Source organism: Lagopus leucura, unplaced genomic scaffold (assembly GCF_019238085.1).
Source record: "Lagopus leucura isolate 7727_CA_CO unplaced genomic scaffold, USGS_WTPT01 Super-Scaffold_100002, whole genome shotgun sequence".
Classification (NCBI taxonomy): domain Eukaryota; kingdom Metazoa; phylum Chordata; class Aves; order Galliformes; family Phasianidae; genus Lagopus; species Lagopus leucura.
In genome coordinates, this window is record NW_024962263.1 from 66236451 (window position 1) to 66380629 (window position 144179).

A 144179-nucleotide genomic window follows, 5' to 3' on the forward strand; every position below is an offset into this window, starting at 1 on the left:
TTGCATTTCAGTCACAACAATCCCAGGCAACCCTATGGGCTTGGGGAGGAGTGGCTGGAAAGCTGCCTGATGGAAAGGGATCTTGGTGTACTGATAGACAGTCAGCTAGCTGAATATGAGCTAGCAGCATGTCCAGGTGGCCAAGAAGGCCAATGGCATCCTGGCTTGTATCAGGAATTTTGTCATGAGCAGGACTAGGGAAGTAATCCTGCCCCTGTACTGGGCATTGGTGAGGCCTCATCCTGAGTACTGTGTTCAGTTTTGGGCACTTCAGAACAGAAGGGACATCAAGGTGCTGGAGCAGGTTCAAAGAAGGGCAATAAATCTTGTGAAGGGCTTGCAGAGTATGCTCTATGAGGAGAGACTGAAGGAACTGGGACTGCTTAGTCTGGGGAAAAGGAGGCTGAGAGGAGACCTTATTGCTCACTTTCAATATCTGAAAAGTGCTTACAGCGAGAGCAGGGCTGGTCTCTGCTCACTGGTGACAGGTGACAGGATGAGAGGAAACAGCCTCAAGTTGTGCGTGGGTAAGTTTAGGTTGGATATCAGGAAACTCTTCTTTACAGAAGGTTGTTAAGCACTGGAATATGTTCCCCAGAGAGGTGGTTGAGTCACCATCCCTGGATGTGTTTAGAAGCTGTTTGGATGTGGTGCTCAGGAACATGATTTAGCAGTGGGTTGTTAGAGTTAGGGTAGTGTGGTTAGGTTGTGGTTGGACGTGATGATCTTTAAGGTCTTTTCCAACCTGAGTGATTCTATGACTCAATTTCCAGGGGAGCATTTAATTTTACTGGTGTTATGAGCACTCAGCATTTTGCAGAATTGTGCTTAAGAAGTTCCATTGAAGAAAACTCTGTTGAACTATGTGAGGGTGGTAACAAGCAGGATGCTGCCCCAACAAAACTCTATTCTCCATCTTCTTGAGTTATCATAGTGTTCAGTAAGGCCAGGGTGCTAGTGACTTCTCTTTTTTTAAATGTCAGTAAAGGATTTTATATTTAGACACTGTATTTTTTTAGCATTAGGTAATTGCAAAGCTTTTAGATCCATTCAGATCTGATATTAATGAAGGATTGCATTGTTTTTCCCTGAAGAAGTGCTCAGTGAGAGCTTTGTTTACCACATTTTAAACCTACTCATTACCCCAGGTTTTTTGTTATTATCTAGAGACAGGCTGTAAACTGAATGATGAGCAACACCCCTGCATTAAGAAATACTGGTAGAAGTTGTCACTTCTTTTTGTTAACATCCATGCCTTTACAGGCGGGTCAGAAAGGAACTGCAAGGAAGCTGCTCTTCTGGCTCATACCCAAAGTATTTTCTCTGGCTAAGTCAGAACTGTTGCTCACCTGCTGTTGGGTGCCAGACAATGGCAGGTGCTGATTCTGCGATCCCTCGTGAGAGGCCAAAGAGAGGCAGAAGTAGATGGTTGCCAGTCTCAGCAGGGCTGTGCTGAAAGCTGAGTCATATATCTCTCCAGATTACAGTCCTATTGAGTGGGTTATCAAGTCAATCCTCACTGCTGTAATAGTTATCTCTAAGCAAAGGATTTCCACAAAATTGACTTAAAACAGCTTTTGAAAGATCTAAGCTTTCCATATCATCTGCTTACCTGCTATGAGATGAGATATATAAATATCCTGCAGTCCCATGGGAAAGGCAGATAAGTGGCCCTTGAAATAATGGAATATCATTCAGCAGCAAACAAACATTTTCTCATGTGAAAGCTGCTCTGTGAAAGCAGCCTATACCTCGTTGTACAAAAATAAACACATTAGTGGCCATGCAACTGATGCTTTGTACAGTCTGGTCATTGACATGGCAAGCTTATAAAGTTGGGGTCAGGCCAGTTTTGATTCCAGGAACACAGCATGAGATTGATTAAAGTGAGCTTTATACCATCTGTGGTCAGGTTATGTTTGGGATAGTTCATATATCTGCAGGAGCAGCAATAAATATGCCAGCAGAAACAACAGCTTTTCATGAACTGAGAAAAGAAGTAGGAGACAATCAGGGAGATTATTTCTGCTTATCAGTAAGGATTCAAGGAGAATGAGTGGTTTCCTGTCACCTGTGAGAAAAGATCACCTGCAATGAAAGCTGATACAGGAAGATGCAACCTCAGAGGTGAATTTATGATTCAAACTCAAATTCATTCCAATATTTATTCAATTAAATTTAGTATAGGCATTTTGGCAGAAATTCAAAGTCTACATTAGCAAGACAGTAACAAAATATATATCTGTTAAGAATAACTGGCTGTCAACTGCTTTACTCTATTAATGATATTGAAAGTAAAAGCCAAATTATAGCCAGGGCATAAACAGGCACAATTTAATTCACTTCAATGGTATGGTACACATTTATGCCAGATGCATGTTTTGCCACAAGATGGTCAGGGAGAGCAAAGTAGAAACCTTTCTTCTCCACTCCTTCAGCTAACACTAAGTAGCTGTCATCCCCACCAAAAAAATTACTGACACCATATATATGCCATTTCTGATCCATCCACAGCTTAGGCCTTCTGCCAGCTCCTGTGGGTGGCTCGGCAAGGAGCTCCATTAAGATCTGAATTACCAGCATACATAATCACCAATGTCAGTCATTAAACATGAGGCAGTTGTGTTAAAGGAGAAAGCAGACAATATATTTTGTGATTAATCTCTTGCTTAATGCTTTGTTATCTTGAGCATCTAGTTGGACTCAGGAGCAATTTGCCAGTACCTATAAGCATTGTAGCACTGATCTCAGAAAAAGTGGAAAACTACAGGAAACGCTTTCCATGTTTATGGAAAGGCAAGGTGTAGGTAGCTGAAAACTATAAAGCACACGATTTAAACAGGAAAAGTGATACTTTGTTCTCAGATTCATTTGTATTGTAGTAATTCCATTTATTATTATTATTATTATTATGTTTTAAATCTTTATGTTTCCACAGTGGGTTATGACTTAAAGTAGTAAAAAAATAAGGCATATTTCTGATAGTAGTATATTTTATTATGTTTGCCAAACATGCACAATGACTGATGAATCTATTCTGGATTATTATTTTATTTTTAAAGAGTATCAAATTGTTTTGATGCCATAAATTAATGCTTTCATTTCAAACTTTTATTAGTGCTTGCATCCCATGCTGGAGTTTGGTTGGGCAGACCCTCCTGCTTCTCTCTGAATTAAAGTGTTCTCATTAAATCCCGTAACAGCTTGGGATTAGGCAGTAATGTTGACAGATGAAGCACCAGTCTTGCAGTGCTAACATCATTTTCTGTCATTGTCATTTCAAAACTATTAGATTATAAACTAAGTCTAATAATAATCTCACTTTTCCTAGAAACACTTCTTTTTCTTACTTAGGCTTCTGGTGGAATATTTTTCAAAGTGTATAATACTAGAGGCAATCCTTCAACACCTCAGACAAATTCTTAGCCTGATATGTATAGATATTCAATTATTTTTTACTTAATAATTTTAATCTTTTTTTTTAACTTTTTAATATAATTTTTGACAGCTTGAATATCTCTAGAAATATCAGCTATTCACCTGTTATTTAGGCACTAATATTCACAGTCACAGGTTCCCATTAGCTTTGCTGATATTGACCAATTCCTTCCTTTTCTCTGGATTTTGTGACTGAACTTTGTTCCTCTTTTTAGGTATAAACAAAGCCATAAACCTGATCAAGGATTATGTATCGTTTTTGATGGCTTAATATCATAAAATCTTCCTGAGACCTCTAGGCTGAAAAGAGGTCTAGAAAGAACTTTTACAAGTTATGTAGCTCTCATCTTCTTGATATTGTATCAATATATGCTTTTCTACTAATTTATGCATTTAGAAATGTATAAAACTTGCATTTTTAAGCATTCAATTTTCCTTTGCCATGTCTTAATATCTTTGCTTTACCTCTTCTGGTTTAGATGCCAAAATTACGGTGTCCCCATAAACCCATATTTTGAACTCTGTGTAAAGCAACAGCTCTCCAAGACAAGATCGAAACCTCTATGTCTGCTTGATTTGGCTTTAATAATGAAGTCCTTTTGAATTTTTTCAGCTCTATAGATGAAATTAAAAAAACAAGCAAACAAACAAAAAAGTAAAAAAAAAAAACAGGTTAGGGATTCACAATAAAGAGTCATTTGTGGCTTAACGTAAAAGACTGATTCTGTTCTTACCAAATGCAGGCTCAAACTTTGTTACTCATTTGCCAGTATCTTTATCCAAGGTTAGCAGGACTGAAGTGTATTCTGTGTGCCTTGGTCATGTGCCCCCAGTGCACAACCAACAGTGTCACTCAATGCACCAAATGTCTTGAAAATATTCATGGGAAGAGTAATGTACCAGTGGGTTTTAGAGTACTTAGCAGAGTCAGTGGGAAACTGCTAAAGCCGTAAAGAAGCTAAAGTGACTGAAGAGGCAAAGTGATTGCAACTCCTACTTTTTGAGTTTCAAGTAATTATATTTTTCTTTAAGGGAATGGAACCTAGAATTTTTTCTTTTTTTAAACATAATGGAAGTTGAAAGCACAGCAAATTTTAAATAGACATTTAGTAGTTACAAACGATCCTATGGAAGTGAGAGTCATTCTTTTCTGTTCTTTTCTACCTAGGGAGCAGAAATCACGTCTTCATAGAAGTGACCATCAGAACTATTCCGCCATAGGGAGTCTTAGGTAAGAGAACTTGGACAGCCTCACACAGAAGTGTGCATAATATATGCATAGCTTTTCAGCAAATCTCTAACTAACTGCCTGAAAATGTGTGAACTATGAGCTTCCAAAGGGCTTGCAGTCCTGCCAAGTGTGGATTTATTTGCACAGGGGAGATAAAGGAAAGTGCTTCACATAAAAACAAACAAACAAACAAAAAACAACCAGCAAAAAGTCATTTCTTGCTCGAACATTTGGTGCACTCCTGAGGCTGTGAGAAATAGTCACCAGATCATTTCCAAACAGAGATAAATTTTTTTTTTTCCCCACACTTCAGTTTTAGGTAGGGCTGAACTACTTCATTGCAATTTTCTCAAGTTTAGATCAAGGCACAAAGCTGGTAAGAAAAACCTTATCTCAGTCAATGAAATTTAGGAAAATGAATTTCAAATGGAGATTGAAATATGTGAAAGAATAGCATCGTCTTATTACTAAAAGAGTCTTCTGGGACTTACATTTTAATTGTAAATAGCTCTTGAAAATGCAGTAACATAAACACAGTTGCTTAGAAGTATCTAATTGGATTATCACGATGCATTTCTCACTGAGATTATATGCTGCAATAAATGCAGTAAAAATAATCATATCTTTTATTATTTTCTAATAAATAATATCAGAAAAGGATTTGCTGAAGAAATTCCAAAGGCTGAATCATCATTTTTGTTAAAATAATTACACTGGGATGAGTTTCAAAATTAGCAGAAGAGCCATTCCCTTTACCATATAAAAAGGATTAAACTGTGGTGGTAGTAGATTTAGATAGTCTTTGGCTCATCCTCAGCACGGATGAGAGTGTGTGAGTACTCACAAAATTCTTAGCTCAGCAGGAATTTTCTACAGTAAGTTTTGATGTTGTTCCTTTTAATTCTTTCCTTGAGTAACATCTACTGGGGGACATTTTTCAAGTCAGACAGTTGATAGATTTTCATTCTTTATTTTTACATGACCAACTGCTGCTAAAATTGAGGAATGAAAGCCTGAGACTTAACGAAATGGGAAAAAAAGGGAACATAGGCTGTCTATATGAAAGAATATGTAGGGAGACAAAAATCTCTTTGGCATCAGACCTAACATGAAATCTCCCTTCACTGAAGTACCTCATGACATTTAAAGCCATGGGATTGTGTATGGTATTTGTCCATCTTATTGACAACAAATCCAAACCTAGAGGATCTCATTTTACTCTTATGTAGAAGGCATTACCTTTTGTAAATGGAACTGGTCATTTTTATTCCTGAAAGAGAAGAAAAATAGGGCAAGAATTTTTCCTTTTTTAATTTCTACCTTTCTGGAATTTGCATGTGAGGAGGCATCTTTAAGGCTGTATGGTGCAGGAAGCTAATAATAAAAATCCATTATCTATAGACTATTATAATCTTCCAAGGAAAAAACAAAGCTTGTTCTTCACGGCAACTTTTTAGGTCCCACATTAAGAGAGGAAGCCCTCTAGTATCCTATTAATTCATGCCACAGGCAGAGGCACACACACCAGTGCACTGTAGTACATATGGAAGAAGTCCTAAAAGATGAATCGTGAAGCTGTAATTCCCTGCAGAATACCATATGTGAATTAGGGATGAAACTGGATTAAAATGCTCAGAAAACTGTGCTTATACTGCTCTCCTAGGGAATAACTAAGATGCTGAATTTATCAGGCTTGAATTTGGAAAGAAATTCTCACAGCTAAAAGAATTATTTTGTGATAAGAGATATGGCTTCACTTATGATATTCTTGTGGTAAACTTACAGAAATCAGATAAGATAAACTGTGCATTTATGCTGGACTGCATCCCATCTGCAGCTAACTGTTTACTTTAATTTGGAAAATCTGCTTCTGTTCTATCTCCACTTAATGAAACACATTTTATTTCTGTTTTCTAAATGTGCAATCTCAGAATATTCTAGTAACTTTGGCTAAAAAATGTCTGAAACTATTGGAAAGGCGACACGGTGAAAATCTTCCATTCTTGTATTAACTTAGTTGAAAAGCTAGATTTAAACTGTGAAGTTCTTATTATGTATTTCAATCCATAAGATTTCTTATTACTATTCTGTTTTTTTAATGGTGCCTGATTCCAGTTTTAGGCTTTGTTATAACTGTGAAAGTTGGTTAAACAACAACAAAGTTGCTTAACAAAGATATTTCCTCAAATGCGGAAATACTTTCCACATAAATATCACCATGAAGACATAATGAAGTGAAATCCTAAGGTAAAATCACTGTACGTGATATAATGTCTCTTCTGAACTTAAATGTTCTTCATATACTTCCTTCCTGAAACTCAAATACTTTAGAGATAATCAGTTTAATCAGTTCTATTACTGTAAATGGAAATAGAAAAAGCATTTCTTATCCATGTGAAGGATCACTGTTTTTTTGAAAACATACAGTAGGTGTTGACTGCACTGAAGAATGCAGACTGTAAACAAAATAAAGGTAAAATTATGTCCCTTTATGCTTCTTTTGACAAAAGGAATGTATAAAATATAGATGAGAAGAAAAACTATAAAGCCCATCCACGCTTTTTGTCTAATATTTTTTCTGAAGAATATATTAAACATAACAAAAGCAGTTTTTCTTAAGAGATTCATTAATTAGAAGGAAAAAGTGGATTAATTTCATAACTCTTTTTTTAGGGAAAGAAGTTGTCAGCAAAATTTGCAAGCTATGAGACTTAGGAACATCTGTAACTACTTCAGAAGAGATTTTGAAATATCCAAAAAAGTATTATGTTGCACAACTGATGATTTAGTAAGGTGAAAAACACAAAGGTCAGACAGTTTAAAAGGATAAAGTCTCCTGGGGAAAATTATATGGTGCTCTAAAGATCAGTTAAACTTTCAATGTAAAGATTGAGCAACTGAATTAAACTGATGCATCCATTACTTTGCTGGCCATATTGCAAAATTAGTTAATTTGACAAATATATTGGAGTTTCAAAAGTTATGTTGCCTACATACTACTACTACCTTTTCCAAAAAAATATAACCAAAGGTGTTTGTGTAATACTAATCCTAGTTCACTAATCCTAGTTGACAGCTGTTGATCAGGCAGTAAAACATAGACTAAAAAGACTCACATGGAGTCAGAAATTTAGATGGCTTGGGTAAACATAGACAACAGTTTACAGCTCTCATATTATTTCATCAGAAAGACTGTTGCAAAACTATAAAAAAGTATATCAGACAAATGACTGCCTTAGCCTCTTTCCAAGTTTCTGCTTTTCCTATAAAACTTAAACATTACATTAAAATACCATCACCTCACCCATCTGAAAGTATAAAATACTTCATGTGCTAGAGGATGGCAGATGGTCTGGCTAGTTTTACTAAAAAAGGCCAAAGAACTTTGAATTGGGTGTTCAATCGCTGAGTTCAGCGTAAGCCAAAAGAGCAATAAAAAGTTCTTTTAGTCAAGTGATGCTCCTTTAAGGGTCTCTGAAACTGTTGTGAAATGTAAGCAACTAGAGTTTGGCAAGTTTTTGGAGATCCTTTGGTGGAAAATGTTATTTAAGTTAAAAGTATTATATCTATGGATTTATTCATAAGACAAGCTGAAGTGGGGTTGGCTTTCTGTCAAAAACTGTCAAACAAAAATAGGATACCTTCTGGATAGTTGTCTTGAGGATTCCTCCTGCTGCTTCAGAGATTTATGTGGAAAGATTTACAATGATATTACAGTCCTGTGTGGAGTAGAGGACTAGAAACAGGAAGTATTATATTCTACTAACACCTCTGACCTTAACTATTTTGTGATCTTTGACATGTTTTTCTATCCTACATTCTCTTTATTCCCTATCCATAGTCAAACTGGTCTTACTGGCAAATTTGCAAGCACAAAGAAAGCAAAAAGAGATTTAGGTGATCTAATACCCCACTAGCACATTTTCATACCTTCATAACCTCCTTCCACTTGCATATATCCTATTGTCAGTTATCTCCTAGTGTGATTAATTAAAAAATAAAATCTGATGATTCTGTAGTTGATACTGTAATATTACTGCTGGTTTCACCATTTATGATATTAAAAATTATAGTAATGTTGTATATAAACACTTCCTAGCTGTGCATTAGTAGTTTCAATTGTAAGTTCACTTGTGTGTATGTGGTATAGATGTATCAAAAACAGCTGACTTATTTTAGTTGAAGAAAGAAAGGCTACACAAGGCATGGAGTGTATTCTCAGAGATCTCTGCTCTGAACCAGAGTGACCAAAAAACCCAGCAATTATATGTGGGTAGTAGGTTAATTCTGTCCTGTGCGTACACTAGGCATAAATCATTTTTGTTCTTGAGAAGCACGCAGAGAAATGGAGATACAGGAAAACTGTGCAGGTTCTCTTTCAGTAAACTACAAGTGCCTGTAAAATAGTCATATTTAAAACAATCAGATTATCGATTGACTTGTCCATGAAAAATTAATGCTTTGACTTCTCTTTTAAACATTATACTTTATTGATTTTTAAATGTCACGAAAAGGACATATTATTATTTAGCATAGAAAAAAATAGAAGAACCATTTTAAGAAATGGTGGTCAGCATTATTTCCTAAGTAATGAAAAAGGAAAAAGAAAGAAAATAAAAATAACTTAGTGATATATATCAGATCAAAGAAGATAATGCAAAATATTTCTTATACACATTTTTTCTTTTTCGAGATTTCCATCAGTCATATTTTTTATTTTGTTCACTTTTATTAAAGCCAGTGCAAAATAACTTGCCAAAATATTTTCAGAGGAAACACAAAAGTCACATTTGTGCAGACAACCTGCAATCTAAATGTATGTTTGCATGTGTGATGATTTGCACAAGAGTTGCTTAGATGTTTATCCAATTAGCAAATAGGAGCACTTCCATGTGCCTTTGCTAATCAAGGCATCAAACATATGAATGGTAAGAACAACTCATATTCAGTTAATATAAATAACAAGCAATTTTTTAAAGAAGCTATTTTAATTCTGAATGTTGATTAAATCTGAAAGAACTGCAATCTGCTTGCAGATATGCCATAAGAAAAGGATTTAGACAAATTATTCATAGCAAGTTATTCACTTATCTATGTTCTAAACAATATCCATCAGTGTTCCTGGATAAGTTTATATAACAGCAAAAAGTGTAAATATAGATAAGAGAGTGGACAGCTATATATTATGCCTGAGAAAAAGGAATGAGAACTTGTTTCTTTAACATATAATTCCCACCAAAAAAAAAAAAAAAAAAAAAAAAAAAAAAAATAAAAAAAAAAAAAAAAAAAAAAGTAAAGTAAAAAAAAAAAAAAAACTGAAGAAAAAAAAGAGAGAGAAACATAAGAAATATTTAGGAAAGCAGCTTTTACAGTAAAGTTTCCAGATTTTATTGGCATCATATTATGCCACAGACTAGTTGCATAGGTAGCAATTTGGCAACTGTGCCCCAACTTGACAGTAGTACCATTACTCTTAATACAGTTAAAATAGACAAACCAAAAAGTCAAGATGAATGAATGTTTGCTCAAAGGTACTGAAGCTACTCTGATCTACTGATGCTGCTGTAATATTACTGTACAGGAAATAAGCTGTCCTAATAGACTTTTGCACAAGAACAGAATAATATTTTCTTTAAATATCCAAAAATTAGCTACATGACAGAAGATATTATAAGACAATTATATATTTACAATTCTGTAAAAAAATGTAGAAAACTAAGTCAAATTGTAAGCAGATGGGAAATAGGGTGGGAAAAAGGTATAAGACTTATACTGCAGGTGTATGACTAGATCTTGAAATCATAATTGACTGTAGGAGTGGAGAGGAATGTGGGGATCCCCACTGGAAACAATTCAGTGATCAATGTCTAGAACAACAATTTTTGTGTTTTGTTTTGTTTTGTTTTTAAGTAACAAACCAAAATTTAAGCCCTAAAATGGTAGAACAGTACATGGCTACATGCTCAGACACATCTAGTTCTTTTCTCCCCCACACACCAACCTGTGCCTATGACTGAATTAGCAGTCGACACTGAATGTGCAGCGACACAGAAACAAATCCTGTGGCATCTGCTGCTTTCTGTGCAATTAGGTCAGCTTTTTAGCCCTCATTTTTGGAAAAGTGGAGAACCAATGGTCCAGTATTCTACATAGAAAAGCCATACTGTACCTATGGAAGAAAAGCAAAATACAGAAACAGTTTTATGCTGCTATGTTTGTCAAATTATATATATTTTTAGAAAACTTCCGAATTATTTCCAGGAAGTTTTTGTCAAAAAGAAGTTGTCCTTTGTCAATACTATGTCAGGGACTATGCTATCAGTTCAACAATATATGTTGGTTGCTCCAAAAGTAATACCTTCTATTTATTTCCATGGAAACTACATCAAAGAGCACAATAGCGCTCACTAGTTGATAGAGGAAACCCTTGGCTACAAAACACTATTTTTCAACACAGTTATGCATTAGTTATGCATTAGTTATGCATTATTAGTTATGCATTTTCACCAATGATAAAAAAAGCCTGCATGTTGTTCTTGTAGAAATCTGTATTGCAGCCCAGAACATGGCTTGTCTTTCTCTTCACTGTCACTACTGCTGAAACACACCATCCACCGCCCCACTGTGTTCACATCCACTGTTCGTTCTCCATAAACAGTGAGCAAACTTTGATGAATGTCAGTGGATGCAGTTTCTTCTGCTTGGAGGAATTCATTTACACACCTTTGCTTCGTAAGCATTTGTTTCACATGCCATTGTGTCACACTGCCCCTCTGCTGCCATCTGTCACATGGCAACAAAATGTAACAGTATTGTCAGGAAGTTTCAACCTTTACTACTCTGCCACCAACACCTACCTCTAATGTCATGGGCCAACATAACATAAATAGGAGGCATTACTTGTGCAGCAGACATCAAAATTATTGCATTTCAGTGCTTGAAAATGCTGGACAGAAACAAACCTGAAGCTTAGCTCATAAATGTAGATAGAAATTCTAACCGTTTCAAGATTATCTTTTGTCTGAAATTATGTTACTGTTCTGGTGATTAATAACAGGCATGTCATCAGCAGGGCATCTGTCTTTAAACTGTGCAAAACCTCAAAGAATTTTATGAAATATTTGATCATCAGGGTTTTGTATATTGTGAAAGTACATTCACAATTTTTCAGGATAACCAGCTTTCTCTCAAGAATCTTGCCTGATATATATATAACTTGTTAAAGTTATTCAGTTTCTTTTTTCATTTACAATTCAAACACCCCAATATACTTCATAGTCTCTCATGTTTTCAGGCTGTAATTAGTTACTACATCCAAAACAAAGCTTTACTGAGCACTGGAGATTGTCCAGAAAAGGGCAATGAAGCTGTGAGGGGTCTGGAGCATGAAGCAGCTGAGCAAACTGGGAAAAGTGGAGGCTCTGGGAAGACCTTATTGCTCTCCACAACTACGTGTGGGGAGGCTGTGTAAGGCGAGGGTTGACTTCTTTTCCCATGTAACTAGAAATAGGACTAGAGGGCCTCATATTTTGCCAGGAGAGGTTGAGGTTGGAACAATTTCTTCTCAAAAAGAGTGGTCAGGCTCTAGAAGGGGCTGCCCAGGGAAATGATGGAGTCACCATCTCTGGAGATGTTCAAGAAACATTTAGATGTTGTTCAAAAGGACATGGTTTAGTTTGAACTGGATGATTTTGGAGGTCTTTTCTAACCTTGGTGAATCAGAATAGAATCTATGATTCTATGATTCTATGATCTGTCAGAGAAAGTTGCAACTCTGAACAAAATATGCTGAACTTTAATTAATTGCTTTCACCAGCATATGCATGATTTCTTTATCAACTGTCAGGAGTTTGCACAAGTAGCTAGCTATGATATCCCACATCTTCTGGATTTCCTAGTTCAGTGAATGAGAAGATATTCATAGCAATGGTTGCATATAGGCTTCACATCTGCTCTTCAACATTCATTCTCCTTTTTGTCACAAAGGTCAAGCGATATACTCCTGAAAAACAGAATCCTTGCTAGGAAAGAGAGGCCAGAAAATAGAAAAAGCTCAAAATTCACAAAATACTTTTTTCTTGTCCAGCTACTCTTTTGTCATCCTGGAAGAAACTCTGGAAGCAACAAATATTGCCTGTAAATAGTTCTGTAATGCTAATTCTTGTAAAAATAGTAGAATGTGTAATATCAGTCTGAATTAATATTAGCTATCTATAGCCATATAATAGATTAAGCAGTAACCTGAAGATGCCCAGTAATCTTCCCTGACTTGTGTCTACCTGGCATAGGGTGTGCTAGGTGACTCCTCTTAAACTCTTGGAATTCCTGCTGGAAATATTCCACAGCTTGCACTGAGTCCCAAACTGAAAGTCAGTCAGGTTCAATTGTAATAATTTAGCAGTAAGGAAGTCAAATTACAGAAATGTTCCTTGTAACAGTTGTATATATCCTATATATTACAACTTGTTTACCTGATGTCAACCAGGGAAGAATTAGGGAAGTTGTGGACATCATAAACTAGTCGTTAAACCATCCATAAATGACTGAAACAAATATTGGCAATGATTTACAGCTCCTGGAACAACTGAATAACATTGTTGATAAATTATGGAACTTGACATGAAAACAGTGGGGAAGAGGCAAAAGAAGAGAGAATAGGATTGTAGATACACATATACAATCCAGCAGTAGCACAAACATAGCTGATTATGAAGGAACTGATGTGCGGAATCAAACTCTATAACCACAAAGTAGTTATAAAGTAGGTATGGTTTATTCAGTGCTGCACAGACCCTGGGTGCAAGGGGGATAGATCTGCCTAGCTTGCACACCGTCAGGAAAAATCGTGCTACAAATATAGGCTAAATTAATACATAATCAATGGTTTTCCCAGAATTCGGATACATATTCGTTACACCCCCGAGAGTTCATTAGCATGCAGACCCTCTTGTGCGTGCGTAGTGGGTTGTGGGATGAAGATTTGTCGTCTTCCTTGCGAAGGCTTCTGACCTTTTTCACTGTAAACTCCTGGCCTTTCGGGGGGGCATCCCCCCAAACCAGATTCTTCTTGCCCTGTGGACATCTAATCACCTCCCTGTCAAATGTCCTCAGGCTGTTCTCAAACCCTTATCTTTTTGGCCTTCATCCCCCTCACTGTCCCAGTCACAGTGTCTGCCATCCCTTAATTTCTAACAAGCTCTACTTTCTTGCTTCTATAAACTATCTCTAACTCTTCCCCTTCACTCCCCTTATTCTCAGTCGTTGTGAAGCCTTCTTGCCTTTTTACTTTCACTTATGGGGCCCTTCTTACTTTTCAGAACAGTCCACTGTGATCTCTTGTGTGGCTATCATTTGGAAGTAACATGGAACCAAATTCCTCCAAATGGGAAAAATTGCCTCCAGAATTGCATTATGGAGATCTTATTTTTCAACATAAATAGATACAGAGATGTACAAGTTGGTATTGCCAGCTTCTAAATCCCTCTTCTGTCTGCTGTTGCTCTGTCATCAGTTATTGACTGCACTGAGACGAAATCTCAGTACAAAGTTCCAGGACTGTGAATTCTTCTTCCATTGGCTCTTCTCCTACATTTGTAGCAAGATCTTCCACCATTTGTTTTTTTCAGTTCTTGTAAATTCAGAGCATTTTTCAGAAAATCCTGGAATGGAAAGCCACACATCACCATATTTTAGGTCACTGCAGTCTGCTATGAATTAATTTATTTGTGTGCTTTCTCTGTCTGTATTTGGTGTATGGGAAACACGACAGCTTTCTCTCATAAATTATCATGGCCATAGCTGGGCAGTGATCAAGACTTTTGCAACAGCTACTTTATGTTTGTCATCTCAGAATGGGCTGCGGATGAAAATAAAAAAAATAAATATTCTATTCTACAGTGCAGACCATCAGCTGGAACAATATATATCATGTTGATGCTTTTCTAAAGGAGCATGTTTCTCCTGTCACTGTCACATGTCACTGTCTGTCTTTGATACCCTCAAAAATTATATGGGAGGGTTGGCATTTCAGACTGTGCACAGTTCCAAAAGGGCGAGTTGAATGTGCAGAAGTTTAAGATGAACTGGTGGTTTCAGACTGATGTAAGATTAAGACTAAGAGGTGGAAGGTCTGAAAATCTCAGCTTCATACTCTTTCTAACTTGGCGTTATCATTTAAAGTATTGATAGTGAGACTGAACTCTACCATCAGATGGCTGAGCAATGCCAGCATTAAATTCCTAGTGCTACTTGTCTTCTTCCATCACTAACAATTTCTCTGTTTTGTGTATATTAAGTACAATTTATTATTATGCATCATAATATTGCATATCATTGTTATTTACTCAATTAAGATAATTCAAGGTCAGTGTAATTATTCACTGTTTGACCATTTATTTATTTGTTTGTTTGTTTGTTTATCTATTCATTTATTTATTTATGCTGCTTCTCTGTAGGCTTGATATAGGTTATATAGGCATAAAGTGTCTAGCTTGCTTACATTGTCTAATGAAAACATTCTTTCTTCTCCCAAGCTTTATGTCAGTCAGTACTTGGAATTACATATAAAATCACAGAATGGTCAAGGTTGAAAGAAGATGATCTAGTTTAACTATCTGCTCATTGTCAGGTAGAGCAAGTTGCCCAGGATTGTATTTATTCATGCCATTGTTTGACTATCCTCACTGTAAGAACATTATTTTCTAGTGTTGATATTGAATTTCATGTCCTTTAATTTGTTGGTATTACTGTGTACCACTGATAAGAGCATGTTTCACTCTTCTTCATCGACTCTCATCAGATATTTATACACATAGTTAAGTTCCCTATCAAACATTTTTTTCCCTGTTTGAATCTGTATTGATAAAGAAGTACTTAAAAAGATCTAGGAGTGAAATGAAACACTTTTTCCCAATTGAAACCAAGCCTTTACCTAGAGGTATTGGAACTGTATTGTATCTGGACAGGCTGGAAAGCTGGGCTGGAGCCAATGGGATGAGTTTCAACAAGGCCAAATGCCGGGTCCTGCACTTCGGCCACAACAACCCCAGGCGACGCTACAGGCTTGGGGCGGTGTGGCTGGAGGACTGCGTAGAGGAAATGGACCTGGGGGTATTGATTGATGCTCGGCTGAACATGAGCCGACAGTGTGCCCAGGTGGCCAAGAAGGCCAATGGCATCCTGGCTTGCATCAGAAACAGTGTTGCAAGCAGGAGCAGAGAGGTGATTGTTCCCCTATATTCAGCACTAGTGAGGCCGCACCTCGAGTACTGTGTCCAGTTTTGGGCCCCTCACTGCAAGAAAGATATTGAGGCCCTGGAACGTGTTCAAAGAAGGGCAACAAAGCTGGTGAGGGGTCTGGAACACAGGCCATATGAGGAGAGGCTGAAGGAGCTGGGAATGTTCAGCCTGGAGAAGAGGAGGCTCAGGGGAGACCTTATTGCTCTCTATAACTTCCTGAAGGGAGGTTGTAGTGAGCTGGGGGTCGGCCTCTTCTCTCGTGTCATTAGTGATAGGACCAGAGGGAATGGCTTCAAGCTACGGCAGGGGAGATTCAGGCTGGACATGAGGAAGTATTACTTTTCAGAAAGGGTGGTCAGGCACTGGAATGGACTGCCCAGGGAGGTGGTGGAATCACCGAGCCTGGGGGTGTTCAAGGAAAGGCTGGATGTTGTGTTGAGGGACATGGTTTAGTAGGAGCTATTGGGAATAGGTGAACGGTTGGTCTGGGTGATCTTTTAGGTCTTTTCCAACTTTAGTGATTCTATGATTCTATGATTCTAATTGCAAACCATTTTCTTTGGACTTAGATCTTAGACTGGAGATACCTTTAGCTTGTTCAGGGAAATGTGTATAGTCTGCAATGTTAGGAGTAATGAATATGTCTTATAATTAGTGTCCTCTCCATTTCAACTTGCTGACATGAATTTTGAATTTAAAATATAGCTGGCATATATTTAGTCTGAAATTAATGGGTTTTACCTATTTTTTTTCTGATGCAACTTGGCATCAACGTTTTAAAAAATCTGGGTTTTTTTCCACTATGTATTTAAAATTTTGTGGAACTTGGAAAGTATGTTTTGGACAGTGTAAGCAGTTCAGTAGATCAGCCAAATGCAAGTGGTAAGGATTGGTAGGAAAAGGATGGGATTTATTTGTTAAGTTTGTACACAACATGCTTTCTAGGCCCTTGTTTTGCAGGACATAGAAATTATCAGTTTACTGATGTGAACAACTTGCCCTTTTTCTCAGCCATGAAAGAATCTAGTACAAGTTGCTTTTGAGAAAAAATTTCATTCTTCATAATAAAACTTGAGTTAGACATCAAATCATGTTCATGTTTTCTGCAGAGCTCCATCCCTGAAGACTTGGAAGGTTTTCTCCCTTATGTTTCCCTGAGTCTGACACTCCCTTCTTCATCCTGCTCAATTTCTGGATCCAATGTGGCAGCTCACCTGCAGATCTCTTTCAAACTTTCTACCTCTGTTATCATTTCCACTTTTCTCACTGGATCCAAAAATTGAAAAATGTACGCTGTCTCCTGGCACCCAGACTCATAAAGGAAGCAGCTTTTCAGACTATCTCACTGGAAGATGTAGTTTCTGCTTGGTGCTCATTGGCGCTGCTATAGTTAAGAAATCATTGATTGTTATTTTAATTGAATGTATCTCTGGCTAACTACGAGTATTTTCAGAAACTATTATTAAAGGATCACTAATAATTTTTGAAAATAAGATTTTTTGAGATTCATATCAAATCTGCACAGTATATAACAACAATAAGAAAATCACTGCATCTAGTACTGACCAATCGTTTTGTTCTAGAATGCAAAACCTGTTTAAAAATAACTCACAGTTCTTATTCTCTTCCCTACTCTCCACCGGTCCATCAGCATAGACCTGTAACCCACATACGTGCAGCACAGCAACATGGATACCTTCCTGCTCCACTATCCGGATGCTGTTGGTCAGAGAACAGAGAAGCTCCTCCTCATGGAACACTGCTTCCTATCATTTTATCTGTCACACAACAAGCAGATCTCCTAACACAACACTCAGCATCACTCCAGGTGATGGATCTGCTGAGAAATGAAGTGTCTCAGTGTCTGAAGGAAACTGTTCAATGATTTTTTGGAGTCATACAGAGTATTGCCGTGGGAGAATTGTCAAGTTGATCCGCAGAGGTGGTTTGTTTTGTTCTATTTTCTGTCTCTGATAGTGAACAGTGTTGGATGCTTTCAAGCAATATTCTGTAAAGAAAGTATATGTAGGCTAAGGAGTAATAAAACTTACCAAAGAATTCTTTTCAGCCAACAAATGTTGTTCTTCTTTGTTCTCGCCCTCCTTAGACTATCACACAGTCTCCACCCTGGCAGAGCCTTCTCCTTTTCTCTTGGCTTGAATTTATAGGCAGAGCCTTGTACTATTCTCATCTACAATAAGGGTAAATGTAGATTCCTACTCCTGACGAGGAATAACCATGTGCATCACTATAGTTTAGGGGCTGATCTGCTGTAAAGGAACTCTGAGAAGAAAGATCTGGGTGTCGTGGTAGAAAACAGGTTGGCCACGAGCCAGCAGTGTGTCCTTGTGGGCAAGAAGGCTAATGGTATCCTGGGGTGCATTTGAAAAGAGCATGGCCAGCAGGTTGAGGGAGGTGATCCTCCCACTCTATTCAGCCATGATGAAGCGACACCTGGAGCACTATGTCCAGTTCTGGACTCCCCTATTCAGGAAAGACAGGAAACTTCTAGAGATGTTCCAGTGCGGGGCCATAAAGATGATTAAGGGCCTGGAGCATCTCCCTCACAAGGAAAGGCTGAGCACTCGAGTATTGTGTCCAGTTTTGGGCCTCTCTATACAAGAAAGACATTGAGGCGCTGGAGTGCGCTCAAAGAAGCGCAACAAAGCTGGTGAGGGGTCTGGAACACAGGTCTTATGAGGAGCACCTGAAGGAGCTGGGATTGTTCAGTCTGGAGAAGAGGAGGCTCAGGAGAGACCTTATTGTTCTCTGTAACTACCTGAAGGGAGGTTGTAGTGAGCTGGGGGTCAGCCTCTTCTCTTGTGTAACTGGTGATAGGACTAGAGGAGGACTAGAGGGCTTCAAGCTGCATGACGGGAGATTTAGGCTGGATGTTAGGAAATGCTACTTTTCTGAAAGAGTGGTCAGGCACTGGAATGGGCTGCCCAGGGAGATGTTCAAGGAACATTTGGATGTTGTGTTGAGGGATATGGTTTAGTGAGAACTATTGGTGATCAGTGGATGTTTGGAGTGGATGATCTGGTGAGTCTTCTCCAACCTTGGTGTTTCTGTGATCCTGTGATTCTGTATGGGATCTTATCAATGGTTATAAATATCTAAAAGGTGGGAGTCAGGTAGATGTGGCCAGGCTCATTTTAATGTTGTGCTATGGCAGGAAAAGGGGCAACTGGCATAAACTTCAAGTTTTGCAGAATAATCTTTTTTTCTTTTCTTTTTTTCCTTTGGTTCAAAAATACTAAGAAACTTGTCTTATATCAAAATGAGATTATTATTATTAATATTATTATTTTACATAACCAGGAAGGCTAGAAGTCAAAGAGAGCTCACAAAGTTCAAGACACTCTAAACTAGGTTGATATATGAGATTACTAAAAATCTGTAAATCTATTGTATTAGACACCTCTCCCTGATACACTGTTGATTCTCTCACTATTTTCTCATCCGGTTCTGGACTGGGCCTTTTATTATTTCAAGTAGAGATCAAACTTTAAATAGGCAAACTGCACCTCGTCCACTAGAGCTCTACCAGTTGACAAATCTATTCAGTGTAAATTTCATGAGCTTCCTTATTTTTAAAACTTATTCAAATTTTTAGTTATATTTTCTATAAATAAGGGCCAGGAACAACCCCTTACTTTCTTAGGTCACATCTACATTTTTCTTTTGCATTATTCTTTGCCTGCCAGAATGTGATACTGCTTTGGCCACACGCCACAAACAGTATTTTTTGGAGACACTTAATATCAGAAAAGATCTCAAAATGAATAAATCCTGCCCCCCCAAAAATGAAGGAAGCATTGAATACTTCCATTGCGTTGTCTTGGTTTGATTTGATGCTCGTAATCTCAAAGCCATGCTATGTAGTTTAATTTAAAAATAGTAAGAAAAGTAGCTAAACTTTTGAAATTATGAAAGATAATTCCTGTTTTATTAAATATGGACATTACTTGCACTGGAATCTGAACAGTAAATAAAACAGTAATTCAAAATAAAGAAAATGGTGTTCTATTGAAAACAAGGATTTGTTCAGTTAGAATCTCTACCCTTGGACTAAATCAAAACCCATCTGGAAAATGTCATAATCAGCCTAGTCTAAGTTGTGTCTCAGTTGTTACTTTCCCATATAAGAGTATAAAGCATCTGTAGGAGTCTTAGAGATTCACAATGATTGCACTGTGTACTTTGCATGTAGTTTTAGAAGCATATATATCTAATACATATATGATCCAATTAATCCTCCTGACATCCAGATCTCTGGATTTTCTATTCTTCATATTTTAAGATGTCCCTAAAAATCAATTATGCATGCACTGTTTTCTGCTAAGATAGACAATAAATACTCATAAAAATCTTGCTCCCCCAGAAGCTAATGACAAAGGTCCCATAAGTTACAGTGGGTTCTAGTGAAGATATGCACGAAACACTGCCTCTTTTCGGTTGCTATAAATTTGCAAATACCCTGGGTAATATATAAACTTAAAAAAAAAAAAAAAATCTTGATATTTTCCATGCTACAGTGTTTATTGCATTATTTGTACCATTTCTGACACTTTGTGGAGGAAATTCCTCAAACACTCCATAAATTTAATAAATGGTTCTGGTGAATGTCCAGTCCTTATTGGCTCTCAATGTAAGATGAAGGGCATATAATACCTCACAGTGCTGTCCTAAAACATCTACTCCTTGGACATTTTTGCTTCTGAAAACTTTTTTAAGTCAAGGTATCACAGCTAGGGTATAATTTCAGGCAATGTTTTCTAGGTCAGTGGCAAAGCACTCTTGAGTTTTAAGGAGATTCTTAGTAAATTTTCTAAAGCTTGCACTTAGTTAAGATTTATATGAAACACATTAAGAACTTGAAGAGCATGGAATAGAAGTGAAGGGAGTGACTGATCAACATCACACATGAAAAAGAACATTCTGTATGGAAAGAGGAGAGAGATAGGAAAATTAGAAGAAATCCAGGAAAAAAAATGTGATACACTTTATACCCATTTTTAACCACTCACTTTATCTACACTTAAAACTGATAATATAGTTTTGAAATGTTTTTTTTTTTTGCTCAGGCCAGGCAGTACGCTTACAAAAAATTTATCACAGTGCTTCAGAAGTAAGAGTAGGGCAGGACTTGTAGACATTTCAAGTGTTAGTGTCCTGTTTGAGGGACTAATATTCTGTACAGTGGTTGTTAGGGTGTGTATGGGAGTTGGAATATATTTAGGATATGTCTTCTTTCACATCATATTTTCATCTTTATATCATCTCGTGACTTGGGGGCAGAATACAGTTTCTGAATATCTTTCAGCTTAATCAGTACTTGAACTTACTTTATATCTATACAAAGACTTCCAAGACATTTTCATATCATTTTCTTTCTCTCTGCATAATTAGGGTCCCTATCTCTTAGTTTCTTAATGTAGTCAGAGGAAGCTACACCAAAAAAGGCACTTTATTCGTAAACTGTCTGAGAGACATTTGCTTGATCCAATAACATAGTAGCAAATGGTCTTGAGCAAGATAAAGTCTGGATATTTCTGTAATAGAATAGTTGCTTTAAACTAGAAAGAAGGGCAGAGAGAATTTCTCCAGTGAATGCCTACTTTTTATGAATATCTACTGCAACTAAAAAATGTTAGTGGACGTGTGAAATTCACAAACTGTTGTTTGATGGATGGAAACACAGAAATTACATTCGTATTTCTCCATTTTCTAGTTTGCAAATCTAAAAATATTGTAATGACATCTATTTATTTAATACATATTTCCAATCTGGAAATTAAAGATCACATTTTCCAGTTTTATTGTATTTAACAGCAGAGTTGGGATACAGAATTTAACATGGATTAGATTCTGGTAGCTAGCATTTTTAATAGCACATTGGTCATTCTGTAGTGGTTCATTGAAGTTCCAGTTACTCTTAGTTGAAATGCTCATTCTCAATAACTTTGTAATTGCTCAGATTAAGATTACATTTTCTATAACATGTATTTGCCTCCTCTTATTACAAGTAATTCTGGGAGTTACAAGTAATACTGTGACATTTGGGAAGACTGTGTCATCAGAGCAAATAAGATTCCATTAGTAATTGGCTATTTCTGTTCCAATGCATTCCTTGGAGGAGGAGCATTCTCCTAGAAGGAGTGTTGTTTCCGTCAGTGGCCCACTTTTGGCCACTCTAGAGGAAAACAAAAACAAAAATAATACCAATAAACCATCACCAATCATGAAATAATGGTCTGCAGAGATTCAAATAATTTGTGCTCTATAACCATAGCATCCAGGACACAGCTCGATGTATTTTGCCAGAGCCGTATAGAGAAACTCTCACTGCCTAGACATGTATATTTTCCAAGTGATTTTCAGTGTCCCCAATGTGGCAGTTTATATTGTACAGCAATTTAACCTTCAGAAGGAAGAGAAATAAGTATTCTTCTATAACCTTTCTCAGTCATTAGAATCTCTGCATGTCCTTTACATTTTTCATTATTTTGAGATACTTCTTTTCTAATCTGTCAAATCTAATCTTCCTGTGGTATCTGACATCCTGTTAGACATGCAGAAAGCCAAAAATCTTCTGAATATGCAAAAGACTGTGACAGAGCTTTGAGCACTGGAGCTACAGAAAAAATCAAGTTGTTTTACTTTAAGTAATGCAGATACTGGGCATTATGAGAGCTATTCTTAATTTGTCCTGATATGTATGTCCTGATATAAATAAAATAAAATTCTGTCTTTGTAAGAAAAACGAATGTTGGAAATGTTACTATGTTTTTACTGGTGGTTTCTTAATCTCCAGGAAAGAGGAATTGTGGTATATATGGATTCATTGTTTGATTAGCACTTCCTCACTCTGCCTTGGATAGCAAAAATTCAAAAACACAAGGCAACAGCTTAGTCCTTTATGATACAGCCTTTTGAAATGACTTCCAAAAATGTGCACCCCTGCAGACTGGCTTTTAACTTGTGTATTTTCTTAAGCACATAATAGTATAGACATCTCAGTGTAAGACTGGCACCATTCATAAACTGAGGGAATGAAAATTCAGTTTGTTTTCATTAATTCTTGTAGGAGCAGCCTATGTCTGGTATGCACAACCTACATTCATGAGTTTGTATTTAAACATTGAAAAAGAAACACATTCCCTCTTTATTGCTACAGTTGCTTTAAATTAAAACTGTGAAGAAATACAATGTTAGGTAACACAAAACTTCTTTTATTTCTGTAAAAAAAAAGAAAAAGAGAAAAAAAAAAAAAAAGAAAAAAACAAAGCTTTATGAACATGCTGATGTATTTTGTAAACATAATAAATTTTATCTAGCGAATCAGTGGGAAGCGTAGCCCCAAGGCTCAACTCTGTGGTGTCTCTCTGAAATGATACTAGTAAAGTGGTGATGCTAAAACTATCAAAAAGTAAGGAAAAAAGCCTGTCCTTGAGTGCTTGCTACATTTTAATACTAATGGAACCTTATTTGCTCCAATGAAAACATTTTGTTAAAAGCTTACAGAGCAAACAGCACTGCATTGTCTTTATACAAGTTAAAGATGGAGCATTAAAGGTCAGATATAAAACTTTGCCAAAAGTTTTCTCTCCATTAATTTTACTGTGTGTTAAGAAGAAAGGATGTAGCTTGCTTATGACGTGAAGAAAGAATGCTGGTTTCGCTGTCAAGAAATTCCAAAGGACCAAATAAGCAAACTGTTGGGTGTGAAGAGGTAAATCCCACAAGATCTGGACAAATCTTTGAGGACCAAGTGACAAAGAAACAATATCCCAAGAAGTTCACTGGAGGAAATGTCAGATTCCTGCCTTCACTGAATTTCCATCCTGAGATTTTCCAGCTGTAGGTACAGCATCAGACAAATGCTGAGGACTTGTAAGAACAATGGACTGTGGTGCAGGCTGCTCCCAAGGCTGCTGGTCTCACTGGGAAGTTTATTTGAAAAGCTGGTGGAGGAGGCAGCAAAGGCAGTGGGAAAATATTTTTCTAATTTCTCTTATTAGTGAACAGCAATATTCTTGGTCACCTGTGATAGTGAAGATTTTTTTAGTGCTTGAATGACTCATAGTTCATGAAGATGAGAGTCAGACGTGAAATGTGTAGTGCCTTAGAAACAGGTACATGGTTATTTGCAGGGGAAAGATGAGGTCAATAATCTTGAACCTTTTCCAGCTGGTTTCTGTCAACATATCTTCTGTATTACTTGGTATGAAATTCAAAAGCTAGTTACTAAAAGTGTTAGAAATCTTATTACAATCAAGACTAGGAGTACAGGTATGTTCATTTCATCTCAATTTTGTCAGAAAAGAAAGATTTCTTCATGTGAGTACTTGATGAGAAATACAACATTTTCTGCATCACATTTAGAATTATAAAAGAATATTAAAAAAATCCTTTTCCAGACTGCTTAGGGGAAGTTGCTTTTGTTTTTGTTGTCTTTAAAACTCAGTTTTCTGCTAAGAATTTCTTCTGCCAACCACAGAGAAACCTTAAAGGGAGGTTTTGAATGGTGGCAGCTGAAAGTATTCTGAAATGTACATTAAATAAATCAGGGCTGAATAACAGCACTACTGTTTGTGTCACTAGAGTTAGGTTATATTTACCTTCCATTAAAAACTCTTAGCTATAAAGCAACACTCTGAGTTCACTCTTGCCAGATGAAGTTCAAGCACAATAAAGTTGCTGTTTTTTTTTTTTTTTTTGTAATTTGAAAGAGAACCATTCTGTTGATTTTGCTTTTCTTCAAAGTAATTGTAAAATACATTGCAAGATACATTTTGTCGTGTTTCAAAAACAACAGATAGTACCAACCTGTTTTATTCCTATGAGTAGTCTAGTTCAGTAAGATTGCATTTCATACAGAATCTCATAGCATGACAACGTTCTCTTCAGCTAGGTCAATGCTGTTGCGTATTTTTGCTCCCTAAAGCCTTTTAGTCAGTTTGCATTTTATCCCCAACTCACTTTTAACTAGTGTTTGATATCTGAATTAACCAACCATAGCATTTTGGGTATGGTTCCAGAGCAATAACAGTAGGAAAACTTCAATATATAATGGTGCATATTTGTACCATTAAAATTATGCAAAAATAAAAATGGGGTGGGATAGGGAATGTCCATAAATGGTCAAAACAAAAAGTCGCCAGACACCAGAAGAACTATTCATTCTGAAGGAAGTAAGTTTAAAGAGAGGAAAAAATGGAAAAGGGAATTTAAAAGTGACTATGGAAGGGAAAATATCCAGACAAGCACCACTATTAGGTTAAGTGATAGTTTTTAAAGAGAAACAGTTGAAGTCTTCTCATTTGAGACAGAAAAATTCAAGTGACAGAAAAAATTTGAACGTAGGAAACAGTAATGTATTGGTGGAGAGATGGACAAAATTATTGTGGCTAGGAAAGAAAAAAGTTCATTTTCAATTTTCTATGATATTATGAAAATATTCCTTTAATATTAGAGCATCTTTCTATGCAAAAGTATAATAGCAAAAAAAGCTGTCCCCTTTTCCCTGTGAAAAGTATAGGAGTTGGCAGAGCCGTAGGGAAATGGAAAATATAAAATGGAGAAAAGGATAGAGTGTTTACAGATACAAAAATAGTAGTCAGATTTGAATCTGCATATATTATAGTGACAGGCACCACTCGCAAAAGAGGCATATTGCAGTGCTACATCAGGAAGCAATCCTACTTTTACCACTGAAGAATAATAATCTCAGAACTGCTCTTATATTTCCTAGCCAAACTCCCTCCTGCTAAGAGCACAAGCAGAGAGAAAATGAGACAAAGTTATGAACAAAATACATGATAAATAAACAGGAGAAAATAGGCTTAGTAGAATAAGAAGAGTATCTTGCATTCTTCCAATTCAAATTACTCCCAAAATATGGTGCAGAAAATTACTGCTTGTATGTGTTTCCAGAAGGGTGAAATCTTCAAGAAATTTGAATGGGAGAACTAGATATAGGAGATCTTGTGTTATTGTAACTGAAACAATTCTCACTCCGGTCTGTGTAGGAGCCATTTGCATGTCATTCACTATCTTGTCTGTCAAACCTTTTTGAATGTTTTCATAAAGCACCTGTTGCATTGCCTCCTACAGTACTGACCTAAAACCAGGCCAGGACCAAATGACTGCAAGTACACACCAATATGATGAACAGCATAATGGCGTTTATTATACGTGAACTCTAGCTTATGTAACCTATGTGCTTCATCTACGCCTCTAAGGGCACGTGCCACACATCAATCATAGAGCAGGGAGAGGACCTATCGCGTCACATCCCATGCGGGGGTCTCGCAGTCGCCTACAACAAGCCCCAAAGGAGTAGAGCGTCTGCCTTCTTACTTGTATTACTGTAGTCTTCTCTTATTCTAAAGAACGCGGAAGTGTCTGAGTACAACAGCATGAGGAGTCAAAGTCATCAACAGATTTATGACTATCTGAGGTGATGTTAGAGTAGTGGGAATCTGAAGGCTTCAGTCCCTGATGTAAGCAGGAGGTAAGAAATCCATTCCAGAATTTATGTTAATAGTTTCCTTCGCACAGTGCTCCAATGGAAAGCTCCAACCTACTACATTTCTAATGCATATCTATCCAATGTCATGTATAGCAATAAATTATCGGAATTAGCTGCATGATACTTGCTACTCTTTTACATTTCATTTGAATAGAGAGATGATAATTTAAAAAGTATTGTGTTGGCAAAGCCTAATTGTTCTGATATATCAACATATCTTAACCTAAGTGTGTAAGTGGTAAGATTTTTGTGTTACAGATAAAGAGATGAAGGAAAAATGGAGTTATTGAAAAAAATATCCATACATCTGAAATGCTGATATGTGTATGGTTTCAAAAGCATTTAAGTGTCACATTTCACTGAGTACTTAATTGAATTAAAAACCTGAGTCTAAAAATAAACAAATAAATAAATAATTACATTGCATCCTGTCACTCCACCATATATTTTGAGTCACTGATAGAAATGAGAAAAGCACTCATCAAATTCATTATAATCTCACAACAAGACACTGACTTCTCTGAAATCCAGTATAAAATGCCCATTGGTTTCTGCTTTATCCATAAGGAGCTTTAACATTTTATTCAGCAGAGCTAAGTCAGTTAATTCAGATTTTAATTGTTAAGCAAGCATCTTTCAAAGAAAATAGGTGGCAGTGCTTGCTAAACAACTTGCACAAAGGAACAGAAAGACTCTAAGGTTTAAAATGCAGTCAGACTGATTTTAAAATCTTGGGGAATAGCTGGTTTCACCTGCTCAGTTTCAGAAAGAGATTTCAGATCACTGAAAATCAGGTAAGAAGCCAATGGGACAGAATAAAAGAGAGGTCAAGAATGGCAGTTGTGATTGCTGTGCAAGTGTAAAGAGGAAAGATGGAGGCTCGTATTGGAACCACTGCCTCTGAAATTGCATTTAATAAAAAGTATATGGTTTGGTTATTTAAATTCACATTTGGCTTCAACTTGAAACACAGGCTGTTAGCCCAATTGCAAATATTTAATATCAAAAATGGCAGATCCTAAGTTAATTTTAAAACCTAGAATAGTCATTTCTGTATTTAGAGAAAAAAGATCAACTGGAAAGTAAAGAAAAATATCACATTTAAATGAAAAACAGATTATAGATATTTCTGTTAACATGTGTTCTTTATTTGTTGCTGTCACTGACAGCATTTGCATTGTAGTTCAGCAGTTTGCCTTTTGAAAAACATCTACTGCATCTGCATGTTGGTCACTGCCACAGACAATATCAAAACCTCTCCACTTGAAGGTGGAGACCCACTGTAGCCACTGATACAATGTCAGACTGTCTTCTTGCATGAGAGAAATACACACTTTTATATTGTTGCAATTGCAGCAATAAATGAGTTGTTGTAATGCTAAGTCTGGAGTTTTGTGCACTCGATGAAGAAAACAAGAAGGTTTAAAAATACATGAAATAAAAGGTAATAAGGCATTCTGTTGTTATTTTTACCTTCAGGGATGAAAAGTAGAATGAACATAAATTCCAAATACATTCATTCTACAAAGAAGTGTAAAGATAGAGTGGATTGTATTGCCAATCTTTTAGTGTTTGAACAAGGGGAACTGGAGTTAACTCTTAAAGTATGTGTGGACAGAACACCCAGATGTTATGCATAACATGTAGCAGTCCTACTATCTTACAGACATTAGGGGAATAATTTTATTCCATATGTAGTATTTTTCCTTTTCAATAGGGCTATGGTCTGTAATCGTTATAAATTGTGTATCTTAAAATTGTGGTTTCTCCAAAAAGAACTTTACTCATTCCTGCCAGTACACCTGTATGCTATTGATGGCTACCTTTGTTTCCATTGTATCATAAAGCTGACTATAGAGAGAACACATTAATGTCAAAATTCAGAGCCACACAAAGTCACACTCTTCATGTTGACATGGTAATTGCCAACAGTCAGGAAATCCTAATAATTTATATGATGGAAAACTAATCTCAGAATCACAGAATGTCAGGGTCTGGAAGGGACCTCGAAAGATCATCTGGTCCAACCCCCCTTCCGGAGCAGGAAATATCCATACTGAATTGTGTTTAAGACTGACAGGTTTTGGGTTTAATCTCATGACAGAGAAACATATTCGGAATTGCACATAAGGGTTAGCAGAGGTCATTAATCAGACCAATGAATTTATTTAATTTAATGTGAACACAAACTTTAAAGAATAATAGAGGAAGATGATGCAGCATCCTAGCTGCTGTAATTTTGAAGATAGATTTCTCCTCGCCTTCTTGATAGTGCCAATGTAGATACTGTGAAATGAGATTAGCATAAGAGCCTTCTGCTGATTTCTATATGTCATGACATCGAGGTCTTAACTTAAAAAATGTATGTATGTTTAATGGGCTCAGTCATTTGTTCAAACTCCAAAAAAAAAGTTACAATTACTTCACAGAATATTATAATAATTGTAACGCCACTTCATATGGGGGAAAAAAAAAATACAAGAAAAATACCTCCTGAGAAGTAGAAGGACGCAGAGGGATTCAATGAATAATTTAAAGATCAATTAGCTCTCATCTGTTAGGAACTTTTGCTAATTCATCACTGACAGCATGTTTTTTCTTCTCTGCAAACAGCAATAATTTCTGTATTATTTATGAAAGAAAACAAGTGATCTACCTTTTAAGACATGATCTGTTGTCATTAATCATTTGTGGCTGCACAATGTTAAAGACTTGGCTATTCAGCTTGTTTTATACAGATTAATTTACCTGGAAGAATAAATGAAAAAATTCTGCAGGTGAGTGTATGGATGCACATGAAATGCAAGGATGATATCTTGCCCAGTAATACATTCCTGCATCAGAGACAGAAGGGTGCAAGGCTGTATTCTCCCCTCAGGAAGTCAATAAGTAAATATCCCTCTAAAAATGCTATTAAGAACAGGTATGTGATATGACAGACTGAAACTGAACTGTCATTGGGTGGCTGAATCGCTCTTTTGACAGATGTGTGAACAAAATTTCTGTTTACATGTTCAGGTTTCCTCCTTTCACATTGTGAAAAGAGGAATTTTTCTTGCTCAGACTAGCATGAACTAACTTGCTCTACTCTAAGAGTTTTTAAAAAATGTATGTTGTCAGAATAATCAAATTATATTGTCAGGTAATTCATTTTCATGAAGGATAAGATTTTAATGGTGAAGGAGTCCATAGATAAGTACAATTTAGTATTAGGGAATCCAACTAGCCACAGGGGGTTAGTTTTTTTAAGTCCTTCTACTTATTCCATTGAGAAACATCCATATCCAAAGGCATTTGAAAACCAGAGGATGGCTTAAATACAAGCACATTACATAGATTATATATATACATCTTTTAAGAAAAGTCTTTAGTCCCCAGAGATGTTTACCTGAGAGTTCACAGACTGCCTGCAGACTGACTGTGAACACTCTGCACAGTTCCTTGTTGGCTGTGCTCTCATTGAAGGACCCCAGGTACTCTCTGCATTCTGGCCATGTGAAGCTTGCAGGCTTATTCACACCATGTAAGTCTTGAGTATGGTCCCAGGGCTTCCTTCAGCGAACTGTACACACTTACTCAGGAGCCTGGACAATTATGTTTTGAACATTTGTCAGATATTTGAGTCCTGCAATTGATTTTTCAACTCTTATGGATAGAAATTATTGTGTAGGTGGGATTCACATTTCTTTTATATTCTATGGCTGCTATGTTATAAAATCCATTTGGAGGCTGATAATAACATTGCTATATACACTAAAGCCTTTGAAAGGTGAAGAAGCTCTTACTCAGCAATAAGTTTCAGACTTAGATCAGCCAAACTACCTCTAAATGCTTACAGTGGGACAGAACTAAGAGCAGAGTTTTAAGGAATCGACATAACATTTTATTTACATAAATAGACATATGGCTCCATAAATGGAATTCCTAGTAGAAATATAAAAAAGATGGCATGGCAAATTGTAGCACTGCAATCATAATTTAAGTAGAATTTCTTCTGAAGTCCTGAAAAGTTAATTATCATAGATTGTCTTTGGTCGGAAGGGATTCCAAAGAATATCGAGTTCCAACATCCCTGGGCCACCAACCTGCCTATATTGCACTAGACCAGGCTCCCAGGGCTCTATCCAACCCGGCCTTGAACACCTCCAGGGACAGAGCATCCACAGCCTCTCTGGGCAGCCTGTTCCAGCACCTCACCACTCTCTCTGTGAAGAACTTCCCCCTGACATGTAGTCTAATCCTTCTCTCCTTGAGCTTAAAACCACTCCTCCTTATCCACTATCTACCTGAGTAAAAATTTTATTCCCCTCCTTTATATAATCCCAAGGATTATAAGTAAATTTTTCCCTTTCAACAAGATATTGGTGTGTATCTACATGGTGAGGTGGTCCTTTTTGCTCTGAATCTAAGACATCCAAGTCCATTTATGATTCAGATGTGTTTTCAAGGGCCAGCCACTGATAGGTGAGTTCTCCTTAGGCTTTGACTTTGAGTTAGGCTGTTTCCCTGGGAGGAAAGCTGCATAGCCAGAGAGCCCCTACACCAGTTGGATGAGTTCAACTCTTTTTTTTCTTATATATATATAAATGTATTGGCCTACCTGCAAATATTTTACCTCATATCACCAAGAGAATATCAGAAGCAGTTGTGCTTCTTCATGAGCAGAATGTGTCCACTAGCTGTTTTTCTAGTGATGTTTCAGAAACTGAGCTTTTACCTTGTGGCCAGATCAAAAGTATTTAATTTAAAAGTCTTGGTGTTCATTAGCTCTAATATCCATTAACATTTGACACATTCTTTTATTGAAGGACATCAGTAGCTCTTTATTTTTTTTTTCAAGGAGGGCATAAGCTCAAAAATGTGACATCCCAAACAGTATTTTGTTTCTGAAGCATGTGCACCATAAAGATTTTAAGTAATTTCTTACATGTAAAAAATGTGTAGAATTTATCTGTGAATATAAAAAGCACCTGCTATTTTATCCAGTAGTCTGGAATTTTGTGAGTACTGATCAATATAGAATATTCAATTACATTCATGGAATTTAAGCATAAGCAAAACACTAAAAAGTACTGCCATTTCAAGCAGCTTTAATGCCTTAATTCAAGGGAAAAATTCAGGTAAAAGTATTTGGAGGATTCATAAGCCTTGTGTTTCTCTGAATATTTTCTCTTTTGAAAGAAATATGAATTGTATCTTCAGATATAAGGCTAGTTTGTCCCCAAAGATCACACCAAAAGTGACATTTAAATTGTATTACAAGTGAAGGTCATGGTTCCTTTGCTTGTGAAGATGAAAAATTTATACAAAGCATAAAAAGGAAGTGCAGCTAGATGCATCTTTCCTTGAATATTTCCTAGTTAAAATTGCTCACATTTTACTGGAAATAATAATTTTTTATATCATTTGTACATGAAAAATAGTTGTTCTGTTTCCTAGCTATATGCTTAATAGTTTCATCCAGTTTTTAAATAATACCTTTACTTTTAAGATTAGCTGTATCCAGATCTGTAGTGTCCTTTATGTATGCAAATGATGAACCTATATCTTGTATTTCTGAAGCAAAGCTTTGTTACTTCTATTTCAGATGCTGAATGTGTGTTCAGAGAATACTCAGAAGTTGATTTTTGCTGTGAGGACATCTTCCTCAAGAACATAATGGTTAAAAATGGTAAAAAATCAAATTGGATGCTAACTACATATCTCCAACTAATAATCTGGAATTCAGTTACATCAATTATTGTATAAACTACAAAGATCAGTAAAACAATACAAGTTAAAGTATTTTTATGAGCATAACATTGCTGTCACTGAAAAAATGGGTTCTCATTTTTCTTATATCTAAAGGAAAAATGTATAGTTTCAAATTTTGAATAGTGAAGAAAGAAAAAATAAAATTCAAATTTAACAATACTCAACTTGATAGGCTATAAAAGAAATTAAATTTGAGGACTATAAAAAATGATTTTAGGGGACTGAAGAGGTTAGTTGATGGAAAAGGCATACAAGTAGTATTTGCCTGTATTCCTACAGTGGCAGGGAAGGACACTGAGAGCAGCAGGAAAACCAACCTTATAAACACATCGCTTTATAAAAAAAAGGCTGGTGCAAATGCAAAAATTTTGGGTTCTTTGATCATGGGGCAGTCTACTTGGCACCTGGTATGAGGGCTGCCAATGGGTATCATCTATCCCAAAAGGGGAAACAGATCCTTGCCCAGGAGTTGGCGGGACCTGTAGAGAGGGCTTTAAACTAGATATGAAGGGGGAAGAGGATAAAACCAAGCCTGCTAGAAATGAGCCTGGGAGAGCGGTAATGGGATTAGGGATGAGGCAAGGGCCTCAGCTGAAGTGCATCTACACCAATGCGTGCAGCATGGGCAACAAACAAGAAGAGTTGGAAGCCATTGTGTGTGGCAGGCTAAGTATGACCTTGTTGCCATGGTGGGACCACTCCCATGACTGGAGTGCTCATATCTAGTTTGGGCTGGCTACAAACTTTTCAGGAAGGATAGGCAAGGAAAAAGGGGTAGCAGTGTTGCTCTCTATATTAGAGAGTGCTTTGATGCTATTGAGCTTGAGGCTGAGGATGATAAGGTTGAATCCCTATGGATAAAGATCAGGGGAAGGGCTGACAAGGCAGACTTCCTGGTGGGCGTCTGCTACAGACTGCTGAACCAGGATGAAAAGACAGATGAGGAGTTCTACAAGCAGCTGGTGGAAGCTGTGTGATCACCAGCCCTTGTCCTCATGAGGGAATTCAATTTTCCCAACATATGCTGGGAATACAACACAGCGTAGATAAAGCAGTCTAGGAGGTTTCTGAAGTGTATGGAGGATAACTTTCTGATGCAGCTGGTGAGAGAGCCAATGAGAGGAGCTGTCCTGCTTGACCTGCTGTTTGTGGGAGATGTGGAGGTCAGTGGCTGTCTTGGACAGAGTGACCATGAAATGGTAGAGTTCTCAATTCTCAGTGAAGCCAGGAGGGAGAACAGCAATACTGCTACCTTGGATTCCAGAGGGAGGATTTTGAATTATTCAAAAGGCTAGCAGGGGGAATCCCCTGGGTTTCAGACTTGGAGAGTAAAGGGGTCCAAGATGGCTGATCGCTCTTCAAGAAGGAAGTCTTAAAAGTGCAGGAGCTGGCTGTCACCCTGAGCTGCAAAATGAGCTAGCAGGGAAGAAGACCAACATGGAGGAATAGGGAGCTATTCTTGAGGCTCTGGGAGAAAAAGAGAATCTACTTCCTGAGGAAGAAGGGATGGGTGATACAGAAAGAGTACACAGAAGTTGTTGAGATGTGTAGAGAGAAAATCAGAAAGGCAAAAGTCCAGCTTGAACTCAACCTGGCCACTGGGGTAAAAAGGAACAAGAAACCCTTTTACAAATACATCAGCGGTAAGAGGTGGACTAAGGAGACTCTTCATTCTTTACTGGATGAGGCTGGGAATGTGATCACTGAGGATAAGGAAAGGGCAGAGGTTCTGAATGCCTTCTTTACATCTGTCTTTAAAGGTCACATCAATTATTCTCAGGGTACTCTACTCTCTGACCTGGTAGTCTTGACTGGAGTGTGGACAGAACTGCCCCGTGATTCGGGAGGACCTATTACTCCAGCTGGACTGCCACAAGTGCATGGGGCTGGATGGGGTTCACCCAAGAGTGCTGAGGGAACTGGTGGAGGTGATAGTCGAGCCACTTGCCATTGTCTGTCAGCGCTCTTTGTTGACTGGTGAGGTCCCAGAAGATTGCAGGCTTGCCAATGTGACTCCCATCTACAAGAAGGGTTGTAAGGAGGATCCGGGGAACTACAGGCCTGTTAGCCTGAGCTCGGTGCCAGGGAAGGTTATGGAGTGGATTGTCTTGAGGGAGATCATGCAGCACGCGCGGGACAACCAGGTGAACAGGCCTAGTCAGCATGGGTTCACGAAGGGCAGCTCCTGCTTGACCAACCTGATCTCCTTCTATGATCTACTGACCCATCTGGTACACAAGAGAAAGGCTTTTGATGTAGTCTACCTAGACTTCAGCAAAGCCTTTGACAGTCTCCCACAGTATTCTCCTGCAGAAGCTGGCAGCCCGTGGCTTGGACAGGTACACTCTTGGCTGGACAAGGAATTGGCTGGAGGGCCTGGCCCAGAGAGTGGTAGTGAATGGAGCTAAATCCAGCTGGCAACTGGTCACGAGTGGTGCTCCCCAGGGTTTGGTGCTGGGTCCTGTCCTCTTCACTGTCTTTATTGATGACCTGGATGAGGGCATTGAGTGCCCCCTCAGTAAGTTTACAGGTGACACTAGCTTGGCTGGAAGTGTCGGTCTGCTGAAGGGTAGCAAGGCCCTGCAGAGGGATCTGGACAGGCTGAATAGCTGGGCTGAAGCCAACAGGATGAGGTTCACCAAGACCAAATTACCGGATCCTGCACTTTGGCCACAACAACCCCAGGCAATGCTGCAGTCTTGGAACAGAGTGACTGGAAGACTGCGTAAAGGAAATGGACCTGGGGGTATTGGTTGATGCTCAGCTGAACATGAGCCAGCAGTGTGCCCAGGTGGCCAAGAAGGCCAATGGCATCCTGGCTTGCATCAGAAACAGCGTTGCCAGTAGGAACAGGGCACTGACTGTCCCCCTGTACTCGGCACTGGTGAGGCAGCACCTTGAGTACTGTGTCCAGTTTTGGCCCCCTCACTGCAAGAAAGACATTGAGGCCCTGGAGTGTGCTCAAAGAAGGGCAACAAAGCTGGTGAGGGGTCTGGAACACAGGGCTTATGAGGAGCAGCTGAAGGAGCTGGGATTGTTCAGTCTGGAGAAGGGAAGGCTCAGGGGAGATCTCACTGCTCTCTGTAACTACCTGAAGGGAGGTTGTAGTGAGCTGGGGGTCGGCCTCTTCTCTTGTGTAACTGGTCATAGGACTAGAGGGAATGGCTTCAAGCTGCGCCAGGGGAGATTTAGACTGAACATTAGGAAATACTACTTTTCTGAAAGAGTGGTCAGACACTGGAATGGGCTGCCCAGGGAGGTGTGGAGTCACTGACCCTGCAGGTGTTCAAGGAACATTTGGATGTTGTGTTGAGGGACATGGTCTAGTGAGTACCATTGCTGATAGGTGGACAGTTGGACTGGATGATCTTGTAGGTCTTTTCCAATCTCGGTGATTCTGTGATTCTGTGATACTGAAATGTTTCATTTCTCACAAATATAGGAAAAGTTGCTTTCCCTACAAAAAAATCATGATGTCATGTAGTTGATACAACAGAAGGAAGGGATGTCATCCAGCCATACCTGCACATGTTTGAAAAGGGGTCATATGTGAATGAATCTGATGAAGTTTAGCAAGGCCAAATGCAAGGACCTGCAGTTGTGTTGGGACTATCTCAGGTTTGTGTACAGACTGAAAGAAGAACTCATTGGGAGTAGTCCTATGGAGGACTTGGGGGTTTTAGTGGATGAAAAGATGGGCATAAGCCAGCAATGTGCTCTTGCAGCCTGGAAGGCCAACAGAATCTAGACTGTATCAACAGAGGGGTGGCCAGCAAGGAGAAGGAGGTAAATGTCCCCCTCTGTTCTGTTTTTTGAGGCCTGAACTGGAGTGCTATGTACAGGCCAGCACTGGATAAATGCAGAGCTATTGGAGTGGGTCCAGAGGAGGTCATGAAGCTAATCAGAGGGCTGGAGCATCTCTCCTGTGAAGAAAAGCTGAGGGGGCAGTGCTCATTCAGTCTGGAAACGAGTATTTGAAAGTATTGAAAAGGAGCTTGTAAACAGGTGGGAGGCAAACTTTTTTACATAGTCTGATAGTGGTAAGTAAAAAGGGAATGGCTTTAAAGGAGAGGAGGTTTAGGTTTGATATTAGGAGGAAATGTTTTCACAAAGAGTGGTGAGGCACTGATACAGACTGCTCTGAGAAGTTGTGGAGGTGTTCAAGAGCAGATTGGATGGGATCCTGCATAGCCTGATCAAGTGAATGGTGAACATGCCCAAGGTTTGGGCTTGGAACTAGATGATTTTTAAGGTCTTTCTGACCCAAGAATTTTATGATTCTATGATTGAAGTATTCATTGGCTATATCTAACAAATTTGAGACCTATTAAAACATTTATCAACCCAGAAGCAAGAATGTTATAATAAGCTTGTTTGTAGTTTATCAAATAATCACATACAATTCACAAATATTTCACTTTCCCTCTGTAAAGTATTCCCATTTACATTTGATATGAGAAAATGGTACCCTGTAACTTCACTGACTGCTACTGAAATAAATATTGAGTTCCAATTATGTATTAAAAGCACTTTAAATAAAAACCAATATACAATAAAGCCAAAATTATTATTATGAAGCAGCATTTGCAGAGGTTTGGCCATGAAATAAATGGAAGGGAAACCACATCCTGTGAATTCTCATTCAAATACAATATTTGGAAAGAGAACCTTTTGATTTCTTTATTTTAATGCTCAAAACTTTATGTTGTGCTACCTTTCTTCAGATTACTTTAGTTTGAACCATTAAACTGAAAAACTTTTTAGGTAAGAAAAGATATGAAAAGAAATGAAGTCTTTCTATGAAACTGTTCTTGGTCACTATGACTTTTTTTTTTTAAATGACAAATGTCTTCCGTGTTATTACTTGTAGAGCTTAAATTTTATTGCACATTAATACCTAGCACTGTAACTTGATCTGAATTTGTTAAAATCTGACTTTATTTATAGAGTGAGCCATCAATTGAAAAGCCTAAATCTTTTTTTGCTGTGGAACATTACTGGAATAGTTCAGAGGCTTCGACAGCATCCTGAACATTTTTGTATAATACTGAATTCTCTCACCCTGAGCAAGCTCTGACTGGAATTACAAGGATCAACAACAAAAGAAAGATCAATGCCTTTTTAAATAAATGTTAACCCTAAGTATTCAAATCACTGACCTGGACATTTGCACGTGTCATTGATAATTCAAGTAAAATCATTCACTTTTGTGAAGGCATAATTTTGTATCAAACTGTGTGTGTCCAGTCTTGCATCTTCCACAGGCTGCCCTTGAGTGAATATACTTATTAGTTTTACTGTTCAAAATTGCATTATATTTCACTTATTTTTGCTTCCTGAAGCAGTTTATTATACCCTTGGTCAGCATTTCCGAGCAGGAAGAACAGTATGAGTAAACTAAGTACAATGGCATCCAAGGGATGTTGTATTTCTACAAGAGAAAATGTTATTTGTATATCAGCTTAACTGTCTCAGAAAGGCTGTTTTACTAATTATTAAATTTATTTAGATTAGTAGTATTGTGTTGTGAAAACAAATAAGGTACATGATATTAATAGTTTGCTTGTTTCCTTTAAGTTTTTTGTTGCAGTTTACAGTGGGAGAAAATCTACATTTTTTTTTGCTTAAGCTTCTGTCAAAACAGAATTATTGAGATTTTCTATAACAATTTTGCAAGAAACCCCTAGCTAGAACTTGGGAGATTTTAAGACTACAACTTTGATAGATTTGCAACAAGATAGAAAGATGACAGAGACAATTGTTACCTTCTCCCCAGAAATAAGTGTATATAACATTATTTAATACTACACCTGATAACCTGTAAGGCAGTAGTTCAAATTTCTGGAAAGAACAGTAATGAAACAGTGAGATGTGGTCTAAAAAGAGCACTTTTCCCAGCTATTCTTAGAAGATCCATATGTGGCTTCAAGTTCTTGTCCCTTCACTTCCCACCATGGGACAGACTTGAATAGCTCCATACTTTGCAGTGCTAATACTGTCCTAAGTGAAAGCAGCATAACTTTTCACACAGACTATGACAGAAGCACCATTAAGTTTTTAGAGTGTGATGAGCAAGTGTGCCTTGAATTTAATTAGTTCTGGAAAACTTAACAGCCACCTCATGGCTGGTTAAGGAATAGCATCGTTCATTTCTTTGCTGAAAGATACAGGCGCTGACAAAAATCCTTGAGGTTGGTTTAAATCAGGCATCTCAGGCTTCCATTAAGTATATATACTATTTCCTGAAAAGAAAATAAGACCACTGAGCTAGTAAACATGAAATATTGAGAGACTGCCTTTGACAGAAGAGCTCAAGGACAGCAAGTCAGAAAGAACAGCAATCTATTCCATCTGAAACACCGTTTCACTGAACAGAGTAATGGAATTATCAAAACTTTTTCTCTGGCTAAGGATCACACTGTGCTGAGAAGAAATGCCATGGGAACAGAAGTGTGGACTATAAATTATGATAATGTAGTTTTGAGTAGGATGAAAGAGCAAAATAACCTCCAAGTGAGACTGTCAGGGACAAAATCGTGAACTAGACAGACCTTCAATCTGACAACAAACAGTGGCTTCAGTGTTCTTGCGAAAGAGAAGTAATTTAAAAAAAGAATGCTGGAGAAGGAAAATACAGACAAGGTGCTTATGGACCTGGTTTATTCAGCTGGTGCTGGATTGGGCCCACTCTGGGAAGCCAGCTTCTCCACATTTGTGTGTGACCTTTCTCATTCCCTTCTACACTACACGGAGCTGCTGATTTTTGCAACAAGGATTCCTTATCACTTTTATACTCATCATAATGGGACTGCGTGCTGCTTTTCTTCCCACAGAGTAGGAAATTCTCAGGACAACAAATAGCTCAGGGAGAAAAAAACAACATGTTTAAAAGTTGTTTTCATTCCTGAGATGAAACAACTTCGTTTCTTTTCTTGTTAAACATCTCCAATTTTAACAGACAGTTTTCCTCACCGAAAATAATTCTTTCCACTCAAAATATATGCTTTCCAGAGCACAGACCTTAGGTTAATGGAAAATCTCATGAACAACAACTTATTTTTTAAAGTCAATCAATTGACCACTAAATGCTCCATTTTTTATAGAAAAATAATTGTTTGATGTTTCTCTGTGCTGTTTATGAGAATATACTTCTATCGGATTTTCACCTTCACAGTGGAGGAAAACGTCTTCCAGTAACATGGTAGTGATGGAGCCCTCTGTTTTTAATTCACTTTATGAGCAGGAAACATCTGAGATTCCCTTTATCATAAAATTTTCCTTAGTGTATATGAGGCCTAAACATCCCTTCCTGAAAGAGATAAAAATGTAATTAAAGTCTGATATGATCCACTGTTGGAGATGGAGCATTAAAACTAAACAGCTATTAGATTTAAGTCTGATGTTGCCAAGTCTTGTGTAAATCTCATTATTTAACAACCTAAAACTATCTTTCTTTTCATTTTATTTTATTCAAAGAGCTAAACATTAATCTTCTTATTTATCTCTGGTATTCATGCCTTTATTGGTCTCTAGGTTCACATTTTTAATATTTGACTATGAGAAGAAGGGTTATTTTCAAAAGGTAACTGAGTTTCTCTTAATGTAGTATGATTCCGTAAACTCTGAATTTAGGAATATTATAAATTACAATATTATTGATCCGACAATAACTGCTATAACAATTGCCATTTACTCGTCCTGATTTATCAAAATCCACCAATTATAAAACTTATGCCATAGCTCTAATAAAATATCTTACAAGTCTATGGATTGCCAGAACAGTACTTTATAACACTAGCAAAGATAATGTTTGTTTGTGTGATTACAGTCCCTTATGACTTCCCTTGTGGATGATAGTACAAGAGATGAATCCTAGAGGAAGGAACAATACTTCGGATAAAACAAATTTCACCTGAAAATGTGAATAATAATGGAAATAATGGAGAAAAATGAGCTGTTTTGATTTCTTTTCCTCACTTTGGGGAAAAATATTTGTGATAAAACATCTTTTACCAGTCGCAAAAAAAAAAAAAAAAAAAAAAAAAAATTATTCCATTAACACAGACTCTAACAGGTTTTATATCAGTACTCAAATATAGTTGCTTAAATAAAAATTTTTGCATGTGAACTTGATATGAACTTTCTCCTGCTAGTGGAGATATAGGGTTTGGTTTTATTGCTGACTGAGTGTCATTTGAGATTTCTGTGAAAGTCTTGCCTGGCTCCATCATTTGCTGTTGGGCGTAGTTCCTGTATCTTCTCTTGACAGCCTCATGAACATAGCTGACATACCCAAAGACATTTCAAATGACACCAGATCCATATGCTTGTGCACTGCTTTTCTGTAGAACACAACTGAGAGGACAAAAGTGAGAAACTTTAAAACCAGGATGTTTAAATAATCTTTTTCCTTGTTTTCTCTGCTATTTTTTTTTCCTTGTCTTTCCAGCTACATCATTTTTATTTTTCTGTCTCCACATGCAGTTGAAAAATCTAGTGGCTCACAGTGGCACAGAATACACACCCAGTAAAGAGTTGTCATCAAACAATAGCCCTGTGGAACATCACTACATATTTCAAAAACTGACGTATTACTTCATACAAATCTTCCTGTCACCTCAGAAATTTTGAATTAGGAAAACAATCAAGGAGAATAGATGGGGGAAATGTCTTGGTTTTCCTTTGCCATAAATAATTTTTTTTTTCCCCTCAGTTACTTTGCAAAGATCTTGCCAGTAAGTGATTTCCTGTATCAAGTTTCCCTTATCTTCCTGGAAGTGTGCACTCAACAATACTCTCAATCTACTGTCAAAGGCATTTGTCAGTCTCTTTCCCATATCAGTTACATGGATATTTCTTTTTCTTTTCACTAATCATCTTCCCTGTTTTTATAGAATGCTGTGATATTTAAAATTATTAATGACTAGTTTTGACTCTTTTTCTTCTTGCAGACAAGAGAAAAGGAACCATTTCCACTTTCAGCATTTCAGCTGGTGTTTCTGCGTCCTGCTGATAACTCTCTGCTTCCTTCCCATGCTATAAGGTGATTACATCTTCAGGGTTACACGTAGACAGTTTTGTAGGGGGATTTGTACTGGATAAAACCTGCATTTTTTATTAAGTGCTGTTCAAGAAACAGTGCATTAACATGAATACCAGTCATGATAGTGAATACTCAGCAGTGGATCTGTTATCTTTTAACAGAGATTATGTCTTGTTTTAGAGAGTAATATTTAAAGTCTTACAGAGTAAAAGTTCTTTCTGCTATATAATCATCCTAAAACTCCATTCTGAAAGGTTGTTTGTTAGTTTTACTTTGCAAAGATCAAGACAATTTATAACTCCTTCAAGTGAGCTCGTTTGATTTTCGATGAATACGTCACATTTCAGTAATGTCAATCTGAACTTTTTACTCTGATTATATTGTTATATATATTTAATATTATATGTCTTCTGTTTCTTGCAATGAAGAACATTTGATGCTGAGCATAACAACATAAAAACAACTGGTATTGAATAATAAAAAATTCATATATAGTAAAACAAGTTCATATAATCAAAGTAAAATAATGTTCTAAATTCAGTAGTATAATATTTTAGCTTATGCATAATGTTCTAATGTATTATGACATACCAGTAGTGGTAGTTCCTAAAATGAAATGATGAGATGTCTAATACAGAAGAAAAACAAATTTTGAAATGTTGGAATTTCCTGTGCACCAGAAAAAGTGACTGTCTGGCTAAAGATAGAAGAATGGTGAGGGTAAGAAGAAAAACATGAAAAGTAGAGGCACAGGAAAGTTTGAAAAGAAGACAATGATTTCAGATGTAGGGTTTGATTTTCAGATGGTCCTGTGTGGAGTCAGGAGTTGGACTTCATGGTCCTTATGAGTCCCTTCCAACCCACAATATTGTATGCGTTTATGGTTTCTCTGGAAATAAAATGTCTAAGGTCTAGACAGCAAATAATCCAAACTAGACGAAAAAAGAATTCACATTCACTCTCTCAACTTTCAGATATATTTTGTCCATATACCGTTTCTATTCACTTGCATTAAATTGGGTTTGCCTGCCAATTCTGCAATATGTAACTCAAGATAAAAAAGAAAAATTAAAATTGATCCCTCAGTTTTAGGATTGAATAAATATTTCTTCCAGCATCTTTAATTATTATCTCTATAATACTGTTCAGATCACTGAAGATATGAAAGTGGGGCCCTTTGCCATGGCAGATCAAGAATATTTTGAACCATATTACATTCTCCCACAAGAATAGACATGCTGATATTAGGGAATTTTATATGTTGGACTAAATTTTAGAGATCAGTGAGATCAGAAAGATGTCATGTTGTGTCTCAAAAGAAATGGATAAGAAATTTATCCCTTATGACCATTTAGTGTGTTTTCACATGTTCTTTTTGTTTCATGCATAAAGATACCTCAAAAGGGATACCTCAAAAATTGAGCTACTTTTTTTGCTTTCTTCAGGAAGCAACATCTGTTTGCCAGTCATGTCAACAGTGTCAGTGTGATTTTTAAACACAAATTCAGATTTGGTGTAAGCAACTGATCTTCAGGTGAAAGTACAGAAATTATGTAAAGGCTGGATGCCACCCTCCAATACCTCCTTTAAAAGTTGTATTTCTTTTCTTTTCTTCTTCTCTTCTCTTTTTTTTTTTTTTTAAACTTACTTAGAAACCATCTGATTAGAGTCTTAATTATGGCTGTCATACTTAAAGCTATGAAATAAGAGCATTATTATGCATATTGCTTTTTAAATAAGGGTGCATAAATTCTTGAAAAAAAAGAGAGAAAGAGTACTAAGGTTAAAATAACAGTATCATGGAATTAAAAATTGTGAATAAGATCACGGTAGAAAGAATTTAACAATATTTTTATATTGGTGTTATAATCCATTAAGCCTTTTATTTGTAAAGCAGTTCTTGTTTATAGATAATCAGTCTCTGCAGATTTTTAAAATGTCATCAGAATATAAATGATTAATAATAATAGTAATAATAACACTGATAGTAATAACAGCAATAACATAAGAAATAATATAAGGTAATTTTTGAAGGTACACATTTGTCATGCAGCAAAGCTCGCTTAGGTAGTGACCTATTAAATAATTCTAATTTACTAGTGTTCATTGTAACTAGTTTGGCACAAAGAGGCAGGAAATCTCCAACTCAGGGAATAGGAATGCATATATATGGTTGACATTATTTAATACCCTATTTTCTGCACAGGGTTTCAATTACTGGAAGATATGGGCAGTATTACAAGTTATGATACCCACAGAGTATAATTCAGAGAAAGATAATTCTCTGCTGTTGCATTTTGTCCAATTGATCCTCTACTTTCTTTTCTTCCCAAGCAGGTGAAGATTTGTAACACATTCAGGCTTCAGGATAATTATTACCTGTCTCTGCACAACATTTGATTAAGGAAGTCTTTCCAGGATTATCATTAAATAGAATTCTTCCTTTAATTAATTCTAGTTTTTCTGATTTGGTTACACTTAGAGATTCTAGATGCATGCTAATTTTCTTTGGGTTTCTGAAGAATCCATTGTAATCTAAATTTGATTTTTAAAAAGTATTCATTTACTGGCACTCTCTAGTCAAAAATACTTTAAAAAAAGAGAATTAGGGCTTTTGCTTACTGTTCTTTTTACTTCCTAGCTTTCAAGTGGGGGTAAATAAAAAGTTGAACTGTCTAAAGTGATTCTTTCTTTAAAAAAAAGAAAAGAAAAAATAGAAACCTTTTGGTTAGAGGAAGTATAGGTTATATGTTATTTAATAGCACATACATTCTAAGCAATGTAGAGCACTGTTTATTTTGGTTCATATTTCCTCACCTTATTTCAACTGTTATTCTTATCTAAGTAGGAAATTTTTCTGTCTCTTTGAATCCTGTCACACCTGCCATGCATACTTTTTAAGCATTATCTAATTCTACAATCAATGATAATCAGTTTTATGGCCTGAATATGCAGACTTTCAAAATTTATATTGGCAGAATATTGGTAAACCATAAAAATTCCACTGGCTATATCTATCCATGTCACTGAAATTTTCTTTCCTGATTTTTGTATTCCAAATAGCATTCGTTTTGGAATCACATCTGAAATTTTGATAATGATGTCCTACTGTAAACCACAACCTTTGAAAAAACTGAACTTTACATTTTTATGGGGTTTACTTCCAGTAGTAGTGACAAAAATTAAGCAAGAGTGTAGTGCCATATCTGTTGATTACAATTTTTTTTTTTTAATAGCTTCTAGAGCTGAGTCACTCTTCTGACACGACTTCATATTTTTTCAACTTTCCATTGAGATATTTTAATTTTTTTTCAGTCTGTACTGAGTAACTAAATTCTTTTTTGGTAGATGTCTGGCATATGAAAAATCTCAGTTTATTCTGTAGACAACAGAGAACATTTTAAAAAAACTAAGGAAAGCGATGTATAAAGTCTTACAGTTTAAGTAGTCAGAATATGTCAAAAAAAGAAAAGAAAAGAGAAGAAAAAAGAAAAGAAAGGAGAAAGAAAAGGAGAACGGAAGTGACTGATCTGCTAAAAATAATGGCTAAAAAATATTTAATTTCATTCCAGTGCTCAACTGCCAGCACTACATGCTTCATTGCATGTTGTTCTGAAACTCGTTTCCTCTTACCAAAATGCTTTGACATTAACTGGTTTTAGTTATTAAAATGAACGTGTATGGGGAGATACTACTTTCACAGATCAGAAGCAGACTATATTACAATAAAAATATATGGTTTGGAATGTAAATATGAATCATTTAATATGCAGAGAGCTAGTACTATTATTTCTCTCAACCATATAACATATAGTCACATAAGGCTCTAAACTCTCAGACTGCTGCATCATTTATACAATTTCTTTAGGAAACAAAGCTATTTGCTTATGCTATGTTCAGGGGCAGACCAGGTCTCCATGCTTTTTTCTGTCTATCAGTATTTTTAGGTTTTAGAATATTTATAGACTGATAAATATTAGAGAGAAATTTACCCTCTGTTTTCCATGAATATTTTTGTTTTCTGTGCAATACTGTCTAAAACTTGCAAGTTAACTGCAGAAAGATTTTCCTACAGAACCTTTTTTTAGTGCTATAGTAATTTCAATCTATCATTCTGTTTTCATCCCATTGCTTTGTGAATTTAATACTTCTGTTGTGTGCTGTTCTGTTGTTTTCTTTTTGTTTGCTTTGTTTATTTGTTTTTAATTACTCATAATATTTATTTTGATCTAAATAATGGCTCTGGGACCCTGTGATCAGTTCAGCTAATTCCAAAATTTGATTGCATATGTAACACTTGAACAATATTTCTTTGTACACTTTTGGAGGTCCAGTCATGTATTTCCTATGTATTTACATCTTTTACTGTTGTATACAACAACAACAACAAAAAAAAAGAGAGACTGAGAGAAGAGAGAAAATAATAATCTGTAAAATTAAATTTTGTTTCTATAGCATGTTTTGTAACTTGCATTTTACAACATTAAAATTGAAGAAGAATAATATCCGCCATAATTGCTTTGGATGATAGAAAATCTGTATTCTGATAGTTTGCAATTGGTAATTATTAGCAATCATTTTCATTATAGCAAGATGTATGTAGAAGTTATTTGCAGATGAAATGCACCAACAAACACTGGCATGAAAAAAAAAAGTGTAAAAATGCATTGACTGTGCCTGTGAAAATGAGTTTGGGAGGAAACAGCAGGGAAAGTGAGGGAGAGGGTAATTTAGTAGATGAAGGAAGGCATAAAATAGAATACTCAGAGGCAACAATGTGAGAGCGTCCACCAGGATAGGAAAGAAAAAGTTGAAATACAATAACAAAACAAAATAATAAAGAAGAAATTTGAAAACTGTAGTTTGAAATGGATTTAGACATGAAGAACAGGAAAGATAAAGGAGTTTATCTTAAATTTTCCATCTAGGTGATAGTCAGCGCCATAAGTCACAATGCACTCTGTTCATGCTTCCATGGATATTACAAGCCTAGTGCTCTTTGCCTCATTCACAGCATCTTCATTCAGAACTCTCAACCAAAAAGTCACATACAGGTCCTCCCATCTGTGTTTGTTTTTTAATGTGTCCTGCTTCCTTGTCTACCCTGCATATTCTCAGAAATGAAGAGATCCCTTGAGAATCTCTGCAGTCTGTGGGATCTGTGGGAGACAAATAAATGTTGGTTTGACTCAAAGCAGTCTTTGTCACCATTACAAGCACAATACGCTTCTTGATATTTTAGTTTCAAATGGTGCAAATGATCATCAGTCATTGCTAGTTCGAAGGTGGAGGTCTTTGGACTGAAAATCTGTTGAAAATATGTCTGGGTGATATGGCTTAAATTCATCTTCAGAAATGGCTTTTGTTCTTCTGTTCTGTGTTCTTCATTTGTTTCCTTTTTCCTTACAAGGTACTTTCTTTTTGGCAGCTGTTACAGAGAAAAGAAATGCCAAATAAATTTTTTCCCTGTTTCCACTGTAATGTTTGCATTTTAAAGATCACTAGTTGTGTTGAGAATGGGATGTTTCTCTTTCCATATCAACTTCCCACAGCAGATTGTGTATAAACTTACATAGTCTTCTCAGAACTTTCATGCTCAATGCATAAAGGTGTACGTTTAGGAGTTAGTTGTCAAAGCAACAAAGCTGATGAAGTCTGGAACACAAGTCTTATGGAGAGTGGCTGAGGGAATTGGGATTTTTAGTCTGGGGAAGAGGAGGCACAGGTGTGACCTTATCACTCTCTTACAAGTATCTGAAAGGAGGTTGTAGCAGAATGGAGGTTAGCCTCTTTTCCCAGGTAACTAGTGACAGGAGTTCAGAGAGAGCTCAGAGAGAGAGTGAGCTCAAGTTGTGCCAGGGGATGTTCAAGTTGAAAGTTAGGAAAAATTTCTTATCTGAAAGAGTGGTAAAGCATTGGAACAGGCTGCCTTTGATAGGTATTGGAGTCACCATCCTTGGAAGCATTCAAGAAAGGTGGCATTCTGGGACATGATTTAGTGGATGTGGTGGTGATAAGCTGATAGTTGGACTGGACAGTCTTAGTAGTGTTTTGCAGCATTAATGATTCTATGATTGTATGATAGCTAGAGTCTCTTAACTAAGAGTTCTTTGTCCCTAGCATCTTGCCTGGGTTCCTGTTGTTCCAAAATATAGGATAGATTTTACCAGTCTGCAAGATCTGAAATGAAACAATTCCCTTGCTATCCACTATGAGATTAAAGAATTTTTATGATTTAAGAATTGATTATCTCTCCTTTTTCAAACATCAATATGAAGACATAGCATTTCTCTCTTTGTGATCTTTAGTCCTAAATAACACGGTTCTTTCTTCTTTGTCATGGTTTCTAGGTTTTTCTTTATTGTCACGATTTTCCATTGGACTGCTATTTCATACTTGTCGGGGTATTTTTTTTATTTAATAAAATATTAGAGTGTTTCTCTTGTAGGGAGAAAAGAAGGATGCAAGAAGTTTGGAAGACAGTATTCCTTTTTATATGCCTGTGTTTTTACCATTTGTCAAATCATAACTATGTGTTGCTATCTACCTACTTACGTATCTATGTTCAGACTTTCTTACAGATTGCTGCCAAAGCTTTTGATTCTCAATTTTTTTTTCCTGAAATTGTTAATTTCTGGGTAAATTCAGAACCTTTACACTTGCCAATGCTGAACTGAAAGCTCTTGTTTTTGTTTTTAAGATCTTTTCTCCACTCTGTGAAGACTTTGTTGAATTCTGAACTAGATCTGTCTTGACACCTTCAGCTTTATAAAAATGGAAGCAGAAGAAATTCAGATCAGAAAAATTTGTTTGATACAAACAAAAATGTTAAAAGAAATGTTAAAAATTGTATGCTGAAACTACCAATTTCCTGGGGAGAGTTTATCAGTGATTCACTCTTTCAAATTAGTTAGAAGGAAAAAATAAGTTATATTACTTTAGCTTTTAGCTGATTGTATTGATTGCCAGAATTGTTTTCAGGTAACAAGAAGGAAAAAGTCATAATTATTATGTAAATGTGGTGATAAAAATGTAATGCAGAGCAGTTTACACATCCGCATAACATTCTAGTCTTAGATACATTAACACATATTAAATATTAACAGCTGTGGGAAAAAAAAATAGCAGAAAATGTAAAGATACACAACTATTTGCTCTTTGGAGTTTATGCCAGGTCAATCCTTACATCCAACAACAATAAAAAAGACAATGGTCATCAGAAACATAACATCAGCCATTTCTTTACAGCTGATCTGAGATACTTAACAATCCTTTTTGTAATATATATCACATTCTACCAGAACAGAGGGCATTCCACCTTCTAGTAGTGACTACTGAGTTAAGAGCAGTTACTAGTATAAACAATAGCAGGGGTTCAATTGGGCATTATGTATTTAAATTTAATCCAACTACAGATTCCTTTGTTTAGTCAACTGAAAATAAGTAAACCTACTCTGCATGTTTTTAATAAATATATCTAAACATATAGAATGTAGCAGATATGTCTTCATCTTGAAGCACATTTTAAGTATGAGAATGATATGTTGGTAATATATTGAATATATTTTACAGGTGGTATTGCATTTACCTTAGTAATTCTCTTTAGATGAGATCTAGATCGTGTCCTTAGCACACCTGTGAGAATATAATGTTTTATATTTTCAAAAGCATTGCTGAAGTCAGGATGTATGTACATCTACTCCCTCTCTTTCACCTTCAAGACCCCTCATTCTGTCACTGGACAAAATTACATTGGCATGACATGACTTGTTCTTGACAAGCAAAGTGTCTGTTCCTCACTTATTCTTTAAGTGTTTACAAATAATTTGATTTTTTATATTTTTGATTTTTTATTATTTTTTATTTATTTGTTTGTTCTGAGTTTGTTTTTTCTTTTGAAGAATTCAAGTTAAATTGATAGGTCTGATGCTGTTTTTCTTCCCAGTCTTTCTTCCTTGAAAGGCCGGCTATATGGGAGAAGTTCAAACTGCATTACACATAATTGCAGACATCTCGTTTAGATACCAGAATTAGCTTCATATACAATCAATGGAGGAAAAAAAAAAAAGAAAAAAAAAAAAAAATGCTTAGCAGAGTATTACTTAAGGAAGTCTAAAATTATTCTCCAAATCTGGCTGTGAAATTACATTTCTCTCTTGTGGCTAAACCTGGCACCTGAGAAATAAATTACCTGAATATAGATATCTGAATTAAGAGCCTAATATGTATTCATATGCTTTTATATTTGCTGTTTGCCAGTCTTCCAAGACTAAATCTATCCTCTCTGACTTTTCAAAGGCAATTCTGTTTTTTTTTTGTGAGATCTCTTTGCAATCTCTTTAAGGATATTAAGCAAGATAAAGATCTTCTTCTCATCGTTGCTATATTATTCCTCTTTGGTAACTTATTTTTTGTGTTAATTTTTTTGGATATATATTTGCAGATCATCTTTTCAGTGAAATGGTACGTAACACTGATTTTCTTCCCCAATTCTGATTCTAATGTTTTCTTTATTTTTTGTATGTAACTTGAATCAGTTTTCATTTTTTTCCATAAGGTCATTCAATATAATGTTAAATCAAAATCTATAGTTTTGCAATGATGGTATTTTACTATTTTCCCTATTCTTTACCCTCCACAATTAAGTAATCACATTTTTTTTTCAGCTCTTTGAGAGATCCAAATGCCTAAATGCCTCAGGCTAAAAAAAAGCAAACATCAGTGGAGGTATGCTTACTTATGTATATAATTTGTATGTACTGTGATGAGACATATTGACTTTTAATTCCTTTGACAAGCAAGAGAATTACATAACGTGAAAAACTATTATTAGAATCACATTCTTTATTGTGCGGTTCATTTTCCACATACACATTCAAATGTTTCATTGTTGCCTATCTTGTATATCTTTGTGCTAAGTAAAGGGGCAGTTGAAGCCCCTGAATCTCTTTTGAAAAGTATTGTGTGGGCTTGAAAATTACTTCCTCCAACTATCAATTACTTTGTAGCCACAAGTGTTTTTAGTTCTGTACATTTCTAATCTCATAGAGGGGAATTGCTTTATTTATTATCTTAAATTAAGTTTTCTCAAAAAGTTAAATAAACAGTACTGGCAAAATTTATAACACTTGTATAAAAAACAATCTATATAACTCATGAAGTTATATGGAGAAAATTACTTTTGATAAGTAATTTTATAACCAGTTTATAACCCTTCTTCCAAATACTCCTGAAAACCATGAAGCACTGCAGTATTGCAGTCCTTATCAGCTCCCATTATTCACACAGTATCTATTTCATGAATAAACAGAAATCTGTTCCACAATCACTCATTTTCATAGGATAAAAATTATTATTATAACATTTAGTGCAATAACAGTACAAATGTAAAAATCCAACAAAGTCATCAAAGTTGTGAAATCACAGAAAAAAAAAATAATAACATGCTTTTATTGTGGGTTGGTTTTGTTTGTTTATTTGTTTCTTGGAATCAGCTCTGAAAACTCTCTATGTTGATAAATGTGATTGATAAAATTTCAATTTTCTGTTAGGGGACAAAATATTGAGGGTTATTACTATTATATCATTTATTAGAATGCATGGTATATGATAGTACTGTAATATGTAAGTACTTAACTAAGGACATTATATGTGATAAGCAAAACAACTTCATAAAGAACAGATCATCTTAAAACAATGACAAAATTCTGATGAAACAACTAGTTTGGTGAAGAAATCTAATACAATCATAGAATCACTCAGATTGGAAAAGACCTTGAAGATCATCAAGTCCAATCATGACCTGACCATATTGCCCTAACAACCCTCCACTAGATCATGTCCCTGAGCAATAATAATAAAGTTAATGTAATTTGTCTACACTTTGCTGAAGGCTTTGTAATAAACTCCAGTTCAGAATCATAAAATCAGAATGATTCTGTAGAACAACAACAGAAGTTAATCTGATTCATAAAGTGACAACAAAGAGTACAATCCAGTTGGAAGGAGGTTAGAAAGAGGTTAATACAGCATCTTAACACTGATAAGCATAAAGATATCTAACACACACTTAATTGATTATCCTATTAAACAGGCAGAAATCAAGATGTATTCAAATAAAAACATTAAAGTAACACTAGCATGAAGTTTTAGTTTCCTGCTCTTTTATGGTGCAAGTTGGTGATTAGGACAACTAAAAAGGAGCTTGTTAAAGAGCAATGAACAAGCCAGTACAGATGATAATGACTAGAACACTGAGAAAACAAAAGAAAATGAACAAAAACCTCACAGGAATTTTACTTTGGTGATTTCAGCATAATTGAACTATAAAAATAATTCATGTAATGCAGCATCAACTAAATAGTCTCACAAGCATAAAGCAGCTAAATATTTGTTAATATGAAGAAAGGTACATATAAGTGAAATGATTCTAGAATTACTCCATATTGTTGAAGTTAGCATTCAAACACTTGAAATACTTGGGTTGTTTCTTTCTTTTTCGTTTTGCATGGTGCAAACTCTTCTTTTCTGCCATTAGTTTACCAGCCATACAATTCACTGGATTCACTTACTTTGTCTTATAGATGAATTAGAGTCTGACACAACTTTGAATTCAAACTTCTATGATTTGGAAAGAGCACTTATCACTAGTAATAGCACTGGAACAGGTTGCCAAGGGGAATTACGGACTCTTCTGCTCTGCTGCTACTCAAGAGGTGCCTGTGCAGCATGCTGTAGAGAGTCTACTTTGCTGGGGATTGGACTCAATCTCTGGAAGTCCATGTGGACCCTACAATTCTGTGATTCTGTATAACACAGAATTCCTTCAATATGTGTATGGTAGCATCCTTAGGATACAGTGTATTTCTAGAGAAATAGAGACATATATTTCATTCTAGATAGTTTGGTAAATTATTCAAGGTAAAGACAAAGGAGAAATCCTGGTGAGTCTTCTTAGCAAATTTGTCTATGTACTTTTTATGAAAATTCTTTACATAAGTAATCTCAACCCCAGTTTGATTCCAGTTTGCAATTGCCCATGCTTTGCTTCAATGTCCTACTGCGGAATGAAGCACAGGATTAACTCAGTTCTCACCTGCATGTCTGATAGCAAAAGGCATTAATGTTAGAGGACTTCAGGACTCTCTTTCTTTCAGCTTTTCCAGAATGCAGACAAAGCAAAATCTCTCATAACTCAAAAATAATACATCAAGAACAAATATGGATATTAGCTATAATACTGCACTGTTATTTGATTAAAATAACTCCTAATAAAAATTACAGTCCTATATCTTACAATCAATTAAAGTAAAACTGACTTTAAGAGAATTAATATTGGTGTTTTCACTGTAATAATTTCTCTAAATCTATTCACGTAAGGTCAACGCATTTCTCGTGACATAGATTTTAAGAAAGGGAGTAGTAGGGCCTAACAGAACACGTAATGGTTCAGAGGCTTTTTTTTTCTGAATTCATAGACCAAAATGAATTTCAATTACACAGCAGGTTTATTATTTAGAAATAAAGACTGCAAGCCAGGCAAAGCAGACTCATGGTTTCTGATTTATTTTCAGTTCAGAACTTAATTGTTAGAAACTGAAAAAAAGTGAAGTGTACGCTTGTCTACTCTCATAATTATGGCTGGTAGCTGCAACACTGTCTATAACAAGATGCACCTTGCATTTTCCATTTATTAAAAAAAAAAGTCCCCTAGAACATCTGGCCTGAGTTTGAGCCTTGCTACTTACTGTGAAATATCTACCACAAGCTATATTTCCTCTTAAATATCAATAAAGTTCAATTTTAGAATGGTAGCAGGGAAAATAAATTTTAAATAACTATACTATTTCAGACTATTCTTGAGAGTGAAAATTTAAATCTAGCTAACAGAATACGAATGGTACTATACAAAAAGGCACTTATATATGGCTGAGTTTCAGGCCTCTGAAAATCTCATAATGCTCAAATTTGAACATGCTGAGTACAGAATTCATTCATCTATTTCTTTGGTCTACTGATTGAATACCCCTGTACTCCCTCAAAAAGAAATTATTCCAACTCTTTAGAATCAGAAGGAAAGCACAAAGCCTAAAAAGTTCAATACAAAACAATGATACCAGGATTTTCAGAAGACTTTTCAGAATTTTTATGAGATTTTTAAGCCCATCTGCAAACAAATTCCCCCTCTCTGTCTCTTCCATATATTTCCTAATATTTAAATACTTTGTAAAATTTGTACAGCTTTACTACTGCAGACTTAGCACCTGTAAACCTGTTTAAATCTGTGAAAAATGACCTGTAACAAGTCTTTAAGATAAGTTTCATATGTACAAAATATTCAAGATATGTTTAGTGTTATGTATTTATTATATAGTCTATGTATAGTATGTATTACATATTAAGTATTTAAGTTGCTCCAAAAATAATTATCCTTATTTAATTCTGTGGAAACTACAACACATACAAGGAGCAAAATAGTACTGTTTGATAGAGCAAATGCTCAGCCACAGAATGCTGTTTTTCAAAATACACTTCATGACACCTCCTCTGGACCCACACCAATAGCTCTGAATCTTTCTTGTGTTGGAGGCCCTGTACCTCGACACAGTACTCCAGGTGGGCCTCAATAGAGTAGAATAAAGGGGAAAATCACTTCCCTGCTTTGCTGGCCACCCCTCTTTTGATGCAGCCCAGGATTCTGTTGTCCTTGTGGACTGCAAGAGCACACTGCTGGGTCATTGTCCACCAGAATCTCCAAGAACTTTCTTCACAGGGTACTCTCAGTGAGTTCTTCTCCCAGTCTGTACTAATATATGAGATTGCCCAGACTCAAGTGCAACAGCCAGCACTCAGTTTTGTTGAATACCATTAGGTACACGTGAACCCATTTCTCAAGCTTGTTCATGTCCCTTTGATTGGCAGTTGTGTCAAGTTGATGCACCAGTCATCTTGGTGATATGGTCCTTGGCATTCTCTTATGGATGGTCCTGCCTGAGCAGGGATACGATCAAAGGTCCCTGCCAACCTCAACCATTCTGACTTAGGTATTCTGCTCTATTATACTCTATTTGGAAAAATTAAAAAAAAAAAAAAATTTATCAAAGTAAATATTTGGAAGAGCATCAATTTAAGAGAGAAACTAATTTTACTTTGAAAATATTTTATGACAAGATTGATGTTGATCATATTACAAAACAACAAAGAGAAGCTTATTCTGCTGCTGTCTGAGTTTTGTTTGCTACAGAGAATCAACCCAGAGAACACTGTTCTCCAGAACTGTAAGCTTCAAAATTTCTGCACATTCTAATAACCTAAGAAGAAAACAAGGCCATAGGCACTAGCTTTCTACATTCTTGATTAGATTCTGTTATTACACACTTGCTTCATCAATTATGTCTTGGCTTCAAGCCACTTTCAGCCTCCACTTGATTCTTTGATGTCAAAATTGCCAGAGGACCTGATATACAAGAGGATTCAGCAAGTTTCATTTTGTTATTATTGCAACAGCTAATGTCTGGCATAGCAACATGGCATTTGATAGGTAGATTGCAACATAATAAATTAATTTAATAGATCATGGAATTTAATTGCTTGAATCTCTCAGTAGCATCAGATAGCCTGATGAGTAGCTTACGTTTTTGCTGACACAGTCAGCATTTGCAATGACTTTTACATCAGTAATCCCACTTTTGTGCCAATACAGGAGAGCACCTTTGAGGGTTCACATCTATTTTTGGCCCATCTGCCTATATAGACTCCACAGCTCAGATCTCATTTCCTGCATGTTTATTAATTACTGGAAGAAACTGCGACTAATTACTTATCAATAGCAGAGAGAGAAACTATGCTTGGATGTCTATAATCTGAAAGCTCAGTAGCACTCCTGCTCTTCCAAGACCATGGAAAAATGTTATGGGCTTAAAGGTTACCTCTTTTTACAAAACTCATAAGAGATCATCCAGTAGCATTATACTTTGATATGTCAGATACTGTTATACATGTATATAGCCATATTTAACTTGCATTACCTTTTTATTAGCTTGGGTGAAAAAATTAATCTTTTTCATTTGATAGCAAGTCAAGTCATTTATGTGTTCTGCAATGAGGCCTACACATGCAGATTGAATAGTTTTCCCTTGTTGCAGGACTTGAACCTAGAGGGAAGAGACAGATAAGTACTGTAATGTACTGTATAAGTATTGTGTAGATGATACAAGAAAACTGTGGGGAACATGTATAAATAAATAAATATAAAGAAGATATCTTTGAATTAAATGTTAAGTTCTGCATATCACAGCTGGAACTAGTTTGTAATAAAGCAATATAGTAATAACCCAGCTTCAAAGTAGTGCTGGAAATAGTAGAAGAGAAACATTCTAGCAGGTTTGCATGATATTGGTGTGTGGCAATAGCCGGAGTTATTTATGGATTCTATTTTTACAATATTCTGAAACAAAAGAAAGGAAACGTAAAATGCTACAAGAATATATGTAGGAGTATTATAGTCACATCAAGTCTTATGTGGAAAGCATAACTTTATCTATAAGAACTAATAATAAAAAGAAGACTCCGAGATTTCCTTTCCAATATTTCCTTTTTTGTTTAATTTTAATTGTAATTTTATTTTAATAACAGATAGTATTTACTACTGAAAATATTCACATCTTGAGTACTTGACATATTTCTAACTTTTAGTCTGGAAACAAAAGGATGAAAACACTTCTGTCTTTATGGATTACTACATTTGATCTATCATGGCAGAAGTACAATTTGAAGTAATCGTAACAATTAAACATGAGAAGCCTTAAAATGAACTACTGATTACTGTACGAATGTATAAAATGTCAGTCTTGCTCAGTTTCATCTTCTTTAATTTTAACACCTCAAATCCAGTGGAGCAAACACAACTTTATCTTGAAGATAAAATATGTGTGATTTACCAAGACTTAAATTTGGCAGGTTATTATTTAGAAGGACTATATCGATTTCTACAGTGAAAAAGTGATGCCATCCAGTCAAATGATTGTTGAAGGACCAGACAGTTTATCATATTTATCAAAGAAAATACTTGAGGCTAAAATGAAGCCTTTTACTGGATTGGAAAACACAACCCTTCTGGAGTTCAGAAGAAGCTATCTGAAATACTCTCTGAAAAATGATGCCCAAATCCTTGTTCAGATGTAAGATACAGCTTTGGGTTACACTTTTTCCTTCTGTTACATGAGGACTTTCTTAAAGAACGTTATGCTTCAGTGCTCCTTTGAAATGAAAAACTAGGAGAAACATCACGATGAATATCAGAAGTAACAGAGATTATTTCCCTTCTATGCACAATGGGCACAGTTTGTCCACTAGAATACTGCGCACAATTCTAGCAAAGCCTCTGAATATCTGCAGTTCTTACTTCGGTCTTTGTGTGAAGCACACCATATGCAAAAGTAGGTGCAGTTTTGATCCAAGAGGAATTTTTAAAGTCACCATGAGGAGGCAAATATCCATTCTTTCCCTAATTTCTATTTTAAAAGGAATCAGAACATCTCAATCAAATAACTGATTTGAATATACCATTTAAAACAAAATAGGTTGCGTCCAAACAAGAACCCACAATATTCTCTTCATTGCAATTCTGTTTTTTGTTTGTTTGTTTGTTTTTGTCTGAAGTCTGTCTCACGGTCATCTAATCTTACAGCTATTGCTCCAATAGGTCATACGTGAACCACCGTTTCTAACATGACTTACCAGAATGTCTGACACAGTTAATTAAATGTACTTTTTGTAGTACTATAAGGAAAAGTAAACCAAAATTGTGGTAACAATCACAATGTTTTTCCAGGAAGATGATATTTATAATAGCCTTTTTGCAATTTTTTAACAGTCTATGCTTCAAAATCACTGTTGAGCTCTCTGATTATTCTTTGTTAACTTCTACAGTTATGTTATGCCTAATAATATAAATGCTAATAATATAAAAAGTTGCTCTATTTCTTTCATAAGGTCTAGATACGCAGATTCAACCTCAACATATGTCAAAACAGGGAAGGCATATGAAACTAGGATAAAGTCTATCTCAGAGCTTTTGATATGAGAATCAGGTGAACAGAACTCTTGAACTTATGCTGTGGTTTCCAAATCCAGCACCCTTACTCATCCTGAAACAGAAGAGACATGACTAATTTAATGGAGCTTGTATATCTGTGCTATCTAATGAAGAGTAGCAATAGCAGGTGAATGAAACAAGCAAGTATATCTAGCTGAGTACTTAGATACAGAGAAAACTAGAAAGAAACATGTTACTTTAATGTTGACTTGGGAGTGGATTTTCTTATTCCAGGGTTCAAATACACATCCTAATTCTGCTGGTATAAGATCTTATGAGTACATTGCCTTTTGCTCACAATACCCTGTTCAATTGCTATGATTTAGCTTTCAAGAGTAGAATTTCTCAGGCCAACAGTGGATGGGAGCTATGACGTATTCCAGCCAGTCTGGTTGGCCATGGAGGTCAAGACTGGAAAAGTCACTGTAACATGTCTTCAAAGACTTAAAGCAGCCATGATGTTACCTGTAAGTCTTCCTGACTTACACCTATAAGCTAAGTCTCCACTGCTTTTAACAGTTATAAATAATGACTAGAACAGCAGCTTGTAATTTGGTACTAGGATAACATTTTGATTTATCGTGGCTTTCTTTGTAGTTTATCAAAAAGTAGCCAGTTGAAGGTACTAATCCACAGCGTATGGGTGGAATATACTTATAACATGAACTCTCAAGTGCAGGAATGGAAACCGATCCACTATTTTTTCTGTCACATATTATATCTTCAAGTCTTTCCCTGAAGTCAGCTCCCTCAGTGAACAAACTCCATAAACTCTTCCCTTGTTGGAGTGTAACTGTGTAACCCTCAATAAGGCAGTTATAGGAAGGACTTGTTTGAGGAGTAATTATGAGAAGTCTCTTTAGGGGCTTACTGTTGACTCAGATCAAAAGTAGTATCTTTACCTTCCCTTCCCTTGTAGAGCAGCTTGGTCTTGCTGCTTTTTGACACTGTATAAAAATAAATATAGAAATGTAGTTTTAGTTTCTATACTAGAATATATCACTCTAACTCCAGTGACTGGCAAAATTATGGAGAATACGATTTGGGGAATTATTGAAAAACACCTAAAAGACATCATAGTAATTGGTCACAGCCAACACAAGTTCATGATGGGAAAGACCAAATTAATCTCATTTTTACTACAGTTACCCACTCAGTTGACCAAATGAAGCCAGCTGATGCAAGATATTTGTGTTCCATAGAGCTTTCAGTATTGTTTCTCACAGTATCCTTGTGGACAAAATGTCTAGCATAAAGTTAGACAAAAACTTAATTTGATGGTTGAACAATTAATGGGTTGGGCTCAAAGGGTTATAGTAGATGGAGGATGGCAAGTAGTGGAGTTCTGCAAGGCTCTATTTTAGAACCAGGCATCTTTAGTGTTTCCATAAATGACTTAGATAAAAGACTTAAAAATATACTTACTAAGACTGAGGGTGAATGTTAAATTGGGAGGGGCTGTTGACTCCCATAAGAGAAGAGAGGTCTTGCTGAGAGGTCTTAAAATATTGGAGCGCAGGACAATCACCAACCACATGAAGTTTAACAATAGCAAGTGACAGATACTGCACGTGGAATGCAACAACCATAGATATACATGAGGATGAGAGGCTGGAGAGCAGCCGCATGGAAAGGAGTCTGGAGATTCTCAAGAAAAGATGGATAGTTAAAGAATAGTCAACAGTGTGCACTGGCAGTCAAAGGACATATGACTATTAGAGAACATCCAAAAGAAGACTCTGAGGATAACGAAGGGTCTACAAATCAAGATGTGCAAAGAACATCTTTGTTGCCTTCTTTTGCTCAGCACAGAGGAGACCAAGGGGAGGCCTCATGGTAGCCTACAGCTTCCCCATGATGCAAACATAGGGGAAGCGTTGATCTCTTCTCTTGATGACAGTGATAGGATCTAAATGAATGGCATGGAATTTCATCAGGGAAAGGGTTAGGTTGGGTATTAGGAAAAGATTCTTTATAGCTCCAAGCCTGATAGAGTTCAAAAATGCTCTCAGAAATATAGTTTGAATTTCGGGTTATCCTTTGTGCAGCCAGACTTTGGACTAGATTACCTTTTTGGGTTCCTTCCAACTCAGGAAATTCTATGTAGGTCACCCCAAAAGTAATTCCTCCTGTTTTTATTTTCATGGAAACTACAACAGATACAAAGAGTATAACAGCACTATTATAGATAGTGCAAATTCTCAGCTACAAAACAGTAGTTTTCAGTATAGTCACTGCCATTAGCAATGCACTTTTTCCAGTTTACATGAATGAGCTGATCAAGGAACTCTTCATTTTGTGATGTGACAGCTGTTCATGGCCATCCAGAACATGTCTTGTCCCTCTCATCACCCCTGCCACTCCTAAAGCACACCATCCACTGCCTCACTGTGCTCCACTCTTTTGTACCTATAAATGCTCAGAAAGTGTTAATGAATGCCATTTTTTTCTGCACAGTGGGTTTCAATTACACACATTTTGCTTCATGTCCACTTCCAGTTCCCTCATCTGTTGCGTGGCAAAAGTTTGATGGCTACTGTCACAACAGTCATGCCATCAACATCTTCCTCTGATGTTATGGGTATGTATTTTCTTCAACACTGTTTTTCTAAAAATGGGATGATTTCACTGTATATGAGAGTGAGTATGCTATTATAATGAATACAGTTGAACATTTAAAATGATTTGTCATGGAAAGTAAAGTTGGATAGCCTCTTTTTTGTTTTAATACATTTAAAGATACTCACATTATTTAAGTCTAAAATATTTTCATAAACCAGGGAGTTCTTTCACTTCTCAGATGTCTGCCTGAGCCTTCTTTCACTAGACTTCTTGTAATCTAAGAAATACAAGAAAACTTCAGAAATAAGGGGGAAAAAAAAAAAGCTCATTCTAATGATATGGGAGAACACTTTTCATTTGATGTCACTGTGAATCAAACATCTTCCTTAACTGTGCTTTTTCTGTTACATAGAAGAAACAAAAAGCAAATAGACATTTAAAAAAGACTTAAAATCCAGCTGTTGCTCAGCTTCAGACATTGATATAGATGAATTATGCTATCTAACTGCAAAGAATTGTAACAGTAGGCTGAAAAAGAAATCCTATTCAAAACTGAAACTTCTCATAATTCAGGAACACAGAAGAATTTGAATGCCTTTGACTGTAAAGAATGCATAAGAGAACTTCTGTTGGAGGGATGAGAATTACATTTAGTGGATCACAAAAGTATTTGGTTTTTTTTTTTTTTTTTTTTGGAACGCAACTGTAGCATCAGAGTAAGAATGTAGTAGTTTCAACACTCTATACTTTGATTTCATGGGTAACAATTTTAAAACAGGCTTATGTTCACAGACTAGAAAAGTCTTCAAAAGATGCCCTGCTGGAGGTACTCAAAGTCCACCTGGGCACTTTCCTTTATAACATGTTGTAGGGAAGCTGTGTTAGTGGAGGAATTGGACCAGATGATCTCCAGCGGTTCTATCCAACCTCCGTGATTCTATTTTTTTTTTTTTTTTTCTTACTCTTTCTCTGATTTTCCTCCCTCTTTTATTTTTGAGTTCTCTATGGTTGAGATCAGGCAGAAGCAGTATGATGAAGACCTGGAATAGGCCCATTCTGGGTAGGAAGTTTGTCCTTAGCCATCCTCATTAACATCAGCCAGCAGATATCCTTGTTATCATGTGATCTAGTGGCTTCTGGAGCCCTCATTTGTGTTGACAGCTGAGCAAGAAACAAGGAATATGTGGAAAACAGGAAGTGTTTGTCCCCAATGCTGAATATGAATTAACAAAGATTTAAGCTATTTGTATCTCTGATATAGGGAATAGATAGCAGCTTGTTCAAAAATTTTTGTACCAGCATCAGAAGCACTGTCTAAGTTGTTCTGCCTCACTATGCTTCGGTACCTGTTTTTATCCGAGTGTAATATTAATGAAATGACCTGGGTTGTGTCTGAAAATCATCAACTGAAACACATCATCCATGGAAAACATAAAAAAAATTATCTCATTGTTTGATTAAACACCCCGTTCATGTTTACAAGACTAAATCAGGACTGTATGCAAATAATTCTATTAATATAAACAGGAATCCTATAGTATATTACCACTATTTTTCACTCATAAAAACAACATGCTTTGAGTTCAGTGGAAGGCTTTCCATATCAGAGACTAAAAAAGGTGAATCTTCATACTATCACAGATATACAGTGCCTTTAACTTACCTAATAACACAGCAGGGAATCTCTCAATATCCTGAGCACGTTAATACACAACTTCTTAGAAGGCCATATTTTCAGCCAACAAAAATATCATTCTGAGCTACTTCACTGAGACTGACCTCTTTCAAAATCACAAGACAAAACCTATCATTTTTTTCCATTTTCTAAAACTGAAAAAATGTAACATTTTAGATATGACGTTGTTTCCCCTCCCCAGTCACTCTACTTTACAGAGCTGACAACCAAGATGTTTATAGTGCTATTAATATCAGACCTGCATACGCAGGGCAACTTGGGGGTTGTTTTGATTCAAATTCTGAGAAGACAAATGTGCTGAGAGTAGAAAAATTAAACTGGAAACAAGACAGAGCTTTTAAATGTTGAGGATGGGTAATCCTTCAGTACAGTATATCAAAACATACACTGTGTTTTCCAAAACTAGGCATCCTTTGTTTAAGAGTAGATTTATTCTTAAAAGTAGATTAATGCTCTGCCATAGATTATTAGGTTTGTTCATTTACAAACAAGGTATGAAAAATTATTTTCACTCTACAGACTACTAGGTGAAAATACATTGTCTACATACTTTCAGTAGTCGGTAAAATTAAGAATCCCAGAGTTCCAGGATGACTGATGTTGGAAGAGACTACAGTAGCTCCACCAGGGACACTCAGAGCAGGGGGCACAAACCCATATCCAGGCAGCTTCTGAAGGTCTCCAAGAAAGAGACCTCACATCCTCAGGGCAACTTCTGCCAGTGCTCTAGCACTGCACAACACAGAAGTACTGCTTGGTGCTCAGAGAGCACCTTCTGTGCTTCAGTTTGTGCTCAGGTAAGGCTTTTTTTCTTTTTTCTTTGCATTCATTGCCCCTCCCTTCTGAGTGAAAGTCCTGCTTAGCCGCAATTGAAAAAGCTACAGGTGATTAACGATAAATAGCTACCACCTTTTTGTCATTCTTAATAAGGATAGCAGGAAGGATAAACATCTGCTTATCATATCATTAATTATTGTTTCTATTATTATTACTACATATACTTTGAACTTCTGCACTGTTCTTCATACTGTAAAAACAAATAAAGACAAAGTCGTTGTTCTTGGGAATTAATGATCTGAAAATAACCCACTAGTGGATAAGTTTCTGCCAGGTGGGAGCAGAGAAACTTTGGAAAAGGTAGCATAAAATTGTTCTCTGCCACTTCTGGATCAATGAATGGCACATTTCTTGAGTCTTAAAATCACGTGCAGATGCTTGTAATAGAAAGAGGGAGATTAACTTAGTTTAAAAAATACATATATATGATGGCTTTGTCTGACAAGGTATTCTGGAAGACTTGCAATGGAAAAAAGTTGAGGACTACTCTTGTTAATTTTGTTTTATGTCAAGAAGAAACAAAAAATTGTAATATTCTTGTGTTCAACTTCTTTGCTTTTTGTGTGCTACATTATAAAAAGGTACGGGATTTCCTTTAGAGATTTCACTTACTTTTAGCATTCTCTTTTTATTCCACTTTAATTTTGTTGACCTTTTGTATGAGTTTTCTATGAACTTTCTTCTAAGAAGGTACAGATGTAAATATAAGGGGAATCAATCAATGTAAACACAACGGTAATTTTTCCATAAGAAATCTTGAAATGTCACAGATGACTAACATTTCCATTTAACTTGGCACAGCATCTCTTTTTTGTCTCTTTTGACTTTCTGGCTGTAACTACTGCTAAAATTCTTCTTGAAGTAAAAAAAAAAAAAAAGAATAACAATTGTTATAGATCATGGAGAACTTAAAAGTACGCAAATATAAATATTGAAAATATTCTATATAGTGTGCCTCTAATTCTAATTCTAACAACCCTCCGCTAAATCATCTCCCTGAGCACCACATCCAAACAGTTTTTAAACATTCAGGGGTGGTGACTCAACCACCTCCCTGGTGGTTTGTTTTCATTCAACAAGTGCATTCCAGGCACTAAGAAATTTTGGTGCCATGTTTCATTTCACAGTAATAAAGATGACAGGTAAAAACTCCAGCCACAATATATCCTAATAATTAATACTATTTTTAAATAAATAAACATACACCATGGAAATTATTTTCTATTTGCTTTTACCTTTCATCACTTCTCTATTTACTTCATGAAACAATGGCATAAAAACACAATAAATTTTATATAGCAGGATTTTACAGCCATCTTTAATAAGGATAAGACAAAAAATATGCAGTTTTTTTTCATTACAAATACCCAAATGACCCAAACAGAGGTATTAATAATAGTTCTGACCGAATTGATGAATTATTAGAACATAATTTTCCTTTTGTCCTTGACACTACTGCTAGAACAAGTCATTAAGATTTCAATATTTAAAAAGCAGAATATGAATGGAAAACTGAAAAGTTTTGTCAGTTCAATTATTCATCTATTCACTATAAGGAATGGAAAAACATTTAAACAAGAGCTTTTTCCCTTAAATTTTATATGGATTGAAAGTGGGCTCATTAAAGATCCATTATAGTACAGTAAGGCCGTAGGAATAAGGCTGTATTGCTTTACAACGTGTTAAGTATGACAGATTTGGAGGTATAGAGAAAGACTGCATTCCTCGTGGTCCTACTTGATATGATTGTCTATTTGATATGAATTCATCATAGTATTTGAGGTTAAGTTCAGGGAGATGAGGCACTGAATTATGCACTCGTGTAAAGAGGCTATGCAATGATTTTGTGAGAAGCTGAGAATAAATGTATAGCATTTGTGGGCAGGAGACAGGCACAATGAATCTGAATGATGCACAGTCCAAAAAGAAATAATGGGGAGATTTTCAGAAGAATGAAGAATTTTTTATGAAAGTACATGAGAATATATGGAGGAATTCAAGGAAGAACTGGACCGTCCCATAAGCATAAACAAGGAAAAATGCAATTGCTACCTGCCTCTCTGCCTGAAATAAGTTGAGATTCCTGGACTTGAGCAAAGCCTTTGACACAGTCCCCCACCACATCCTTATCTCCAAATTGGAGGGATGTGGATTTGATGGGTGGACCACTTGATGGATAAGAAATTGGTTAAAAGGCTGCAGACAGAGAGTGGTCATCAATGGCTCTATGTCCAGGTGGAGGCCGGTAACGAGCAGCGTCCCCCAGGGGTCTGTCTTAGGATTGGTGCTCTTCAACATCTTTATCAATGACATCAATGATGGAATCGAGTGCACCCTCAGCAAGTTTGCTGACGACACCAAGCTGAGTGGTGTGGTTGACATGGTAGAGGGAAGGGATGCCATTCAGAGGCACCTTGAGAGGCTAGAAAGGAGGGCCCAGGTGAACCTAATGAGGTTCAACACAGCAAAGTGCAAGGTTTTGCACTTGGGCCAGAGGAATCCCAGGCATCCATACTGGATGGAGCAGACCTTGAGAGCAGCCCTGTGGAGAAGGACTTGGGGATCTTGATAGATGAAAAACTTAACATGAGCCAGCAGTGTGCCCTTGTGGCTTGGAAGGCAAATGGTATCCTGGGCTTCATCAGAAGAGGGGTGGCCAGCAGGGACAGGGAGGTGATTGTCCCCCTCTACTCTGTTCTTGTGAGGCCCCATCTGGAATACTGTGTCCAATTGTGGAGTCCCTAGTACAAGAAAGACAGGGAGCTGCTGGAGAGGGTCCAGAGGAGAGCCACAAAGATGATAGGAGACTGGAGCACCTCCCCTATGAAGACAGGCTGAGGGAGCTGGACTTGTTCAGACTGGAGAAAAGAAGGCTGTGGGGTGACCCCTCATTGCAGCCTTTCAATACCTAAAAGGAGCCTACAAATAGGAGGGGAATCAACTCTTTGAAGGGGTAGATAATAGCAGGACAAGGGGAAGTGTTTTAAATTGAGGGAGGGGAGATTTTGGTTGGATGTCAGGGGGAAGTTCTTTGCAGAGAGAGTGGTGAGGTGCTGGAACAAGCTGCCCAGAGAGATTGTGGATGCCCTGTCCCTGGAGATGTTCAAGGCCAGATTGGATGGGGCCCAGGGCAGCCTGGTCTAGTATTAACTTGGGAGGTTGCTGGCCCTGCATATGGCAGGGGGGTTGGAGATTCATGATTCTTGTGGTCCTTTCCAACCCTGGCCATTCTTTGATTCTGTGATTCTGTGATAATGCTGCAGTTTTCTCATAAAAGGTTCTATTCTAAGCTTATATCACCCTTTAGAAAAAGTGAGATGTACAGTCAAACCAGGCTGAAACACAGTGGTGTCTTTGCATCCCCAAGTAGAAGAAAGTGATCAGCTGTAAAGAAATAAAATCCAAGAACTGTCTCTCTCCTCCACAGAAACAAGGCATAAGCATATTTTTGTCTTTCACAAAGTGTGGGCATTTCAGCATGTCCCACAGTTTAGAAATATTAGGAACTATTAGAAATATTATGTAATTTATTCATAATGGAAGTGAACATAAATCAATACACTCAAGTAAAATGACTTTGTAGATGTGGGGTGGGAGAGAGAATTTTCCTCCCTCTAGAAAAAAAAGAAACAAGATATGGAGCCTGAATTACAGGCCACTTTTCTCAGGCTGTTCAAGTTTGAAGTTCAAAAGGGATGATGCTGCATCCCACACTGCCTCTCCTGCAATCTGTTTCTGCAAGGACCATCCATCTGCTAGGTTTAAATAGACTTCCAGTTGCTTATGTGTTTGTTCACAGATGTAGGTAGGAGGTTTGACTGTAGGTTTCTAAAACTCAAATTCAAGATTATGAGACATTTGCAAACATACCTGCATAGAGCGGAGTCTTATCTGTGTGCTGGGAAATGCTCTATTGTTTGACTTACAGTCAAATCCACTGACTTGCAGTTAGTTCCATTTAAATTGGAACATGGTGCTGATATATATATAAAATTAAATTTGCACAATATTGTATCAATTTAGACAAGAACTGTAAAGTACAGAATGAAAGAAAACATCACCAGAAAATCATTACATACATAATAGAACTTATGTGACCCTATTTCTTAACTATGGAAGGTAAAGCTACTGAAAATGACATTATGATATTAACTGATTCCCAAGAGTTCTCTACAAGTAGATCAATTTATATATTTTTAACGGTGAATTGAATCTAACTCTTTTTAAGAAAATTACTGCAACAGTTTGATTACACTTGGTAATTGTTTATAATTCTCGAAGGCTTTCCTCAATAATATTCCTTTCCTCTAAAAGTATGTTCTTGATAGTGGAAAGCATGAAATACACCAGAGACAGTATAGAACAAAATGCATGACTATCTTGTTTTGGCAGGAAGACACTTTGTAGGAAGATGTTACTATGACATTTAACAAAATATAAAGTGGGACTTTCTCCTTACTCCACCAAATGCAATAGATCATTAGACTATATTACACAAACAAAATTTGAGTTCACTTGCATAATTGAAAACATTTTGGAACAAGGCTACTGATGTTATGGTTGTGTGTTTTTGCTTTGTTTTGGGTTTTTTTTTTTTTTTTTTTTTTTTTTTTTTTTTTTTTCTGCTGCTGTTGTTTTTACTCTTCATTATTTCTTCTATGCGTAATTTGGCTTGGAAAAATTACTTGATTGGTGAATCATGAGTCCCTCATATGGGACTGAATGTATGGACATATGGATAATTCCTGTCTTTAGTTCCTAAAGATATGTTTCAATATGTCTAAGTAAAAATTTGTCATTTTATAACGAAAGAACAGGATCTCAATTATGTGTGTAGTTTTTCATCATACCCAGAGTGATTCAGCTACAGAGCAAGTCCTACTGGCCCCACGTCCCTTGTGTGCAGTCTTGTTCCCTCACACTGTTATAGAGGAAAAGGCAACAGAAACGAAAAGAGAGGTTTGTCTCGTGTGATTCTGAATGTGCCCTACACAGCAATTCCCAAAAGCTACATCCAGCATGCAGAACCTGGCAACCCAGACTGCTTTGGTCAGTGCAACGTAAACATACAAATTAGAGGATAAATGTCAGCTTTTGTTAACATTTTGTTATGATTCTTGGTGATGTTGATTGTTCTTTTCTCCTTCATTTTTATCCCAATGAAATTCCCTTTATATGAGTTCAGATAATCTAGAATCTAGATCCCAACCTTGCCAGGTACTGAACATATTTTAGAAATGCAGGGTCCATCCCATTTGTGGATTAAAGAAGGAAAAGTATACATGTAAAATTTATTTATAGCTAAATGCTGCTGATAGCTGTCTCTGAGAAGAACCAAGAAGTCTTTCAATTGACATTTCTTTTATGCCAGCACTGAATTTACTTTAGCTACAAAGGATTTCCGAGCATTCCAGGTTGCTGGGTACCTGTGTACAGACAGGTTTAATTTAAATTAATTTAATTTAAAAATTTAAAAAATAAAACAAACAACAGATAATGGATTTTACTAAAAGACAAGCTTTTACCTTGTGTGCAACAAATAAAATTGAGGTATATTCTTGGGCTGTAACTCTTTTTACATATTTTGGACATCTGGATCAAGAAGTGATCTGAATGAATGAAGTAAGTCCTTATGTTCACAAGAATTGATGGAAGAGATTGTGCTTCTTTAGTGAAGCTATGCTTTTAGTGTCAAAGAGCATAGGAATTTTCATTTTGAGAGCTCTTCTCTTATCGGTTTAATTGGCTTTTTAAGTGACAAGTACAAAACAAAAGTGTATTGTCTTTAACTAATTGGTAGAAGATGATTCCAAACATATTCATAACCTAAACTGTTTCATATTATCAAATGAATTTTACTTGTACATTATTTCAAAGGCCTTAATTTGCTTTTACAAGAAAAAATAGGCACAATTAGAACAGATCAAACAATAAAATCCTTTGGTAAAATGCCTGAATAAGTCAGAAGAATAATTATGTGATTGCTTTCAGAAGTCAGACTCCCTTCAAAGACCTGTTTGCAAGTATAGAGATGATTTGTATTGGTGCAGTAAGAATATATTTGAAGCATTTTTGAACCTGCAACTCGTCGCATCCAAGCACAGACACTTGAGACACTGACTGCATGAGCAATGGGTATTCTTCTGCCTCCACAACAGATCGTTTGCAAAAAAGGTGATGAAGATTTTCCTGACTTCCATGAAGTTACTACGCACCATAGAAGATGCCTAATATTGCTGTAAATCAAAAAATGAAACTGGAAGGGGAAAGTAATTTCCAGTATTTTGATGATTCAATGAATAGATTTGCTATTAACCAACTCGAACAGTCAGTATTTTTCAGGGTGCTTTGAGATGGATAGCTCAGAATCTAAAGGGGAATAAAATGCCTCACATGTGTGCACCAAGCATCCTACTTAACATGCAGCTAGGACGTTCATTGTAGAGCAGAACAGCTGCGTAGACCAGCTACTGTGCAGTAAATTCCCACCCTGGCACTCCAACTTTTCGGTGTAGATACATTCAGGCATTTCAATGAAATGCTTGCTTTTATTGCCATTAACATGAGTTACAGCTGTTTTTTATTGTTCCAAGATAGTCTAGATGTAGAAAGCAGACATAGTCAGCATTAAAGGATGATCCCACTATGAAATGTGTCTCTGCAAGAGTATTTGAAGTTCAGTGTCTGTCATGTTTTCTATGCTTTTGGATCTACTATTTTTAGCTGAAAAGTAAAAAAGTTTATTCCATATACCACCCATGAGTATTCAGCTTGAATTTTTAAGAGTAGCTGCTGCTTTCTGTTTCCAACATATCTCATGGTAAAGATTCTACAAAATAAATTCTCCTTTGAGTTATGTTGATGACACATGAATCAGAATACTACCACTCTGACTGTTTTGCTATGTGAAAAGCAGCAATATGGTAGAAAAATAGGAGTGTACCGTTGTTGCTTAAGTAGCCAGACATGGTTTCCAGCAAGAGCTAAGCATTTGTCAGTGTCAGGCACATTTTAAGAACAAAGATGCTAACTTTCTTAACTTATTGTAAATTGCCATGATTGTTTCAGCTAATCTCTGTCAACATCAAACTCTGAATCACACCTATATGCTATGCTGTGAAACAATCAGCATCCATTTCATTCTCAATTTACTGCTGCAATACAACAAATAGAAACGTGGTAAAGTTTGAGTTGTAAGGGACATTTAAGGATCATCTTTATCATGGTCCAACACCCTTTTCACAGGAAGGAATAGCTTCACTAATCTTTAGACAATCAATGTCAGGACTAGGTGCTGCTGCAAAGATGTTATCATTCATAGAAGTTTTTGAAAATCAGAGAAATGAGTCACTTTGACAAATATAATTAAATTATTTTTTATAAGGAAAAACTGCCTTCCAGTACAAAAGGAGAAAAGATGTTGACAAAGAATGCTGCATTTTGGAATTTATTATAAGTCTGAATCTTAATGGCATAGAGAGTAGAAATCACTCTGTCATGAGAAAGATTTTGAGAAGATCACCATGGAGTGCATCTGTTCTGAATCACAGAATTGCAGAATTGTAGGGGTCTGAAGGGACCTCTAGAGATCATGTCCAACCTCTCTGCTCAGAGGTAAGCATCCAGACAGGTCTTGAGTATTGCCAGAGGACACTCCACAGATTCTCTAGGCATCTTGTTCCAGTGGGATCCCACTCCCACAATAAAGTTCTTCCTTGTATCGGTATAGAACTTAAAGAGTTTCAATTTGTTCTTTCCCTTGCTCTATTGCTGCATGCCGCTGAATATGTCCAACCCCACTAACTTGATTTCCACACTTTAGATATTTATAAACAGTCATGAAATTCCTACTCAGTCTTCTCATCTACAGACTGAAGAGTCACAAGTCTCTCAACTTTTCACCATAAGGGAGATGCTCCAGGCCCCTAATCATCCTTGTGTCCTTCTGCTGGACTCTCTCGCTGTTTTTCTTGAACTGAAGAGCCTAGAACTGGACACAATGCTCCAGATGTGGCTTCACCAGCGCAGAGTAGAGGGGGACGATCATCTCTCTCAAACATCTGGCCATGCTCTTTTTAATGTGCCCTAGGATACAATTGACCTTCTTTGCCACAAGGCTACAGTTCTGGCTCATGGCCAACCAGATGTCCACCAGGACTTCCAGATCCTCTTCTGCAAAGCTCATCTTCAGCAGGTCACTCTCTAACCTGATGCATGCAGTTTATTCCACCCCAGCTGTAAGACTCTACACTTGCTCTTGTTAAACCTCATCAGGCTTTTCTCTGCCAAACTCTTCAGCCTGTCCAGGACTTGCTGAATGACAGCACAGCCTTCTAGTTGTCAGCAACTATCTCCAGCTTCGTATCATCTACAAACTTGGTGAGAGTGGACTCCATCCCTTCATCCAGGTCATTGATGAAGATATTAAACAAGATTGGACCCAATACCAGCACCTGAACACTGCTAATTACAGACCTCCAATCAAGCTCTGTACCTCTGAAGACAACCCTCTGAGCTCTGTCAATCAGCCAGATCTCAATCCACCTCACTGTCCACTTATCTATTCCACACTTCCTAGATTTCATTACAAGGATGCTACAAGGAAGACAGTTTGAAAGGCCTTGCCGAAGTCAAAGTATACAACATCCACTGCTCTCCTGAGAGAAGTTTTAAATCAGGGCTTAGATGACTTCTGCCTATTAACATACACTTTTCTAGCTGTTATCTGAAAAAGACTATAGAAATCTAGAAGATATTCAGGCAGAATTGGAGGGGCTATAGCATAAGCTTTACAAGTTTCTAATGACTTTGATTGAATTTTTTTAGGGAACATTGCTGGTACTGTTATTAAATTAACGTTTACCCCCACAAAATGATAACAGATTTATGAAACTGCATTTAGAAAGGAATATTCAGAACCATATTAGTATCAATATCAACTTTCTAATCTTTTCTTCCTTATATGTCAGTTCACAGGGGAGAAGGGACAGAGGTCCGGCTCCTGATTTTCATATTTGTTCTATTACTTTTATGTGAAGGTTCAGTTCCTGAAATTATTACTACTTTAATTTAAAAGTGAATATTTATTTATTTACTTATATTTAAGTGATTACTAATCCAAGGATGTACACGATTTATACTCATGTATTATCTTTCATTGTATATTTCTCTGATGTGATAATATAAAAGAAGTGATTAGACAATAAATCAATTTATAGAATTAGTTATTAAATTAATATGAAACTATTTTCTTTCCCCAGCGTATGTTATGAAATTTGGTGTGCCTATTAGCACTGAAATATGGTAGCGGAATACAGATAGTGTTTGATAGATAGCTAGTCTTGTCTGGAAACACTAGCTAAAGTAAAATATAGTTTTCTGTATTTGTACATTTACAAAGTGTATATTTACGAATTGTATATTTATAAAATGGCTTTAATTTTAAAATATTCAAGGAGAAATAAAAAATCTCAGACCTTCCTGTAAAGATTCTTTCTGCACATTTGTGTACAGCTGATTGAAAACACTTAGCTTGTCACTTCAAGGAAACAGAAGCCCCTGTGATTATACTTATCTTTCAAATTATTAATAAACGTTATCAACAGATACTTTGGCCTACAAAAATGCCTGCATTACTCAATAGAAATTGTGGGATTTTGTGGATATATATAGATGGCATTAAGATATCTGAAGTGGTACTTTTTATTATGACATGGCAAATTATGGAGGTTAAATACAAAATATAAGTTGTTCATTTGGCAATGAGAGAAAAAAAAACAACCATGCAGCATCATGTTTCTTCCACAAGGTTTGGTAACTGACAATCTGGAAATAGGTTACCACCTATACTCACTTTATTCTTCACGCCAAAATTATTCCATCTTTACTAACAAATGCCTTGTGAAGCCACTGGAAAACTGTACTAAAAAACATGGGGCAAATATAAGAAGACATTTTAAGATGTTCCAAAAGTGTTCTTGAATGTCCTCCTTGTAAGCAATTTCAGGCTCATGATAATCTTCATGATAGAATTGGGCTAAGCAAAGTTGATTATAGAGATTGCAATCAGATCAAGTTGAGTTTCAAAGAAGGACTGACATAACTCTTACAAAACAATTTGCTGAAGATTCCAAGGATTCTGTTTTTCATGGGAAACATAGTTGTATCTACTGTCTATGGTGGCAGAAGGGGCAGGAGACCCCACTTGCACCCCAGGAAGGATACAGCTTTTGCAGATCAGTGCACAATGGAATCCAAAACTGAAGGTTGGTAGCTGGCTGCATACAGTGAATGGAAGGAAATCAGGACTGCAAATAGTTCAGAGGTGCAAATGGCCTTTGAGTAACACAGTCAAGTATGTGAAACTGTGTCCATGAAGTAACAATCAGGGAGGCAATAGTTTCTTTCTTTTCTATTGTTTCTTTCAGATTCTCAGACTGAAAACTTGGCAGTCTTTTCTATGAAAAAATGACAAGTGAAAAAGAGATCTATTATGCTTAGTTGTTTCTAACTCTTGATCTAGACAGCTCTGACTCATTCTATTCTCATATGTACTGTGCATAAAACCACTGCATACTGGCTGAACACTGCCATAAACTTGCAGTCACTGCAATCATGTCTTTAATCAATTTTTACTGTGCTTACTGCATTGATATTGAAATGCAAACAAACTTAACATGGGTTATTAAAAAACAACTTCAGTGCAAATTAAACACCTTCTACACTTTAAACACTTTTGTGAGATCAGACTGTGGCCATTTTCTTTGAGTGTGTAGACTCAGTGCTCTATCTTCAGAGACTGGTTACTACTTAATAGTTGAGATTTAGACCTGTTTAAATGTGACTTGATATATTCAGCATTGTTGGTTAGAGATAAACCTTATTTTCTTGGCATTTTTTAATGTTGTGTAAATTTTGGGACAAATCCTCAATTGCAATGGGCTAAATAATGAAAGTACATTTTCTTTACAGGTATATATCTATATATAAACATCCAATTTAAACTAATAAAGAATGTGTGATTTTGAAATTGTCTATGAATATGCTCACAGAACTATGTGTGTACATTTATCTGTTTATATCCGTAAAAGAGATATTTTATATGCTTCTTGTATAGGTATTACATATGTATATATTTGTGTGTATGTATAAATATATAAACATACATTCATGTATGTGTACACATGTATGTATATGCACGTTTGCATGGTTATCCTGTTCCCTATCCTAAAAAAGAGACTGTATGGATCCTCAGATATTTAATTTAAAAAACTGGAAATGCAACCACATATTCATCAGAAGAATTAAAGTACAGATGAGAAGAATGATTTTTTTGATTTTAAGATACGTCTTTTTGTCAGTTTTGTGACTACAAATGTTCTGTTTACAATTTGCTTTTAAACTGGGGAAGTCTGTTCAAACATCTGGTACTTCATGCATGCACAAAGTACTTGGAAGGACTACATAATATGACCTCAGACCATACAGCTATTACAGATACTCGATTCAGTGTTTCAACATCTGTTGTAAGATTTCACCAGCAGTGCTGCTTTGTTGCTATTGTTAGAGAGTAAACATTACCTGAATTTGAAAGGGATTGAATTTGTTTCAGATGGCCTTTTGGGCTGGTAACTTATAAATTAAGCGGTGTTTTATTTCTGAATAATTTCAGTGGTTCATATATTCTCGTGATAAACCAGATTCTATTAACCTTGTACAAATCAAATAATCTTTCAGTCTACAAGGAACTCAGGTGACATAAGCAAGATCTTCATGCAGCCAGACACAATTTCATTGGTATAGAGACCACAGGCTCTTGTGTAACTTGTAGGTGGAATAAAGAGAGTGAAAGATTCCTGTATTTTCCTAATCTTGTTCTGCAGTCCGTCTTGTCCATTGAATAATACCATCAAAGTATCATAGAATCATCTGAGTTGGAAAAGACCTTTAAAGGTCATTTGGTTCAGTTTGCCTGCAAAGAACAGGAACACCTACAGCTAAATCAGAGTCTATTCTGACCTTGAAAATCTCCAGAAATGGGGCATCCATCATCCTATCACTATCATTCTGGAAAACATCATTTTGGCTTTCTTTAGTCCTGCAATCTATACAGTATCTCTAGTTTCACATGTCTAGGTATCCGATTCTTACAGACTTCTGCATAATTCATGTATAACCAAGATGTTATAATTGCAATATAATCAAAAGAGTAAGGCAAAAGCAAACAAGGATTGCAAAAGAGAATAAGTAGAAGAGCTTACCCTTGGGTTGAGCTCACTAGAAGATACCAAAAGAGGAGGATCTCCAGAAGAGATCCTTCCCCTGTGGTAGCCAGCTCTTAAATAGGTCCAGGAGGGCTGGAGCCAGGCTCCACCCCTTCCGGCAGCACAGGTGAATTGCTTTCAGCTGTGCTCCTCTGGCTGACTCAAGGCTCACCTCAGGGGATTAATCAGAGGTTCAGGCCGTGACTCAGCAGTTCCCATACAATTCATCTAGCAAACAGTACCATTCTTTCCCCAACCAGAAACCTCCCCAAAGATTCTACTTATCTTGTGTTTAAATGACAGAAATATATTTTTTCATTATCACTACAAAACATTATTTTACTGATTTCTCCATAATGTTATTTCATAGATAGTTTTGCTGATTACTATTGTGACTACATTACTTTTCTCTTCAATTTCCTATAGTTCCCACTTCATTACAACAAACATTTTTTTCACCTTTTGTTTCCAAGTTTCTTCATGATCCCTCTTCACCTTGAGCCTTACTTCTTACAGCTTGAGATCTTGAGAGGCTGATTCTTGTGTCTGTCTAACCCACAGCAATATCTTCCGCCATTCCTGTGATTTTTCAGACCATGCTTTTCTGCTTTGTCTTTCAGTGTCCTCCATGCTTTAAAATACTTCGTATGGATATGATGTTACCCTCCCCAAGTCCTTGTTATAAAACCTAACACAGCTGGGTGGTTTGCAGAAAATCCTCATGACAACAGTGTTTCAGAGTACTCTTCCCTTATTTCTTATCCCATTGAACACTATTGTTTAATGGCTTCTTTGTCTCACTTTGTCAGTATCCTTGACCTTCTTCACAGAAACCAGAAGTAAGCGCAATTTTTCTGTTTCATGTGCAGCACCAAGCACAGAAATCTCTACTTTTTAACTGGAATTCCAGGGGTATGACACAGTAGAGACTATAAATTTTAAAAACAATTTCTTGAAAGTGAAAGGAAAATTAACTCCTGATGCATGTAGAGAAAATACCATTTTGCTGACATGCTTTATGAATCACACAGCCACTGAGTTTATTTCTGCATCCTGAGCTGCTTAAGTCTTTTCAAACAGATTTGTTTCTGAGGCTAATTGAGCCGATGCTCTTTTTTCAGCTAAAATTAAAAAATATCTTTCATGTACTTGAGTTTCTCAATTCACTGTAAGAGCCTCACAATAATCTATTTGTCAAATTTACATTTCACAAACTAATTTCTTAGTTAAAAAATAACATCTTACCAATTTACTGCATATAATAGCTTGTTAGTTTATTCTTTTAAACTTTCTAGAGTACCACACTTGACTCTGTAACTCTAGAAGCAAGAGTCTCAAATTATTTACTATTAACATCTTCATGTTAATTTTTCACTTTTTGCAAATTTATATAAAATTAAAACTTTAAAATTTTCCTCTTGAATTTTACTGTTGAGTAACCAAATATATAGAGAAAAATGGAAGCTTAGCTGGCAGCCAAGTTAAACTACAACAGATTGACAACAAATTGAAACTACTTATACAAGAAGACTTGAAAATATTCTGACATCTTTTCTCTTTCCCACTTCATTCCTTTCTTCATCTCCTGATTCCTATAAAAACTTTCCAGAAAGCAGAAAGATTATCAGAATATCCGGATTGTTGTGCCTAACTGAAGCTGTGATTCTGTAGCACATATCTAAGAATTATCCAATTTTTTTTTGTTTGTTTGTTTTTAGTGCTTGTTTCTCATATGCTTTATTTCTGTTTTGCTTCAGTTTTTTAAATGGAAGACAGCGATTAATGCCACTGCACTGTACTTGCCATGCACAACAATATATTTTCAGCTCAGGAGTAGCCAGATAACATTTTATATTTAAAAACAAATTAAAAAAAAAAAAAAAAAAAAAAAACACACCACAATTTAAACTGTGTTTAAATTCAACACAGTAGCAGTTCTAAAATTCTTCTGTTCTTAAATTCCTTAAGGTTTTCATTGAATATAAAGGTAGGTTCAGAAGCTGTGGCCTTGTTTTCATCTTTATGTATGACTGACCATAGAAGATTATGGCCAACAAACTAACAAGCAGCACATCAAAGATCTGAATATATTTACACAGAATCATTTTAGTGCTAGATAGCTTTTTTGACAGATTGTATGCAAACTACAGGACTTACCTGGTGTAGGAAACCTGCTTTGGCAGGGGGGTTGGACTCGATGATCTCTGGAGGTCCCTTCCAACCCCTACAATTCTGTGATTCTGTGATTCTGTGACTTGCAGATCAAGACTTCTCCCTGTTTTGTAACTTTAAACATTTTCCATCTCTTCTTCTATTCACCAGAGTACATCTGGATGCCATTTTTTTCCTCTGGCATGAAAGTAACAGCATTATCTTTACTTTCTCGCTTGGTATGAACTAAGCTGACATTTATTTCCTATGGCCTTGTGCACCCTACTATTTGTGCTGTAGCAAGTGAAAGCACTGAAAACAAGTGTAAAGAAAAACATACATCAGAAAACAGTTTTTTTTGTTTGTTTGTTTGGTTGGTTTTTTGTTTTTTGTTTTGTCTTTAATCTAGTTTATACCAGGCAAGTTTGAAATACTTCACTGTAAAGTAAAGCAGCACACTGCCAATAGCTCAGCCTCTCGATAATGTCTGTCAATAGGAATACAGATTAATTTAAAAAAATAAAATGGATCTAAATACAGTAGATTTGGGGTTTTAATTTCATTTCTACTCTCACCCATTTTTTCCTAATAATTCTTCCTTTTTCTGGTTTCTATTTCTTTCTCTGCTACCTAAACTATATTTCTTATAGTTCAAAGTCCTGCAATGCTCCATGACAAGAGGCTTGCTAACAAGACTCTCAGGAAAAAATATCACAATAGTAAAATCATAGGATCTTTGTTTTTCTTGTTGCTGTACATGTGTTTTCTGACAGAATAGTTAGTCTCAGAAAAAAAAAAAAAAAAAAAGTTGACTTTATATAGTTGAAATGATGAATATTAATTTTAATTGAATGGAAATTTATTTCTTTATGACATAGTTTACACTTCTTACCCATTTCCTCATAATCTGTCTGCTAGGGGTAGCCTCAGTAGTTGTTCTCAAGTTCTACTGCTGCTGTTTTCCTGCATTTTACATCTCAATTTCAAACCAGAGATCCCAGAGCTTCTGAGCATCATGTCCATCATTTGACTAATTTTATCAGTTTCTATACTAGAGCACTTCAGATCTTCTCTCTATATTCTGAGGACCTGAAGATCAGTTCTTGCAGACATTGCTGACTCTTGAGCTTACTGGCCAGCCAAAGAAATTAAGTAGCTTGGATGTCCACAAGATCATAGTTCCACAAGATCAACAGTTTCATTTGGGTGCCATATAAACTCCTTTCTTGAGCCTTGCATTTCAGTCGTTTTCAGGGGTCAACAAGTAGTGGCAACGGTGACTCCCTCTTCCTCACTTCCATGTAAGAGACATGGAGTCTCTTACTTTTGTCAGTTGCCTTTCTCAGTGATGGTGGTTTTTGGGAGGGCCCCTCGCCTGGATCTTCCTCTACTTCCTTCACTTCCTCTTACCATTTTAGATTTGAAAACATTTCCATTTCTGGCCTTCACAGGGGCAACTGGCATTGATAATGGTACTTCAGTTGGGTTTGACCAGGAGGTTTCCCCTTTGGTTCGGATCTCAGTTTAGAAACTCTCTCTCTCCAGAATATTGTTATATATAGCTCGGTAAGCACAAGCCAAGCCCCAGATAAGTCATTCCTCCTCATATCTTTTTGAGCTATACCATCCCTTACGCAAATGCTCACTTAGTTTCTCAGGATCCCACAGGTATTCAAGAATAAAATCCCATGACAATGGGGGTCCCCACGCTTCTAATCTCTTTCCTAAACCTCTTCATATTCCTTGCCACTCAACATTCTCTGGTTTAGGGAAAAGCTTCCTCCATATAATATAAAATGCCATTGCAGAGAATACATTCAGAGAGACTGATAACACAGTCCCTAACCTGGCATCCTGAACATGCATAAGAAACTGAGAAGAGCACCTGGAAACCAGTCCAAACATCACATTGTCAGTTACAGAACTTGTCACAGAACTGCATTTAGCCTATGTACCAAAATGCATATAATAATTTATTGTAATTAGAGATTGTCATAACATATGTTTTTCTTCAAATGCTGTTGTGGTAGGTAACTAGACAAAAAAAAAAAAAAAAAAAAAAAGTTTGCTTTCCCTATCCTCTTACTTTCACCACAGAGAGGTCACCTGGACAGTTCAGGTTTCTACCTCTTTATTTGTGTTATTTTTCTCATCTAAAACATTTTAAAGCATTTGTAAAGGATTAAAATCACAAAATCACTCTTAGATCACGAGTTGAAAGATAACAGTAAATGTAAGATGTTAGTGATATCCAAACATATGCACAAATGGACAGAAAGACAGCTTTGAACAGTGAGCATCTTCTAACATGTGCAGGAAGAAAGCTCTGCAACATGACACTGAGAGACAACTAATGTAGTTGAAAGTTATATTCTTACAAAATCTCTTCTGCATAAGGGAGTTACGCGTGAGAAGAAGAGTTGCATTGTCCTACAGTCAAAGGATTTATAAAGTAATTTATCAAATGCAAGTTTTGTGTGCATTTAAGTCAGATTTAATTTGTGCAAGGTGATCTTGTATTTGTTACTACTCACCTTCCTTATTAGGCGGTTGCAATTCCTAATTTGTAAATAATAAAAAGCCTTTTTACAAGTACATTATGCAAATTATTTCTACGTCTACCTGGCTTTCAGGGAGATTCCTATGATCAGTCATTTTCAACGTTCATATATAATTTACTCAGAGAAGATCACATTTATTCTCTCTCAAAATGGTAATGGCTGTAAGAACAGCATTTCACCCCAAACACCAAAAAGGGACAATAACTTGAACTTTATTGGTGAACAACTTTATTTAGAAAAACCCATTGATTACTTGTTTGCAATTGTTATCTTTTTTCTTGCATTCTTGTTAGACTTCCTTATTTCTTCAGGAGAAAGGACTGTTCTTTGAAAGCTCTGGAAGTTGAATATAGAACCTGAGTTTTGAGGGAAGTGCTAAAGGAAAAACTAGTGTGATTGCACAGGGGACATGCAAAAGGATGAAGAAAAAATAAAAATCCCCTCCAAGTTTTGGCTACATCTGAACTGAAATCTGGAAATCTAAACTATCTAAACTAATAAGGAAAGAAGAGAGGATTGGGCAGCATTGGCAGTGGAAAAATTTCTTTTTTTCTATTACACTCTTGTGTGTGAGTTTAGCTTAGTTCAAAAAGGATAGTATCAGTTGGACACATTTATTTGTGTAATATTCCCAGACAAATTTCCAGGGCAGCATCCTTGCAAGAGCAGGCTAATTCATTCTACCTGAACAAGTGCTTTTTCTCATCACAAGGATGCCTTCCTTGAACACAGACATGTCAAAATAGTTTTTTTTTTTTCTACATAATAAACTGCACTCTACACATATCCTGCAGTTTTCAGACATCTACAGGGCATTTGAACTGTATATTAATGAAAATAATCTAGGCAGCTGGGGAATCACTCACAGAAAATTTCAATGAAGGTATTAAACACGTGGATGGATACTTTTTCTTAACTGCACCAGAGCACTCAAACTAAGATATTTCTCAGTGGACAAAGACAATGTTTCTGTCAGTTCTGTACATGATAAAAACTCTTATTGGACTAAACATTTCAAAAAATAGCATCACTGTCCATCAGAATATTTCAAAAAGTTTTATCCCTCAGATTCTATACAAAGGTATTACTTTGTTTATTGTAACTTTCTGTCTTAAATCTGTACTATGACTGAAAACTAAAACTGAACTGAAGCTTACCTAATTGATGCACACCATCATGTTTAACTTATCTAATTGATGCACTTCTATAAAGGCATGAATAATTCACATAGTAATTTGTTTCATCAGAAATAAAATATTCTAACTCTTCCTATGAAAACTATAAAATTAATGAAAAAATATGTTTAATCAAAAAACAATATACATGGAAAATAGTTTTGACAGAAAATGCTGATCAATCTTAATTATCCATTGCTCGTGCTGAATCATGATCATGGATAATTAAGATAATTAAATATGCTAAGTAAGCATATTGCCTCACAGACCCAGGCAATATGGAAAAAAATGCTACAACCAAATATGTTATTTTTATTAACAACATTAGTAACATTACTAACAACTGGCTCTGAAGCTCAGTTATCTTTAGTAATTTCCCAGCTCAACAAACCCATGGAAATGAGTTTTGCTGTCCAAAGTTCAATATGGAGTGTTAATTAATGACAAACTACTTTTTAATGTATCTAGTACTTGATGTGTTGCTGATTCTTTGCTTAAAATTCAAATCCTTTCTCACATTTGAAATTGGCCACCTGAACTCAACTAAAAAAGACATTCTAAATACCAGATACTTCTGGAAGAATTTTGCAGGATCAGAATTTCCATATCTAGGTACAGAGAAAATAAAAAAGCTTGCCTGAATTCTAATTAAGATTTAGATATGTATATATATATACGTTGCAAATTTTACATTTCTGTTGAAAATGCTGAAGTCATTCAAGATATGAAATGCTGCAACAAGGCTGTTAATATTTTTGTAATGTTTCACAGGAGTCTTCCCTCATTTGGAAAGATTGTATCTTTATAATAGCTGAGGTTATTGGACAAAGGACTTTTGCTTTGCTAGTTAGAAAACTAGAAAAACTGTAATCCACAAAGCAGGAAGCTTCGTGGTTGTAGAAATAGTCTGGGATCCCAATGCTACGCCTCCAGCATTTTCTCAAGAAACTCATGGATGTTTCTTATTTTTAAGCAACTCAGACTCTGACACACGTTAAATGATAGGTGGGGTCTTATAAAAGATAAATATATTGATCTTTATGCAACATTCCTCTAAATAAATACAGAATGAAGAATTGCAGGTGGAAACTGATATTTCTGTATTTAGTGCAGAAGTCATAATGGTGTGTTGTAAATAAAACATGGCAGTACACACTGAATGAGAAGGAAAACATTTTTTAATACTGCAATTTCTCATTCAGTTCTACTATTCATTGTACGCCTTGAGTGAATCAGGAGATCTGTGGAAAGAGCAATATGCAATCTTGAAATCTGTGTTAGTAAACACTGGGAGTATTAAAGTTGACCAGATCATCTAAATGAAGTTGACTCACATCCACCCACCATTCATTACAGGGAAAGCAAGCATACGCTTCTTTGATGTATAAATATCTTAAGTGTTCTCTTGTATAATTGACTGCAATCTGACAGCCACCCTAGTAAGATTTTGTTTCTCTTCTAATAAGTTGAATGAAAGAAGCAACAAGGATTCTCTTCACTGATTAGCAAAATATGTATTCAGAATTTTGAATGACCTCAGTGTTCTCTGAAATGTTATTGATACTTCACTCTATCTACTATGAACACTTTACACGTGAGTGTCTAAAATCATACTTGGTGGGTTGTTTCGGTTTTTTGTTGTTGTTTTTTTTGACATTATTTTGACAAATACGACAGGATTTCCTCTTTTGCATCTACCAATGAGTGGATTCAATTTTTAACAGAAGTTCTTAATTCTTAAATATGTGCATTTGCAATTTTTTATGAGATTTCTTTCCATCTCTATTACTTCAGTCTCAAAGAATCTTATTCTTTTCTTCTGTGACATCCTTATTGACATTTCCTCTCTTGTGCACTGTTCATTCCTGAAGATGAATAGATTAAATAGTTTATTTTTTACTGTGCAGTTTTAAAACAAAACCTTATATTTTCTGTATGAACCAATAATTTCTACATTCTATTGCAAGTATCTTCATAACGTATATATTTCAATCTGCAATCTAAAAATAACCCAGTAATTTTGCAAAAAACAAACACTGGATAAGCCTGGAACAACATAAGTAAATGCAGACTTTGTCTTATTCTTTGGCTTTCTTACACTGGGAAAAATCCTCTCTCCCCAAGTCCATATTATTTTAAAACCTACTAGGATTTTAAACAGTTCTAATGCAATTTTATCACTTTCTCCTACTGCATTCTTTACGTGAAGTCAGAAATTCTTTTCAGAAAATTATCCTTTTCTATTGGCATGTCCTTCCATGCACACCTGATTCTCCTTTCCAAAATTAAAATCCATCCTCTCACTATATATTCTGTATGCAGCACATATGGTTGCATTTCATTGAAAATAATAATGACCAAAAAAGCACAAAACAACCATAGGCATGATTCTGGTGTTTCCTATGACTGGCCTCTTTGCTTACTCTGCTATTAGCTTGATTTCATCAATTGTTGCATTTTCATTGCATTTCTCTCAGAGTCAGTTTGCTGTGGGGATCCTCGGTGTGTTTCATGGTGAAGCAATGCCTTGTCCCCTTTGTCTTTGTTTATTACACAGTAAAAAACATGCAGCACGCTTTATCCTCTACATTTTGTGTGGTAATAAATATAGATCAGTTCATTTTATATTCCAGTGCAAGTCAGATTCTAAATCTAATGTTGTCACTGATATTCTGAGATTATGTTGCCTTGTTTTATTAATTACTCTCAACTGTTTTATATACCATACATAAACTTCAGTGGTGATTACATAATATGAAAATTCTGTACAAATAGACCCACAGGCTGGAGATGCAACAATATAAAAGTGCATTTTGACAAAGAGTCTGTAAAAGAGAACATAACTTTCATTTCTTCATGCAACAAATCACCATGTAGAAGGCCAAACTTGTATCTTTGTTGTCATTTCCAGAAATAGAATGGCAATAGCTTTTTAAAATAGCTTTAAAGTGGCTGTGTAAATTATAAAATAATTTCATGGAGAGGATTTATTTTCCTCAACACAAGAAAAAGTGGTAGGAAAGAAAGCTCAGTTATACTTTTTGGAAGTTTTTCTCATTTACTGGAAGTGCTAGAAAATGTGCACTTTGTCTCTTTCTGAAGTCCTGACTCAAATCGAATCAACTTGAAGTGAAATGCTAAACCCAAACTGATTGTTTCTGATTCTATCTTCAGTAATACTAATTTTGTGGTATTGGGAAAAGCTGGATCACTCGCTGTCATTGTGAGTTCAGGTTCATATTGCTGCTAAACCTTAAATACTACAGACCTCCAGAATTTTGCCACTATCTCTCTGCAGAGCTCACTTGTAGCAAAACTGACATGAAGTACGTGAGTATTCAGAAGCTTCCATGCAAAGTGTAGTAACTAAGGTTAGACTATTGCCAGAAGTGAGTTGAGGCATAGGGATGGGTAGTGTTATGGAAAACTCTTCAGGCACTCCTTCTGCTAATATGGACACACAAGATGATATATAATGACAGTCGAATCTCTGCAATTGCGTTCGTGCTCTGTGCTTTTAGCTTATGCCATTTCTGAAGTAATGGTACCTTGGTTTAGATCCTTTTTTACTAATGTTTAAGTAATTATTAAGAAGGATTCCATGTGGCTTACATTATTATCAGCAATCACAGAATCACCAAGGTTAGAAAAGACCTACAAGATCATCCAGTCCAACCATCCACCTATCAGCAATAGTACTCACTAGACCATGTCCCTCAACATAGCATCCAAATGTTCCTTGAACACCTGCAGGGTCAGTGACTCCACACTTCCCTGGGCAGCCCATTCCAGTGTCTGACCACTCTTTCAGAAAAGTAGTATTTCCTAATGTTCAGTCTAAATCTCCCCTGGCGCAGCTTGAAGCCATTCCCTCTAGTCCTATCACCAGTTACACAAGAGAAGAGGCCGACCCCCAGCTCACTACAACCTCCCTTCAGGTAGTTACAGAGAGCAATGAGGTCTCCCCTGAGCCTCCTCTTCTCCAGACTGAATATTCCCAGCTCCTTCAGCTGCTCCTCATAAGCCCTGTGTTCCAAACCCCTCACCAGCTTTGTTGCCTTTCTTTGAGCACACTCCAGGGCCTCAATGTGAGGGGCCCAAAACTGGACACAGTGCTCAAGGTGCTGCCTCACCAGAGCCGAGTATAGGGGGACAGTCAGTGCCCTGTTCCTGCTGGCAACACCATTCCTGATGCAAGCCAAGATGCCATTGGCTTTCTTGGCCATCTTCTGGGCACACTGCTGGCTCATGTTCAGCCAAGAATGAATGATTCAGGGAATGAGTAGTAACTTATTGAGCCCCAGCAATTTGGTAGGTGTGAAAACTTTTTTCCTATTTGAAAAACAGAAATAATATTTCCTCTCAGTTCCTATGAGGACACCGGGAGGATTAAAGTTTGCACATGGCTTAAAAATGTAAACTACTGCATAAAATGAATCAAGCATTAAAACGATGCTACGATGCCCTTTGGAAAAGATAAGTGAACATGTTCAGCCTGCCAGAGAAAACAAAGCAGTCATGCACAGCACAAATATTTCCTCTCCAAGCTGTGAAAGTATGGTCTGGATCTCTAAATACTAAGAAGTTGACGGAAGGGTCAAATCTGTAAAGTATGCAAGAATAAGCAAGAGAAGCAATCATAATACTTGTTGTCTAATTAGGGTATGTGTCTTTGATAAGTGTATATGTGCATGTACATCTAGTTGTACAATGTTTTCTGTGAATTTTAGACAAATTATCTGGCAGACAGATTAATATTACTGTGGAGGTAAACTTAACTTCACAGTGATTCTATGAACAGCAAGACTTATCTGTCATTTATCAAAGTTTAATATATATTTCAGTCTGTCTCAAAAAGAACAACAGCTAGGAAAAGGGAATGAGGAATAAGAGAAGAGTCTAGAAAACTGATCCTTTGCTTTTCAAAGTGTCCCAGCTTTACTCTACTTGCTCTGTTAAAAACGAAATGATCAAATGACTGGAAGTGCAGCCTCCTTTGAGAGTTGCCTGGCAAGTGCTGTGTGATCACTATCTTTTGTGCTGTTAGAGCAGTAGTCTGTTCTGTGCTCTATCTGGACTCTCATTATCACTCATATGTCAAACCTGCTGCTGCGAAATGAGCAGGGGTGGAGGTCAACTTGTAAAGTAGCAAGCAGCAGAAGCTAAGAGATGTGTTCTCCTCTGAGGCAGTTGTCAGTTCTCCTTCTCTAATGCCATTAATCTGCTCCCTAGAACTAAATAAGTCCGAATATTACTTCTTTGTACTCTGGTCAGTCCACATAGATGATAAAGAAAATCTTTTCTTTTGGCCATTTTCCTGTGACTCCTCAGGAATTGTTGGGAACCTGTGATTGAGGGATGACAAATTCAGAAGATTTATGTCACAGAGTAACTTTCCTATTTTTAAGAATCAAGCAGAAAAAAAGAAACTTATGTCTGGCACTTGTCACAGTCTGCCAAGGTAGCTTCACATGCTGGCATTAAACTCATATTTTCAAACTACAGAAAGGAAGAGCTCAATATATCAACTAACCAGTTCTCCTGTGTAAGGGGGAAATGTTTTTTTTTTTTTTACCAAAGAGCTTATGTTGACCAAAATGCTGTTTAGTCCCAGTGGAGGACACCTAGGAATAAATTTGCTTTAGGAAAACTATTGTCACCTATTTTTTGTCATTACAGTCTTGGTCTCTTCCTCTCAGGGAGTTCCACAATGGTTAATCTATTTCAAGCTTTCTATAAATTCTAATCCAAAGACTGAAATATCACCACTATCTTGGAGCTTGATTTTGTTATAAACAAATACAAATATCAGTAGAAGATTACATGTATTAATGGTTTGCGAGGAAAAAACCTCATAATACTAATCAAAGCCTTGTTATTTTTACTGAAATAAAATATAATCACCAGAAAACTGAAAAACGATCGAAAGAAGAAATAATTTGAATCTCAAGAGCTGCATCAGGAGCTGAGATCTTTTGTCTGAAGAGTGTTTGTCTCCAGACTTTCCAAAGCCTTTTAGTCTGAAATTTCTCTCACGGACATAATGCTGATTCAATTGCTTTTCAAATTCCTTATGATTTCACCAAATTTTTGAAGAAAATGTTTTGTAAAAAAAAATGAGGGCCCTTGTATTTCGTCAGGACCTTGGTCTTGCGTAGGCCAAAGATGCAGCCTACATGAATTTCATTTGCAATCTACAGAAAGAATAATAATGGTGGGGTTTTTTAGCATGCTTTTTAGTAAAACACTTAACTGGGAATTAAGCAAACCTGTGTGCAGTTACTTCAGTTGTCTAAATGAAGTCAGATTATTAGATGGTCAAGATAATAAACTCTTCCACGTGTCCTATTTCTAACTTTTGAAAAGAACAAGGAATCATTCTGTCTAATATTTTCTCACATTACTTAATAATCCTCATGTTTTAGTCCAAAAATCTGTATCATGTTTATCCAAAATTACCAGATAAAGTAAAATAACTTTTTACAGATAAGTTGAATCTTGTAAAAGTGCAATTTGATGAAACTTTGTTTGATCATGACATCATAATGTAAAAAGTCTTTTCCTTTTTCTCCTTTTGAACCAAAATAGATTAAATTTTCATGTCTTGCTTAGATTAATGATTATTTACATAGCAGATAATGAATAAATAAGAAGGAATTGGCACTGAGAATTAGAGAGGCAGAATGTGATATGCTTATTCCTCTGACTAATGTGAAAGATAACTAGGGACATTGGCAAGATAAAAGTAATAAGTTCACTTCCTATAGCTTGACTCTTGTACTTGACCAGTGCTAGATGTCCATTCAAATCACCATTTTTATCTCAACACCGAGAGAAATCGTGGTAGGTATTGAGAGGTACTGAGCACTTAATGCAGGTAGTGTTTAGCCAGTTCCCCTTCTTTCAGCCAGTGATAATTTCAGTCTGTAACTCCAAACATAATGTCAGAGAAAGCACAAGTGCTGTTCCTATTGGATTTAGGAAATTTTGTCCCTCATCTTCTGAGGAATATTCATACTATCATTATTAGACTAGATATCAGGAAGGAATTCTTCACTCTGAAGGTGGTGTGACACTGGAACAGGTTGTGCAGTGAGGCTGTGGATGCCCCCTTCCCTGGAAGCATTCAAGACCAGGCTGGATGAGGCTGTGAGCAACCTGGTCTAGAGGGAGATGTCCCTGCCAATAGCAGAGGGTTGGAACTAGATGATCTTAAAGATCCCTTTCAACCCAAACCATTCTATGATTATATGAGTCTATGATTCTATGATTTCCATGACCTCATGGATATTATTTCATCACCTAAGACTGGAGACACTCATGGCAGGGTCTGGGGCCATACTGCTATTAGGGTTCAGGATTTGTGGTTGAGGTAAAATTCTCTTGATTTGAAGTTTTTCATCATAGAACAGATTTCTTCATACAAATTTCACAAACTTATGGTGATGCCAGTTACAATTTGTCTGAGATTTTTTTTTGGACACAGGATAGATTTTATGAGAAAATCTTCATAGATTAATTGCCCCAGAGGAAATTGACACTTAGCGCTTTCACTTTATATATAGTAGCTAAGTTTAAGTCCTTTTTTCCCAAGAAACAGATTTGAAACTACAATTTCCATATGTAATGTGAGTATTGGCTCCTCTGAAATTGACCCTGCTTCTTTTTCTTCCCACAAACACTTGAAAGCCTGTTTTGTTCATGTCAGTATCTGAAAACAAATGCCAGAACTCTGACATATATCATAAGATGGAAATCTTGTTTTCTATCCAGCAGTACTCAATACTTCACAGAGAAGAACAGACATTCATCTTTATTTTTTTGTGTATGAATTGAGAATGAGACACATTAAAGAATCGTTTTTCTGGAGACCTCTGTGAAACTTCGTGTTGCCAACAGAGATAGTTAATGTCCACAAGAATCATTCTCCACAGAAAAGAAGTGAGACAGGTAATAAACTGACTTTATTCTGTGTCATTTATTTTATGTAAGTAACGACCTCTGTTAGAACAGCTATCTCTGATGTACTCAAGTATATAACATATCCTAGTAAATTATTCAGCAGAAATAAGTGAATGTGGCTCCTTAAGTTGTACCATTTTGTACCCAGTTGACAACTGTCCCCTGTGCCTTACTGATCTTCCTGGTTTAGTTTAGATACTCTGTATATCACTAAATTCAGGTGTGATGGGGCATCTTAAAACTCATGGAGAATGATGGTAGCAAACTTAGTCTGAAAGGAAGATCTGATTGTCAGAACTTCAAAGGGCAACTTCCCAATTTCACCAGCCTGAAAATGGTCTTTATACAGTTGTAGAAACTTGGGTTTTTGTGAAACGCATATAAATTAATTCAATCAACCACTTTTGTGTTTCTTTTTCATTTCTCTAAATTAATGGGTCCTTTATTTATTTTAATATTATCTTTTAAATGTTTCTCTTGCTCAAAAAAAAAAAAAAAAATAAAATCATAGCTATAAATCTGTTAGAACAGATCTGCCTCAGCAAGCAGATCAAAGATTAATAAAGACTACTGAGACATCTGAAAATTGAACCTCTGCAATAGTATACTTTCTGAATAACAAAAGCGATCTTTGAGGTAATCTAAGTACACTGTTTTTCTGCCTATGCAAGGCCAGTTAAAGAACAATAGGAAGAACTAGAGATATTTCACACTAAAGTGGTAACTGACAGCTGACATCATTATTTTTCTGAGTGAGAGCTCTTCTGACATTCCCTTGCGTTTTCCTCTATGATAAAGTTTTGATAGGAGAAATGTTAATTAAAGATCATAAATCATACTCTAGTGACTTGAAATTGAGTTAAATCCTTGATATTAGAAATACTGAAAAAAATTGTATTTCCTCTAAATAACCTTTTTCTTTTAAGCATTTGCATTTATTTATCATCAACAGGGTTTTAATTTCTGCAGGATTGATGGGAAAACCTGAATTTAATTATAAAATAAATTCTTAAGATGAATGTGTTAGGTGTGATATGGTAACATTCACAGCCCAAAATATGTAATAAGAGGGAGCTGATCTTCCATAATCAACCATAACACCACGTTGCTCTCTTACCTACAAGAATATATTTTACATCTAAAGAAAAAAACTATGGATGTGGATCTTGTGAATCATTCTACCACACTGTTGTAATACTTGTTTTGTTTTGTTTTCACTCTATATGTGAAAATATTAAAGGCAAAATAGTCAAACAAAAAATTGTAATTTAATGACATTGCTGGTCAAAGACAACTTTCAAGAAGTTTGGGTCTAGCAGCCACTGAGATCCCAGCAAGTAATGTCATTCAGCACAAACTCACTATTTTGAATACACAACACAGCCATTAAAAATGAAGATAATATTAAAATAATAGACTCCAATGTAGTGACTGTAGTTAAGCAATTATTTTTATTGACTGAATTTGTGGATTTACCTCAGCTCACTGATATAAATCACTTTAATTATCTTTGTTACTCTCTACTATCTAAATGTTCTCCAAATACTTCTCTAGTTATGGTGCAGTTCTCTTGCTTACTGTAGTATTACAAATTTGCCCAGTATGTTCTTCTGCATATTCTGAATCATCCATAAAAAAACCATAACTGAGTCTCAAGGGTTTTGATATTTTGATTTTTATTGAAACAATTAATGAAACTACAATCTAACCTTTATGGTAAAATTTCACTGGGTTTCTTGTGTCTATTCTACTTGGTAAAGCAAAACCGATCTTGATCAAACATGAATGAGTCACCAGAATTGAAATTTTGGAGGACAGCTATGAGTAAAGAATTAATAATGAACAGGAAAATGTTCCTATTGATATTATTTTATTAATTGTTGATATTTCATGGCTCTCTATCCTCTTGAAAAGGTACAAATATGTGGTATTTTCAGGAAAAAAATGACTAGTGTAATATTGTCTCAATACAGCTCTTTCGTAACTGTTATGTACTTCAAATATGAAACATTCACAGGACCACTTCTGTGGTTTTTGTGGGGGAAGATGTAACTGCAAGCAAGTCGGCAAAGAGTTTATCAGACTCTTTGATAGACTCCATCACTGTGAAACCTTGGGAATCTGGAGTGTAACACAGAGCAAAAGGTATCTGTTTGCTTCTAAGGTTAAACAGGAGGTTCTATTTGTATGCACTGTTAACTTTATCACACTTAAGAAACCTTTCATCCTTTATCACTGTTGTTTGGGAGAAGCTAGGCCAATTAACTGATTAGGGGGACAGGAATTCCTGGCTTGTAAGTGAATGGTATATAAGATGTATGTTGAACACAATAAAGCAGAACTATTCAGAGAGCTATTCTGATGCTACAAGAAACTGTGAGAGCTCTCTAACTCAACTGAGCGCTGACAGGTTTTAAATTGCTGCTGCATTTTGCAAGAAGAGTCCATTTTCTATGGAGTAAAAGTAGCTATTGAAATTCTTGATGTTACAAAACTTTTAGACTATAATTTTCCACCTCTGCTAGTCACAGATTGTCATGAAAAATATGGGAATCAGAGAAAAAAATCCTTTCTATTTTTGTTATGACCAGTGCTAGTGATATGCCATCTCTAAGGAACTTCTAATGATCTGAAAACTTTTCTTTGGGTAGTGCATTGCTATTGTATAACCGTGTTCACACACACAAAAAAAAATGAATCACACTAACTTCAGGTCATTTTTTTTTGCCAAATGGAGGTAGATTTTACCAGGAATTGTTGATTGGTACTTGAAATTATTGCTGCATGAGGAAACCTGGGGTACTCATGGGCTCACTGACTAACGGGAATGTGCACTGTCAAATAAAGGATATTTGATGATGGCTGTTCACAGAATTGTGTGAATAATGATTTTTGGGATGTTTTGAGGCCAAGAAAAAACATTTACTTTAAGAACGCTGAAGTGAAACAGTAAAGGCGAAAAAGCACCTTATTCTGGACCAAAGCTGTTTATCATATGAAATGCAGGTCTGTGATTTGTCTGTGTCGCATTTCTTCTCCCACTCAAATTCATATTTTCCAGAAAATAGATTTTCTGATAGAAAAAAAAACATAGTTATGGTTACTAACACTCAGTACTGCTCCAGTCAGGAAAGTCTTTATTTATTGGCAATCCCCACACATTAGTTATAGGTATAGCTACATGTAGTTCTTTTTAAGTTAGTGAAGATTACAGATTTTACACATATGTTTCTGAGGGTGTTTTTGCTAGCTCAATGTTTGTATAGTAATTTACCTTTTTAATAATACTCTCCACATTTCTCTGTAATGAAAATATGAACTCAACTAGAAGTTCATAAAAAGTTGTTTTTGCTAGCTCAGTAGGTCTATTTAGTCAAAATATAAAAATGCATTCAGTAAAGCCACCCATGTTTGCAATAAGTCATTTGAAAATAGTTTATTAAAAATAGTTTTGGTGTATTTCTTGTGTTCTTCAAGGCAACTATGAGGTCTGCAGGAGAAACCTATACCAAACAATGCTTTAGAGAGTGCCATCTATCCTCAAGAGGCCTTGTTAAGTTTTAAGCTTATGTAGACAGCTCCATTAGATGCCTTGATGATCTCTTTGTGATTACTTAACAATCTGAATCTGCTCTTATTCATACATTCATTCTTTCCAAACAAATTCAGTTTTCTCATCCCTTGTTTTAATAATTTGCAGCCTGAATCTGAAAAGAACAGCCAACAGTTTTCACAGTTGATCTCTTCTCTTAAACTTACTTCTATCTCCAAAGACATTTCCAGGTTGCCCCTCCACTTTTACTTGTGTTTGCAATTCTCTACCATTCATTTTCAGTCAGACAAATGCATTTTTCTCTCTCTCTCTCTAAAATACTGAGTCACATCTTCCTTTCAGATTTTTACTTTAAGACATTCACACTTTTTCTATTTTTTGTTTTATGACTTACACTGGATAGAATATTGTTATATTTCATTTCAATTATGCTATGTAAGAATAAATGGCACTGCAGATACAGAATTTGCAAGGGGATGCAAACACTGATGCCCTTTTCAGCTTTCAGTAGGGAAGAATCTAAAGTAATTTTTTTTTTATTTTTATTTTTAAAGTGCTCTGAATACTTCTATCAGGATGTTAATGGAAGTATGCTCATACTAATAACTTTAACTGAACTTTGATTATTTAAATCTCTTTGTGAATATGAAATTGTAAATGTAAATAAACAGAAAATGGTTGTCCTGAATTTTTATCAGATCCTTTTTGCATTTATTAAAACATTAACAGCATATGGCCATCAGTCATAAGTGTAAGTGGGTGTGGAAGGTCAAAAAAAGGACAATTTTTATGATAGGCAAGGGCTTATTCAACATTTAATATGTGCTCTTTAAAAATACTGTATTTTTTTTTCAACTATCACATAAACAAGCTGATCTGAAATAAAGTTCTCTTTTCATGTGCCATTTGCCACATTTTATGAAATGAGTGTTTTATAGATAAACTTTTCTAAAGATAGAATCATACGTCTTTAGCATGCATTAAAGGACTTTCACTGGCTGCGATTGATGGAGAAGGTGCTTTAGAAAAACTAGAATATGAAGACTCATTGCCTCCAAAGATCTCCATCTTTTATGAGATCTCTTATTTCATATCTAATCTGATGTCAGTATACTACTTCAGGTGAACTCCAGTGGTTCAGCTGATGTTTACTCTTATTTGTGTTTTGCCACTTGTGTATCTTGCACACCACTATGTACTTTGGAGACTTTTTTTCAGCCTGAATTCTCTCAATGATTTGTTACACTGCTTTTCAAGACCTAGAATTTCTTTAGCTGCTACAAGAAACCTTCAGCTATGCACAGCCCTGGACAATGTATAAAAGAGCAATTTAAGACTATTCCAACACTGTGAAAGCAAACTGTTCTGGATGACCTCCAGCTGACCAGGGACTGATTCTTTAGCAATGGAAACAATTGGTGCTTAGACTTACAGATGGTGAACTACAGGAAACACTGCTCATTTCCAGTTCTCCACAGGAATCACCAGTGAGCAACAACAAAATAAAGCTTTAGAATTTTGGATCTAATGTAATGTTAGTGCATGCATACTGTGTGTGCATATTTAACTGAAAAGTAATGCACAAGTGTCCCTGCTAGTCCTCTGCAGGATCTAGAGTACAACATAGGAACAAAGCAAATTTTGGAGTTTGGCAGGACAGAAAGCTTTAATGGCTGGTAAAAATGTGTTCTAAAGAAAGTATCAGTTGTTGATGACTCTTAAGATAGACGGAAAAGGAATTTCCTCAGTTCAGGAATAAGAAAAAAAGACTACTTTGTAGCAATATATTAAAAAGACAAATAGGCTTGCAGAAATGATACCATACATCTTCCTCAATCTTCCTTTTCCTCTATGCCCCCTCTCCCTTCAACAACTTGGTCAGTTTGAGCTCTTGTTTCATTTTGAGATCTTCACAGTTATCATTTTTACCTAAATTATGCTTGCAGGTCATGAGAGTTTTATGATTTCCATAAACACAGTATATTATGTTCCACCAGGCTGAATGACCTTGCACTTAGATTAAAGAAAAACAAGGAAATAAGACAGAAATAAGTGAGCTCCACATGACAGAGAAACCACAGTGTTTGTCAGTCATTTTGACAGCAGCTGTCATAAGCCAGTCTGCCCTAAATAAGAAGGATAACACTCCTCCCACAAAAAATGAGCAGAGAACATCATGAGCATCTCACTTCAAAATTCTATTGTTGTAATTAAAAAAAAAATAATAAAAATAAAAACAGGAAAAAACAATACAAAGTTGATACAGAAAAGGTCATCTATTGTAGAGAAATGCCCAGTGGAATACAAGGAATCACTCAGTGTGAAAGCTGTAATGGCCCAGTAGCTCCAGACAGGAAGCCTACGGTGCTGTGAGGGAGAGAAAAGAAAAAGCAAGACAGAAGAAATGTTTAAGATTACAAAAGTATGATCGAGATGTGTCAAACAGAGCAATGTTTGTATCACTTCTTCATTGTAGCTATCTAGGGATTAAAAAAGGAATTTGATCTGTACTTTCTGCTTTGAGACATTAGAAAGAGCCCTTAAATTTCTTCTGGCATGGTGTATCTTCACATTTTTACAATTACAGTATCAAAGTTTGTTTTGTTTTGTTTTATTTTCTGCAGGACCCATGAAATCTCCCTATATCTACTGATCTTAATTTTCCTACTCCTTAGGTTAGAATCTAAGTGTAATTTAATCACAACAAACTCTTAAAATCATGGTAATCATTTGCAGGCACTCATTACAAAACCATTTAATTGACTGTGGAATGAGTATTTATGAGTCTGTTTCAGATTTTATCCTGATAAGAGCTACTCTGTGAGGTTAGAAAAACTGAAACTCAAAAATCTTCTAAATAGAAGATTGAGAAATCACTCAAATCCAAAGTTTAAATCATGCAGAATTAGCATTCAAAATGAACACGAGACAACAAAAAAAGGACAGTTTGGATAGAAAAGTCAGTACTGATCAATGAAGAAAGTTAGATTTGTTATTTGAAAAATACAGGGCTAAAATGAAAATTACCAAACTTCCACCTGAGTCAAACCTTGAAAAGGAAATAAAAACATTTAGGAAAGAACAAGGAAAGATTTCACTGAAAACAGATTCATTGTCCATAGGATAGTTATAAAGAAAATTAAGGATAATCTGAATCTGGGCCCAAGGATAAATGAATATTTTCCCTCAAAAAAAAAAAAAAAAAAAAAAAAAAAGTCTTAGGTGATCATAATAGAGGCAAGTATCTGCTACTTTGATATAGTGAGAAAATTTCCAGTCCACTTCACATAGTTTTCTGGTTTGTTAATTATCAATGCCATGTGACTACACAAAAGGGAATGTGATGTTTACATTTAAGAGGAAGTCATGTTCCATTAAACTACAGGCTTATTTCATAGAATCATAGAATCACAGAATCATAGATACATAGAATGGTTTGGGTTGGAAGGAATTTGAGATCACCTAGTTCCAGCCCTCCTTGCTATATGCAGGGGCACCTCCCTTTAGACCAGGTTGCTCAATGCAGTCTGGCCTTAAATGCTTCCAGGGATTGGGCACCCACAACCTCGCTGAGCAACACGTTCCAGTGTCTCACCACCTTCACAGTAAAGAATTTCATCCTAATATCTAGTCTAAATCTATCCTCCTCCAGTTTAAAACCATTTTCTCTCATCCTGTCATTACATGCCTTTATGAAAAGTCCCTCCCCACTTTTCCTGTAGGCCCCTTCACGTATTGGAAGGCTGCTGTAAGGTCCCCTCAGAGCCTTCTCCTTCCTAGGCTGAGTAACCTCAGTTTTTCAGGTGCTTCTGCCATCTGATCATTTTTGTGGCAGTGACAGGACTGTGCCAAAGGCTTTGCTCATTTCCAGGTAGATGACATCTGTTGCTCTTTCTTTTTCACTGAGGCTGTAACTGCTATGATCACAATAATAAATATGGATTTACAAAGTGCTTTACAGGTGATAATAAAGATAGGATTAAAAGTCCACAGGATTATGCTGAAACATGAATTTTTGCTTTGTGAGAAATAATGGATTGCCTGTTTTTAAAGAATAATGTTGCAGTAAGACTAATTTGCTTCGAAGGAGTCTTTGATGTAGCATCGCATGGACATTTATTTATTATGCTCTAGACAGGTAGGATGGGCAAGAAATTGGTTAAAGTGGAAAAGAGACACTTGGTTACATTGAAAGAGGAATTATCAGGCTAAAGAAAGATTACTACAGGAGTTCCTCATGGAACAACCTTGAGATTGGTCTGATTTAATATTTTCATTTATTATCTTGGCACACACAAACATTCTAACACATTTTCTGATGACTCAAAGTTATTAGACTTTATCAGCGTAAAGGTGATTTGAAAGAATTTAGGAGACTCAAAGGACTTGGATGACCCTGAAAGCTCAAGCAACAGTAACGGGATAAAGATAGTAGTACAAAGTGCAAAGTCATGAACTTGCAGACTAATGATAAAGGACTTTTCTATGAAGTGGAAGATTATCAGTGGAGAATGACAGCAAGAAAAGAAAAAAAAAAAAGTAACTTGGTTAATCAAGGAAAGAAAAATTATCAGCCACTGTACAGTCTGTGTGAAAAATGGATGTAATCTTTAGCAATAGTATGGAAGTTTCTAACAGAGGTATGAAGAACTCTACCAGAACGTATAACTATGTCTGATATTAAGGAACGTATAACTGATTTTAAAGAAAGTTCAGTTTAAGGTTAATCTTCAGATCTAAAGAAGGAAAGATCTGTACGTTGATGGCAAATCTGCCTTATCAAAAGACCGAACTAATTTAACAAGTTAACTTCAGTGAGGCTAAGAAGGCATGGCACTCACGTCCAGCAGTAGAGATATGTTCGAGCTGATGTTTATATCAACCAAAATCTACTACCACTATAAGCCAGCAGGGTGCGCTTGCAGCCCAGAAGGGCAGTTGTATCCTGGGCTATGTCAACAAACGAATGGCCAGCAGGGTGAGGGAGGCGATTGTTCTCCTCTACTCTGGTCTCTAGAGATCCAATCTGGAGTCCCACATCCAGGCCTGGGCCACTCAGTATAGAAAGGATGCTGTTAGAGCAAGACCAGAGGAGGCCACAGAGATGATCCAAAGGCTGGAACATCTCTCCTACAAAGATAGGCTGGGGAAGCTGCAGTTGTTGAGCCTGCAGAAGAAAAGGCTCCTGGAAGAGTTCCCTGTGGTCTTCTAATACTGAAATGGAACTTATAATCAGGAGGGAGATAATGATAGGGCAAGGGGAACAGCTTTGAACTATAAGAGGGGAGAAAGATTAGATATTAGGGAGAAATTTTTCACTGAGGGGGTGATGAAGCACTGGCACAGACTGCCCAGAGAAGTTGTGAATGCCCCATCCCTGGAGGTGTTCAAGATCAGGTTGGATGGTACCTTGGGCATCCTGATCTAGTGCCAGATTTAGTGGCTGGCAACCCTGCTATTGGTGGTGGTTCAAAATAGATAATCTTTAGGGTCCTTTTCAACTCGAGCCAATTATGATACTGTGTGTCTGTGATCAGAAGAAAGATTTTCTATATTATTCTTGCAAATTCAACTGTTTTTAAAATTTAACTACGTAGTTTAAAGATGCCACTAAATAAGTGATTGAAAAAAAAAAAACCTTTATTACATATAACAATAGTGGATTGGATGCAGCAAAAAGTTCTTCAGTTATGTGTTTGTCATATGATCAGGAACTATTGGAAAATCAATCTTCAAAGGGGGCACTTCAAGAGAAACTGTAGCTGATAAATATACAGCACTGACAGTCTATTTGTAAAATTACCCTAATCAAATGCTTCTCAACATTTGTAACATCTTTTCAGTATGAAATGAATAGATTTTGATTGCTTACTCTGTAATTTTCTGCACAAGTGCATCTGAAGTTTCTGAGAGCAAGATATAGTGAAACAGACGCAGAGAAACTGGCAACTGTTTGTTTTGTGTTAAGGAAGCATTCAGCACAGTGGATGCATGGGGTTTCATTGCTGAAATCTGGATTCACAATTTGCTCTTCCAAAGCTGAACTTATTTTTCTCACTCCCTAAATTGTAACATACCTTAGCACAGGTATCCACGTCTCTGAAAAAAATAAGAGCTACCCAGGCTGAATAGCAGTGAGATCTGGTGATAAGACTGATGCAATTCTAACCTAGAAAAAATCCATTTTCTGATGAAATTATAAGTCAGTATAACCTACAAGAGTAAAGAAAACATGAGAAAATAATAATAATAATAATAATAATAATGATAATAATAATAATAATAAAATAAAAATGAAGCATTGGATTGTGTTATTCTGAACAAAATTAAAAAAATATAGTAACAGGAGTTTTTCATGAAATTTTCTCAAAATATAGAAGGAAGAGAAGAATTATTTGTTCTTCACTGATCATGAAGGTTATGAAGTAATGGACTTAAGTCTTTCTTACTGAAGAACAGAACATCATTTCTAATGGCTAAAAGTCTTGACAGGTATCTTTTGCCTTGCTTAATGATAAATCAAAAAAATTTCTTTCAATATTCAACTTAATCTTATTTGCCACTCTATTACAATTATCCATTCTTTTTTTTTCTTCTCTCTCTTTTTTTTTTTTTTTTTTTTAAAGCATATTTTGATGTATAAAATGCAGCAATTATCAATCCACATGACATTTTTTAAATGTCAGGCATAGTTTATTTTGTCTGTGAAAGCATACCCAGGAAAATGGAACATTCAGTAAGTCAGTCAATGCACTTACTCACTTCTTGTTGAGTCTCACGAAGAAAAATGAAATGCAATCATTGAAGCTACAGTATGTGTCTGATATTCTCAGCCCAGGATAAATCTTTTTTTTTCTTATTATTTGCTAGAATGCTTCATGTTTGAAATATATAACTTGTCATCTTTGTTTCATTTTTCTTTATTCTTCTAGTCATCTGACTTCAGCCTATAACATCCAGACACATATCCAGAAAAGGCAAATATGTCCTTTTTAGGAAAACCCTGCTAAGCACGTGAATGGATTTTCACAAATGAGCTGTTAATCAAGGCTTTATAACTGGAAATATTACTTACCTGGTAAAAAGTCCAATAGGTCTCCTCTATTTGGTGTGCTAAAAACAAAAGCACCTATAGCTGATAAAGGAACGTTCTTCCCATTACAGAGATTTCTCTACTGAGCAGGAAGGCTCCCATTGCTGAGAAGGAGATATTTTAGGTCCCTGCCAATTGATTAAATTTTTTGTCCTCATTTGAATTTCTCTTCCACATTGAATTCATTGCTTTGTTCACATTAAGAAAAGTTCAAAGCACCTTTGGACCTGAACCATAGTTGTTCTTTGACTTCCAGTCAAGTGATATAAATGATTTTGTTTTCCTTCCACTTTCATGCACAAATCTACCTCCATGCCATTTTTTCTATTTTTCCTTTCTTTTCTTTAACAGTCCAATTTATACTGCAAATTCCCCTGAGCTTGAGTTAATTTCTTTTTTTTTTTCTTTTTTTTTTTTTTCAGTGTAGCATAATTACTTGCATTCTGGTGCTGCAGCAGAATTTGCGGAGTTATATTTTGTGTTCCACCATAATACTAAACTCAGAACTTATTCTCTATCACTGAAATTCGTGACTGGCTGAGTGTCTCCAGACCAATTGATGAGCAACACAAAACTCTCTGAAGCCCTTAAAAACCAGCTAAGCACTTGCACAACTACTTTCATTAGTGCAAATCTCATTTTTATGTACAGAAATTATGTTTTTATTTGAACCTAAACCTCTGTTTAGATGTAGTGATGTGCTTAATGAATACTACATCTATGCCAGTGTCAGTGTAAATGTCAAAATCTTAAAATTCCCTAAGATACAGGAAGGAGAATTAATTTTGCTTCAGTTAATTTGTAAGATTGTTTCAATGCATATTCTGGCAAAGATGGATTGTAAATCTTTATGTCACTGTCACATTCAGAATTTTGTTTTACTAAACAATTATTACTAATGCAAATAATCCACAAGTTGTCCTAAATGTAGCAGTTAAAATTTGTCAGTTACTAAAATACAAGGTTGAAGTGCTATTATCATATTTTATCTGTAGTTCATTGGCTTTCAGCCTCATTTCAACAAATTACTACATTTATAACCTACTTTCAAGATACCTTTCTGAGTTAAACCATCCCATGTGGCAGATAATGCATGTTGGAATTCTCTCTGGAGATTTAGTCCAATCAATAATGAAGCTAATGTAGAATGTAGCCCTTTACTTAATAAGTCGTGTGTCACACAGTACTCTCACACACCAGTTCCCTGCAGTTTGCACTGACTATCCACAGGTTGCTGGAAGCGATTCAGTATGCTGATTTAGATTTCAGTAATTCTTTTAAATTTATTTTTTTATACATAAAAAAGTAATCTCATATTTTATAATGGCTAGTTATAGGATGAAATATTGATGCTAAAAACTGACATTTGCTTGTGAAATGTTGCTATCCATTTCTATGATGTGTTAGATGACGTTTGATGTTTCTTATCTCACCATTTCTTATATTCTGGTTTCTAGTTAGTATTCCAAAATCAACTACATTTTTTAAAAAATATAACAATAACTCAGGTGCATTTACCAATATTTTTTAGCTTCTCTCTATAAAATAATGTTGCTCATTTAGCTCTCTGAAAAGTATTGGCATGTTGTATTGTGAAAATGGGGAACATCTGAAACTTTGAAAATTCATTACATTATGCAATTTTATTTTCTGTTTTTCTAAAATCTCACCTATGTACATACATTAGTATTCCCAAGAGAACCTCAGCTCTCCTTACAACTTTCATTCCCAGATGCAAGTCCTATCAGACAATAAAATAAGTATTCTCAAAACTTTCTGGCCATGAAAGTTTCAGAAAAGATCTTGAAAATGTAAGATTTTGGAACTGCAATTGCAATGTAATATCAAAGTAACTTTTTCCTCTTCTTTTTTTCCTAAGAAATCTTATAGAATCATAGAATCATAGAATCACCAAGGTTGGAAAAGACCTAAAAGAACATCCGGTCCAACCGTTCACCTATTCCCAATAGCTCCCACTAAACCATGTCCCTCAACACAACATCCAGCCTTTCCTTGAACACCCCCAGGCTCGGTGACTCCACCACCTCCCTGGGCAGCCCATTCCAGTGCCTGACCACTCTTTCTGAAAAGTAATACTTCCTAATGTCCAGCCTGAATCTCCCCTGCCATAGCTTGAAACCATTCCCTCTGGTCCTATCACTAATAACACGAGAGAAGAGGCCGACCCCCAGCTCACTACAACCTCCCTTTAGGAAGTTATAGAGAGCAATGAGGTCTCCCCTGAGCCTCCTCTTCTCCAGGCTGAACAATCTTATGATTTTCTAGTTTAAAACTGTAATGCTGATTAATGCTGATATTTCTTAATCTACTAGTTTTTGCTATTTCGTTAATAATGTTCCATATTCTTCTTCCAGAAGACACTATGGCAAATGCTTTACTATCACAAATGACTCCTGGTTTAATTTGTCTGATTGAACACTGCAAAAGAGTAGACATAGTGTACTTTCACTAACATCTCAGAGAGATTTCCCAAAATGAATTAAATGTAAATTCTACAACATTATTTGCTATCCTTTCTGAAAACAAATCACAATATTTTAATCATAATCACTATTCATTGTCCCTACTGCAGTATCATATGTTTTAAAAGGGGTAACAATTTACTTTCAAATAATATTTCTGTCAAATGCGTCTGAGCTACCTTCAAAATCTTATCCAGAACTGCAGGGAAAAATTCATTTTATATCATTAGAATCTGCACTCTCATCCTGTACAGACTCAGAACATTCTGCTTCTTGAAGAGATTAATATTTAAAAGTTTTAAAGTCTTGAGTTGTTACATAAAATTATTTTAGGTCATTTAAAGCTACAAAAAGTTAGACTTATGGCAAGTAAAATAACAAAGATGAAAATTCAGGGAAATTTGTCCATGTATAAAGAAAAGAAAGGTATATATTCTGTGTGCACAGAAAACAAATGCAAAGCTGTAAAACTTTTATTGGCATTTCTTTTTTTAAGACTTACATAGCTTGTAGCTTATCCACCCTAAAACTTCTGTTTGTAAGATTTTGCAATATATAGTGCTATCTTGTATTCTCTAGCTATGAATCATAAAAGGCAGTGAGATAGAAGTGACAAATTGCTAAGTCACATGGAAACTATATTTCTCATTTCTTTTTGCTCACCTCATTTTCATTCTGCTAGTTGGTCTATCTCAGGTTAAACTTTGAATATTTCACAGTTCTGAAAAGCTTCAAACAGCTCCTTTTTTTTTTTTTCTTTTAAAGCAAGATGCTGTAAAAAGTGATGTTCCTCCTGAACAAATGCAGAATTTCTCTGCTTATATTTAAAGCCAAAATTGAGTCTTCTTGAAGTCTAAGGTTGTGCTTTCTCCAAGAAATATAAGTTATATGTGCATGGAAATACCAACACTGGCTGTGGTTTTCAGTTGTATCTATATTATCTTTGCTTTCTGATGCAGCTATTAGACTCAGAGTGTAAGAGTTATATTGCTACTTTGCAAGAAACTCTCCAAACACTAATTCTGCTCTCTGTTCTTCAAGTCGTGAATTTTACAAAGGCACTGGATCCAGCATGACTGATTTTACAACCTAAAGGTAGAAGATAACATGCTTTTTTGGCAGGAAAACATCTACAACTAGATGTTTTACAAACCTTTGGTTTTGCTTTCATTGAAGTCGTTGCATCTGCTATTTGTTCAAATGCTTTTGCTGTTCAACTAACACAATATATTCATTTAAGTGCTGCCCTTACCAACTCACAAATGGTTCCCTACAATTATTTGAGAGCAAGCTGTCAAGATTTCAGAAAAATGACTTCTGTCCTTCCTAAAGATGGTAATACAAATAATGTGATAAAACTTCAGTGATTATTCCTACACCGACATTCATAAATGGCACTAGAGTATTTAAGCTTGTTCTAAGTCTGATATGTGATAAAAGTGAAAATCTGCTTGAAAAAATTCTAGAAGTAGATTTTCTCCAGTTTAATCTATTTTTCTTTATGGAAAAAGATGTGAGCAGATCTAAAGACTCCACAAAAGTCTTGAGAAGTTATATGAGTTAAAAATGGTATATAGAACTGGAACGTTCTACACACTTAGATTTCTCTCTGTAATTAATTAATAGAGTATCCTGTGTCAGTTTGGAATATGTCTAGCACAGCAAGGACTTGACCCTGATTAATGATCTCAATATTAGTGACCTTGATATTATTTGTTTTATTTTGTTAGTACTCCAAATTATAAAAGTACCTTTTATGTTCTCTTCTGAACAGATCACCAAAGATGATCTGCATCAAATAATATATGCTTTATTCTCATAAACATTATGTCAAATAGAATGTCAAAATCTTAAGTATTGATAATTGATAGATATTCAAGATATTAATGTAAACAAAAAATCATAAAATCATAGAATTGTAGAATAGTTTGGTTTGGAAGGGACTTAAAGATCATCTAGTTCCAGCTTCCCTGCTATAGGTAGGGATATCTCCCTCTAGATAAATATTTGGCTTCATTTCCAAAATGTGTTTATGAATTTGTATACTCTAAGGTCTAGTGAATGAAAGAATATTTCAGTAAATTTTATCTCTTCTCTAGGATATTCAGAACTACTCGCACATTTATATTTGTAATATTCTTCCATTTTATAGTATACAAGATATTATCATTTCAATTATTGTATCTCAAAGAAAAGAAAAATCATGTGAAAATCAGTAAGATAGATGAGTTAGAACAGCGATTTTCACTTCGCCTCTGCTGGAAAAAGTGCAGACCTCCCTCTTCACAGACAGTATGTGATCTTATCAGAGAGCACCTGGTCAGCTCATGAAACCAACAGAGAGTCCATAGGGAACAGGCTGTGCTGGTGTAGGGTGCCCACCCTGGAGTACTGTATCCAGTTCTGGAGCCCTCAACACAAGAAGGATATGGCATTGCTTATAAATGCTTTATTGCTCTGCAGTTATTCAAAAATTTCTCTCCTTATGTTTATACTCCTATCAATATTCACTTTCAAGCTTAAAAGCCAATATTACAACTCTTCTGGAAGAGCTCACCAAAAGGAAAAGTTCTAGGCACATCCACTTCAAAGATTTGGCCAAATCAGTGTTCCATCACATCCAGCTTATGTATGAATTTCATACATATTCACATACGGGAAACTGTCCAGGTTCATTAGAGAACTACATTGCTTAGAAGAGGAGCAGACAATACAGTCAAGGACAGAATTCAGTAAAATTGTTTTTCTATGGGATCCAGGCTAACTCTGATATGGTTCTCCTGGATACATCAGTTCTTCACTGTCTTACACAGGAAAAAGCTCACTCAACAGGAAAATTATGCAGGCTATGCAGTTAGAAAAGCCATACAGCAAATCAAAGCAGGCTGTGAAGTACAACATGAGAACATTATGTCTTCACCTTTAGTATGAAAACGCATGAGTCATTTTCATCTGTTGTCCTATAGGTATTTAAATGTTCCCCATCTATGCCTATTGGGGGTTAAATACCTGACTTCATTTGAGAATTAGAAGATACCAGGTTTAAACAAAATCACTGGGCTCAGTATAAAGGTGAACTCTGTGGAGTTGTGTAAGAACTTTATCCCAATTCCTATATCTGTATCCTCCACATGAATGAAAACATCTATCATTTCCTTCAGTCTAGAGTACAGCAGAACATTCTCTATCCTATTTCTAGCCAGAGAGAATTGAAACTCAAGGGCAAACAGAGCCCAGTTGGAAACATCTGAATAAGTTCCTAATGGATGGTTGTTATCAAAGCACTCCCATTTTGCCATCCTCCGACAACTTTATGTTTTGTAGATGGATGACAGCACTTTTCTTTCATTTCCCAGCTTCTATAATTAACATTTAATCTTATTGGTGTTTCCAAGTGCTCTCTCTAGGGTCATGCTACTTGTAATATTGGCTCTGTGGAAAAAATAAATTTACTTATCAGAAAAGTATTCAGGTAGCGATAAGAATTCTGTGCAGCTGAAGGAAGAAGTGAGATAGCTGAAAGCTGGAGTGTCTTGGATTTGGTACAAAAAAGAAAAGGAGATGAATACTATCAGTTTTTTTTTTACTTTGTCCCAAAATACGAAGTATATAGAGCATGTTCCCTTACAGGGTTACACAGAGAAAATCTCCAAGAATCTACCAGGAAGGATGACTCTACACTGCTGCTGGGGGGGCTTGTAATCAGACACTCTCCCAATTTGTGGCACTAGCCTTCTTTCCAGTCTATCTTGTCTTTCCACTCAGCACATCATTTGTATTTCCAAGGCTTAATTTTTCTACAGCAACAACTAATGACTATTGTTTCTTCATACATCTTCCAAAATTTTAATAACCTTGAATTTATTCAACAGCTTTCAATTTGCTGATAGTTAGTGAATGTAATAAATACCTTATGAAGAACAGATCAACAAGTCTTTTCCTGAAATGTATTCCTTCTTTTAAAACACAAGTTGAACTGTCAAGTGAAGTAAGCTCTTAATATCTTAAATTGCACTGTTTTCTAGACAAAAGTAAATACCCTAAATATGTAAGGTGTGGGGGCAGAATGGCGAGGCCGGACTCTTTTCAGTGGTGAGTGGAGACAGGACAAGGGGAAACGGCCGGAAACTGCAGCACAGGAAGTTCTGCACAAATGTGCACAAGAACTTCCTTACAGTGAGGTGACGGAGCACTGGAACAGGCTGCCCAGGGAGGTGGTGGAGTCTCCTTCTCTGGAGATGTTCAAGACCTGCCTGGATGCCTACCTGTGCGACCTACTGTAGGGAACCTGCTTTGGCAGGGGGGTTGGACTCGATGATCTCTGGAGGTCCCTTCCAACCCCTACAATTCTGTGATTCTGTGATTCTGTGATCTCTGGAGGTCCCTTCCAACCCCTACAATTCTGTGATTCTGTGATACTCAAATTTCTTCATCATTTTTAAAGTAGAATTTCAGTGTCATAACCATCAAACTATTAAAAAATAAAATAAAATAAAACCGCGTTATGTCTTTCTAATCACGTTCTCTGTAATTGTATTTTTCAGTTTCTTTAAAGAGGTACAGTGAAATCTGACTAAATTAGTAGAATCAAGACACTGAATTTCTTCTCTTTTCTTTTTAGAATTACACATGACAACTAGAAAACATACTATGAAAAAAAAATCAAAAGAAATTGAAAAATATAAACATTAGAGTGTATTTGAGGAAACATTTCAGGATTCTTCTCAGAAAATTTTGTTACAGTCTGTACAAAATGTTGTTAGGGTAAAAATAAAGCAGAAACAGAAACAAAGACTGTCATTGTGCCTAGAGCAAAATTGGAAATATGTGAAAAACAAAGTTTTTTTATTTGGGTTTCAGCAAGAATTTCAATGAACTAATGCATGTGCTTGGCAAATCATCAAGCTCAGTACAGGTTTTTTCATACTTAATGTCTCCCTGATAGCAGCACTGGCAAATTCTACTTGCATGCATTCACAGTATTTTTGTATATCAAGATGAAAAGCATGAACAGAAATCTCAGCTCACATATTGTGTTTTGAAAAATAGATCCAATGCTCAAGCTTCTCTGTGTATTTCATTAAATCTTAATGAATAATGTTACTTGCTGCTTCATAAGATTCTGGAAAAAATGTAATTGTCTAAGCGATTTCACAAAGAAATCTAATTCTCAGCTCAGGAGGAGCAATTTTTGTCCTTCAAAATTTTTTTATATTTTATTATTTTTATCTTAGAACATAGGGCTAATCATTTTTCACAGAAGGTTAGTGCTCATCCAATTTCATGGGGTTATTGGTTCACATCACAGATGTAAAAAATGCAAGTGTTGGTTATTTCATCTTTTCTAAAAATACAGACTACTGCAGGACAGAGTAATGGTATTTGGCTTATCTCTCAAGCACAAATATAACTAGGAGACCACTGGTGCATTTTAGGAAAATAGTACCAATTTCTCTTGTAAAATGCCAATCTCATTGCAGCATTCTCTCAGCTGCAGTCCTTCTCATAGGAGTATTTGTATCAAGTGCTTATATTCTTTCAAGAAGTAAAATATATATGCAACATTACTGAACTTTTTCTACCTATTGATAGGTCACCTGAGGGCAGTTCTCCATCTCTCCAAGTCCAGAGGAGGTAAGATTTCACCTCAGAAGGGACAGATTCTAGGGGCAGAAACAGGTGAGACAATGTCTGTGCTGTCCTATGGATCACCCTTTTGTCTTTCATTAGATACTCAGGTAGTGAATGATGGAGAAATTAACCTTTCCTACACTTAACTGTCTGAAAATGAGGTGCAGAATCTGAACAAGTACATTTCCTTCACTTGGGAATTTCAGTTTAGTGCTACAACAGTGAAGTTAATTTTAACACAAATCTCACTTATTTTAAAGATGAGTGGAAAACTAATTGGCATGTCCAGCTGGAAAATGACTCTTTTATTAGTGTTTAAGTTTCAGTCACACTTCAGCGATCATAGTATGCAGATAAAAATTCAGACAGTCAAAGATATCTGCAAATAGGAGCAAAGAATTTGGGACCTGCCAGTATAAAATGCTCAAAAAAAAAAAAGAACAATAAAAATAATAATTAAAAAAAAAAAAAAGGAGAATTTCTATAATCTTCAGACCAAAAAAGAATGCAATAATTCTGTATATGATAAATGTGTAGTTCACATAATACATACTAATTAGTTTGTGAGTAGCAGGAATAGAGTACATGTTTCTCTGCTTATAACAGCCTCACTAAATAGTATTTTTTATATTAATTGTAGAATGATTCTTTCATCTCAGATAATAATGAGGCCTGTATACAACAGGAGACTTTACACTGCTTTCTGCCAGCCCCTGTCAGGCTGAATGTAGGCCAAAGAGTTTGTGGATGTCAGCAATGAGTATGTGTCCCTGGATGCTGGTCCTGACTAAGCATGAGCAAATTAGGTGCAAAGAAGCATTAGCTTGAGTTCCAAACAACGAAAAAACAAATAATCCTCCAAGACATTATGCAGATGCTTCTCAGAAAGTCCAAATTCATTTGAAAATAAAGTTTATTTACAGAAGTCTATGTTTTGTAAAAATAACGCAATTAATCCTGGTCTAGAGATTTGTATTCATAGGCCATTTGAATCCATGTCTATGGCATTAGTTGCAGAGAAATCTGCTGATATTAATTAAGTCCAAAAATGCCAATTATTTCTGTCACCAGTAAGAAATGACTAGAGATAAGGTTTTCTTGGTTTTGTTGTTATTTGCTTCATTAGTTAACTGCTTCATGAGTTACCAGGTGATTCATTACTGGGAGTGGAGCAAAACTGAGATCTTCCAGTAGCTCACCCAGATAAAGATCACCTTTTAGTCTGATAACCTACACTGAAACCAAATAGAGGAGAAATGACTGTGGCACTCTGTGATCTGTAACAAAATGCCACAATTTAAAGGAGCAGAAATATAGTTATTTCTTTCACACTGAATGGCCAGTAAAAATCTATGGTCCTGTGATTTATTTTGGTTAGGATAAAAAAAGTAGCGATGGCGTTTTTTTACTTTGAAATAAGTCTATTCTCATGTACGTGAGGCATTCAAAGATATAGTTTGCACTATACCTGAAGAAATCAGACATCAACAAATGACCAACACTAACCTTTAAATTCTTTCATCTCAGTTGTGTTTTGTCTCATCTTACTCTTTTTTTTTTTTAATCTTTTTCTTTATTCTTTGTGTCTGATGTTATGATTTGTCTCACTTCTTTTGTTTTGTCACATTTACCTATGCAAAAATAATAGGTTGCCCCCAAAGGGTATTGCTTATAACTTCTTGATTAGTGAAGTGATTTACAACAAGAATCACACTCAATAATGCAAAGTTCTAATCAGGTCACACTGCAAATTATACTTTATTATTAGCAACAAAATGTTATGTCAATTTGTATGTATTTATTTGGAACTGAACTAGGTGAGAGATGTTAAAAACAAGAAGGAATAGTATAGATACATAGGTCGGAAGAGGAAGTCCAAAGGGAGCATACCTCCTCTGCTAAATGAGAAAGGAGCACTGGCTAGAACAGACATGGAGAAGACTGAGGTACACAATGAGTTCTTTGCCTCAGTCTCCTCTGACAGCTAGGATTCTCACATCCATGAACATCACACCACTGAACCTCTAGTTGGGAACTGGGGGAGCAAATTTCCCCCACTTAAGAGCAGAGCAAGTCCAAGATGAACTTATCAGACTGAATGTGCACAAGTCCAAGGGACTGGATGACATGAAACCCATATTCCTAAGGGATTTTGCTGATATGGTTGCTAAGCCACTCTCCACTATATTTGAAAAGTTGTGACTGTCAGGGGAAGTCTCCAGGAACTGAAGAAAGGGAAACACTACTCTTATTTACAAGAAAGGGAGGAAGGAGGACCCAGGGAATTACAGGGTCATGAGCCTCACTCTGTGCCTGAGAAGATCATGGAACAGATCCTCCTGGAAAGCATGTTAAGGCACATGAGGGATGAACAGGTGATCCAAAACAGCCAGAATGATTTCACCAAGGGAAGGTGGTACCTAAGCAATCTGGTGGTCTTCTATAATAGAGTGATGGCATCAGTGAACAAAAGAAAGGCAAATAATGTCATCTACCTGGATTTCTGCAAGGGCTTGGACACAGTTCCCCACCACAAACATATCTTTAAATTGGAAAGATATGGACTTGAAGGGTGGACTATTCAGTGGGTAGGGAATTGGTGGGAAGGTCGCAGTCAGAGGATTGCGGTCAATGACTCAATATCCAGATGGAGGCCAGGAAAGAAAAATGTCCCCCAGGGGTCTGTCTCGTGTCCAGTACACTTCAACATCTTTATCATTGGCATAGATGATGAGATTAAGTGCACCCTCAGCAAGTTTTCCAATGACACCAAGCTGAGTGGTGAGGCTGATACAGCAGAAGGAATGAATGCCATTCTGAGAGATCTTGACAGACTCAAAAGGTGGGCCCTTGTGAACCTAATGAGATTTAACAAAGCAAAGTGCAAGATTTTGCACTTGGTTTGAGGTAATTCCAGATATGTATACAAGCTGGGAGAAGAAATCCTTGAGAATACCCCTACTGAGAAGGACTTAGGGGTCCTGATAGATGAAAAACAAGCTAACAGTGTGAGTTTGCAGCACAAAAAGCCAATAGTGTCCTGGTTCCATCAGAAGAGGTGTTGTTATTAGTGCAAGGGACGTGATTATCTCCCACTACTCTGCTCCCGTGAGGCCTCATCTGGAATACTGTGTCCAAGTCTGGAGCCCTCAACACAGGAAAGATGTGGAGTTTTTGGAGAGAGTCCAGAGGAAGTCCGTGAAGATGACCCAGGGACTGGAGCACCTCTCTTATGAGGATAGACTGAAGGAACTGGGCTTGTTCAGCCTGAACAACAGAGGGCTGCAAGAGACCTCCTTGCAGCCTTTCCATATTTGAAGGAAGTTTATAAGCATGAGGGAAGTAAGCTTTTTACATGGGCTGATACTGATAGGAGAAGGGGGAATGGCTGTAAACTGAAGGAGGGGAGATTTAGATTAGATGTCAGTGGAAAGTGTTTCTACTGAAAATGTGGTGAGGTGCTGGAACAGATTGCCCAGAGAGGCTGTGAATGCGCTGTCTCTGGAGATATTTAAGGTCAGGTTGGATGGGGCTCTGGGCAGTCTGATCTACTACTTGATCTAGAGATATTTCCCATGGCAGGGGGTTTGGAACTTGGTGTTCCCTGGGGTCCCTTACAATACAAGCCATTTTATGATTATACGGTACTGTACTTATCATTATAAACTATATATACAAAATAGAAGGTAGCTCATTGGTCAGTATTTATAATACCTTGAACTGTCTTACTAGGCAAATTCATGTTTGCCTTTCATCAGATGCTTATATGAAGAAAACCAAATTGGTCTATATAATCAAATAATCAGCACAAAAATTAAGAAAATATTAATTTTTAGCACATGTATAACCACCTCCAGAATGAAGATCTCAGGATTTCCAACAAACTCAGCTGTTGAAATAGTAGAAAGTATTTGATAATGAATGTAAAATTTGTTGCAAATAGAAATATTACCAACATAGTATGGCATCTGTATACATTCAAATTCAGTGAACAGTGGTTATCAATTCATATGAAAGAAAGGAGAAAATACCTGATATAGGAAAGAAGTTGACAGTGAGTATCACAGCAACAGGAGCACAAACATTCTTGTCATTTGTAAAACAGATTCAACGACTCATTTCAGTGTTATCGGTGATTGATCAAATGCCCATATTCTTAGATATGTATTAATTTCCAAAGCACCTAGCAGCAAGAACAATGCAGATCATTGTGATTTGACAGCATAGCAATAATATACAACAATAACAACAGTAACAATTGCAACAACATAATGCTTATACGGATCATATTCTATGTTGGAATAACTGTACCAATATTAACTAATTAACATAAACTAATGATATTCCTTTACTATCTCACAATACTAATAAAAGCACATTACTTCTCTGTTTACACTTTCATGTTCTTAACTCTTTGCTTTTGAGCATATTATGGTAAACTTTAGAAATCAGTTTGTAAGGCTAAGAAAGATGCATGCAGACAATATATTTTACAAATTCCACCTTCAACACTGTCTGATGCAGAATGTAAACAATTGTCCTTAAAATCAGGTATGTCATAAAGTTTGCACCTGTGCGATATTGTGTGTTAAACATTAAAGGAACCAAAAGAAATGCTGATAAAATTAGAGCTGGTCAGAATTGTTCTGAAAGTAGTTTACTGCCACAGAATGGCAGTCTCTCAAAAATCTTCTATCATGCAGTCCAGTTCACATGCTGGGATTTTCTGAGGAGGAAAAGCCTGGAGATAAGGTTCAAGAACATCCAGAGACCTTAACTCTGAGTTAAGCCCCGTAGTTTTAATGTCCAGAGATTTATAAAATAGTGTAGCAATTTCTCTTTGTGCCTAGGGCTGAAAAAGTTATGAATTTTTCAGAATTATTCAGAATTTTATGCTTTTATGACAGTGCCCTTCAGCTGTTGTCCCTGAGTGCTTACACTGCCTGTTCACACGAGCTTGCTGACTCAAGATCTGGCTTCTAATTCCAGGGTAAGGCAGCTAGATCTGCTGATGGGGATATTTGGAGATAAAAGAAATGGAAGAGTTGCTTGTTCCCTATCAGTGCATTGTAGTCAAAGCCAGCTGGTGCAGGGAGTTCCAGCTGAGTTGAGTTTCAACAGAGTTACTAAGATCATTGGTGAATGACATTTGGACTTTGATGTCAGTGGGGACATCCAAAAGATGTCCAATCCTAAATTTCAGAAATTCAGTAGTCTAAAACTAAGTTGTGCATTCCTTAACTTTATGCCTGTAATTCAGATAAAACTCTTCAAGAGTTTTGATTTACTTTCTTTTTAAACTTTTGAAATAACATCTTATTTACTAGGTAGATGGGAGCTTAATTAAGCAGACACTGTAGAACACTTCTTAAAAGTTCAGATATAACTGCCAAGATTTATTTCCTATAATTTCAGTTTCATTGCCAGCTCTTGTTTGCTAGTAAGCCTCTTGGACATGTCTCACAACTTAATGCTATTGTTGCTATACTTTCACTGCCACCTGTGTAACCCCAGTTTGTCCCATATTTTGCAAGAGAAAATATGGCAAGGGGCTATTATTTCTATGTTCATATAATATTGAGCAAAATAGCACCGTTGGCTTCTTTGAAACACGCTCTACAAATGCTAAGCCCCAATATTACAATTGTTATTATACTGTGGTTATTATTATATTTATTACGATTATTAGTATTATATAATGACATACTTAACATTTGGAAGTCATTACATGTGCATTGAACTTCTGTTACACTGTAATATAATAAGATTGCACAATACACATGTTGATTATTCTATCCATGCGCTCATGTGGTGTTTAAAGATGTATTTAAATTATACATCTGCTGTACCAGAACCAAATAGTATATATTAGTAGAAAATAATTAAAAGACCATATATATCTATATGTTTGCATTAATTCTCTAGATATTGTTGACTTTCTGGAAACAACCTTATTTTAATCAAGCTGGTTGATCCTGTTGCAAAACTTCAAGAGTCGAGTTGGCTGATCTTATAGGGATAGGAGCCAGGCTGGCAGAGCAGTGCCCTCACCAACATGGACACAATCCCAGTATGTACAAACTAGAATAATGTAAGTCCAGTGAAGGGTAGCCTGGGGCAACCAGGACCCCAGGCATTCCCATATACATCTGCAGTAACCATACAGGATTGAGAAGGGAGCAGAAGAAACCAGCAAAGCATGGTCAGAGCCTTGAAGGCTGTGTCCAGGCACAGTTACACATGCAGTGTATCAGAGGCAGAGAAGGAAAGCAAAGAGCTAGGATGGGCTCTTGAGAGTTACGCCCAGGTGCGGCTCTCCAGCTTGGAGGAGGCCCTCTTCCCAGGGCTCCGTGCATATCTATGTGCCCAATGACTGTGCTGTTCTAGCACTCACAACAGGCACTTCCAGCGAAACCCTACATGGGAGCACAAACTTTGTGTATTCAGGCTTAATACTTGTACCTGGAAGGTTCCCTGTGGGATTATCTGGATGTAGCCCATGTGTGCTCTGACTTGCTAGACAGCTCCTGCTGAAAATGAGAACTCTTTCCCAAGCAGTCCCAAGAATAAAATAAAACCCAAAATGTTGCTTGAAATATCTGGGAAAGGATAATGAAAAAAAAATTAACTCAAACACTGATGTAGTGGACATAATGGGGACATAATGACATAAGTGTTCATGTGTTCATAATATTTTCTTTGCTCCTTGTCCTTTCTTAACCAAATGATGAGCATCCAGAAGAAATTACTTTCAACATTAGAGTACCCTCTGGCTTCTCTGTCACTTCCCGATCTTATCAGTACCCCTCACTGATCTCCCCAGCTCTGACGCCAATGTGTTGGATCATCCAAAGACCTTCCAAATGTGGTATTTTCTTCTCTTTCATCATCCCCCAAATCCTTAATAACAGTATCAACCTCTTCCCATTGAATTTAATTTCTATCTTCCCTTGTTCTTGCCACCCTCCCTTCTAAGCAATTGAAAGGATCAGAGGAAAAACCCGGATTTTTGCAATGTTTTACAAATCTTTAAGGGTTTGATGGACTCAATTATGAGTTAGATGATAAAGTTTGTCCTGATTTGAGCCCAATTCTATTATCATCTGCCTTAGGAAATCCTAATTCAGAAGGTAAATTGGAAGGAAAAAATAGCGCAGAGAAAAGAAAAGCTTGTACACTCTTACACATGTGCAAGAGCCCAGATGTACAAACCTTATTTATAACTACTGAAATTTGGCAGCTTTATGTCTTTGGGAGTTTATTATAATAGTAAAGTGGGTGAAAGGTATTGTCCTCAGAGGCTTGTGTCTGCTATTCATATCACCTTCCTAAACATGGGTGAACATGGGAATAAACATTTTCATTGGAAAGTGAGAAGAACATGCATATATATAGGTTAGTAAACAGATGATGGCCCTGAACTCCTGGCTTTAGAGATGAATTCATAGTTCACCTTTTGATTGAAATAAGAAATCACAGGAAGAAGGGAGGACCAGGATATCACAGCTGCTGTTTCTGATATCACACTTAGTCTTCTCTTATTCTAGTATCTTGGAATTATGTTCAACTTATGCTGTGCTCCATTGTCTCTTTTGTGGACTCGGGCCTTCATAAACTGATTTTTTAATGGCATAGGTTGCTGAGAAGTATATACTTGCAATATTTCAGCTGTAAAGCTGGATAGGGATTTTTAATGTAATATTGTATTTTTTAGCTGTGCTGGTATACATTTGACTGATTTTAAGCTAGTGGGAAATGGATGAACAACTAGAAGTTGCATGAACAAATTCTGCTGTTTATCCCTCATCTGGACTGGACTCAGTGACTTAAAAAAACGTGCAGTTAAGTTAAACTGCATACTTCCTACTCTCAATTTGTTTTTGTATGTATAAAGTTTAAAAGTTTCTACTTTAACAAACTGACAAAATGCCCTTATAATATAAGCATCTCTCAGCTCATAAATATATATTTAACAGTTCTTTGATAACTCTTTACTTGAAGGATGTAATCCTTAGTTCAACTGATTTTTTTAATCTCATATTACATCCTTGTATTGCTTATTTTTTACTATTTATTGTATAGGAAGTAACCTTGATGAGAATTCCAGAAACTCATCGTTCTTAAATAGATATACTGATTTTCAGGTTTTAACTCTGTCTAGAAACTATAGCTCTTTGATAGCATATATGGGATTAATATATTAGCTGGAAAAAAAAAGAAAAAAAAAAAAAAAGTGTGATTTAAAAGGAAACAATATAAACACCTAATAGAAACATTCCAGATACAACATAGAGATACCAGAAAATTCTGGATGCTATTTATGGTAGAAGTCTCTTCTGCAAATTAAATCTAAGTGTAAAACCATTAAGGAAATGAAAAAACTTTTTGTAGTGAACTTGTTTCAGAAGACGTTAAAACATTTTACAGTAAAATAAAAGTATTTTATTACTCACAAAAAAGGCATCACAGCAACCCTAATATTTCTATTCATATGTGAGTATTTTTATGTGGTAACATGATCTATATAATCCTTTTTAAAATAAGAATATTTAAAATTTAATCATTTAATGTATATATTTAGAATTTACTGCTTGCTTTAGTGTTCTTCTAAAGCTGGGTCATATCATGCTAAAGCCCTTTCAATTTCTTACAACCTTGACATTTCTTCTGCATCTGTTGATATCATCAGCCTGTAACACTTAGAAGAAGGAAGTTCCATTTCCAAGTCCAGAGAAGAGTGATTATGAATTCAATATGCCAACAGAGAAATTCAGACAGAGGTCAAGTATCCGGTATCCTATTAGTATGTAGGACTAGTGTAAGTCTTCCAGAATTTTTTAAGTCATCTCAGTTCAGCTTTAGGAGAACTTCTGGACACATCTGTTTTTAGGTTTAAATTTTAAAAAGACAGCTTCCAAAAAAATATGTTTTTTTTACAAATCAGACAATGTAGCAACCAGCTTTAAAGGAAAATCATTTTTTTCCAGAAGTAAACTAGTCTAGCAAAATTCTGTTCATACTGAAATGAGCTGCAAATCTCCAGGTATCTTTATAGGAGTGAAAGTTTTACCAGATTATAGAAAACTGAGTTGGAAGCTGGAGGAAAGTGCATTCCAACTTGGCAATCAATGAAAAACCACTGTTTCAAACATACTGAAACTGGTGAAAAACTAATTGATTATGATGGAAAGAAGGCATTGACTTTTCTCCATATGATAACCTTTATTTAAAAAGTCAGCTAGGTTCAGACAAGGGATGAGCAGAGAATGAGAAATCTTCTATAGAGTTGCCATGTTAAGTTTCCAATGAGCTGAATGCTATCAGATTTGTTTCTTTATATAGACATTACTCTAGTGTGCAACTAACCAAAGAATTGACTTTAATATTTAGGTTCAGATTTCATATCAGCACAAAAACCTGGAAATTTAGTACAATCAATGATCAGAGTGCCTTTTTTTTTTCCCTGAATGATCTACAGGCATGCTATAAAATTGGACAATATATTTTAAAAATATTTTGTCTGCAGATTTCCTAGGACTGAACATTCTTGGCATAACCTAAAGCCATTACACTAGCTATAGGTTTCTTTCAGTAGATAATTACTGAAAAATATATTTTCTAGAGACATTTAAATCAGAAAAAGACGCGAAAGGTGATTCACAGGCAGCATGTCTCTGTATGCTTTGTAGGTACTTCCACCATTTGAATTTTGTAGATGAAAATAAGTTGCAGTCAAGACTGAGTAAAGATGACTGCAAGCCATTGTTCCTACTGTGTGATGTGTTTTACTTTACTGTCAATAACACTGAGATTCTATCAAACCAATCAGGCTGGTTGAAACAAAAATACAAGAGAGAAGAAAAAGGGAGGTCAATAATGGCAAGAAAAAGATGACATCTTCTGATATGCTGAGTGGTGATCCTCTAATTGTAGTTTGGCAAGTAGATAGATATGAAAACTGACATTATCCTAGCACAGAGAGACACAGCACAAGGAATGCAAAAAGGATAAAGCACTTTAAATGAGCTTCAAATTCTATTCAAACTAATAAGAGTTCTCTGGCTGAATTCATGAGGGTGTAGCTGAGATTTGGATTGATGCATCCACTCCAAATGAATATTGCCCTCTTACAAAAAAAAAAAAAAGTTATTGATAGGCCTTGATTGCTGTTTTCCATATGACTACTCTTCCACTGTTTGATAAATAATGAAAAGGATTTTAACCTTGAAGGAAGCTGGAAAAACTTCTGAGAGATAAAGCTCCATCAGAGAACAGTGTCTATTAGGAAGTCTGTACTATGGCAATGACTGATTCCCACATGAATCACCTTCATTTGCCTGATAGAAATCTTGGTGACCTCAGCAAGGCGATATTTCTGACATATTTTTGTTTACATCCTCTTTATTCACAGCTCAATGTATCACTTCTCTTGGAGTATTACTAACTTTTTTTCCTATAAGCGTATGTATGGGCTTATGAATTTTTAATACCACAAACCAACATTCATATTAAGAAAAGTTTTGTTTATATGGATATAGATATGATTTGAAATGATAGCCCTAGAAAGAAAAGAAAATGATGTAACTTTCATAATGATATCAGGTTATAATACCACTCCCAACTTATCTTTGTATAGATTAAAATGCAGAAGCTTTACTTTAACAAATGGTGAAATAGAAAAAAAAACCAATACACGGATGTTTGTCATTTAAACACAGACACAAACACATTTAGAGCACAAAATTCTGCTGTAAACCTCCCTCTACAAAATGATATTTCACTACAGAGCTGTTTTTTATCTATGATGTGAAATAGAAATATTGTAATATATGTCAAGCTTTCAAAGCAAGTAACTGTAATAATTTCCATGCTAACTGGGTGTTTTCTGTTTCTCCATCACTACAGAAAATAAACCATGGAAAGAACTTAAAAAACAACCCAGCAATAATAGGCTCACTTTTTAACACTGCCAATTTGAGATAATAAGTAGGACTCTCCTGATCATTCATAGTTAGTATAAATTTGACATATTTATCATGTATGAAAGATAACCCTACATTAACTTTTGTTCAATTAGATTACTTTTCGTATAAAAAGGATAAGGTTTGCAAATTACAAATTGTCCCATAACCTCACAAACTCAGCTCGTGTTCCACTCGAATATACTATGTTTATGCAAAGTTGTCTAATTTAGCCCTTTTTCCTGTAAGAAAAGTTTTCCTGGTATGTAACAGAAATAATCACCTACAATATTGGACACAAATAGAATTTAATCATTTAATGCTGCAAGAATAAGATGCACAAATTTCAGATCTTGAAAAGTTGCTTTCAGTTGCTTCCAATTCCTTAAGGAAACACCTATGTTTTTGACATTACTTCCATCCAGACAGCTGCAGTTGAGATCTGGCCTCTTAAAAAAGACAGTCTTTGCAGTTTTTACTATTCTGAGCAGCTTCATCTTTCTTTGTGATTCAGTGTCTGTGCTCCACACACCTTGCCTGCATGTAGGATTTACTTACCCAGTATTTATTAACTACTTGGATTTGTAGACTTCTCAGTCATGACACGTGGTAAGGTGCTCTAGTGAACGCTTACCATACCCCACAGAATAAGCTTGTAGACATGGTTCTATCCCCGTAAAGAAAGTGCATAATATTATCAAGTGTGGAAATGAAAGCAACTGTACATTTCAGCTCAGCACTGTTTTATTTGCGTTTCAGTGAAAACCACTGCTGATGCTGAAATACTCCTCAGGTACCTTGGGAAATGGGGGTCAAAAATATATGTGTAAGTATTCCACAGTGTTACAGCAGTGACTCTTTCTTCCTTGAGAATGCAATACCCTGCTGGAAGCTGACTCCCAGGTCTGTTGCTTTTGTGCAGGGTTTGTACCCATCCAACACAGCAAGATGCTGAGCACTGCCACACTCCAGAACAGGCTTCAAAAGACAGAAATCTGTGTCATCCACATTAAATATTTTTCATATTTATTTTTAATCCAATATCTTAGAGATCAGAGAGAAGGGAACTGTAGCACCCTTCCTTTCGACTCAAGGTTGGTTGGGGATCCTGCCTTCCAGAATAAGATCTCTGTTAAGAGAACTTCTATAACAGTAAGCTCTTATCCACTTTTCCAGCATCAAAAGTGTAAAAATAAATTATTAAAATATGTAATAAACGTACATTAATTATGTGAAAGAGGGAGACATCAACAGCCTTCGAGTTATTTGTAACAACACTTTGTGAGGGATCCAGCAGAAGAGAAAAAACAAGAGTGCTAATTTTTGAAAACAGGGCTTTCCTTTCCATAATGGAACAACAAAAAAAGAAAAGAAAAGATGCAGATAACTTGTTTCTGAGTAACTATTCTCATTCTCAAAATGCTGATTGATGCCTTTCATTTAAAGTGAATACATAGTATAATTTCTAAGGACAAGTATGACCTTTTTTTTTTTTAATCAAAAATAATTGAAGAATAAAAAAATGTTTTGTGACTCCAAAAACAAATTCAGTATTTACATTGCCTTCCAGTGTACTCCGGATGAATATTTTCAGCCATTGTACTGTTTTATCTTTTTCAATAGAAAAATAGTAAATTTCAGTAAGTTCTATAGATAGTCTCAACTGTGTTTTTCATGTGAATTCAAAATTAAAAATTTCAACTGTTTGCTTGATGGACCGTTAGAAGATTTAAAAATCAAATTTAGTTCTAAATGCCTGTTTTTACAACCAGAAAAAAATTGTGTTTTGGGAATCAAGTTTTTACCATACTCAGTAAAAGCATGTGATTTTATGAAGTGTTAATCAAAAAGCATGTCAGATCTGCCTGGAATGCAATCTGTGGATCAAAGGACTAGGAAGAAAAATAACTTTTTTTTTTTTTTTTTTTTTTTTGTCAGCTATACTTCCTGCTTGTTCCTAATATAAATATCTTTGTTCCTCTTTTATATTTAAAACAAAGTTGCAAAGTTTTGACTTGTCATTTCAATTAACTTCAATACATAAAAGCACACAGTGATTTAATAAGGCAGAGTTCAGGAGCAGAATGTTCAATTCTTTGCTAGCTTACAATGGATGCAGCTTGAACATAGATCACTTTGTCATAAACTGTATTTAAGTCTGGCTTTCTGCTTCAAGACACTAAGGAGAAAAATCCGACACTGGCTACATTTTACAAATACACACTGGAATGAAACCTGCCACAATTAGGGATGAACAGATTTTAAAGTGAGTTGCACTGAACCATCAGAAGGTAATAAAAGTTACATATTCTCTAGGATAATCAATCCTTCTACTGCTCACCAAAACTTGGACCTGGATGTCAGCTATCCAATAAAGTATCTGCTATTTGTCAGGAAACCCTGTCAGAAGCATTTCTTTCACTTTGCAGATATAAATATGAAAAACAGACTTCAGACACATGGGAGTGTCATTTCTTTTCATGTCTGCAAAATGAATTTCTGTGTCTGAAACGTCCCTTCTGCAAACGGTTTGTGCTCTAGGAAAGAGATTTCAGAAAGTTTTTAACAGCTCTGAAGGTGGATAATGAGAGAGAAACACTCCTTTTCCAGAGTTATATTATATTTTCATGAATTGTGGCCATGTGCCAGAGGTCTTGGTAATCACTATTCTGAGTCTTCAAATGGTTTCTAGGGGTTAAATGCAAAATAATTGCTTTGAACAGATCTTTTCACCCTGCAGTTAATTTTCCCATGAGATTTGTGAAAAATTGGACACATAAAAATCTTATTCTTAGGGAATATGATTTGAGTAGTTCAACTCATCATTTGAAATGGCTTTATGAAACTGCAGTGATTTATCAAAATCCTCCTGTTATTTCCTAGAATTTGTGTTTTTATAATTGTTTAGAACTAAAAAAAAATATTTCCTCTATTCCATGTTTTTTGTGCTCAAAGATACTGTTGAAACCCTGGGGGCAAAGTTTTGGGTGGAAATGGTCCACTAACTATATCTGAGATTAACTTGAAAGTCTGCATATGATTACCAGTTGATCTCAAGTTCACTGGCTTTAGGACTATGCAGTAAGTGTGAACATGACAGTCACCACCACATGCTGAAAAGCAAGGGTAAGTCTAGAGTCCTTAAGAGACGATGTTCTCCAGATTTGAATATGCCCACAGAGAGGAAGCATTTAGCTGTGGAGGATGTGCCAGTTGTCTCCAGGAATGTGTTTGTCACCGAGCATAAAGGCTTTTGTCACCTACAAGCAGCCAGCGAGGGGTCCAACATCCCATCCATTCTACCCCAACCATGAAACATATGCTCTTCCTCACATCCAGAAGTAGACAGATAAAATGCTGGGGAAGCTCTTTTAGTGAAATACTTTTTTGTTGTCAGGTTAGAACAGAATCTCTATCAGCATAGTGTGGAATTTGTGAGATGTACTTTATTTTTAATCATTTAGAAAACCAGATAAAAATTGCTTCCTTTAGGAAATGTTCTTTTTTTTTTTTTTTCCCTGTAAAATATTTTAGTTTCTTAACTGAAATTCCAAATATATATATATATATTAAAATTAAACAAAAATAATTCTGCTCTTAAATGGAAATAGGCCATTTTCTTTATGTCCTCAGGTGACCTGTATATTAGTTACCAACAAAATAATTGTTGAAGATTAAAATCATTGCAAATACAATCTACCAATCCAAACTGGCAAAAGAGCAAACATGGAAGGCAAATGTGAAAATAAAAATAACAAATGAACTAACATGCATGGTTTTACTGGTTATAAATCAACATTTCTGGTCATGGCAGCACTCTAAAAAAAAGTTCTCAGATATTTTGCAGAAAGATTAAGGGGCCCTTGAATTTATAGTGCTTGTGAAAAACTTGTAGAGATGTACTATTGGGATTATAAAGATCCTTTAGCAATGATTAATTGATATCTTTCAAAATGTAAGTATAGCTGGTTTGGAAACTGAATTTCACAGACAGAGATATCAAGTACAATTTCATTTCAGGTTTAAATCCCTTTCAGCAATTTTAATATTTCCTGAAAATTATTACCTAAGGGCAGGTCTCTGCAATCTCTCACATGCAGGGAAGTTTGAAAAGAACAAAAAAATTTTTACGACAACAATTATATGATATACTTTTTCTGGAAAGCTAACTTGAGCATCAATTTCTATGTCAGAGTTGACAGAATTTTTTTGAGTTTGGGAAGCAGGATGAAAACCCCACTTTCCCTGCTTACCTTGAAAAAAGGGAGGGGGTAAGGGTAGCAGGAGGGGGGATTCTTGGTCAGCTAATGATGAATAACTCCAAAGTATTGCTCAAGTCCAAAGTCAGTCAAGTCAGTGCACAGATTTAGCAGAAACTTTCAGAAAGGATCTCATCTGAAGGGCCAGAGTACGCCTACTTGACTTTGCATTGCAAGCTGGAAAAGATACTGATTCATTTTGCTAATTCTAATTTGTTGCGTGGTTTAAATTGATGATTCTAATAACAATTTGCATTTTAAAGAAGATGAAACAATGGTATCAATTCCCATCAAAAAGTCATATTGGAAACATTTATTAAATCATAGTATTGGAGATACTATAATGTTTTGTCATCCTTAAACAAGAAATGTCACAGAAATAGGATATTTCAATAGGAAGTATTGATATGGTGGTAGTTGATAAATGCTGATTTATTTTTAAAAAGTAATCACAACGATCACTAATTATAGACAGGAAAATAATGGAATTGCCATACTGAGTGTGTTATTTGTTTCATGATATATAAATGTTAATTATATACTGTCATTTACAATATATGAAGATATATTAACTACTCTACCATCAACAAGTGATTAAAAGGGAGCCGTATTGCCCATCCTTTTCTAGAACTGAGAGCTAATATAATTATTTAACAATTCTACTTCTTAATGCAGTGAATGTAGAAAAGTTTTCTATTTAAATTATTCATTTTATGAGAGACAGCCCCTAGCATTTTGCATGTGTTTATGGGTAGGACCTTCTCAGCCGTGAAGCTTGCAGTGGAATCTGCCTTTAAAAGGATCTTCATTTGCCCCTCACTTATTTTTGTGTATCAGAATGAACTTGAATAACCATTTTTATCACAAATGTCTGATCCTGTGCACCTCTGAGACTTTGGCAGCATCTTATCTGAGCTAATCCAATGCAGTATGTCTGCCATCAGTCTTGCTAATGTTATCGCTAAAGACTTTTCTCTTAAAAACAGGGCTCTCCAGACATCTTTCTTGTCCATCATTTAAGTATATGCAAGATGAATCAGGCCTCTGACATTTGTCATTTGTAGTGGATACTAATACAAATATTCTATTGCTTCTTTATTAACTTTAATTCCAATTACACAAAACAGGTTTTTAAAAATGTGCGGTTTTATTTGAAAAAGGTACCAGGAGAACTCAACTCAAAGCATCTGTTTTATACCAAATGATCACACATCAATATTTTGTGCTTTTCAAAAACTAATTTTTTTATTGTAAGGGAAAAAGATTGCCATAATGAGAAAATTCATTATTTTTTCTGAAAAAGGTTGTCAATTATTTCTCTATAGTGTCGGACCTATTCTTAAGGGTTGTGATGAACAAAGTCAGGCTGTGGTGTAAGCAGAACAAGGGCAAGCTAAGAAGCATTGTGTCTGAATTATTTTGCACAAGAGCAGTTGAAAGATCAAGGTCTGTGCATTGAATACTGGACTACAGTCTAAGGCCTTTACTAGTATATGTATTTTATAGGTTTGGCTCGAACAAGACAAATTCAATTATTATCAGCTGTTTAAACAAGTGAATGGAATATATACTGAACCAATACACCTTGAGTTAAACCATTATTGCTTTCATAGTATTGTATTGACTTCGTATGTTGGGCCCTATGGACACAATATGGATTTGTGACCATTCAGTGGAGTATTTTTAATAAAATGTAGAGTGCAGACTCAAATCATGGTAAACGCTAATGGGTTTTATGCATAGCTCACACAGAAAATTTTAAGAGGTTGTTCCTATAAAGACCATGTGATCTAGTTTGGTAGATGGAACAAGGCAAGTAACTTTAATTCTCCACAGTGTTCAAGTTTCTAAACTTCACCTGAGAATTCGGAGAGTCCTGTTGCTTGAGAATGTTTGATGTTTTGTGTGCTATTTTATTCTGCCAGGAAATATTAAAATTTATTATTAAAAAAGATTTACTATAGCTGTTTATTTCCCACAGCAGTGATAATATAACCTCCTATTCACCTACCTCATCTTGGATGAATCAGGAGTTAACACAGTAACATTCTGCACCAGCTTGAGGCTGAACACAGCCAAGAAAGGACTTTTCTTCAGCTCCCTATTTGTCACGGTCTGGCAAGACCAGCAGTAATGAAAAGTCACTCTCCATTTCACTGTACTTTTCTCCAATTCCCTCCTCACACCACTACCTCAAAATGGAGTGTGAAGGGGAGGAAATTGCCTACATTGAGGGCTTTTCAGACAGAAGGGCATTTTCAGTGGTTCAGCCCTGATGCAGTTTCACATGAAGCACTGTCACTTGAGGTTAGAGAATTTCTTGTATGATAACACTTGTGTTTATTTTCAGGTGGAGGAGATCAAAAATAGAAGATGATAAACAAATAAATTTATTCTCCAGTTGTTTCACTACCCATTACTGACAGGGACCTAAATTACAGCCTCTAATCCCCAAGCATGTCTTTCTGGAGTTCAGTCTTAATCTACTGACAGAAACAAAGGAAACCATTCACTTCTTTTCTTCCTCTGCTCATTGCCATTTCTCCTCACTTCCATGTGTTTAATTTCTTCTTATTGTATGCTGCTTCTTTTATTTTAGAAACTTGCCTCACACATCCTCAAAGGTTTTACAACAGTCTATGCTATACTTTTTATTACATCTGGTTATAGCCTCATGAGCTGATGGATTTTAGTGGTGACTGGAATTATTTCAGATTAGATAAGAGAGAACTGTGAGACAGCAAAGTGAGTAAAGAGAGCTGCAATAAAGGGAACAGAAAATACATTCTTCTGAGGAGTTAGTTAACATCTGTTAAGAGGAACACTTTTGAAAATGGACAGTTAAAGTTTTTGTTGTTTTCTTTTTTTCTCTTTTAACATACAACTGCTTCAAATAATTTTGTTGCCATAAATACACTGTTGACCAGTTTCATAATCTTTAAATAGTTAATTAAAAAAAGATGAAAAATTAGCATTAATCCTTTCCAAAGAAAAGAGAGTTTTATTTTCCTTACAATACCATATTCTTCTCATCTTTTTCTTGAAAAAATTATTTAAGCAATCAAATGAGAAAAACTTATTTTTCACATCAATAGACAAAAGCCCAACTCAAAACCAATAATAATAATAATAATAATAATAAAAAATCTCCTTCTTTAACTGCTTGAAAATTAAAATTCTGAAAACTAATAGTAGCCATCTTGTGACCTACTGCTGAGATCATAATGGTATTTGAAGCATTGTTTTCATGAGCAGAGCCTGCCTAGACAATGCATCATTAGTTCATTGCAATTTCATCATCTGTTAGAAACTTAACTCCTGGGTGAGCCTGAGGCACAGCATGGTCTCACAAAACAAATCAAATTTTTGTGTGCACATGTACTACAAAAGGATGTAGAATAAGCTACAAATACACCTGTCTTAAAAAAGACATTGACTAAGCCGTTTTAAGCTACAATTCCAAACTCTTACCCTGCACAGCTATGCTTTAAAATGGCCTTCATTTCTCATTTAAGGTTGCAGGAAGAGGGGGGTAGAAGGGTGGTGGAGTTGGGGGGGACAGACAGGCAGGAATATAAAGCAAAAATCTTGTAAAAAGCACTGCCATTGTCCTACTGCAGTTTTTCACTGTGATTCAGCATCCTTGGGGAAAATAATTGTGGGCAAGGTATTAAAATTGCGGTTTTACTGCTTTTTTCATTGTGCTTTGTTTGGCTTTTAATTCAAAAAACACTGTGCAGGAGTAATGAAGGTGCGGAGACCTGCAAATTGACTGCTATCTCTGATTTCTGTGTTTTTCTGTAACGAATTAAAAATCTCAGGTCTCCACCTTCTAAAGAGTTTTAAATGGTGAAATAACTGTTCTTTCTAAGCAAGAGGCACATCTTTGCTTCCAGTGTAAAGGAAGATATTCACCACTGAGAAATCATGGAAGTAGCTTGTTCTTATGCATAGAAACTGCATAGTTGTAATGTAATAAAAAGCATGCAAGAACAGATAATCTGGCTGCAATTAACCTTAAAACAAAGGTGTCACGCCAAGATAACAAGTATCTTCTGGGTATGGACAAGCCAGATACAAAAGTTTCTGCACATTTGATAAAGATATAATTGGGAGTTATTTGCAAATTCTGCAGATGAATTTGCTATGAGCCCTTTAGGAGTGAGTGCTTTGCGGAATCACGGAATGGTTAAGATTGGAAAGGACCACTGTAAGTTATCTTGCCCAGTGCCTCTGCTCAACTGGGGCCACCTAAAGCTTGGCTGTCCAGGTCAACGTCCAAATGACTTTTGAATATCTCTAATATTAACATGTATGTTAATAGACGTCTGAAAATTTTGAATTCTGGATTTTGATTGCAGATGACATTCTGGAAGAGAATCCAGAATGCAGCCCTTAGTAGATTACATGGCTGAGCATCTGCAGCTATTGAGATGAGGTATCTGCAAGAAAAACTAGTCAGTATTGCTTATAGAAAAGCTCAGAGAATAGTACTCTATGGATTAAAAAGAAAAAAAGCTGAGATAGTAAGATTTAGCCCAAGCTGAATTGCTGACTGAAGCAATCTGTATTACATCCTTCATCTGTAGCACTCCTCATAAAAGTACCCATGCCTTCAGAGTTCATCTGATTCATGACCTGCCACTCACTGTTGTTCAATTTCTAGCATGGGCAAAGCTAGGGTAGCAAATGAAGGTGTAGCAGAGCTGGATGTTAGCTTGACTACATAAGAGCTTAATACGAGTCTCTGCAGACTGACGTATTCTTAATTTTCAAATGATATTTTCAAAATAAATTACAGAAAAAAATAGCCACGTAACAATGTATACTGACTTGCATATAATAAAGTAGGATCAGTGAATGCACTAGAATAATGTGTGTGACATGTTCCAGCTTAGCCCAAAATTGTTCTGCATCATACCTTCTGTTTTGAAGGTATTTTTTTGAAATCATAACATGAAGCAAAAGTTGCAATAAAGCTACATTCTCAGATAAATGACAAGGTATTCTGCTTTCAGATTTTTTTCTGTTTTTATTTTGTAATACATTATGTAAGACAAAGAAGAAGGAAATATTAAGCAGATGATAAAAAGGATCTTGTACATGTAGGACAAGGCAGATTCAGATATTATAAAGTCAAAAAGAACGGTTATTTTGACTTCCTACATAATGCAAACCATAATGCATATTTGAATTGTTTGTCACTTGATGTGAGATGCACTTCTAAAAAGCACTGAATTTTGTTTAAAAGTTGTCACTACTCAGTTTTCTGATGCACTTCTTCTGAAAGATGTTCCAGTGGTTAACTATGTGGATGTAAATAAATAAGTAAATAGCCCAGTCCCCTGTTTCTGCATTTATTTTTCTTCAATTTCCAGTCACCTCAGCCTGTGTTTTCTCTGACTGCAGAAATTGCAGCTGTCAAATATTTCTTCCCTAAGCAGGTACTTGCAAACTCTAAGTTTTCTTTCTCTTTGCTAAACTAGTGCATTTATCTAAGATTTATTTCTATATCTGAACAAAATAAGTTCCAAATGCAGTTATAAATGTGTGAGTAATATTTGGTGAAACTTGCCCCAGGTGCATCTAACCTTCGTTATTGCTCAGAGCTATATGTTGAGATGTACAACCCCCTCCCTGAGATCATTCATATGTACAAATGAACTGCAGATTACATGAGCTTTTCTTACTAAACCATAGTTTTTCAATATGTTCAACTATCAAACACTGCAGTTCTGCTTACCCCTATTCTTTCTATAATTTGCATGTTATGCTGAACAAGTGTAATTGTTCAGATGCCATTTTAACTTCCTGCCTGAAGAACAATGCTTTCTTACTGATACAGCATTTTTTTCTCCTTTTCAAGGCTGAGTCTGAAATTTAGCAAACCACTGTTAAACACATGTTTACTATGGTCTTTTTATGTACTATTTACTTCCCAAACTTGCTTTCAGTCTTGTGAAAACACTGCTTTTAAACAGTAAATGTGCACAGGTGTGTGAGCGTATTTGTGTAAAGAAAATACACACATTTTCTCTAGTCCTTGATACGAAGTGTGAACAAGTCATAATCACTTGACTTTGTGGCTCTGGGCAGCCTGGTCTAGTGGTTGCTGATCCTGCACATAGAAGATGGGTCAAAACTAGATGATCATTGTGGTCCTTCTCAACACAAGCCATTCTGTGATTCTGTGATTCTGTGACTTCAATCACTTTACAGATCTCTAATCCCTTCTTTTATTTCTGTCAGGATGGGAGAAAATACTGTTTGTTTTCTTGTTGGAGGTCATATCCCTTGCAGTGTTTAGGAATAGCGCTGTCATTTTCTCCTCTTCAGCAAATATATGTGTCTCAACAATGAAACAAACACCTGCTTTTAATAATCCTCCCAATTTCATCTTACATGAATAATATCATTGTACAAGTACATAGAATATGTTATCAGTGAGTGGTTAAGGTGCTCACAGCTTGGGACAAGATATCTTCAGACTACTAGCTGTCCATGTTGTTATGTATTGGTATATCATCTTTTGCCAGCTGCTCTCTTTCAGTCTATGATAAAGCATTCTATTTTGTTGGATGAATAGTCATACAAGAAATACAAAATGCCTCCTGAATTCAATTCAGAACAAACATATTCTTCAAAAACATAAGACTTAGTTCATTAAAATATCACTGTAAAGGAAAACAAACATTTTTCTACTTTTTTTTTTCAGGCAGTGAAATATTAGTTTTTCTTTCAGTCATATCTCACAGCTTTTTCAACTAAATTGTTTTGTAGAACCATGTCACTGCTACTGCAAAAATTGAAGCCAGTTTTAAAACAAAACAAAGCAATACTAATCACTATCATATTGTGAAACTGTTGCTAGCTTCAAGCAAATTCCTGATGATCAATGCTCCTGATCATTAGTAAGATGCTATATGTATTTCCATTTAATTGTCTCTCCATTCAAACCTTAAAGTATTTTCCAATTAATTTCAAGACATGCTGCATTAGCTAATTTCTTGAGGCTGGCTTACAGGCTCACTGTGGTCAGATTACTCCAGAAAGAGCATCAGAACAAATCTGCACTTGTGTAAATTTCTCCTTACAGATTGACGTAAATTTGCACCAGCCAAGCTTCTATACATAGTCATCAGTCTCAACACTTTCCATAATTTATAAAAAATAAGGTTATAAAAAAATACACACAAAATAGTAGAGCTATGAAATATGGTTTCTTTTTATTTAAATTTGCTTTGTTTTGTGCTACTTCTAAAAGCCAAAATCAAGAACATTTTAAAATCTCAGAGAAAAATAAATAAGTAAACAAAAAACATTTATTTTATTTTGTAATTACTTGTAAGAGATTCAAGAGCAAAGTTGTTTAGACGACTAGTCAAACTAGACTAAATCTTAGATTACACAAAGTTTGGATACTAGTATTTATGGCAATATTTTCATTTAGAACATGTAAAATTTCTAAGGTTGGGAGAAGTCAGTACTGAATTTCTCTTTTCTTTCAGCATCAGTAATGTTAAAATTTACACATAAAATACATGGAATTTTCTTATATTTTTATATTTGTTTTCATTCTAGATTGTGTTGAAAAGTGTAGACATTTCCAAAAATTGTGCTCTGAAATACATTAGTCTGTGGCTTCCAGTATAATTTGTCTCTTTCATTGCAGCTAAACTGAACATTTCTGAACTAAAATGAGCAATTTGTTTTTTAAGTTGGTTCATTAAATTTAAGAAAAATATGATTCCGAAACCAGATTTCAGTGATGACAACTATATTGCAGTTTTCAAACAGCACAGTAGCTTCCAGCTCATCTTTTTCCCAGTATCTGCTCTGCCATGAAGTCTATAACAAGTAATGCTGCCCTTGGGACAGGCTTCTCAGACAAGCACATAGAATCATATAATGGATTGGATTGGATTGGATTGGAAGAGACCCCAAGGATCATCAAGTGACCACAGGCAGGGCCAGCAATCTCCAGATCCTCTACTAGACCAGGTTGCCCACAGCTCCATCGTGGCCTTGAACACTTCATCACTTGTGATGCATCATGTCAGTCCTGTACATGGGAAGAAAAAAAACACATGCCGAATCACAAAGATGTGATCAGCAAAACCTTAGAGAAGCCTATTTTATCATGCAAGTATAATATAATATTTAAAACACTGAAACAAACAAACAAACAAAATGGCAAATAAAAAACAACGAATCACACCACCATAACCAAAATATTTTCATAGCTGCAGGAAAGGTGCTGATCATGGGATCTCAGGATGAAAGGCATCTGTCATTGAAACGTTGAAATAAGATATTTTAAGATGTTTAACATGCATCTCTGTGTGCATGTGGGAGGAAGGACACTGTAATAGCAAGTGTGGATAATGGTAATACAAAGAAAAAAATGACAAATTGCTACTTACTATTCTCAGGCTTATGTAGCATACCATAGAAGCAGATTGCATGTGTTAGGCAGAAGATTAGTGTGAATAAAGGAATAATTGAAAGCTGGAACCATGTGAGCATATTGTTTTTAATTATTCAAGCACAGAAAATCTGTAGATAAAACACACCCTCTAACCTTTAATCTGACAGACCCTGAGGCCCATAAGAGATGTAGAGGATGTAAAGAAGATTAATAAAGAGTAGACAGAATCAAGAAGGATACAAAAGTTGTCCTCAGTGTTCATTAATAGTATAAATTGTGCAGAGACTTCATAAATTAGACTACATAATTCAGCTTTGTTTAGCTGCTGCAGTAGCATATTTTAGTGTGATTCAAGATTGCCATGGCAGCCATTTACAACTATAAAAAGGTTTCAGTGATTGCTTCTCTCCTCTTTTTATTTCCAGTGATTACCTTTCTATTGATGAGTTGGCACAGATGCATTCTGTGAAATCATTTGTAAGAGGGATCTCATATCACAGGTACTCTAGTTTCTGATAAAATTACAATCTAGATTACTGAGATCATGGTAAAATTGACATATTAATACCCAAGTAATCTAAAGAGTAATAATGCAGTAAATGAGCAAGTATAAATGAAAAGCAAACAAGGTAAAAATATCAGCAAGAAAAAAAAAATACAAGCTTTGATATTCTAAATATTTTGGTACATTTGGGTGAAAAATATTTTTTTCCTCTCAGCTCAAATATTTTTCATTCTTCATATGACAAAACACATATGAATTATCCCTTCCTGACATTTTGTTCAATCTGAAGCTGGTGTATGGAAGTATCTATAGCTCCTTACGCTACAAATAGGTCATTTATTAGACGTGAAATGGATTATAGTATGAAAACTGAAATGTGGCTCATTTGGATCAAGTAGTAGATAAGAAAAGATCTACTATCATCTGAACACCCTGCCTAATTCCTCCAAGAGTCTTTGTATTACCCACCATATTGTGACTCTCCTTCTTAACAGCCAGAGGATCTGTTGGCATCCTCTGGCTATAACTGATAAATCAGTTCATAGAATCATAGGATCATAGAATTGTTTGAGTTGGATGGGACCTTTAAAGACCATCTAGTCCAACCTCCATGCAATGAACAGGGACACCTACAGCTAGATCAGGTTGCTCAGAGCCATGTCCAGTGTGATATTGAGTGTCTCCAGGGATGGGGATTCCACCACAGTCTGTTCCAGTGCCTATCCTTATCTTAAAAACCTTGTATTCTTACACATATTTCCTTATGTCCAATCTAAATATCTCCACTTTTAGTTTTAAACCATTTCCCCTAAATTCCTTTAAAGTCTTCTCAAGCTAGTAATCATTAGCATACGAATCATTAGAGAGCCAGTATCATATTAGGCTTTAAAACTCCTTTGATTTTTTTCTGTCATGCATATTTAGGTGCATCAAGTATATTCATTGGAGCTAGCACAAGGTATGACTGAGATGACTTATATTGTCACTCTGCAGTGTAAAGATTAGCAAAGCAGATGTGTAGAGCCCTGGACAAATCTGGTTGTGCTGAACTTTACAAAGAGCAGAAAGAAATCTGCATCGCGCTGTGATTAAAGTCAGCAGGAAGAGTTACAATAAATTGTGTTAAATCAAGCATGATGTTACAAATTCTTTATGCAAATCAAACAAATTTAGAAATGATTTTTCGTGATTTTTCACGAGTAGGCATATAAAATACAGAATGGACAGAAATGCAAGAAGGAAGACAAAAAGAATGTTGCAATTACCCATATAAGGTATCAACATTTTTACTGACATTATTGTTGACATTGACATTAAAGAAGAAATATATTAATCTTGTTTTGTTTGTTTATATAAGTGATTTTAGAGACCTTCCCTGATGAGTCCATGACAGTGGAAGCAGGACTTGTTTGTTAGGGTGGCAATATTACTGCTATAGGTATAGAAGGTAAAGAACTGTGTAGTTTGTGAATATTCAGTTATTCAGTGCAGCAAAGGAAGAAAATAGCTGGGGGAAAAACAAGCACACAAACAAACAACAACAAAAAACTTGTTTTCTTAACCTTAGTGGGTACAAAGATTTATATGAGGCAAAAACTGAAATTGATAAGTAGATTAAAAAAAAAAAAGAAAAGGACAATTAAATATCACAGACAGAAAAACAACTAGGCACAAGCCTGCAAAGCATCTTGTATGCTTTATTGATCCGAGGTATTAGGTGCTTAAAATTCTATGGAAGAGAATCCAAAGGGTAACATTTTGTCTGGATCTTGTGAGCAGATACCTTTCTCCTCTTGATAGACCTGCTCGCAGTGCTGGGCTCAATATTTATCACAAATTACTGTTTAATTTATCACAAGTACTGTTTAATGTTAACCATGCCGTTAAAGAGACGTGGCTTTTCAGATGTGGAAATGCATTTCTTTGCATTTCTAGTTTCTAGGCCTTTCTGTCTTGGTATCAGCAATTTCTTTTTCTTAATTCACATTTGATACTTCAGATACTTATATATCAATTATTATTTTGCTTTGGACAAAGTGCTCCCTGCTATCTGTGTATCTATATGTACTTGCAATTCTTTAAGCTGTGTTTAAGCTCACTGGATATTTGCCCTACTCCCTGCTGAGAAATCTCACCTTTCTGAGTACCAACAATAAACAGAGAAAAGAAGAGACAAAATACTCCATATCACTTCTGAAAATACTTCAGAATCTTGTAACTCAGTATTTTTTAAAAATGCCATGGCATTAAAGCCCTGTCGGAAATCACGAATGTAAATTACTTCATATAAAAAGAACCAATATATTATTTAGTATACTTTCAAATAACTTACTTCAAAGCAGAAAACATTAATAAACATCAAGGAATTTAAAATGTTGGTGGTGATGGTAGAAAGCAGGAAAGAATTATGCCTTCAGCTGAAATACTGTTTTATTTTTCCTTAGCTAACTCATCTGCCAATAAAGTGCCAGGGCATTTCTTTCTCCCAATCAGCAGCAAATGTGCAAGGCTTGATTGAATTACAGTACAGAAGTGCAGGGAACACAGTCCTAGAGAAAAAAGACAAACTACAGGAACATGTCTGCCCTGACCCTTCATTTCCTCAGTTCAGTGAAGTCAGGCTATTGCAGCACGTGTTCCACAGATTACATCAAAATATGAATTAATAATGAAGGGACAAGTGCCTGGCTCCTAAATCAGCAATGCAAACCACACTGCAGTTTGTACAAGAATTTATTTTGAAATTTGTTAGGAAATATATTGCTGTTATTTTTAATGCACGTCTTTGAGAATGCGCGTATATCAATAGACAAGTGCTGGTTAGACTGACACTCTATCTGCTATAGGTTGATATATGCTATTTTTCTCTCTTTTGCAGCATCCCATTTCTTCACCTCGTTATTTCTCAGTTCTGAACAGATTTGACTTACTGCAGTGACATCACAACCAAAACCCTGACCTTTCCCATCTGCGTCTCTTCCTCTGTGGTACCTGGTCTTTTCAAGCTCTCTCCCACCACAAAATGACACTTTAAAATTGATCTTTTTCAATCAGCTTTCCAAATGGGTCTGATGTCCCACTTGCAGCCTCAGTTCACCTAAATTTCTGCTCTAGCAGAATCTACCTTCCACTCCTTCTCAAGGTTTTAAATGTTCTTGTACTGTGGTTCATTTTTTTCAGAAGTAACATGAAATTTCAGCAGGATCCAGCATGGTCAGATTGAGATCATCAACCAAAAGTTGTTCCAGACGGGGGTCTTGAGAGAGCTCATGTCTGTGCAATGTGATTCCACCATAAAAGAAATATTTTTCTTATAAATGTAAGATACCAGAAGAAAGAACCTCTATTCTTTTACAGTCCCTCCTCAGCCAGATCATTTTCTATTGTGCTGTTTTGTTTTTTTATTTTTTCTTTAATAATTCTCCTCTTGTCAGGTAAGTCTTCTTGCACAGTTACCACCCTACTGCTATGTAATTGCAGTCAGTGGAAGTGCAGATATCCAAGCCAAAGTTACAGCACACAGCTCCGCACGCACGCAGTGGGGCAGCTCCAAGAAGTTCATGTCTTCCTGAGGAAGACCATTGGTGCCTGCTGGCTGTGCACTAGCTATGGCCACCATGGTAAGTAAGAGGATGCTCTTCATCATTGTGACAGGTCTGTTTCCTTTGCCAACACTGTCACCTGGCCCAAGAAGGGAAATTGAGGGATTGTCAAGAGCAGTAGAATTGGAGGTATCCAGATTTAGCAGATCTGGTAAATGCATTACCTTAACTAGAAATTTTGTAAAAGTGCTCTTTCCTAATGAGAATAAAATAGAGCAATGTCATTTGGCCAGCTCACAACTTGCAGCTGTCCTCAGCCAGATCTCATTTTAAAACATAATTATAACTGCAAAAAGGAAGTATAGAATTATACTTTTTTTCTCCTTTTTTTTCACAAAGATAAATGGAGAAAATATTCCTAAGAAAAATATGTCGTTGAGCAGCTTCCTCATCTCTTGAGGAAGCTGCCTTTGATTCCTCTTTTCAAACTGGTCATTGCCCTGGCATTGCCCTGAGTGGGACATAGCTTACAGGTTTTTAAACCATGCATGGGAGAGAGCTAGATCTGCATAGCGCTTGGGGAAACACACTCCTCCTCCAAGGAGGTCCTTGTGCATCGAATTGCAGGATTTGGTGCTTTTTCATAGACAAAAATGTCTTCAACATTAATAATTCTCCAGGAGAAGTTTCCTTCGTGCTAACTGCCAGCACTTGTAGCAAAGGGCATAGAAGGCCTCTGTTCTGACCACTTCTGCTTTAAAGAAGTTGCCATTCTTGGATATAGCTGGAAAAAAATTGTGATAGGAAGACCAATCCTTGAATAACCAACTACCTCAGTATCTGAATATTGCCTTGCCTGGGAAGATTTGGAACTGTTGCTGGATTTATACTAATAACATACAAATTTATTGGAAGCACATGGTTTTTTGAGTATTTCAGAGCTTATCAAATTTCAAAGATACAAATTCACTTTCAAGCAGGAAATACAACTTTTCAGCCTTCCTCAAGATAACCAAGATTTTCCTGAGCAGAGTTTGAAATACACATCCACTCAAATATCAATCATAGATTTATTTTTTTCTTTCCATCACCACAATTTCACAGGGCAAAGCACTGACAGAAGAAGACTTCCGCAATTAGAGGCAAATTATATTTTAGTCAAAACACCAGTAGCCTTATGTGAAAGATAACTTTGTTTGCTAATAATGCTCTAAATTACTGTTGGACCTAAAATGAGATGTCGCCCTTTCTCTTTGGTCTCCTGTAAACTCATTACTACAACAAACTTGTTTTTAGAGAACAGTTTCAACAACTTGTAGAATAAGCTGGCCTCCATGTACTCATTGTCCAGGAGGGAAAAATAAAGAAAAACCAAAATTTTATGTTGTAGTGCAAATAAGGCACTTTCTTCTGTTTATTCTTCCAAATGCTTACAGTGATATTTTCATTTCCAACTGAAATGAGCTCTCATTTATGGTTATCTTTATTTTGGTGTAACTTGGTATTACTTTGTCACAACTAAACACTGTGACAGGGAAGGTGTTGTTGTAGCAGGTAATTTTAACAAAGCAAGTGAAAAAAAATCAAGGAAAATAATTTACATGGAGGATTATATCCAGGTTATCAATTTGTATATAACAATATGCTATATTTAAACATGATGGTTTCAAAATTATGTACACAAAAAATGTGAAATAGGCTATATATTAGGAAAAGATGTATAAGTCTACACAAGAATATTTTAAACAATGTGTTATTTGCACAAAAAAAAAAATATATTGTTTAAAATATTTTTCTATATATGACCTTCCAATATTTTTTGTCCAAATAAAATCCAATGCAAATTTGGTTGCCTAAATGAAATAATGCAGATGGTAAATATTTTCACTGTTTCCTCTTCAGCTGTGATTCCTGTTCTTCTGATTCCTAAAATAATGATTTCATGATTCAACTAGATTTTCTTGTGTTGAGAAATATAATGATAAAACTAATGTAGAGTTCTGCCAGAAGATCTGGGGGAAAATTCAACAAGAAAAGTATCTAAGACTTGCCCTCAGACATTACTCTATGCAGAAGTACACAGAGCAGCTCCTGGGAGACCTGTTTATTCTCAGAGCCATGTCCCCTCGATTTCCCTTCCTAAATTTGAGATGCAGCTTGGCAGAGCAGTAGTCCAGTTTCTCTCAAAAAATTATTTTTCCAGGCTTCCTGGGAATAAAATTACTTATTAAATTTCAGTGAATGAGAGTGTGCGGGCAATTTCTGAAAGAGACAGTAGGCTTACTCTCTGTGTAACCAACTCCTGTTGCCAAAACAGCAAAAAGAAAGCAAAGTGGTTTGGTTTCTTTTTTACTCTTCCTTCTGCTAGATAGATCTCAGGTGTTTTTTGCTTTGTTTGTTTGTTTGATTGATTGACACCTGGGAACTGTCTGGAACATTAGTCATAAATAAAGAGCTATAGAAAAAAAAACCTGTTAAAACTATAATCCAGCATTTGTCTTTCAAAATTATGCGATACTGAAATGGAAATAGCTCTCATCAAGGCTGTGGTGAAGGAAAACTGGCAGTTTCCTCTTGCAAAATGATGAAATCATTAGAAGATGTGCTGTTGTCCTCATTTCAGCTGGGACAGAGTTGATTTTTAATTCATATTACCTGGTATGATGCTATGCCTTGGCTGTAGGAGATAAAAAATGTTGATAATGCATTGATGTTTCAGTTGTTGTTGAAGAGTGTCTGCTCAGAGCCAAGGTTGTTTCAGCCTCTTACACTGCTCTGCCAGTGAGGTGAGCCCAAGGAGCTGGGACAGAACAGGTGACCTAAACTGGCCAAAGAGATATTTCATACAATAAGACTGCGTGAGAAAAATAAATAAATAAATAAAATAAATAAATAAATAAATAAATAAATAAATAGAAGAAAAAAACACTTTAAAAGCTGTGGGGAGTTGGCAAGCAGAGCATCCGCTGTTCAGAGTGTGGTTGGGCATTTGTCAGTAAGTGTTGATGGTATAGCAGTAGAGATTGAACCCTCCTACCATTATTCCATTACATTTTGTTATGATGTGACTGATGTCAGCAGAGAAGCAGTCTGACAAAACGATGTCTGATATGGAAGTAAGTATGAGGCAAAGGTGTGGAATTGAATTCCTCCACGCAGGAAAAAGATGGCGCCCGTTGACATTCAGTGACATTTGTTGAACATTTATTCAAACAAACCAAACAGTGGACGTGAGCACAGCAAAGCTGTGAGTGACACATTTCTGTAATGGTTACAGCAATAGCTGGTCACCTCTCCTGGTGGAGATTTTAACAAGGATGGCACGTAGGCTCTTGTTCATTACTGGTGGAAATGCATATCGAATGGTGGTAACTCTGTTGAAAAATAACGTTTTGTAGCTGAGAATTTGCTCTATAAAATAGTGCATTTTTCACATACAATATAATTTCAGATCCTTACACAGGTGGTGTTTAGTTTATCAGGCAAAGTTTCAGTGATGAGCTGTCTTCCTTGCATTGCAGGTGTGAATAACTTTATGCACAACTGTTCTGAAAAGCTGGATAAAGAAAAACTCCTCTGGGAAGCTGGATACAGACAATTGTCTCTGCTGTGGAGAGATCCAAATTTTCACTTTTGCATCTGCTCAGACTTCAGAGCAGATTTATGCAGCCATGCTGGAAGTGATCGTTAGTTCTCAAAGTTGACTTTAGAATGTGACTCGTAACATTTACAAACTTTTTAATTTTTCATGATTCCCTAGACTTCTTTATAAACCTATTGAGACATTACTAGATCAACTGAAAAGAGATTTTATTTGAGGGATTTAACAAAAGAAGTAACTTTTGAACTTCTATTCACTTATCTGTGCTAAATGAATAAAACAGATTGTATTTGAATGACCTAGTAATTATAAATGTCTGCAGCAATTCTATTGTAAGAGTTGTGTTGAGAACTGTGCATAAACTAGGTTTATAATTCCTATTTCATGCTTTAATGATTGAACCTAGACATTAAATTTCATGCAGTGATTTTTCAGAGGACATGTGTTTGTTCATAATAAGCTTACTGAAGAGGAAAGAGCAAAGTTTTTGAGAGTTTCACTATAAGATAATTTTGAGTTCTTCAGTGTAAGTACGTCATAAAGACTATGCTACATATTCATGTAAACTCATTTTTACACATACATATAAAAAAAAAATTTCACTTGCAGTCAAATTTTAAAACACTTTTCATGAACAGCAGTGATTTACATCAGTTTGTCTCTATTTCAGTCCATCAAACTGCATCAATGGAACTAATAACCTGCACCTGTGTTTTTGAGATTTTTTTTCTGTATTGATTCTTTGTATTTTGACTCCAACCTATTACCTTGATGCCAAAAGAAGGGCCATGCAGCATCCTGCTGCTCCAATCAGCTCCATATGTCACAGCATGCAAGTATCACTGGAAAACTAAAAAAAGATAATACAGACCCACATCCATAGAAAGAATATTTATGGTCTTATCATCCAAGGTAGATTATGTATTTACAGTGGATATACCTTTACAACCTCTGGTTCGTGGACAATATTAATAACAAATTGTGATACAATTATCTCTTTCTCTATCAAGAAGAAAAAAAAAGAATATTTTTGTTGGTGAACACAAGAGAATGTTGCAGACAAAAATTGAGAAGTACAATTTATTGATATTCCATTAGGAAGACAGCTGCTTCTTCTAATTTAGTTTGTGGTTTACCAGAAAGTAAACTGAGTCAAGGGATCCTCAGAAAATTTTATAGGCTGAACTGTGCCTGTTGAATTGTTGTTTATGAAGGGGGATATCTGGGTACGTTGAGAGCCAGTAATAAGGGATCTCTCTGACAGTTAGCATAGTCTTACAGGAAACTCCCCTGAATCTGCAGTCCAGCCAGCTTCCTGGGACTTTGACATCACTATTCTGATTTTCTTTTATTGTTCTCTCTTATCTTCCCACATACTCAAGTTTTCACAGAATTACAGAGTAGTTGAGATTGGAAAGGACATCTGAGGATCATTTTGTCCAAGTACTGCTCAACTGGCCCATGAAAATCTAATGAGGTTCCATAAGGCCAAGTGCAGGGTGCTGCATTTGGGTCGGGGCAATCCCAGGTATTTATACAAACTGCGAGAAGATCTCCTTGAGAGCAGCCCTGCGCAGAAGGACTTGAGGGTTCTGGTGGATGAGAAGCTGGACATAAGCCAGCAGTGTGCGCTTGCAGCCCAGAAGATCAACTGTGTTCCTCCTCTACTCTGCTCTCATGAAGGCCCTCTCATGCAGTACATGGAATACTGCATCCAGGCTTGGGGCCCCCAGTACAGGAAGGACATGGAGCTCTTGGAGGGGGTCCAGAGGAGGGCCATGAAGAAGATCAGAGGGCTGGAGCCTCTCCTCTGAGGAAAGGTTGAGGGCATTGCGCTTGTTTAGCTTGGAGAAGAGAAGACTCCAAGGAGACCTTATTGTGGTCTTCCAATATTTGAATCACAGAATCACAAAATGGCCTGGGTTGGAAGGGACCTCAAGGATCAAGAATCTCCATCCTCCTCCTCCACATGCAGGAGACTTCCCCATTTAATACCAGAGCAGGTTGCCCAGGGCCCCATCCAATCTGACCTTGAACACCTCCAGGGACAGGGCACCCACAACTTCTCTGGGTAGCCTGTTCCAGAACCTCACCACCCTCTCTGTAAAGAACTTCCCCCTGACATCCAACCTAAATCCAACCTTCCTTTCCTCAACTTAAAACCATTTCCCCTTGTTCTGCAGTTATCTACCCTTATCTACTTTCAAAGAGTTGATTCCCCTCCTGTTTGTAGGCTCCCTTTAGGTACTGAAAGGCTGCAATGAGGTCACCCCACAGCCTTCTTTTCTCCAGTCTGAACAAGTCCAGCTCCCTCAGCCTGTCTTCATAGGGGAGGTGCTCCAGTCCCCTGATCATCTTCATGGACCCTGTCCAACAGCTCCCTGTCTTTCTTGTACTGGGGGCTCCACACTTGGGCACAGTACTCCAGATGGGGTCTCACAAGAACAGAGTAGAGGGGGACAATCAACTGCCTGTTCCTGCTGGCCACCCCTCTTCTGATGGAGCCCAGGATACCATTTGCCTTCTGAGTCTCAAGGATGCACTGCTGGCTCATGTTAAGTTTTTCATCTATCAAGGCCCTCAGGTCCTTCTCCACAGGGCTGCTCTCAAGGACCGCCCTTCCAGTCTGTATGAATGCCTGGGATTCCACCAGCCCAAGTACAAAACCTTGCATTTTGCTGTTTTGAACCTCATCAGCTTCACCCGGCCCACCTTTCAACCCTGTTGAGGTCCCTCTGAATGGCATCCCTTTCTTCCACAATTTTTTACTTGAAGGGAGTGAATAAACAGGAGGAGGAAAGGATAGTTATGAGGGTAGATAGTGATAGAACAAAGAAGAATGGTTTTACACTGACACAGGGGAGGTTTAGGTTAGATATTAGGGGGAAGTTTTTCACTCAGAGGGTGGTGATCCACTGGAACATGTTTCCCGAGGAGGTTGTGGATGCCCCATCCCTGGAGGCATTCAAGGTTAGGCTGGATGTGGCTCTGGGCAGCTTCTTCTGGTAGTTGGTGACCCTGCACATAGCAGGGGGTTGAAACTAGATAATCATTGTGGTCCTTTTCAACCCAGGCCATTCTGTGATTCTGTGATTCTAAATAGGGCCACATGGAGCAGGTTGCTCAGGATCATTTTTAGGCAGCTTCTGAAGGACTCCAAGGAAGAGACTCCACCACCTTTGGGCAACATCTGTCAGTGTTCTGGTACCCACACAGTGTATAAGTCCTTCCAGGTGTTCAAAGGAAGACTCCTGTGCTCCAGTTTGTTCACATTTTCTCTTGTCCTGTCTTCTTTCGCAGCCACCCTTCAGGCTTTTTTAGACATCATTGAGATTCTGAGCCTTCTTTCTCCAGGATGAACATCCCAACTCTCTCAGCATTTCCTTATAGTAGAGATTCTCCAATTGCTTTACCATCTTTGTGGTTCTTTGTTAGACTCTCTTCAGTATGTTCATATCTCCCATGAATGGACAAGTCCAAAACTGGGCACAGCATTCCAGGTGTGACCTCACCAGGACTAGTAGAAGGGAAGGATCACTTCCTTCCCTCAGCCTGTTGACAATGCTTTGTCTAATGTAGCGCAGGAGAGTTGTTGCTTTAAACCTTGTTATACAAGTGATTTCCTTTGTACCAGAGAACAGTACAGTTTTAATTATATTCTCTTAAAATACATTTTCTTTAGGTCTGACATATTCCTGTGCATAACCAGTGCTTAGGAAATAGGGTTTCAAGAACCCAAGAAACTAGTGTTTCTCCCATCTGTATGATGGCAGAAAGCTGTGTATGTAGTATTGTATAACTCCATGGAGAAGTTAGGTGCTCTGTGAAGCACCTCACAGAGTGAGATCCAGCCACTGGTTTGGCAGGGATGAGCAACAGAGATGACTGAGTTTATCTTAGCACTAGAGGCCTCGGTGTTTTTCTGTTCTGAGATTTTATCGGTAGGAAATTTTGAGTTAAAACCACACAGGAAATGAGACTTTTTCCTCCATGTGTCTTTTGTGACAAAAATTAAAATGTCACAGTCGATATAATCACTCATTTTAATTTGAATGATCTATCATTATATGGATACTGCTCTAGAGAGGCTAGTTCCCAGTGTTCCTTTGCAAATGACCTTTTAGAATCTCAACAGTGGACCAGCTATGAGGAGGAACCAGTTCTATATCCTCCCATTGAGTCAGTCATTCAAAAATACTGACATTTGTTCCCTTCCTGGGTAAAATTCACTTATGTCATTACACAACGAGACAAAAGCATCCAGCCTTATCTCAAACTAAACTTGAAGTAGGATTTAAAAAATGCCAGACAGTTCATGAAAAGGTGTCCTTCAAGCCTCAAATAAGTGTTGTTAGAAATCTATACAACCCACATCATACATGGTTCTAAAAAATCACTCATTTGAGTAAATTTGTTATTTTTTCAAGCCGTTTGCCTGGAATCATTAAATCTCAATCAAAAGAACTTTACTTAACTGATAGTATTAGTTCAAAACTTTTATATTCAATAGCAAAACAAATTAACTAAGTTGTCTGCAGACACGGCCTGAGCTTTGATTTTTAAAAAAGGCTGTTAGATCTAAGTGAATAATGTGAAATAAATACATTTCAGACCTTAGAGATGTAGTATTGTTTGAGAATTCACCATTTATATTTTCACTAGATTTGTGCAGAGAATGCAGTATATACCTCGGACTTTGTATTTTGTTACAAATGCTTTTCATGGCTTTGTCTTAAATATAAAATAAAAATAAACCATAAATAAATAAAACAGCATATAAATCTCTTGGTTTTCTGTTTTATGGCATTTTAATTCCAACTGTCCTGTAATGTCCATTTTTCCAGCACGTTTGATACATTAGTGGTGCTAGAATCAATCATCCATCATGTTAGCTCAAACGATCAGTTTTAAAAGAATGAAAGGATGTATACATGCATATCCTCCTTCAACTACATTTAGCAGAACATATACTGTTGAACGTGAATGAATGAGCATACTTTATTTCTTGAATATTTCAGATCCAGGCAACTGCAGAGAGCCACGAGAGACATTCTTTCTAATGTTACTCTGCAATAGATTCTAAAAATCATCAAAATAAGGGGGGTCATATAGTACAGCCATCTACATGCCATCCATAAGTATAACTCAAAACTTTTCAGTCTTCAGGAAATGAATGCAGTCAAATGCATATCTAATAAAATTGTTGTAACAGTTCCCATGTGGCACTTCAGAAGATAACTTTCAAGAAGGAGTCTAATCAATGACAATAAAAAACTGAATGTTTGCCCAGTTGTCAGTGATTTTGGGACCTCTTGGCAACTTTTGTCCAAGCTGATCAATTTATGAATAATAAATTAATAATGAGAAATCAGGTCATGTGACAAATCAGTTACTGTTTCCATGTTACTTGTTCCTGAGGGTCCTCAGATTAAGTTACTCTTCCCATGGAATGTATTTCATTGACAGAAGTGACACAGTTCACCCCAGAATTCCCAGGGACATGCTATGTTCAGCTTTTAAATTAAATTTTATATTAAATTAAATCAGAATTCTTATGTATTTCCAAGTGGACCATTTTT